The sequence below is a fragment of the Neodiprion fabricii genome, chromosome 5, assembly GCF_021155785.1.
Source record: "Neodiprion fabricii isolate iyNeoFabr1 chromosome 5, iyNeoFabr1.1, whole genome shotgun sequence".
NCBI lineage: Eukaryota > Metazoa > Arthropoda > Insecta > Hymenoptera > Diprionidae > Neodiprion > Neodiprion fabricii.
In genome coordinates this window covers 26725137-26869315 of record NC_060243.1, presented here as the reverse complement: position 1 = coordinate 26869315, position 144179 = coordinate 26725137, and the positions used below count along the sequence as shown (strand labels likewise).

Genomic DNA, 144179 nt, shown 5'->3' with positions numbered 1-144179 from the left:
AGTGAGTTTGAGCAACTTGTACACCGGACTCCAGATATGGTTAAACATTCGACTTTTTTTACACCGGGAGTTTTCCGTGAAACTAGACGCTCAGTGCTGGAAGCTGCATTTGAAGTCTGTACTGTCATTACCAAGAAGATGCGTGTGTGTGCAATAGACCTTAAATGTAGCTTCCAGCAACATGCGGTGAGTTTCACTGAAAACAAACGGTATAAATTTGCTTTTACTCTTCCGATTTAAATTCGCCCTGCGGGATTTCCGACGGTCTCCCATCATCCCAACAAGGGCCAGCTGTACCATCGGTGATAAAACAAAATCTAAGGCATTCCGAAAAGGTTTTAGATACCTGTATCTCTGTATACCTACTCGTAAAATCGAATCGTGAAAATACTTGACGCGTGAGGCGAAGGAAGGAAGGAAGGAAGGAAGGACGGGGAGGGACGGAGAACCTCGGGGGGATGGTCTTTAAACTTTGGATCACTATCGTTCGATCGTAACTCGACTTTTGGGAAGACCTGTACTGTACGTACATAGGTATACTCACGCACCTCCGGATTCATCGAACAATTCCTGAAGCTCCATTGAGATATCAGGGGGAGTAGAAGAAGGGAGAGGAAGAGGAGTGGAAGTATTAGCTATAAAAATCGCATCTAATTGTAAACAGAAACCGTTTTACGACACCGTATAAATTTCTCATCCTCTCGGAGTGACCGAGTGAGTTCTTTCTCGTTATTCTATTCCGTCTGATTAATTCGCCAGCGTTGTAAAAATCCCATTAAATCCATTCGATGTATATGTCTCAACGGTGTAAACATTTAGGCGTATGTGTTTTGCATACACTCCGTGTTGAATTCTGACTTACGTGACGGTGCTGATTCTTTCAATGATCGAAAGTGATTCGAGTCTTGCAAACCTGGTGGATAATTAATTTGAAAAAAAAAAGAAAATGAGTACGTTTATCGGTTTACTTTATTGCGAGGTCTTTTTTTTTTCTCACTCGGAAAAACCAATGTATAGGTATGTGTAAGAAGGAGAAAAAATGACAAAGAAAGTGAAAGTTTCACATGAATGTCGGTGATCGTGCTCCGGCGTTCAATAAGGGGACGAGACGAGGTGATAAAATTTTTGATACCGCAATACTTCTGCAGTGGCTTTATATATACCATTATATAGTGTGTGTATATATATATACATATATATATATACCCGTCGAAACGCAAGCTGACCGACAAAATGAAGATATTAACTCTGGCTCACGGGAGAGCTAATATTTCTAATTGGTATCAGTAAAGTCCGAGTTGTTTTTATTTGTTTCATAAAACTGCGGTTTATTGTGTCACGTTTTTAGCTTTACGCTGTGTATACGTGCGGAATAAATAGAAACGATAAGAATGCTATTCGTTGATAGTACGAAGTGTTAAAAAAAAAAAGAAGATTTTATCGCCCCCTGCCTCATGTTTTCTTTTTTCGCGTTTCTTTGTTTTTTTTTTCTTTTTTTGTATTGCGAAGAATACAAGTATCATTTTGTGAATGGTTGTGTGCTAGTGTCTCTGTCTATTTGTAATCCTTTCAAATACCGAGTGGTAAAAATAAAAATTTTCACCCGAAATAACAAGCAAAACGACGTCGCTGGTATAGAAGTTACGATTTTTGCACCACTCTTAATTCGTTTCTATACGAAATTTTTCTGAAAATTTTTTGTGTATCGCGTTTGCAGCGGTATTAGGTATTTCCCGAAAAAGGAGGATATTTCGTGCGATGAGAATCTGGATGCTGGCACGGCATTTGTACCGCATGCGGAACTGAAAGAGAAGTGTCGCCGCCGTAACTTTTATCGGTTGTAAAGTCCGCCGAGAGATATTATATTATGCCAATGCCAATGCTGTATACATACATATAACCTCAGAAAGGAAAACCTTATCAATCTAATACCTTATATACTCTTACATTTATATGTCTTATTGATTTATAGATAATATAGGTTATACTTACGGAAGTCACATATCGATAAAACGAGAAGGAAACACTTGGTTTTCCAAAATACCGAGCCGACGAATTGATATTGAGATATTTAGATTTTGAGGACAAAAATTTCAGCCATGTTACGAAAATTGTAAATTGTGTTTGCCTAAATCTGAGTCTGTTCGAGAAAAGAAAAGAAAAAGAAAAAGAAAATGTCCGTTTTTTTGTTACAGTCTCCAAAAGTTTTGACGATTCGGTAGAATGTATTTTTTTTTTTTTTTACAACGCTAATCAAATTACCGTTTACTTTTTACAGACGTTAAAAACGTTGAACCAAGCTTAATGATAATTACATTGCGGAGACTCGGCGTACGAATCTTTGCAGGTTTTCAGGTGAAAAAAAAATAAATACGCATGTGTAGAAACGGTAAACTCGCGGTGAATCGGACACGAAATGAGGAAAAACGATGACAAGATAAGACGGCGGTGAGGGGGGGGGGGGGGGGGTATAGAACGGGAGTCATTAGCGAGGAGCAGGTTCTTTGATCTCGTCACGATTCGAGTTGATCGTGATCCCCGGTTTCCCCGCGGCTCTCTTTTCACCATTTACGATATGTCCAGAGAAGATGGCGGCGGCTGTTGTTCGTGCGGGAGTCGTCCGTTCGGGGAAGGTTTTTTTTTCTTTTCTTTCTTTCTCCCCCCCCCCCCCCCCCTCTCTATTGATATTAGACGATCTTGAGCACGGCTAGATCTACTCGCGGCGAGTGTGCCGGTTAAGCAGAGAGACGCGCCCGCATTGCGGCGTCATATCCCTCCCTCTCTTCGGAGGACAGGCAAAAAAGGAGGGTGAGAAGGGAGGGGGAGGGGTGGGGAGAGAACACCAAAAGCTGCGAATTATTATAGGGGCTGAAGGAGATCGGAGCACCGAGTGTTGTCGTTAACGCTGAACGAGCCGCGGGACGAGCCAAAGGAAAGGCGAAGAAAGAGAGGAAGAGGGATTACTTCGGGCACGTATATCCTCCTCCTCTTTTTCCCTCTTACTCTTACCCCCCCCGCCCCGTAGCACCTACCGGCGAGATCGAAGGGTGACGGGAATATTTTCAAACAAACAAATATCCGATCAATTTCGGCTGCAGGCGAGAAGAAGAAGAAGACGAAGAAGTGAATATTCACGATTTTATAACACCGTTGATTTGAAAAGTTTGAATTTTCTCACCTAGGAACGGAGAAACAAATAACACATACACGTAGATACGAAGTATTTGGCGATATTGAGAAATGATGAGAAAAGAGTTCAATTTTCCGCAAGTTTTTTCTCACACTTTTTTGCATTGAATTACGCACGAGAAATATCAGCCCGTCCTTTCTGTATCTTTATAAATTGTCGTAAAGTTTGACGATTGGGATGCAGATTAATTGTAATTCTTGGTATTCTTAGATCGTCGAATCTTGAACTTTTACAATAGCTAATGATAATATTGTTACAAAGGGTGAAATCACCCGTTTTGCCCCCTCTTTAATGATCTAGTAGTCAGCATAGATAAAAGACGTTTATAAACCTCTTATGTCTTTAAAAAGAATAAGGTTGCTGTGCCAACCGACATTATTGTAAAAACAGTCTTGTTTCAGAGTTTGAACGAGAAACACATATTACGCGTTAAAAGCATTTTCACAATATTTTATTCACGCTCTTGATTTCTTTGACTTAACAAGTAAACTCGCGGATCCATATTCTCTTAACGTAACGTCAAGAACGTTACAATATTTATAATCTATACGTATGTGTAATAATAATAATAACAATGGTAATGTGGGCGAACTGGAAAGGAGTAAAAGAAATTTAGCGGATGAAACAGAAACTGGCCGTTATTACGCGATGCGATACACAAGCGCACGTACGCAATGCGTGTGTGTGTGTGTAACAAGTGATATTACATCTTGGAGAATCCTTGAACCGTTCACGGTTCCTGGAGAAGAAGGAACTGGATAGTTGAAAACTTTAACTACCTCACAGCTCATAACCCCGTTATAACGTTAGAATCTAGGCACGGCAACCGACCAATCTAATTTATTGTATTTTCTTGCCCGGCTTAAATGTAACGCGCCAAAGACAAATATTGTCTAGACCGAGTAAAAGACCGTAGCGTTTATAGGTATCGGATCCTTTACTTTTCCCCTTCCTTGTCGTTGCGCGAATTATTATTATTATTATTATTATTATCATCGTTGTTGTTATTATTGTCGTACATCACGGAAGATGGGACGAAACGGAATAAAATCTGGCGTCAAAAAGGAAACCGAGGGAATATCGGTTACCAGGCGATGGTCACTTTTGTGTCATCGCCTTGATCCTCCTTGTAATACACCTCTCAAAAGAAAGTAACGCGAGTAAATCCCTCCCTCTTATTCTCTTCCCCCCTTTCTTACGCGGTAGCTTGTTATATCAGCCAGATTCGAGCCTTGAGGGTCTAAAGCTTTTTTTCCCCCTCGGACGGAGGTTTATACTTATTGTCGGTTACCGAGTTTCCTCAGTGTGAAAATAACAAGCTTTTATCGTGTATACCAGACTTTCAAAGCTTTTCCGCCATCACCTAAGCCGGAAAAATCACTTTGGTTAATTATACGCCGATATGCCCAGATTTTCGTGGTTATATCGATTATGTAAATCTCGTTACGTCGACTCACTAGCAATTTCAAACGATATTTAAGGTTATGAAACCAAGTTTTTAATCCTCCCGCTGAGATGATTTCGTTTGTTTTAGTTACTGGAAAATTTCGATAAAATGGTACTGTTAGAATTAAAAAAATATTTGCTGCAATTGGTAAGGATTTAGTGTGAATTTACGTACGTCGGTACCACGTTTCCCGATTATTTAAACAATGAATCTGCTCGTTTGAACACATGATAGATTTTCTGGTCAAAGTTGCAAAAGTAATTTTCATTTTGCATTCAGAACTGTGTATAATTCTTTTCGGTTACAATGGTTAAAATTGAAAATTTTCAACATCTGCACACGGTAACCGTACGTAGAAATGTCGAGGCAATTATCGTTGGTCAAAAAACTAATCGTCTCACATTTTTGGGAAATTAATTCTTCCGTATAATATCGACAAATAAAATAAAAAAGAATGAAAGAACGCGTGAATTGATAGCAGAAAAAATGTTTGGACAGCCACGCAGGCGGGTTTTGGAATTCCAAATTTGAAAATTTCCGAAAGCGCCAAATTTTGAATTTTTTCGTAGCGAAACTTAAAGTAAAGAAATATCAAACTTTGACGAAACGTCAAAGTTTTAAATGGTCCGATTCTTCTTTCTTGAGAGGCTGACATGAATTTTGTAAAAAGCATTTTTGTAGCTTGCACAATTATCTGTAAATTTTTTTTCGCTACCTCTTCGCCTAAAATCAATAACAAACAAATTTTGATGAGAAATCCTTTCGTATCCTGAAATAAAAATTTCTTTTTCCGCTCGTGATTCGTTTATTATTGATTCCAGGCGGAAAAGTTACAAAAGAAAGTTGTAGACGCGAACTTTGCTCTATCGTAACTTGAATTTTCGGAACTTTGCTGTTTCCTCAAAGTTTGATCTCTTCGCTCCGACTTCCGGCAACAAAAATATTCGAAATCATGTAAAATACGCACGTGCCTGTAACCGAAGCTTGTCAAAACTCACGGGATTGGAAAATGTCGGAATGATTCACGCCGTTGTAGTTCGGCATTGGCAGCGATGTAAGGAAGCGTCAAAACACGAGCTGCGCCCCTTGACAGGCACTTTGGAATTACATCGATAATGAAATTGAATCGGCCCCTCCTCTTTGCGCGTCCCTTTTAAATTTCACAAAGCTAACTTCACCGCTAAGCTTGATGTTAGGTACAACCTGCCTACCCGTTCGGTTTGCCTTCTCTCTTTCGGGATGCTGCAATTAGAGAGAGAGAGGGAGAGGGAGAGAGGGAGAGAGATCTAGGCGAACAGATGGGAGCACAATGGGATCGGTTCGTTGGTGTGAAATGAATTTAAAGTCAGGAGTTTCAGAAGCGCTTCCGCGACTTTACAGAGTCCCGGGATCAAACCCCTGCAGTCGACCAATTATTACGATCCGATCGTGCGTAACAGATATTGTTAGTATTTAAAAAGGGTTGCGGTACGGATTGAAAGGGGGAATAAGAGTCGGAAGAAATCGGAGAATTAGGGACGGGAAATTAATGCGAGGAAATGAAACTCCTCTTTCGCTCCCTGAATTCTTCACCCCCCGATTTGTTTTTTTTTTTTTTTTTTTTTAAACCGATGTAGAACATTGATATCAGCGCGATGTTTACACAAATGTTATTTACGAGCCGGTGTTCCAAGTGTCAGACTTTGCTCTTTTTTATCGGCAGAAGTGTCGTTGGTTGTTTTTTTCTTTTTTTTTTTTTCTTCATCTTTGGCGATGCAGGAAATGCGTTGGAATCTTTACGTTTTCGAACCTGTAGAATCCAAAAAACTAGTTTTTAGAAAAATGCCGGATGAAAAAATTTGAAACTTACATTACCGGAGGAATTTAATGTTTGTAATAAATTGTCGCAACTATATTCATTTTGACGCGGTATTTGCACCGAGTTTTCGATTGGCTGAAAATAATTTGCGATGCATTCACGTTCACGACTGGAATTCTTAAGAATAACGGAGAGGAAAAATTTTCGACGCGTTTGAAAAATCGCTCGTATCGTAATATCACTGCCTACGAAAATAGATTGTGGTAAAAAATGTTAGTAGTCAAGGAGACCGAGCCGTAAACGGAACTAAAAATTTCTCTCAGTGTGTATTTAAATTTTTCACATTTTTAAATTCCAAGAACAAGATTTTCGCGTCTATGAAAATTCGATATTCCGATACTTCGATTATTGAAATTCTATTCCGCGTCACGTTTCACCTTCTCGCTTATATACACTTATAACCGTGTCTGTATCTATATGTATATACATGTTTTATGTACATTTTTTCGAAGGCGTTGTCTTTATAGGCGTTCGGGCAGGCAGGATCTTTGGGGCGATAAAAATCACGAAACATTATACAGATTTGTCGGGCGAGTTGGTTTTACGAGCTGCTGCTGCTGCTGCTGCTGCTAAAGCAATGTTAGGCATATCTATTTATCTATATATCTGTCTATCTTCCTATCTATCTATCTATCCTCTCAGCGGTAGCGTCTCCCTGTTTTATGTATACATATATATATATTTTTTATATGAACGTAAACGCGTCCTTGTGTGTTATACGTACATACGTATACGTACGCGTGTGAATGATGAAAGAAGAAAAAAAAAGAAAGCTTTTTTTTATTCCTATAATTTAATTATCTCGTTTTACTGCCAAACCTATCGCAGCTCTCACGCGTACGAGGCGTATTTCCCTGCCGTGGAATAATCTAGATTCTAGAATCTAGATCGTCGAGCCGTACAAACGAGGGTTATAAATCTCTCATGTAACGATATCGTATCGACCGCCTGTTTGCTTATATTCGCTGCCGCTTGACAACCGGAATTATAATTCTTTCCTTTTTTCCTTCGTCTTCTTCTTCTTCTTCGTCGCAGGACGCGAGACCGAAGCGATAGAATTGCAAAAAAGGAGGTTAAAAAAACCCGGCAAAAAAAAAGAAAAATGATAAAAAAGAGAAAGAAGAAAGAATACAAGAAAAATTCTGACAATAAAATCTGTGCAATACTACAATAACGTCAAAACTAGAGCCAATCTAACGTAATCATGATTTTATTCGTAGACTCTACGTTCTCGTGTGTGAAAAGTCAGGGAAAAACTTTGGACGAAAGGAAGAAAAAAATTTTCTCTTGTCGAGCTGTCGTGTTGAAAAAAAAACACCGTCCACAAGTTACAACGTAATTAGACGATATTTATGGTGCCGATTAGACGCTGTTGTACATGTGACGGCATTGAAGATGTTTGTGCTCCTTTTATCAAAGAACGTAATTAGTAGATCTGCGCTAATATATCGCGATTGAATAATGACACGTGAACGAGTCGTCGTGTAATTAATTTCTCACTTATCAAAGGGTATAAAATTAATCGCGCGTGAGTACAAATTTTGCAATAAATTGATAAAGGTGGATTTTAAAATCGCGAGTATAAAATCGCGTTTCAATCGGACGAATGAAACAGCTGGATCTTGGACGGGATCGCCGCGGGTGTGCGTTTCCGCACCCGCATAATTTGCTGCTGGTTGTAAAAAAAAATTTTGCTCGCGTGCCACTTTATGATTTTTTTTTTTTTTTTGTATTTTGCTTTCATTTTTATTTATTTTTTTCTTACTCACTTACCGTTAATTAACGTACCCGCGGTAAATGCACGTCGCACGCGGATAATCGTCAATCGCTTCTCCATTTCTTCTATTCTTTTTTTTTTTTTTTTTTTTTTTTTTTTTTACCCCATAATCACACTTTTTTCCTCCATATCCTCTTCCCCTTTGGCCATCTGGCCAGTGACCGGAAGTCGTGCATTCCGATGTTACCGCCAACTCTACTGGCTCTCGTCGTGTCTCTCTACGCTGTACGGTTCTACTCATACGCGTATAATTTACATATTATATTATCTGTGTATAAGGCGTACATGTGTCACCAACTCGGTCACTTTTTTTTCTTTTTTTTTTTTTCTCTATCATCCTCTCGGATCCGTTCCACAATTAGTTGCGTACAGTAGTACCGCTCAAAGGTAACCTCTGCGAATTTTTTGCAGATTTTTTGACCACTTCTTTCGGAAGTATATTTTTTTTTTTTGTTTTTTTTTTTTTGTTTTCCAAATCCCGCCTATCGCGGGAGATTAAAGTGGGACGAAAGAGAATCTATGACGTAAAAAAAAAAGTTATACGTTATACTTTTAATGGCATCGAGAAGGCGATTTTCAGCGAAAGCAAAGAAAAAGAAAAAAAAAAAAAAAAGAAACAATTGGATAATAACGACGGTGAAAGGGAATCCATTTCTTTGTTACATGAAATAATGATTAGAAGAGAGTAAAAAAAAGAAAAAAAAAAAAAAATTTACCCGGAGTACACAGTTCATAGACACAACAGCAACAACAATAACGACAACAATGATATCATAACAGCGTTGAGAAAAATTCTATGAATAGAGACGCAGCGGGGTTGTTCGAATTTTTTGATAATTACCGGAACTGCCCCAAAAATTTTTATCCATCCGTAGTCTAGCGTATATACGTATATATATACGTGTATATGTATAGAGGTAGATAATTTTTAGGGAGTCGAGGGGATCGGGCTGTGCTACGCGCACTGCACATCAAGGGGTGGTATAACAATGCCGATCAGCCATCACTGAATGGCGTGACAAAATTACCCGTATATATACCTCATATTATATTGTACTAGCCAGATATACACTTTATACCTGCGTACGTGTATTTTTTACATATGTATGTATATATATGTAGTAATATAGATAGGTCCGTTGGCGGGTGCAGGAAATATTACATATCGTACAACGTAGGTATTTCATCCGTGTGTGTATGTGAAATTGCATTACGCGTAGACAATGTGTAAAGCATGTACAACGTGCATATGTCGGTGTACAATATGTTGGAAAGATTAAAATTACGTGCCGCAGCTTATAATCTGCGGGGCGTCGTGCTGCTTTTTCTTTTTTTTTTTTTTTTTTCCTACCTTACGCGTACGTGTATTTCATATTACACGTACGCATACGTGTAATACGGTTTGGATGCAATTACGAACTATATCGGACCCTCGCTATATTCCTTGGTTTTTCTTTTTCTTTTTTTTTTTTGTCTCTTTTAGTTTGATTCGTTTACCTGCCTGCCTGTTTAATGCAATATATAGGTACCGCGTTTAGCGAACAAAGCGAAAGAAGAGAAAGCTGGGGTGGAAATAAAAAAGACAAAAATTGGGGGCTACAAAAATGTTGATACGATCGTTAGGCGGGCTTCTGTAATTGAGGGGATTGCCGGCGTAATAAAAGCCTGGGTTAAAGAACACGGAGTAAATGTGAGATGAGAAGGAGACAGGCATATGCGGTAAGGTCACAAGTTTTTTTTTTAATCAATTATTTTTTCTATCGGTTTAAGGAAAAACAAGTATCATAGATACATGTGCGAAAATTAGTCAGTAATCAATTGATATTTCAATTTTATGAGGTTTTCTTTGCCTACGTTTCGGAGAAACTGTACGAAGAGTAGTAAATTTACAAGAAGAAAAAAAAAAAATACGAGCGAACAAACGAAATCACCTAATTCACGTAAAATTATTTATTTTAGAAATCTCTGTAATGACGAAATATTGTAATCGTGGTGTAACTTTTTTCTCAGTGAAGTATCCCTTGAAAGAGAATTTAAAAAATCGGCAGAAATAAAAAAAAAAAAAAAAAACTGGACGAAATAAGAACGAACAATCAAATTAACGAACGATTGGTAGATAAATTTGTATTAGCGGTTTAGGTGAATTTGATTTTTTTTTTTTTAAGCGGGGTTCGGGTGACAAACAGCTATATATAGAAGTTCCTGGAGCTTTGCCCGCTGGGTAAACTGCATATTTATGCATCGAATAATCCGACAATTCCGAAAGGATATCGGCTCGGATCTATCAATGCCGAAATACTACCGGGCTCATTTTCCCGGCCCGATAGAGATACACAAAAGGTTAAAAAATGCGTTTCATTACGTGCCAACCATTCGCGGCCAGTAACGTAGACGGGGAATCTCCCCGTTCGGATATGGCTCGATTTTTTATCTTTTTCAAACCGCCGCGACGTAGAGAAAAACGAAGGAGAGTAGGAAACTCTCTAATATATCACATGTGTGGATGTTTGTGGATAAAAAATTGCAATACTCGTTCGGGAACGAAAAACCGAAATGTATTTTCATTCAATTTTCAACACACCGATAGTTCCCAATAATAGAAAATAAAAGTTATTCTTTATCAGGGTTTTTTTCTCGACCAACATTTTCTTAGCACTGGATACAGATTTTTTATTAATTTTTTTTTCACCATTCTTATGATTCACAGATTTCAAACTTGACCAAATCGAAGATGGACCAATCGGAGCGAGGCAGAGATGCGCCGATTGGCTGGCGGCTTCGGCGACCGTTGAAACAATCGAACGTCGCTTCACCGTTTGAAAATCACAACTCCTTCCTCGATATTGCCAACGCTTCGACGATTTCGCTCCGTTTTTACGCCCGGAATTCGGCATCGCGATGCTTCAGGTACGTAAATTCGCTATTCCCTTGGTACAAGGTATATATTACGTGCGAGTTTTCCCTCTGCATGGTGAAATTAGGCGCGCACGGCTGAGAGAATCGTAAACTTGGGGTAATATATGGGATGGGAGTGGATGATGGGAGTGTGGGGGGGGATATTGAAAGGTCTAACGAGAATAAGATTTGGTTTAAATTGCTCGCTGCCGAGTTGCTCCTCTATATATACATATACATACAATAATACGTGTGTACGCACGTATACCTATACGTAGGAAACGCGTCGAACCCTATTGCTCGTACGCGTGTACGCAGCAGCATCGTATAAGCAGTAAAGTTCAGGCTTCCTCTCTCGATTCTATCGAGCGGAATTCAGTGTTCCTTCTTCCTTTACGTTGCGTTGGAATGAAGAGTCTAGGGCGATTTCCGATGGAAATTTCGGGTCTATCGACTCGTCAAGGAAAGAATAAGAAGAAAAAGAAGAAGAAGAAGAAGAGAGGAAAAGGAAACAACAGCACCGGCAGCTGAGAGGAGTGATTGGATGAAATAAAAGTCGCGGAGTGTGACTGAGCGATCGCTTATCCAGTTCGATCTTCGTGCACTCGTCTAGCTGTAGCGTACGATGTATCTTTATCTCTTGTATCGTAGTGTACACGGTGTGCAAAGTACGTACGTGCGTGTATACTCACATACACACGCCTACCTACGTGAAATAATAAAAGATCTCTCATACGAGACTCGCGCGAGCAAGTCTAACCGAGATAGCGAAGGGTGATGGAAACCGTGAGTGATGCAGATTCGGAATAAACTTCCTTCTTCGAGACTTCCGACGCATATTATGTACTACATGTACACTTGGACACAGCGAATCTGAGACGGCTGATTTTTTACACCAGACAGTTATGTTGGCAGCACGGAGAAACCTACAGCGCCACGGTCGGCCAAACGCGAAACTTACTCAATCTCGATACACGTAACGTAACCCATGACCGTCGAATCTAACCTTAGAATTGACGTGTCAATCCAACAAGTTATTACACCCATGGTATTTTAAGGTTAGATTCGACGGTCGTGGGTTACGTTACGTTTATCGAGATTGAGTTAGTTTCGCGTTTGGCCGACCGTGGCGCTGTCGGTTTCTCAGTGTTGCCAACATAACTGTCTGGTGTAAAAAATTAGCCGTCTCAGATTCATTGTCCCCAAGTGTACACGTGCTTGAAGTTTTCTTTTTGTTTTTAACGGAGATTAGAAATTAAATCTAGCTTTAGGTGATTTGTAAGAGGCAGGCTGGTAGGTATTTGGAATGACAGAAAATGTTATAACAATTGTAACGAAATTTTTCTCGATATATTTACTGCCTGAAAAAAAAGATTTTGGCGATCATTCTACGACGATTGCTTGTAATTTTTTTTTTTTACGGACTTAATCGACTCTTTCAATTCGACTTTGAATGAAAATTTTGAAAAATGTAATCAAACGAATTTTAATTCTTCCCATACGTTTGAAAAGAAAATTCCAAAAAAATTGTTCATTCGACTGTCGGGGAGGAAAATATGTGAAAAAGATTTTTCGTGAAAAAATTGACATAAAAATTAATTAAATATGATTATTTTTCGAATACCTGCGTAGGAAAGATGCGGCTAATAATTAGTCGATGAATTATCACAACTTATTTCCCACGTTTATCAGAGTCGGAGGTTCTTTCCGGTTTTCCTGCTATCGGATCGAGTCGTGTGCCGCGTGCGGCGATGCAACTTGTTAAATATACGCATACGTTATAGTATATATATATATATATATTTATGTGCCTGTGTGTGATCGTCCCATAATTATATTCCATTCGTGCTAGATAATATGTTAATTAGTAAAGATAGGCTTTTAATGATTATGTATATATATACGAATATGTATAAATACGTGTGTGAATCGCTGCTTTATATGACAGTGCGCTTCGTCATCTTCGTGACTAACATTACACCTTGTGTTAATATACATACATGTATGTATAAACAGGGTGGGCAGAGAAAACGGGACCGATTTGAATCGTGAGTAAAATTTAAATGTGTCAGTCGATTTTTGAAAACTTTTTTTTCTGCTCGAAAGTAGAAGAACGGATCTTTCAATTTCGGGTTTGAAAATCTGGAAAATCTTTGTTTGTTGTTGAGATTCTGGCTCTTGAAGAACAGGTTTTGAGAGAATTGCTGATAGACTGAAAAACATTAACGTTAAAGAGTTTTTTCAACACTATTTCCTTCTGAAATTATGATTCGAGGCTTGTTTCTGGCATTTTAGAAACTCGCCGAGATTTTATTCACGTGACGTGAAACGTTTCTTGTTAAATTAAAATCAAAACGGTAGCTTCAAAGCTAAAATTCGGCTGCAATTGATGTCGAGAACTTGATCAAAATTCATTCAGCATTGATGAAAAATGGATTGAAGAAAAGTTTCGAATAAATGTTACGAATGGATAAGATACACATTGGCGTGCAAAAGGAAGCCTAGCTTCCAAACGACGTTCAGGTGTAAAAAAGTTTTCATTTTAGTCAAAGAAAATTCACAAAAAGTTTCCAATTTTTTGAGACCCTAGTTTTTGAGAATTATCGATTCCCGTGCGTTTTTCGTTGAAAACGATGACTTACGATTTCCAGAAACTTCTGAAAAAATTATTCTTTACCAATTCAGAAAAAAGCTACAATTTTCTCCCCTCTAATACTTTTTTTCCAAATGCGCAGTTATCGAATTATGGAAGATCGGGTCTAAAATATCTACTCCTAAATGGCCGGTGAAACAAAATTTGAAAAAATTAGAAAATGTATATTCGACGGAGCAGAAGTCGGAAATAAACTGTCGACCAATTCCGTCGGGGTCAGGGGTTAAACCTTTTTCACATTCATCATATTTGTATTGTGAACAATCGCACAAGTATAACGCAAACTATTTTAATTCACCTACGGCAAAGAATATACAAAGAAGCTTACGAGCGCAGAATAAGGCAAAGAATTACACGTGTAATACACGCCGCGTTTGATTATTAGATTTTACCTCGTGTTTATTACACGATACGGTTTTAACTGTTGGTACGTAAAACTGTGGAGAATGAGCAAGGTCCGTTATAAAGTGCGATAGAGAGAGAGAGAGAGATATTATGTACTCCATACCGACGACCCTTGATGTCCCTGGGGTGCATGGCTGGAAAAGGGTTAAGGTGCGTAAAGTGGAGAGACATAAAAATGAATCCCCTTATTTTCGGGACGCAGTCATCATTCGCGATCAACGGCTACTCCTTATTTAACGGCTGGTTAAAAAGTCCGCGTTTTATCGCTCCCATATATGCTTCATGGTTTTCTATACGCTTGCAGGTAGAACAACGTCCCGTTTTTATCACCGTGACCAACCGGCTTGTAGCTGCTACGTTACGACTCACGCCCGCCTTTGGTAGACTTCGTCGCGACGTGAGTTTTTTTTTTTTTTTTTCTTTTTTTCTCTCATTTTCAAAAGCCCGTGCTTTTCCTTTTTATTTAAATTCGATGGTCAAATTTCAATGTAATCAGAGTGAAAAATTTATCAGATGTGTTGCTGGAACTACACTGACAATGAGAGAAGTTTTTAGTTTCGGTTAACTGTTTTCATTTTTTACCACATTCGAAAAATATTGTGTCTAGACAGAAAATGAAAATTAGGTTTCTAGCTGTTAACGGAAAGTCTGGTATCCGTTACTATTCCTTCTCCTCACGATCACTGTTGCTATATTTTCTAAGCCTTGTTTAACTAAAAAAAGTAGAGTAAACCTCAGAAACTGATTTTGCGTTGCAATTAGCCAAAAAAAGATCGACGATAGCGGAAAATGTTTACGCGTACCTCGTTTTTCGTAATTCCAACAATATTGAAACAATTTTTTTTTAACGATACCTGTTTTACTGAATTTTTCTAGTTACTGTAACAAATGAAATTTTTCTCAGTATATAGTTTTTGACGGAAAATCAAAGCATTTTGGGAAATCTAGGGACTCCGAGGGCAGCCGTAAAATTTGCAATCAGAGTCGCCTGGTCCGTGCATAAATGGTTTTTTTCGCTTTTTTCCTTTTCGTTCGCGCTCTGTATTGCGCAAGCCTGTGTTACAGGTGGTAGAAAATTACAGCTGCGTGAAGGGAGGAACGACCATTTCGTGTAAAACTAGTTTTCGCTTTACTGCGAGACCCACTCTGATATTCCATATACGGTTGTTATCGGGCTAGGAATTTTTCCGGTATTTTTCTCGTTTCTTTTGCTTTTCATTCCGTTTATTTCGCGCGACGTTTCTTCTTCCACTCTTCTCATCGCCGCAATTGTGAATCCAGCAACCAGAATTCTGTAAGCCTCGTAAATTCTCCCGCTATGTTTCTTCTTCTATTTTTTTTTCTTTTTTTTTTTTTTGTTACTTCATCGTTTAAAATTCGCATTTTTTTTCAGTATGTATTTCAACGCGCCGTTTTTGCGCGCCGCTGTTTCGCGTGATTCGAACGCAGTAGCGCAGAACCGTTGCGTATTCGCTCTTGAATTCCGTTGAGTTGAGGGAGAGAAAAAACAGGTGGAAAATCTGTTCTTCGAGGTGGTGATGAATTAACGGAAGAAAAAAATTCCGCAAAGAATGATCGGTGTTGATTTATTATTTGGTATCGATTGCTGCAAGTTGATTATTCATCAATCGATCAGTAGGATTGGGTCAGCTTATTCGTCTACGTTTAGACGTATGTACGTGTTTTTCAAGAAAGGTTGTAAAATTTCGAAGCACTTTGTTCCCTGTATCTTCGTTTGAGCTGCATACCTCGTTCGATCCTGGCGAACGATATTCGAGTTTCGTACGTGACCGTACATCCGGTTTCGTGATAATCTTACACGCCAAGGGATAACAAGGGACCGACTGCGTAGCGAGAGAACGAAAGAAAGCCAGTAAGAAAGAATGAACGGAGAGACAAAGAAATCGTGGAAAACAGGATATCGAATATGAAGAAGAAAGGGAGGAAGAAAGTTTATTAACTTCCCATCACTTTGCCGATACGCGTCGCAGTCCCTTTTTAAGAAGAGAAATAACAGCAAAAATTTATTTCACCGTGCGCGTGTTGCGAGAAAGTTAACAAATGTGTACAAAAATTTTATATGCATTTCTCAGAAAACGCTGGGTCTAAGGAATTGTTGCTTCACGTCGTCAGTGTTACGGAATCTAGTCTAACGAGGGCAAAGAGATGAGGCGAGAAAGAGATAGAAAGAAAGTTTGAATGAAAGAACTCGGAAGAGTTTGTTATACCACTTGAGTCTACATCCATTGAAACCGAAGTCGGACAAAGCTAGACGAAACAAAATAGTAGGAGTAGGTACACTGACCCATATAAATTCCAGTAACGTTCGACACCTTTTGATTCCGAGCATATTTTAGGTCAGAGAAAAAATTACCTCGAAAAATATTCGGAAGAAGAGGACACGAAATTGGAGAAAAACAATTAGACGCCAAACTTTTAGGATATGTGAAAGGAAGAACGAAAGAAGCGTATCGCGTTAATACTCGTTCCAGTCGCTTTAGCATCGGCTGTCGCCACATTCATTATCGCATGCAATCTGAGGTTACGGCCACGAGTGGTATCGAAACTGATTTTCTTCTACGCGAGGTACAACGATTTACAAATTAAATAGTGTAGCGATTGGTACCCAGACAAACTTTCGTCCTCGACTTGTACTAAGTTGGATTTTAGCAATGATTCGAGTGATCGAAGAGGATGTGGCCGATTAATGGGAAATTGCATAGTTACCGTAAATGTATATCCCGAGAGGCGAAACGCTTGGAGATCGGGTGACAAATGGTTCCAATGATTTCACTCGACTTCATGCGATTTCAACCGATTTAAAGTGATATCAATTTCGATGATGTTGATTGACTTTAAGAAACTTTTACCATCATTTCAAACGATTTTTAGCGATTTTAGGCAAATTCAACCATTTTTCGGTCAAATTCTCGGTAATTTATGCTTGAATTTAGGACGATTCCTAACTAATTTTCAATCGATGTCTTCGGAATCGCTTCGTTCAAAGTAGTTTGCGATTTCAAGAAGTGAATGAACTATCTGGGAAAGTATTTCGAGGTACTTTGAGCGTGGCGTCACGTGACCGATTTAAGACTTCCTACCAGAATTCATTCCATTCTTTCTTAAAACACCGATTCTATTTAGCGATACGATCGTTTCGATGTAAAAAGTACTCTCTGGTCACTTGGATCGATGAATCATCATGCGAATCAACAAGCGAATAGTTTCCAAAACATAACCTCAAAGCTTGCTTTGCTACGAGATAATTAAATGAAAATTCTGAAAATATGTATTCAGTCTTGAGGTATTCCTCAGGCAAGAAAGACCTCAACCCACCATACAACAGCAGACTTCCCGACGAAACAGCACGCTCATTTCGCAAGAAATTAAAAAATCCATTCAAAATCCAACGAAAGAACGAGCTGAATTTTCATAAAGAGCTTTTAAACCGGTCACTTGACACCACGCTGAAAAAAAGCACCTTAAAACACTCCTCGGCTCAGTAGGTAACAACTGCGCATTGTGCGCGCTGCTGTACCTACGGAGCGGATAACGCCGCGTACCAATCCGCGCTTTATGCATGTAGCGCATTGAAACGCAATGCATCGGGAAGACGGGAGGGAATTCTCGCGGCTGGGTTCACAACCCTGTATCATGAAGGCGATGCGCGTAGGTATATCACCGTTGTCGGGGCGAAGAGTGGCGTCGCGGCGTCGGCGTCGGTGACCCGATTCCCGCGGGCAGACCTGTGCAGGTTGACTCATCGCTTCGAAACGCGCACGCGGGTGGATTCCGACCTTTAACCACCTCCTTCCTCCTCTCCCTCTCTCTCTCTCTCTCCCTCCCCGGCTTCTCACCCTTTCTCTTGTCAGCCCTACGCATCCCTCAAACATTTCTTTATGCGGCAGCGTTGCATCGGATTGTCCTGCACCGTATGGGTCCTATTTTCTTTCACATATTATCGCCCTCTATTCGTCAGTTGCTTCACGTTTAGTCACGACATGTTGTCATACAATACCTACACGGACCTAACACGCGCGTGCGAGCTTCCTTCGAATTCGTAATAATCAGAGTCGAGATTATCGTCGTCATCATCGTCATTATCATCGTCGTATTGATATTTGACGGAAAAAATCGATACTACTTTTTCCCATCCAATTTGCGGTTGTAACTGTTATATTCCCAGTGAATTCCTAACGACTGCACGGTCCGTCGTTTGCTAAAATTTAACGCGCACGCGCTACGATCCGAGAGCGGCCGTCTGCCAAGGGGGCCAACTGTCTGTAGGCTAAAAAATGTTGACAGTTGTTGCTGACAGTTCCGTTCGTCTCACGACTGTCAAAATTTTGGAGGTTAAATTAATGGAGGTTGGTCGCCCTGACAAACAGCCCCTATCGGATCGCGGCGCGTGCGCATTAAAATTTAGCAGACGACGGAGCATCCAGTTGTTAGGAATTTACACCGTCTACGTTTCACAGCTTGCTCGGTTGTAGATGTAAACGTTTTTTTTTTTTTTTTCATCGGTACCGGAGATACGAGGGGCTGTGAAAGAGCGGCAGCTCCGTCGACCACGCAGCCTTGGAGGGGGGATAGAGTGGAGTATAAATGATTTCTATGAGGTGTAATAACATTACGCTGATTTATCGCCGTAGCCTGAACTTGGGGGTTAGCGCGTAGTCCCGATGCTCTTGGTGAATGGGTTGGTCGGTTCGTATCGTTTAACCTGAGCATTGTAAGGTTCAAACGTATGTAAAGCTAGCGTGACGCGATGCGCGATGCGGTTTGGTGTCGCCTTATTCTTGCCTTATTCTCGCCTTATTCTCGCCTTATTCTCGCCGCCAGTATTCATTCCTCGTACTCGTATAACACATATGCGTAAAACACACGCGTACACGCGTTGTGTACGTTGCGGGGTTTCAAACGCCGCCGTAATATCAACGGCGATGATTGAACGCGAAAGACACCACTTCCTTATGTCCCCCCATAGCGAGGAAACGAAAATAATCATCGCAAAACAGCCTCGCGGGCAAATTCACGCTGACGGAGTCAAAGGGTCATGCTTCGAAAAAAATTTTGCCCCTGTATCCATCCGTGTGTGGTCATGTTACGTGCGTTAAAACATTTCTCAAATTATTATCACCCACAGCAGATATTTTATCTCGACGATCACAAGCGTTGGCCTCGGTGTAATTTTGACCAAAGCTAATGTCGTTGCGTTTTCATTCTTCCCGGCTATGGAAATCAACATTTTCATCTTTCTGGAGGTGTTAAATTTATTTGAAACATGCGTGAAAAGGGTGTATTTGGCAGAAGGTCTCGTCATTCTTCGTAAATTTTCTTTCACGTTGCTGAGAATGATCCAGGCCTATGTCACAAGATTTTCTGATTGTTTAAATGCGATCAGGAGGAAAGAGAATTTTTTTCCAAGTTACACGAAGAAATTACATCGACTTGCGTAAGGGCAAAAGTATCAAATTGATATGAAATTTCGGAACACAAAGCTTCCTTTGTGGTCATTCGCGATAAATTATATCTCCTTTCTAGTGTTGAACTGATGGAAAAACATTCCTTTTGAAAGGCAGATGAAATTATTCACCGTTTCCATAAAGTAAAGTGATCGAATTTTAAAGTCGGCGTTAAAAAAGAAAAAATGATTTTAACACCGAGTCGTAAGAAATCTTTGCGATTATGGTATTTTTTGTAATATCAAATATTCTCAAAGTGGTGAAATCATTTTAAAACCGTTCACCGTACATTTTCACATTACCGTGTACAGTTTTTTTTGTACCTTTTTGACAAAATTTCGTTGTTATTTTCGTTTGTTACTCATAGTCGAACGTAAGTAGTAAAATAAAAACCTCAAAAATATGGCAAGAGCTGTAAGAACGGGATGCGAAAAAAAATCGTAACCTTTTTGAAGAGGGCCGTGGGTTCCTCGGAATGCAGAGATAAGAGAGCCGGCGGGTAAAAAATGGGTCGAGTACCCGTCACGCCGGCAAAGGGCGTCCTCGCGATCATCGCTACTACGGTACGTTGAGAGGTTCCTTAATTACTTTAGTTCTTTATTGCAAGACACGAACGTAATTAAAATTTGTATCCACCCGAGGAAGCTGAAGCCCTCGCGATTTAATGACAGGCTCACCGTTAGGCAGAGGAAACAAAAACGTGATATGCAGTAAAATTGTCGTATTATTCGGGTATAATAATCGCGGATTCAAATGATCATTCGCCACGGTGCGCGGTGAGCTTTTCGAAGCTTGAACCGTTGAAGAGGCGTGCTCACCGGCGGAAACGGTACAGCGGAATCCGTTGCGGCCGCTGGTGCGTAACGGAGTTATTAAATTAAAGTATTGGGGTGGCAGATGACAGGCTCGAGTGGAGAGCCTCGTGGCCTGTCAAGTGCGCATCAGCGAGGTGAGAATCAGGGTATAAATTGGGCGGTTTTTTTCTTCTTTTTTTTTTGCAAGCTTCCTTTCTGTCATCCTCGTCGTTCCCGCTCCCGATTTTAATGCCACGAAGCGCGAAAATTCAGAGTGTGAATAAGATCACGGATTCAGGATCTCTCGGATATTCGGGGGTGGTTGCGCTTATTTTTTTTTTTTTTTTTTTTTAGCTTGCGTATGTTTAGGTGTATATGTATATACATAGTATACAAATACGTATAAACTCACGATGCCCGGAGACCCGGGGACTTGGTTTGGGATATAAAGAAAGAGCTCGAAGATGAAAGGAGCCTTGGTTAAGGAGAGATCTTTGTTTTCCTACCGCTACCATCATCCATCACTTGGCGACGCGCGTCGCGAGTTTTTCTACCCCCCTTGGAGGCTCGAGATAGTCAAGATTCTAGATTTCTTTGCCAACGCCCTTAATTCTCGCGGTGTTGAGTAAACAGATAATTAAACGAAGTGTAGAAACTTATTCGAACGTCCGAAATTAACCTGTACAAACATTTTTTTCCAACGACCACGGAGAGCCTGATTTGTCTAAAATCAAATCACATGTGTACTCGATGTCATCTTTGATCACGCGACTGTCGTGTAATCGTTCTTAACTCCGAGCAAAATGAATACAAGTAGACGTACAGCAATTTCTGCACGAGGTAGTTAAAATATCAATCGCAGAGCCGTGTCGTTTTATTTGCGGGTGAATCGGGCGCGGTTCAATTAGTGGGAAAAATGAATGATGGGTCGGTGTGGCGGCGCGGCGGGCAGAGAGGGTCTATTACGCACGTGCGTTCGTTGTCGCGCGTCTAGTGCGAGGCATAAACCGCGGCGTAAACGAGAGCTTATAAAACGCCAGGACAGTGCGGCCGTGCGCCGCGTAACAGATGTCGTTTATTAACTTCGTCTGTAATCCGTCGCGTTGTCCAGCTCCGTCCATCCACGATGCTCCGAACAATGAATTCGCGCCTAGGACTGAAATAGAAGATAAGGAAGTGCGCGAAGTAACCGTATTTTCATTTTCTAATCGCGATATTCCGGTAAAAAGAATTCGCTACCCAGCGTCATGGCCGCCGCGGCTCGTTGCGCGCTCCACCTCGCGACTTTGGCCATCGTGCGTCACTCGACGTTTCATAAATTCGAAGATGTTGAGATCTTGAGCAATTCTACGGCTCTGGCACGACTGAAAACTGTCTACACAAATTAGTTTCTGAAATTCGCACGATCCCGAGCAGCGAAAGAACATTTTTACGTGTATTATCGTCACTGCAACGCCATCTCTAGGTTAGTATTGTTACTTCGGACCACAGGTCTGAGATTAAAAATGAACGTCGTGTACGAGAGACGCGAGAGACGATATGAACATAATGGAGTTGTGGTTAGATTATGCCGGATTCGGTTAGGTTAGGCTTTGTAGCAGAGTTTGGGCACGGCTACGCGCCGGTATGCGATACGAATGTACAATATATACGTCCGAATGTGTATACAATTGAACCATTACGGACGGATGATCGGTTCGGTGAGGCACGCTCCTCTCGCCGGACAGGCAGCCGCTCACTGTAATAATTTCAAACTCCGTGTGGTCACCGCAGTTGAATGGTAAAGAATTGACCTTTGGCGGCTCGGGTCGCTGCTACCAATCACAGAGTCATCAATATCACGGATACGTTGTACGTGGTACGTATTACGGAGCGCATACGTCACTCGTGACAAGGTGTACGAAGGAGCATCGGTAAGCATTTATTTATTACCAGAAAGACCCCGGCAAGAACATTTCTCATATTCATAGCTGCGGTGCTTAACTATGACGAACAACTGTGCTGTGTTACACGGTCAAGCATCAGGGTTGCAACGAAGAAGCTCAACGCGGCGAGCGACGGTTGAATTCTCGACGCGTCCCAACAGCCTTCGAATCTCGGTCACTTTTCTCCCTAGGGACAGTTTACCTCCCTCCACGTTGAGACTTAAAAATCGCTTTTGGGGTGATTCGCGGCTAAGTTCAGACGACGTTCGTGCGAAAAATGGCGACGAGGAAGCGCGGGCGAGAACCGGTAGTTTGCCTGCAGGGTGACGGGGCAAAACGCGGAGATGACCGGGACATCAATCTTCGCGGCTTTTGCTTTTTGTCAACCTTCGAAATAGAAAAAGAAAGGAAGAGAGCAAAAAAACGAAAATTTTATATATATATATACGCTACGAGAAGGCGGACAACGCCGGATTGTCGGAGTAAAAAAAAATCTTGCATCACTCCCGTTCTTTCTCCCTCATCAAATGTGTCTCTCGCGTTTCGCTGCGGTACGATTAACATTTTTCGACTTCCTGTTACCGGACAGTGAAGAATTGAAGAATCAGCTAACCGATATGCGACGACAATCTCGCTTCACCCTGGCTCTCAAGCTAGAAAACCAATATAGTTGTGCTATCGAAATGTAGACGATCCGAAGTTACGCTCATGTAAACGGGGGAAGACATTCTTCTGCGATAAATCACCAATTCTCATTAATTGTAGAGCAATCGATGCACCGTCCGATGTTTTTATCAGACAGAATATTATCTTTTAGGAAGCTCAAACTTCTGGTCGTTGAAACTAATAACTATACTATGTTGCTGATTAAAATAATCGTTTTTAAACGAATTTTACTATTCAGTTTTTCTTCTTCCTACACGTAACATATTGACAAAATGACCTTGTATTAAAAACTACGCATCAACGACAACATTTGAAGGCAGGCTTTATACACTTGATCAGAATTAGTCACTAATTAAGTTCAGTGGAAGTAAAAAATATATATATATATCTTCGAGGGAGGTTCTATCGACTCACAAAGTTATCTAGGAGAATTATGGGATCAAGTGATGTTAGAATTTTAGCACTCACTTTGACCGGCAGTGAAAACCCGAACAAAGGGTGTACAAGAATGCGTAACAAAAGCCGGACATAATAAATGCGGGACGGTTATTTTGACGTAAGGTAACAAAGAGAATGAAAAAAAAAAAAACAAAAAATAAATAAATAAAAAAATATAATGAAAAAAACAAAAAGAAATTCGTTCCTTCACGGAGGAATTATATGGTCGCCTTGTAAGGTCGTAAGTTCAAAGATCGAGTGTTGGTTCGACCGCAGCTCGAGGTCGTAACTTGAAAGTTTTATCGCGGCATTCCTCGAAGAGTCAAACCGTCGTCGGGGAACGGCACACGTCGAATTCCGCACCCAGAGAGGGGCCCTCGTCTCGTCCAGATGCACGAAGTGTCGCTGCTAGCGTATTCGGGATAAGAGTATACGAGTAATAAGAGGAATAAAATGAGGAGGCACTCCTCGAGTCCCTGTAACCAAAGTCACTAAACTCGTCGCGGAGTTTGCGAACTCCTAACCCAAGTACGAAGCTACTCCTTTTTCCTACCTGCCCGCCAACGTAGGTAGGTACACGCACGTGGAGAGGGCATTTTTCATGCCGCGACAGCATAAAGGCATAAAGGCGTCAACTTTGGTGCCTCCCGACCGTTTCGCGACCGACTCTCGCCTTGGAGAGTTTCAGGCTTTCGAAATTCGTTCCGTTGTAGTGCGAAGTCTGGCTTGGCAGGCCAGTTTTACGCCGCAATTGCGATTCGAATTGTGCACCTACCCTTTCTGCCGCTGCTGCTGCTGTGGAGCGAATATATATATGTTTTTCTTTTATTTTTCTTTCCTTTTCTTTTCTATTTTATTTTTCTACTCTTTCTCTCTTCCGCAACTTTTTTCCCGCGCCGCACAACGAAACGAAACGAAACCCAGGCGCTCTTGACGCTTTCAGCGTAATTATTTTTCACCGCCCCGTCGGTTCGCTATTGCTCTGTGCATAGCTCACTACGTATCTCTGTGTGGGTGTGTATAGCATACCCAATTCACGCCTGCGAAATATACCTACCGAATAAAAGATGCAGGGAGAAAGGAGAAGAGAAATAGATGTGAATATTTGCTGGACAAATTACAACGCTAAAAAGTACTTATTAGAATCTCATTTCGTAAACTGCAGTGCGTGTCTGTATATTGTATACCGTATGCGTGAAAAATTCGATTATAATTATACCGGGTCACGTAAACTCGACGAGGAATGAAACGTCGATGAATCTCTTGAGATGTGCTACGGGTGTTCGGTGTACTACAAGTACCACAACATTTTTTTATTTTATACATATTTCGATTCTACACCGCAGTTACAATATATGGGGAACTCCATTTGAAATCGACCAGCGTCTGACCCTCGCCATTTCTAATTTTGTTTCAAAACTTTTCTGCAATTGTCCCAACTCTGAAACAGTGGCCTTAATTTTTTCCAATTGTTTACAAATGTTTAATGTGATTTTGAAAAACAAAAACGTTTTTTAAGATTGTCAAAAAATTCAGAGAAACTGCATTTTCTACTCCAAACACGTCGAGACCTGGTTCATGGTGGGCTAATTTTTTTTTAGATTTTGTCTCAGCACTTTCAAATTTTTTGATCGGTTTAATATTGTTTGAATGATCTGATAGTCCGTAAAAAATTCTCAAAACTTTTATTCTTCACTTGGAATATTTTTAGACTGGTTCCCAGAAAAATATATTCCCAGAAGCAAAATTTTTAAACATTTTTGAGAAGAATGTCCTAAATTTTCGTGACAAGCGATTCTTGATTGAATAAAAATGACAAGAATGTGCTTGCGAGAGAAAATCAAGTTCCGATTGCTTCGTACAACAGCCGCGACACGGGAGTGTTGGCATGCAGAAGGGCCAGCCGGGATTACGGTAGCAGTTTACGGTAGCGTGACAGCGCGTGTGGAGGCAACCGCAAATTAATCCTTTGGTAAAAATTCGCGTCGGCACTAAGTTTGAAAAGCTTGAAAGCGGCGGCGGTGGCTGCGGCGATGGTAAGAAAACCGCTGCCGCGGCCATCCGCGTCGCTTAATCGAGGTGGCGACCTTTGCCCTCGCCAAGTCGTTCGCGGGTCTCTTTATTATTTACTTATTTACGCAACATTCAATTACCCGCTTTTAAACCACAAAACTTCACCCTGCCGCCGCAAATATGTCGCAAAAGTTTTGTAACACCCGAAAAATGTCATGCAAATAAATTCTTTATGTTTTTCAACGCTTTTGTGTTGAAAATATTCTTTTCTTTTTTTTTTTTTTTTTTGACGTCGTGGAATGTTACAGTCACAAAATACGCGGATGCTCTTTATAGTTACTGTAGAAAAGTAATATAATCAGGGAACGAAGATTAAACAAATATTATAGGAACGAAAGACAATATTTTACAAAGTTGTAGGATGAAAATTATAACTTTTAATTTATCATTGATGTAGCAGTTGAAATTAACTTTTTCCAACACTGTAAATCTTACGGCAACGAGAAAGGGGTTAGACTATCTTGATTGAGGATTATATTCTTTCCCTTATACGTACACTGAGAAAAATTTCATTTGTTACAGTAACTACGAAAATTAAGTAAAACAGGTATCGTTAAAAAAACTGTTTGAATATTTTTGGGATTACGAAAAACGAGGTACGCCTAATCATTTTGCGCTATCGTCGATCCTTTTTTGGAAATTGTAACGCAAAATCATAGAAGGAATAGTAACGGATACTAGACTTTCCGGTAACGGCTAGAAACCTAATTTTTATTTTTTACCTATAACTATATTTTTCGATTGTGGTAAGGAATGAAAATAGTCAAGGACTGAGGGATAACCGGAACTAAAAATTTCTCTCAGTGTATAAGCTATAGTTACGTAGAAGAGACACGTGTGGTTTAGACGCGTCAATAGAATCGCGTGTCTCTCTTTTACGTGTATACGTATACCTTATACAATACATGAGAATAGGGCACGAAGAAGAATGAAATTGATAATACCACCGTCACGTTTCTCTCCCACCCTTTTCACCCCGTCACCCCCGGTCTCTCTTTCACCCTCTAAGAGGTTTTTCCCTCTCGATCATAGCCCGGGGGGTGAGATGGTACCGACAATAATCTCGCTGTAAACATCTAGTAACAACATAATTGCTTGTTCGAAGTCACCCGGCGAGTTTTCGGTAGCGCACGACCAGAATAACAGAGCCGCAGACGCGTCTTGTGGTGAGAGCGAGAGTGAGAGATAGAGAGATAGAGAGATAGAGAGATAGAGAGAGAGAGAGAGAGAGGGGAGGGAGGGGGAGGGGGGGCGGGAAAGACGAAAAAAGGAAAGCATAACCGAGCGGGTATCCTGCGCCATCCCTCTTGCCCGGGGTCTATTTAAATTGGCGACTTTTCGGTCAACAATCGACCCTTCCTGTACCTACGGCCTTCGTCGCAGTTCGCACAGTCACAGATACACAGACACACACCGTCGGCTTGCCGCACGTCGACGTTCCGTCGAAGGCTCACCGCCCTCCGACACCCCGGGGGCACGGCGTAATGGTCACGGGGCTGAAAAGGAATCCTGGCGGTAACCCGGTGCCGAGGTTTTACCCAGGAGTCCCTTTCCCCTTCCATCCACGTCTGACCCATCCGAGGTAAGGGAGAAAGAAGAGGAATAGTCGCAGAAAACGCCCTCGAAATACGTTACGGATATAAAATCGTTATACCGTATCAATTTTTTCTTTCTTTTTTTTTTTTACATTTCTCTCTTCTTTTTCATCTTTTACCGCCCATGTAGAATGTGCAACTCTTCAAAGGGATCCCTTCCGAACTTTCCAAACTCCCGGGATTGTAACCTCGAGCACCGTGATCGGCCCTTGTATTATGGCAACTGCACGTCCGGCGTGTAGGCACGAAGTGTGCCCTTATTTTTTAAAGCTTCGGTTGAATTGGACGGAGTTTGGAAGTGCGTTAAAAAAGAATCAAGCCGAAAACACAATTGTCTTGCAGAATAACATGCTTTGGGTAGTAAAAAAAATTCTGGATAGTATTGTAAGGTGTGCAAGACTTTGAACGAGGTGTGCTGTAACGAATGCGGCTCGATTCTACAGAAATCAGTTCTACGGTGGAAATGTTCTACGGAATCGTTTCTAGAGAAATATTTTCCTACGGAAAGGAATTCGAGATTCACATCAGAAATAATCCTGCATGAATTATTCTACAGGAGAATTGTTTTACAGAAAAGTTATAGAGGATTATTCATAACGCGAATCTCGAATTCCTTTCTGTAGAACATTTGGCCCGTAGAGCTGATTTCTGTATAATAGATCCTCCACCGCTACAAGTTGCTAACGTAGTTACGGATAATTCTGAGTAAAGCTAGTGGTATTTTGATCGATATTCGAGAATCAGGGGCACTTCCAACACCTGACTGAAGGTGGCATAAAATTACGGCGCATCTTGGTTTAAGGTATACGGTACCTCTAAGGCTTCATGACGCACGCACGCAACCCTCTCCGTAATTGTCCTTCAAGGGGGTGACATGGATATGTCTGGATGTCGCTTTCATTTATAGGGCGGCGGTAAACGGGATACTTTTTTTTCGTTTTTTACGAGCATACTATCCGGACACCCGCAAGACGATTCGATACTTAGCTCGTACGGAAATAATCTCGGATGAAAATCTGCAAATTACGAAGCGTATCTTTTTTCTCTTTGCCACACCACGTGAGCCGTGCTCGTCCTACTTTCGTTTTGGTTTATATTCGCTTTTTGGCGAGCCGGTGGACATCGAGGATATATTTCCGCGGGGTGGAGGTTATCTTGAACCGCGAGAGAACTGCCAAATCCTGGTAATTTAAATCCGACGTAGGAAGCGATAGGAGTGTAGCGTTTTACTTTTAAAGTTGCTGCGATAAATCACTCGGCCGGGGCAGTGGTCAGCCTGGCGTAGATACGGGTGGATAGCTAGCCTATACGCACATACCTAGCCACGTACGTACGTCCCTATAAAATACGTCCAAGCCATTAATCCCGAATAGAAACAAAATATTCAGCTCTCACAAAACGACCGCACAGCAGCAGCAGCAGCAGCAGCACGCTGCTGGCCTTAATATGAATATAAAAGCAATTCTCTTACTATTATTTATCGCGTTATATGCGAAACCCTACCATACTATGAAAAGACTCCACACTCTCGGAACTGACCGGACGATGTCCGAATACATTAAATCGACCACGAACATCCGAGAGGTTCATACAAATTGTTACGTTCTTCCCTTTTCAGTCCTTTCCCCCCGTTTTTTTTTCTCGACCTCGTATTTTCTCTCTCTCTTTCTCTCTATTTATTTTTTGCGCACGCACTCGAATCGGTCACCGAAATAATTCACAAATTTATTCGTTCGTGTACACTAAAAATGGCCGTTATAGAATAATTCAAGCCACACCTCACGACTTTAACCGGTCTGTTCTCTTTTCCCCTTTTTAGAAGGTTCAAAGTACGAGTATCTACCGTTTCCTCAGGTGTGGCATGACTAAAAAATGTTCGTACGCCGCGTTCCGAAATTCTTCCACGGCCTTGATTTGCGACAGACATTTTTCCACCTATGGCGCGATAACGACGCCATCTTTGTCTATGTCCCGATAATTGGCGCATCGACTGTTATTTTCGAGATTCCATCGAACCGCATGGATCGCGTATTGATACTATTGATATTATCGTAAACGAGTGTCTACGGTGGCAATTTTTGAGGTTTCAGAGGCTGAATGCCTGACGCAGGTTAAGATTCATCGCGAGACCGTAAGGAAGGCCGGGTAAAGCCGTGGCGATAAAATCGAACGAGGTGTAATTTCATAGAGCACGCCGAGATAAAGGGGCAGAGGCGTTTTGTAGGAAGATGATCTTGATCTTTCGAATGTACCAGCACCGGGCGCCATAACCATTTGGCCAATTTTGTCTAGCGTCCGAAATGGCCGATCGTCGTCGAGCAATTTCCCGCGGTAATTACGCGGGCAGCAATGCGGTAATTTTGTCAACCACCGTTAGACACCCCGGGAAGATAACTAATCCCTGTAACCGTTGACGTAACCCTTTACGTTGATTACGTCAGCCCCTTTCCCAGAGTCGTTGGACAGGTCGTCACACTTATCTTCTCCACCGAAAGGGAGCCAGATTTCGAGGCTTTGCAAGTGCGCCTGCGTACCCGGGACCTCTCACCTTTAATTCCCACAACCCTGAAGCAGCGTCCTGGTCCTGCAAACTTCTCGCATCCCTCTACGCGGACTGCTGCGGGGATTCGGGATACGTCGGTGCAGCCTTTGGCAGGACTCCGGCTTTGCTCCTGATGGCTAATGCCGCTCCTACTACTCCTCGTCTTAGTTCCGCGACTCATCCTCTTTCCCCACTTTGTACCGAAATGACATCGGCAAGTGCCGTGAGGAGGACTACGTTTTCTTAACGGCACTGTTAATTCCGATTGCGTCTACGAGAAGAGAGGAAGGGGGCGGGTTGGAAATCCTGATTAGACTCCTAGCCTCCTTTTCCCTGATTAGAATTCTCTGGAACGATACCGCGACGACAACGAGAGGAGGAATCCGATTGAAGAATACGAGAGTGGTTACAATACGCGAGGCTCTCGATCACATGGCTTTGGATTTCGGAGCAAGATGTGTAACGCGTATTCGCGGTTTTATTAAAAAACCCTTCTTGATTTCCTGAAACTTCCAACTTCTGGTAACCTGAACCAATTTGCTCCGACGGTTTACTGTTCGACTTACTCGCATTCGACGAAGTGAGAGGAAAAGATAAGAAAGAAGAAACAGAACAATTCGTGTCAAATTTACGGTATATGTGCGAAGAGAATTGACGCATTGAATACTGATCACCGAGGGTAGGTATGAGTTGAACGCCGTTCGGCACGCTTCCGAATCGGATAGATGCTCGTCGTATAATGTTTTCCAATTTTACTGCTAAGTTTAGGAAAAGTGGATTTGCAAGTTTAAATCCACTTCGACGGTCCTCCTTCTTCGCCGAGGAATTCGAAAAGTGTCGTTAAATCTTACGACCGGTCCGCATGCACGTTATACGCGAAGCAACCCGCAAGCAACTGGCCCCAACCCACCTATACCGATCCACTTTGTACCAAAGCTCCGAAGCTCAGACATGAAACGGTGCATTTATTCCGCGTTCCTGTATAACGCGATATCTTTCCTGCTAATACCTGTATAACAGATAATCGAATCGTTGCTCGAAGAACGAGGGAAAAGGAAGGGCATACTTTTTCACCCCATGTCTCTTCGCTGAGATTTCACATTGATAAACTCTCGCTCGAAGCGGTGGTGGAGGGTGGTTATAAATATTGATTGCTACATCCAGGGGTGTCCAGAGCCCGAGGCTTTCTCCACTTAGTCACGACCGCGTACATATGCGCGGATCCGCACACGCGTTCACTCGTTCACGTGGTTACACGTTTCGTGCACGCACGCATCCGTGTACACGAAAAGTCCTCTCGTTATCCTGCAGGACAAGCGGGCAAACACACGACGGACGGGCGAATCGGCCTGGAGCTGAAATCTGTCCGTGTCATCGATGTTCAAGTTAATTGCCATTTCCACGCTCGAATAAATTATAAAATTCAAGGGGTCGGGACCTGAACACCGTCACCTAGCAGGCTCTCCTCTCCGTTTTTATCCTTTCTTGCGATTAAAATTCAAACTATCCAAGTCTATCAGGTAAATGAAATCCTGCAACGAATTAGGGGAAGAATACAATTTGCGTCATGATTATTTTGTAACTCCGTGACGCTGGGTTGCTTCCGGAATCTAGTCGACGTCTGGAATGTTCCTTACCGATAGCGTTCATTGAACGCGTAGACTTGATGTTCGCGTGCAATTTGGAAGTAGATGGATGCATTTGAACGACGTCATGCCTACGCGATCCGTGGATGGTTTAACGGACGTGCCAAACGGTGTAATTAATCTAAACACGCCGAGTGGCCGTCGCCGTTGTTGCTGGTGGACGTACGGCGGATGGTTGGGTAGGGGTGATAGGTGCAGGAAAGAGTCGGAAAGAGCCAGAACCTTGGTAATAAATGGCGTCATAACGACTCGGAGCGTAGGTACCATTAAGTTTTTCCTTTGTCAAGTGGCGTCGTCCGTCTTATTGCCAGCTGTGATCATCGCCCCGTCATTTTTCTAGGGTAGTTCTGTCGAGAAGAAATCCACCAGAGGTGAGGAAAATAATATACAGGGAAAAAACAAGTACAAGGAGTTTCGTGACTCGGTGTTCCTTTCGGTACAGCGTAATGGAGGAGATTTGGAATGCGAACTTGCGGTGTTTTTTATCCTACTCTTGCTCCGTGTGAATAACGCGATGCTTTCTCGCGCGACATTTATTTTCTCTGGTAAAATCCGAGGACGGTCAGACACACGGCTACGTTCATGCATGGGTGAAAATTGTCGAAAGCGGTTACAGACGCGATTCAAAGTCGGTGCACGGACAACGCTCGTCGCTTCCCGGTGAGCTTACAGTTAAAAATCTTCGTCTCGAAGCAATTCACTTTGGGTGAATCGCGAGATGTACGTATACTACATACTTCGTACCCACCTATATTAGATAGAAAATAAAGAGAGAATGAGGAGGGCGGGAGTTGGGCGAACAGATAGCAATCCTTTCAAATCCTTTCAGCTCCGTTCTTCTAATTTTATGCTCGCTACTCGGACACGGATTTTACGAGAGTGTCTGAAGCATTCGGTCCATCAAATTTGCAGCGCACGTACCTACGCCGTCTTCTTTTGGCAGTTGCCCGTCTGCAGCTTATACACACTCCGGTTCAGGAATGACCCTCCTCCTGTTTTCCTTCCCTCGAACGCAGCGATCGCAACGAGCATAAGTGAATTAGAAAATTCTTTTCTCTCTTCTCTTTCCCTGTTAGTTTCGTTTCCTAGAAAACCCTCCGAACAACGGGAATAATCGTCACTCAGAATCAATTTTATCAATCCGTTTAGGATTACAGTATCTCTATTAGATTTACCCCCGGGTCCGAAAATCCGGCGTATCCTGAACCTTAACGATGATTTGATATAGCAAACTCGAACCCAAACCGATCGGACCCGAATCCGTACCCGCACCATCCGCTTTTCCTTATTCCGTATAAGCACGCAGCTGAGCGATTGGGTTACCATAATATTTTTCCCTATTACACCCCCGAGTTCTTTCTTATATATAACGACTATCTCCGTAGGGATATTTTTCAAATGATGTATATCGAAGTAAAAAAGCAAGGATATTTCGGCATCGGATGAAATCTTGAAATTGAAGAAAAATATCCGTTTCGTAGGTGTCGCGGTGTATTATGTTATATTATGGAAAAAGTTTCGTGACGTGAACATTTCCTGGTTCGCTAAACGTACGACACTCCGTATCAATCGATTCCGAAGATTTTCGCACGGTTGTTTTTGAATCTGTTTAAATTTTCCCTTTCAAACCGGCCTCTCCTTTTCTCTCTCTCTCTCTGTCTCTCTCTCGCTCTTAATTTTTTTAGAATCCATCATTGCTGGTAGGGTGATCCTTCGCACCAGATTGTCGCTTAACGAGGGCGGCGTTTGGGGTTAACCCGTGTTTTGCGCCTGGCTTATTGTTCCCTGATTGTAAACGCTAAAAGGCACACGCTGCGGCTGCGTAGCATCGATCAAAAAATGACACTGAGTTTAGATACCGGGACACGACATCATCTAGTCGAGACTTCCAACAAAGAGCCAAAGTGGTCGGAGGCGTCTTCGTTCCCCAGAATTGTTAATTCATTGATCGTTGGAAGCGATCCCCCATCCTCTTTCCACTTATCATCTTTATCATTTTTTCAATTTACTTTCTCTTAACGCCTCTTTGGTTGGTACCTTGGACATCCTTTGTCAGGACGTCGATGCACTTTGTGCTCTTTGTTCTCGGACGTTGCGTAATATGCCAATGTCCGTGTTAGTCGTGGAATTGCCCGATGAGGTGGCGGAAAAGGTACGTGAAGGGGGGTGTGGGGGGGATTTGTATGGTCATTACCCGGCCGCGACTATTGTCACGGGCAGAAATAGCGCGGAGGATTTGATCCTTTGACACGAGGGTACGATATGAGCATATTTGACCTCACGCATCGCGACGCGTAGGTACCTATAATATGGGTCCAGGCATTCGGCTCTGTTTGAATTTAATCAACCCGCTCGAGCGTGAGATCCGCCTCTGTCCGAAATCCACGTTTTCGACTCTCAAAGGGACGATTAACACCAAACGCCATTATCAAATGCCTCCGAGCGTCCCTCCCCGAAACCACGGTCACTCGTTAAATGAATAATAATCATCGTGCCGGTATCGATGAACCCCCGAGAACAACACCGATGACAACAACAATAATAATGATAATAACAATAATAATAGTTGTAAAAAAAAAACAAAAAACCAGGCAGACAGAAATACGATTTTCTTCTCTTCTCTTTTACCCATCGCAGTGTGATAAAAAAACTTTCATAACGATTTACGGACACCTGTTACCCGCCATTCGTTGATGGGTACAAATAAAAAAAAAAAAAATAAATAAAATAAGGGGGAACAATTTGTCAGAGGGTAAAATTTTCTGGTAAAAAAACAGTCCGGTAGTTTAGTAAAAAATTGCGAAGAAGACCTATTAGTTTCTCTGTGAATTTTTCAGTTGAATAGAAAAAATTCAGCGATGATAATGTGCATGTATTAAATGTATGGTTAAGTGCAGATTTTAATGTCATGTAAGACGGTTTACAGATATCGTCCTGTCCTGATAATTGTTGTACGTTTATCGACGAAGTGTAAATATTTGTGAGTAAATAGAGACTCGATAGAAGTGCAAGGTAGGTGAAGCGTAACCCCTTTTATCCCGGAACGCACTGCAGAGTAATTCCTGCATCGCGATCCGTATTGACACTAATTTTTTTTTATACCATATCGTCTCACCTGTGCTCGATCTTTGCTCAGCTGTATCTGTTTGCTCGTTCGTTTTATTGATAACAATCGAAGATGGATATAGGTTAGAGAGAGAAAGTTGAAAGTTAGAGTTTCTGATTGGAGTATAAGCCCGGAATGGGATGAATCGTGAATTAAAAGAGTCCGTCGTTCGAGGCGCCCTAAGGAAGCGTCGCTTTCTCTGACAGATAAGCTTTTTCTATCTTTGGTCCATTGTCGCGAAGCTGGAACGGAAACATTGACTGATCACCGCGACACCCTTGGAATATATAATTACGAACCCCCAGTTTCTGTATCACACCCCACTAATAGGGGGAGCTGACGTGACGTCACCAGAAGGAAGAACCCGGGTGATTGATTGGCCCATTCAAATGCTTATGAGTGGAACAGAGACGAGCCGAGAGGAACTCGGCGGGGTGAAAAGAGACGAACCGACGACCCCAACGCAGCCACGTTGCAGTCAAAGCGTGGCGGTGGTTTGGGGAGAGAGGCGGAAGGGGGCGGGAAAAGTCACCGGTGATTGTGTTCGATCTGTCTTTCGATTGTCACATGCATCGATAAATAAATTATTTCCACGATCCCCGCTACGGCTAATTTCATGCTAATGAAACCCAACAAGTTTTGCGGCTTTCGTTTTCCCTCGTTTGCGAGAACGCGTTGGCAAGCATCGATCTGCACAACGCGCGGTTATTACCGATATCCTCTTATCCTTCGCGGGGACCTGGAGCCTTATGGTCCTTCATCGTGATCTGAATATCCGAGTCTTGCTTTGATCATCGCGAAAGCTTTTGTCAAATATCTTTCAAAAATTGGAATATTTTTATATAATCGTCTGTGAAAAGCTTTAGGTACCTACGTACGAGGCACATTCGAAGACGACGTAAGTGCATCCGTCATATGAAATTGCGATGGTTACAGAATGTACGTCGGCTATTTCGGCCGGACAATTATTCACGGTGTCAAAACTGCAGTTGATGGCGTCGAGGCTTTTCCGCGCGTGGAATTGATTAATTAAACCGTGTGATAGAATTGAATAACCATGTTGGACTGGTCGTCTATATTGCCGGGGAGGGGAGGAGGGGGGGGGGGGGGGGGGGGTGGGGTGGTGGCCGTGGAGATTTGAGTTTCAATGCATATTGGTCTCGCTTTCATAGTCGGATCGATATCTCCTACCAATTTTACGTTTCCATGCATCTGGGTCCCAACCCCGTATACGCATTATACGTGTGTCCTCAGGTATTTTTTCATTTAGCTCATATTGCCATTCCGATTTACCATGTATGTGGTACGAATGTATTATACCGGCGATAAAAACGACGCGAAACAAAGACGGTGAAGATGAAAATGTATGCAGAGTGAATGAGAGAATAGAACAAGGGAGAAATATATGTATATGTATGCATATAGTATGCCTGTTTTCTATTTCTTTTCTCGTTTGATCCTGCGAGTTTCAATTATTTAAAAAGCTCAGAGACTTTCATTATATCTAAATAAGAAAAGTCGCCGTACTCATTCTTCGCCCCCCCCCCCCCCCATTCTTCTTAAAAAAAAAATTTGGGCTAAGATATTGTACCGAGTCGTCCGAGATCAGAGTTTCTTTTGACCAATTTTTTCGGCAAACAAACGTTGATGCTCCCGAAAAATACCCTACGCTATTTCGCCCCCGTATAATACACCCGGTAATCTATCTAATCCCTCAACCAAGTCGAGCGTAAAGCAACCATGTTTTTTTTTTTTCTTGTTTCCTCCCCTCTATTTTTTTTTATTCTCTTCATCTCTACCCGGCGCAACTTCAGATGACTTGTAAACGGTGTGAAGGTTTCCCATCGAAATTTGGTCGAAAAAACAGGCCGGACAATTGAGCGGAAAGCTTTTTTTCTTGCATTACGTGAATTTGTCAAAAGAGAAAGACGGAGAGAGAGTGAGGTAGAATGGGTGGGATGAAGAAAAAATTGTATCTGACCGATGATGCGTGGATGATCGAAGAGCGACGATTGCACTCGATACGCGGTGTATGCCGTGTTTACTGATCACATCGAAATTTGGTTACGTTTCAAAGACGATTCTTTTCCCCGCGCCCAACCTCGGATGGACGCCTTATTTAGTTCGGTAATCTCGTATGACGGATCGAGGGTCCCCCGGGGTTGATACAAATTTACTTAGAGGGGCGATTTGGGGTAGTTTTCTTACGGGGTGGACCGTGGTCATTTGTCCAAGCCTTATCGGGCTCCTGGGAGTTCGGGCTGACCACTGTTTCTTGAACGCTTCCCGTATCTTCTCTCTGCTTTTCATTCGTCTTCTTAATTTTTAAACTTTCCCAAAACGATTTTTCATCCCCCCGTTTAAATTTACGTCCAAACTTAGTCGGGTTGCCTCTTTCTGACTCTTTCTTTCCAAACGAAAGGGGGGGAGACAACTCAGGTACGTTTGTTTGCATTATTACTCGAGACACTCTCATCTAGGATCTTAAGCTGCTGGGTTAGTAGGTGTTAACGTTCGCCATCTTGGTCGAGTTAGTCGTCGAGGGGCGCAGGCTGACGAGGTTGTAAAGGGTGGTCATCAGAGAGGACAATGTATTAAGTACCTCGAGCGCTGGGACACTATTCACCAGGGATTACCTTAAACGCACAACCAGATTCCATTGTCTGAACTGATGGTCCAATCTCGCTCTGGTCCTACTAACTGAATCCGCGAACCTCTAAAGCCATCTTGACCGATTTGGATCCCTCTCTCTCTCTCGCTCTCCGCCTATCCGTTCGCGATTAACGCGATAGTCGCGCGTGTCCTTCTGTTTTCCTAATTGCGATATAAAGCGTGCGGGTAATCGCACGACGTTGTTTGCAGAAAAGTTATACACACGTATTATAATATACACATCGCGGCAAAGCTGAGTTGAAGATGAACGCTCGGCTGCCGAGCTTCCGGTGCTAATACATTTGGTAAACAGAGCGTTCCGCCCCGCCCAACGTTTGTCCCTTCACCTTCCCGCCCCCCTTGTCCTCGGTCCAAAATCTAATCAAACATTTATGCTAAATCACGAAACAATCCGAACGCAATCAGCAAATAAAAGCACCCTTTTCGTCGCCCTTAAACTCGCTGGTCATTTGACTCGCCTATTTACTCTGAGCTGGACATTGCCGGACAAAAAGTTGATGGACATTCCAGGCTGGACAAAAGGCTGGATTGAGAGTATGCAAATTCTTGGTAAGGTTGTAGCGCGGCGGGTGGAAATAGGTTTGCCGGGGGCGGGGGAGGATTGGGGATTCAAAAGGGGTGCGAATTTGCATAGGCTACACATTTGCGGTGGTGGCCTGCATCCAACTACCTATAGTGGACCCACATTAACAAAGTTCTTCGTTATCCTCCTTTTATTAAGATTAACTTTTCCACAGGCTAATCTCGGCCACCTCCTCCTCCCCTCATCAAATTTCGACCCAAATCCCTGGAGAGTAATTACGCCAAACAGACAACGCCGGCAATAACTATCCGCAGGTGAAGCTCGCCGTAAAACTGATGCTTTTTGATACGAATGATGAAAGATAGAGGAAGCAGTGGGTGGAAATATGTATCATTCGGTGAACCCGCGGGGTATTTTTTAACCTGTACGACTTCTCGACCCTCGTAATCCGAGAGTCACCACCCTGCAGTTGTGCTCCGGGGTAGAACGGGTGATTGCACCTAGACGATATCACGCCCAGGCAAAATAGAACGGTGGGTGTGTCATTAATCAACCTCATTGTCAGCCGAAACCATCAACTACATTACTGTGGCAGAGCGGGACAAAACAACTCGTGGTTTTCGTGCGCGATTTATATGCACGCATGTAGTTACACTGATATACACGTACACGCATCACGCGTACGTACGATACTCGAGAGATGGCAATTCAGTTTCCGCGATGGTTAACCGGTCCAAAGTCCTAGGAGATCGTGCTCTTTCAACCGTTCGTCAAATTACTCATCAAGCCCAAAGGAGTCCTCTGATCAGATCCTCCGGTTTGCGTTGCGGGCACCGTGTGACGGTGAGGTTAATTCAGAGCAATCCCTTGCGCAAAATGTTCCAATGCTGAGCCATTGGACGGTGCTTGTAATTCCGGGGGTTTTTGATCCGGTGCGGCGGCAGGCCGCGGGCTCATTGTTCGTAGCAAATCTGACGTATGAGTACGATCATTGATCGCGTCTCATTCTTTGATCGACAGGTAATGACAGTTTAAACCGTACGTACAGGGGCTTTGAATGTTTGGGCCGATTTCGGCTTTTCCCGATCCTACCAATTCGGCCAATACATACGCGAGCGTGGGCTTAATCCCTTTCGCATGCAGTTATAAGCCATGTCTCATGTGTGTGTTTATGCGCACGTGGAGTTTCCGTTTCACATGCTACCGTTTTGATCCGCGTACATCATTCCATCTGCTTGCCGCGGTAGTCGCTTACGGGTTAAATTGTTTCTCATGCGAGTGGATACCTATGTCGGAAAATCCCCGGTTCAAGTATTGGGATTCAAAGTTTTGGTAATAAAATTATGTGAAAGCCGGGAAGGACGTGGATCGTAAAAATGGGTGATCTCTCAACGAGGTTGCCGCTGCTGTTGCTGCCGCGTGGCTTAAGAAGACGCGGCGCGCAAACCGGAGGATTTTTAGTGGTGCTAAACCGCGGGGTAAATACTGACCGCGACGTAAACTGGGGCCCGAAGTATTGAATCATCTTTTCTTTCCTGGGAGGCATAAATCACCGCTCCTTTGTATTTATATTCATAGGCGTTCTGAGTAAGATTGAATAGCTCTGGGAGTCGCCGATGGGAGTATACTCGTAAAATCGGTTAGATTGTAAAATATTGTTGCACGTTCATGGCCGTGCGGTCCAAGTGACGCTTTTACACTTTGTAAATTGTTCACCACAAAACGGATCGTTACTCCGTCTCTTTTCCTCTCTCTCCATTTTACGGACCTTCCATACCGGACCCGTCGACTTGAGAACACCCGTAACGTGTGTGTTACGGATTTCATCAACTGCGATTGATTTTTTTCCCTTGCGAAGACAAAGAGAAGGAGGAAGAGGAGAATGAAGCTTTTTCCTCTTCCTCCACTTCTTCTTTTTTCTTCTTCATCTTCTTCTTCTTTTTCTTCTTCGTCTTCTGCTTCATCCACCGGTGATATTTTATTGTTGCGATTTCGGCAAGCTATAACTGGAGATTGGCACGTGCTGCATCGAGCAGAGGGTCGCCATCGCGCTTCCCTTCACCATGTCTCTACTCTGCCGGGGGTTGACATTGACAGATGACCACTGTCCAGCCTAATACGAGCTCGAGTGTTGATAGTATAGCGGTGTGCGACCGTGTGAGAGACCAGCGTACAAGCTCGGGAAAGTGTGTGTTGTGCAATTCGGTGTTGCACCGTACTTCCTATGGATATATAGATTCGGCGGTAAATGTCACGTGTTTTTTCGATTACATAGGTCGACCTATTCATCTGCTGACATTTACGAATCAAAGGGGTCGCGAAATGCCGACGTTTTTATGCAATACAATGGTTCAAATTGCTTTTCGCGGATCACGAATCTTCGTCTGCGCGCAGGTTCGCTCCTTTGCATATCGTCGGCCATCATTTGTCACCGAAGATTATGCGTCGTGGCTTGATTTCTTACTCGCACAACGAGAGCCTGCAGACCGGCCGGTATCTACTCTACGTCTCAAGTGTCGCGGGGATTCGCTCGTACCGCTTGTTTCACCAGCCACCGCGCCACTTCGGGGCTCAGCGTTTCGGATATCTTGATACATTTACTGTGACAATCAAGGAGCTCCATTTTTCTAACCCAATCAATCAAATCTAGGGAGACGCGAGAGCTGCTTTCTCCCCAGCCTCTCTTTCTCTCTCTCTATCACCCCGTCAGATCCCGGCTTAGCTTTTCTCCAGTCTGACTTCACCCTCGACTTGATGCGCGCGAGGCACGTCCCGCCATTCGATGTAGCTCACAACCACCGTCACTAGGAGAACCGGCACTCGGGCGACCCTTAACTAATTACCAGGGGATGACTGGCATCTTCTCTCACTTATCTCAGCGCCCTTTTCCTCAATCTCCAACCCCCCCCCCCCGCCCTCCTCCTACCCTCCCAGAACCTCCGCCTCCTCCCTTTCAATCGAATTACTTTTTCTACGTATTCACTGTCCCCCGAATACCAATTTTTTGGCTAATTGATCCGTGTCACTTATAACGATACGGCTGAATCAGGTCCCTCCTCGTTCGGTCGTTAGATGGGTCTTTGCGCAGGTTGCACGGTTAATCTCTGCCTTGACGAAATGAATCTTTCCCATTGTCATTGTCATTCTATTTCTTCACTGTCGGATTCTGCATCGTTCTCAGCACTGCGCTGTCGTCAGCGTTGTAATCCTTGTCTAAACTCTCAGACCAGTGATGATCCAGAGATTGAACGTACTCGAAGTCAATTGAAAGTGACGATGCGTGTGACGCGATGACGTGACAATGAAAATTGTGGTTTCAAGTGGCAGGACTGTAGGAGTTTTACGCCTGCAGGATACAATTTTTTTTTTTTTTTTTGTTTACGTATCATCCTCAACGTATCAAGAAGGAAGATTTTCCGGGACTGCTGCTCATTGTCAGGCTGAGCGTGTAGCGGAGATAAACTCGCGGCGAAGTTTGCATTATTATTGGCGAAATCCGGGGGTGCCGTACGCTTGGGGCAACGTCGCCACGACGAGGCTTTCAATTTGGCGTTTTACGATTGTTGATAATAAGGGTCGGGGGTGGTTCGGGGACTCGCTCGGTGGCGCAGGTGGCGGGTTCGCATCCAGACCGTAGCTGGAGGCTCAACTGACGATTTCACCGGCACCGCATCCATTGAAGGGAGTTTTGTAAACAGCTCTAATGCCCTAATACCTGGTTATGACTCGGATGTCTGAAACGCCTTGGCCCTTGCGCGGTATTTCGTTACCGTTGTTTACGATATTGCTGGATTACTTTGAAATATCTAACACTTGAAGCCCGTGCATCGCCAAACGCGCCCCGCTTTTCACACCGAAATTCCTTGACGTCTCGCTTCTCATTTCCAACGAACTTGATATCCTAGCGAAGCGGAACGGAAACGTGGTACTTACACTTTTTATTTCCTTATATTCGTTCGTTTTTTGGCTCGTTCTATTCACCCTAACAGCCTCGTGCTAAGATATTGCGGAATGTCCCAGCGGAAATACAGAGCTCTGCGGGTGTTAACCAGCCGAAACGATAGCGTAGTGAATAATTGTGGTGACAATGGGCGAAAATATATCACGCAACATTATCTGCCACCGATGAGTTATAACTATAACTTGCCGGTACCATGACTGCGATCCAGCTTGTGCTAAGGGTAGATGTTTATCTCGATGGTAGAACTGTGAAATGACTGATCACCCCGAGGCCGTGGGGTTAGATTTAAGTTAGATCGCACGGAAAATCATCCCGGGGAATTGGAAACCGCCGATCCTGGTGGAACGAAAAAAAAAATGGAATAAAAAGATAATCAAATAAAACATCAGACCTCAAAAACGAGGCAATGCCTGACTGCCAGATTCGAATGGAAGATCATCGCTTTACTTACCTCGACAAAGAATAGAATTAAAAAATTTGTTAAACTCCTTCATATTTTGTACTTTCGCGTCAATTTCTACATCTCTCACGTTTCATCGGGATTTCCCACAACCAAATTTTTCCATACACATATAACATGCAGTATCTATTCGCGATATTATTTGAAAACCAATTTGAAATCCGTCGACGATGTCGTTTCGACGAACGGATCCTGCTTCCCTTGTCTACCTTCCCCTTTTACCGCCGAGCGGATAGCGGTGGCAAAATTTGGAATATTTTCGGGGGCTTGAAAAATGCCGCATCCAATTTCCCTGATGATGTTCCCCCGGGACATTTTCCCTTTCCTCATATACCGGCACCCCTGCACTGTTCTCTCAACGCCCCGACGTACCGCGGCGTTTGCTTCGCTTGTACGTGAGCGTTACATACTCTCATATCCAGCAGCCTGCACCCCGCGGTTCAGGGGGAAAAACGTTCCCAACACCGAACGAACCCGTCCACGGAAACTCGGGAAGACAAATAGTACGCCGTATAGTTTGACACTCGTGCGTTCAACCCCGCTCGAACTTGACTGACGTGTCGTTCACTGTACCCGGTAAATTTAGATAATTAACACGTTTTCGAATAGAAAACAGTAGTCGACGGGCCTCAAGTTAATGGAGTGACAATCATTCGAAACCGGTTACATGCCTACAATTGCGGAGTTCCTTCCAGAGTTTTGAAAAAATGGTTTCCCGGTATTGCAGTAACTACCGTCGCGCTATATCATCTCTTGTTTCGTGGTCCGGGTAGCGGCAGGAATCGCGTAACATTAAATTTCGCGAGAAACTTAGCTCTGGACTTTGCTTTAACAATGGGTGACAAATATCTTAGTCCTCGCCAGATCTCAGCGGGGATTTCAACGGCTTAAGCCGGACATAAGTTAAACCCAAGGGTGGAGACCTTCCTCTAGCTTTTACACACACACACCCACACACACACTTCGTACCTACCAGGCTATTTACTACTGCCAAGTAAGGGTATAGATGCCGTAGACAACCGTGGCTAGGGTATATCCAGTTTACGATCCAGCCGCGTTCAATGAAATTGCTTCGGACTCGAGACGCTTAATCGTGGGGTTACACTCCCAGACCATCGTTAGTACTCTGATCTGAGGTGTAACGTCAATTTAAATCAAGGGGTGCGGGACACAGCGGTTAAAACCTGAAGTCATTTGGGTCATTACTTGACAGTAGATCCAAAGAAAGGTTCAGATACATCGTCACCTGTACAGCCACAGGATTTCACTGACTCTTGTCTACAAGTTTATCCGATTATTTCGATAGCACTGAAGCTACGGGCAGATTCTGACAAGCTAGTCCAATTCAGTTTTTGAACAATATCCATATCGATTATGACCTCCGGTGAATATAGGTCTGGTAACGAGCCATAAAGGAACGCGACCACATGGGTCCTGCGCTGATAATCCTTTCCGCGTGAGTTCCTCCGCTGGGTTCAATTTATCCCCCCTCACTCCACTTTATTTTCCCGTAATGTCTTACGCGTCCCTATTTCTCTCTTCGACTCTTCCCCCTTTCCTCAGCCATCCCGTTCCCCCTCCGTCACCGTGAATTGATTTGCCGTGAGATTTCGAACGACGGTAAATCGCGAATGCTGAATCCTGTGCTAATGATCATGTGCCCCGTGAAGTTCCGATGGTTTTACTGTGTTTTAGCATCTATCCGCTGCCGAGAGGAGGATCGTAATCCTTCTGACACGATGTTAATTAGAGCGTCGTCTTAAGGCACCCGGTTTCCACCGCCATCCCGAAGCACGCAGATCCTCTCCATTCTCTGCAACTTGATTTCCAAACTTCTGGGTCAGGTTAGGTCAGAATTAGGGATCTCGTCTCGACTCGTCTCTTCTCTTCTCGTCGCTCAGGATGAGAAATCGTGGCAAATCCCAAAGGAAGTTAGCATAGATTACCACAGGCATCCATCACTCTCGCTTATATCCTCCGTCTCTCTTCGCTTTTCAGTGTTGCTTGTAGGTGGCCGATGTACAGGCTCAGTCTACCACTCACTCACTCTCTCACTCTCTCTTTCTCTCTCTCTCTCTATCCGCGCGGTAGTGATGCCGGGAATGTTTTGACCCCTCTTCAAGCTCGACTGGTGCCACAAGCACCGAGTAAGGGAACTTTCGAAAGCGACGCTACTACACAATGGAACTCGAAGCCCTTCATTCTCTGGCATTTCGTACGATACGTAACCGACGTATACCAAAAAAGGAAATCAATACCGAATAATGAATATTCTTATTCACCTGATTGTCAACCTCGACAAAGTTAACGCGACTGCATCAGTTTTAGAACTGCCAACGCGCCGCTCCATGTCATTGGAAAAAAGCATCTGTCGATAAAGTTTGACTTTTTATTATACAATTTTTTTTTCTCGCATCTCGCACCCATTACCTTCGAATTTAATTTTTTTTCAAACTCTCACAAAGGCTTTCGCAGTACTTCTCTTTGTTATGTCCGTAGTTACATTCAACACTCTGTTTCTTCGAAGTATCGACCTCTGGAATCTTCTATCTTTCACTTTCAAGTTTCCAAATCTAATCTCTTGGTGCAGGCGAAGGAATTGTCGAGATTTTAATATCCATGATAAAAATGGCGTTCGGTGCCGGGCTTGAAATCCCTTTTTGAAAGGCATTAAACTGTAGTTAATGATTGGAGGGGCGTGATTTTCGAATAATTAAAGTGAAGCGGGTGGCTCGCCCCGCGGTAAGTATACGTATATCTCTTCCATGGAAAAGGGGTATCAGTCAGACTTAACCGGTCGATCCGTCAGCCGGATGGCAAAGTATCAACCCTTTACTAGCTAGTACGGGCACGTGACCTGACAGCAAGTGACGTCACACACCGTCTGCTGCCACGTGACCCGTACCTTGTGTTTTAGCTACGCGTGTCAAATCCCATTCTCCGACCTTCGTCCCTCTGCTTTTGTTTCCCAGAGATCATTCCGTCCGCACGTTACACGTTGCACCAAGGGATGAGCTTCGAATGAATTAAAAAATAATAAACATAAAAAAGTCTCACGTAGGTAGAGGATTTTAGTTCACATAGAACCTGCTTCCGGATTAATTTCGTCCTGCTAAGATTTGTTATATTCCCGGGTATAATCAACGAATGGAGAAAAATTTATCTTCACAATTTCCTTTACGAATTCCTTAGAGATTCCCTTGGAACTTTACGAGCACCGGTAGCTATTCGCGAAACCTCAGCCTCGGTTGGCCAACTCTTTTCTGTCCTCCCTCCCTCTCTCTCTCCGTCCTCTTCTCTCTATCTATTTATTTTGTGTTTTTATTTTTCCCGTTATTTCAACGGTGACGTCATACTGTCCAGTTAAAACCGAAGGATAGCGGAAAGCGTACGCGACTTAATGCTCTCGTAAAAGTTAACGACAATGTTCGCTTTCTGCAGTTAAAGCACTACTTGGATTTCGCTTCCGACTTGCCGTTGCAGCATGCAGTCAGCGTGGCTGCGGAGCTGGTTAAAGCTACTCTCAAATTCTACAACGACAAACAAAAAGTCGACTTCGAATTCTTCTCCTCTATTCCGAATAATTTCTCTGGACCGATAGCCGCGCGGCAGAAATTAGGCGGAGGGAGAGGCGTCCCGATAATTGGAGATCTGCTTAGCATATTCCGCAGTGTAAGAGGACCGATTCTAAGGTATCGTTCCGGGGCGGTTAGGGTGGTTTAAAATCTGTACCACCCTTGTTGTAGAGACGCTTAGGGCTTAGGGTGCGACCAATCTGCTTACAGCCCCCCCTTAGCTTGAATAATTAACCAGGGGGCTCAGGACTTTTTGCTTCTGTCATTTGTTACAAAACCACTAGGTAGGTAACCTTAAGTCTGCCCTAATGCAGGCGCCTCGTTCGTTAAGGTTTAATTCAAATTCACACTCGTCTCATCCTTATCCGTGTAACGCGTTCACCTATTCATCCATTCATTCGTTCGTTCATTCATTCCGACGAATTACTTCGGTGTCAGAAGTCGCACAGGTATCCACGGTGGATTGATGGATCACGCATTATACTCGGTCCGCATGTTAATCGTTCAACTTTGTAATCAGCCCTGCGAATATCCGCGGCGGCAGCATCGTTTTCGAACGAGCGTCAAAAACTCGTAAAGTGAATTGAAATTTTTCACGCTTCCTCTTCCCTCCTCTGATGCCACGTCGTTAGTTTGCCACGCGTCAGGGCTAATAAACCGAGCCTAAAATCGTATGAAAATAATGAACGATTCTCGGTCGAACATCGGCCATATTTACATAGCTAATTGTTTATCACTTTTCTCACACCGGGAACTGGCCCACTAAAATTCCATTCGATACGGGGATCAGCCGAACCCCGAACGTTGCAGCTTCTGCATGTCGAACATGGTCGTCGTTTCGAAAGTGAGATGGGACATACTCCGTAAAAAAAAAAAAATAAAAATAAAAAAAAAAAGCAATTTCCTGTACACAGTTATCAATTCATGCAGGACAATGCGGCAGTGAGTATAAGGGCTTCGGGCTTGATTGAAATTAAAAAACTGGGCTTGAATACCGCGTGGAATAATTTTGAGTGAGAGAATACCTACATATATATATGTGTGTGTATGTGTCGAGGATGAGGAGGTTCCTTTGGTCTGGCGTGAAAATACTTTCTGTGATCTCTCGAGCGTGTAAAATAGAATGCTGCGAATTGGATACAAGGAAATTAATTAATACGAAGCCACCACGGGCGGACGGTGGCGTCATGTCGTCACCCGCGTGACCATAAACCAGCTTTCGCGGGGTTCCATAGCGTTCGGGGTCGTTCTCTATATGCGGCGATAATTAAAGCTTTGAAGGCAACAATTTTCACACTCGGATATATGTATAGTATGCGCAATAAGAGGGGGAGCCGTGGCGAGAGATTAAAATTGACAATCGAATGAAATTTAATCTCTGAACCGCATATTCATTAATGATAATAGCGGATAAGTATGACAGATATTATCTCCTCATCTCCCCATTCTCGTCGTTGCGCTTCGCCATCTTATTTAAAAACCTTTCCGCCGTTGAAAGGACGATGATAATTAATTAATTAACGAATTTTTAATCAACCAAATTAGTTGATTGCACAACTTTTAATCTTAATCCCGCGATAGCTTATCAAATTACCACTCTATTCGGTTTTTTAAATCAATCTCTCCATTACCCCTCCACCCTCCCATTCTTTTGTTTCAATCGTGGAAGAAGAAGGTGAAAGAAAGCAAATTAATGACATTATATCTAACGGTTTTGAATTAGTGGCGTGTAAAAAGCAGCGCGTACATGTCACTCTGTGAGGGGTTAGGAAAAAAGGAGTGAAAGGAAAAAGTAAAATACCGAGAAAGACAGTCGGAGCAGCAGTTCGGGCGAGGGGCTGAAAGGGTTAGGGAAGATCATTATCAGAGGCTTAACCACGCGAGAATTTTTAATCAGAGGGTGCGCGCCCCTCGGAATAATACCCTTGCAACCAATAAACGGACAACTATTGTCCTTGTTTCTATATTTCACTGCTAAGAATTTATTAGGCTATCTTTCTGACAATACTTTCTCAGCTCTCGATTTCGAGGAGGTGATGTCCCGTAGGATTATCCGACCCAAACCAGCAAGTCATAGAAACCATTTCGCATCATTATGTATTCCCAAGTATCCAATACCCGGAGTCACGTCACTTTCCACGCCTCTCCGCGATCCCTATAACTATTTATCTATCTATTCTGTAGTTTTTTTTTTTGTTGCTTTTTCCTTTTTATCATGCACACCCTTACTTCTTCTCCAATGTTAAAACGGCACCGCTATCTTCTTTAGCCGAGGGACTGCGGAGGGCAACGAGCTAAACGAACCGTGGAAGCCTCGGGGGTGCTTCTGGGTCTTGGACATCTTTATTAGCTCCGTCTTATAAGGTCCTATTGACCGAAGTGGCTGGCCCTGCAATTCGTATGTAAAGCTGGGCGGACATTGACCACCGCAAGTTTGCATAACTTTGGACTCAGATGGTCCCGAATCCCCATTAGGCTTCCATTAAACGCGTCACAGTTACCCAATTCAGATCCCCCTCAAGGTTAGCAGAAGGAAACTAACCGATCGATTCGACGCGAGAATTGATCTCACTTCATCTATTTATAATTGGGATAGATTCTCCTCAGAGTTGCCAGCCGAGAATTGATTCGGATATGAAATGGAAGAAAAAATGATCCTGATCTCATGGGTTACAGTAAGCGACGTGATGAAAGCGCGCTTGAAAGCGGTAACGTAGAGGCGAAGGGTTGAAACCCGTTGGATCCCTGGTTGAAGATTCGATCCGGCTTTTCCGGAATTTTAATTCGCGCCTAATCCACGGCTCGTGATGCTGCATAAGCCAGATTGATTCGTCCTCCGATTGGCGAGCGGTGGTAGGTAATTCTCTGCGAAAGCGTGAAACGAGGTATTAGCAGAATTCTGACGCGCGTTATTCTTGATGCTAACAAATGATAGACGAGGCTAATGGTTTCGGGTGTAGTGCGATAGCGACATGCGAGTTAGTTGGTGCAAGATCGTGACCGGAGTGGTTCGTTGGTTAGTCTAGCCTGGTTCGGGCTAGATGATAGATTGCTTTTGGCACTTAGCTTCGTCGCGGTCTTAACCTGCCCAGTTGCTTTTAATTACCATTTTAATTATCTTTCGCATGTAATGGATATCCGCATGGATTCATTGGAGCTGACCATGAGATGGGGTTGAAAATTTAAAGACCTATTCCCCAGAGGCTGCAGCAGGCGTACCTAGGTACACATATAAAATTATACACCTACCTAGAGTTCGAGACGCACACAGGCACGGCCAGCTTGATAGACACACAATACGGTACAATGGGATGGAATAGAATACAGCTTGCAGCACGTGTGTAACGTGTTATACTGTACACAGCCTGATCTGCACAAGCCACGAAGGTATTATCACGAAGTATTTACTGGCACAATGGCGGGAAGGCGGATACGGGTTGCAGGGTTCGGCTGGCCCTCGTAATGACCATTGCAATCCTCTTGCCCCGTACAATCCCATAATTAAATCCGTTAATCAAGGCTTACGGGTTATACTGACCCTACATCCACTTGGTTTATCATCCGCCTAATCTATGCAAAATTAAGACGAGCACTACCGCTTCCCTACCAATTTACCAATCCCCGATTTATCACTCTCTTCCATATGATGTACGAAGGACTCTTTTCCTGCCATGCTTCCATTTTTCCTCCTACACGTTATTCTGCTGCGCATTTTCATGAGAATAGTTGTGTCCGCGTGTAACAAGGCTCGTCGAAGTAGTTGACATGGATTGTCGAGTGACCTTGTTGTCGGGTAGGTACGTGGATTCTGCAGCTCTTTCTCTCTCGTTTTTTCTTTTCCCCTGTTTTTTTCACCGCCTTTGAAACGCCCAGAGTCAAGTGTACGAAATACAGAAGGTTTCTGAAGTGTAATTGGCGCTGAAGTGACTCTCATCTTGGTTCATTAGAGAAAATATCTTCCCTATTGTTTGGGGAGGGAGGAGATAAGGGGGTGGCTTACGCACGACAGGGCATCCCGAAATGCCGAAGGGACCTCGGGATTATTTTTATGTCGAGTGGATATGGTCACTCAGTCCCCAACCTTTCTGGTTCTCCTATTTCTACCCCTGGTAACTAAAACCTGGAAAAGATTGTGACAGTCTAATCTTGTCGAGTAGCTGCACTGAAGAATGGGGCCTTGATTCAAGTGTCATTAACCGGAATGGCAACCCTGACGTCTATTTCCACCGTGTAAAACATCATCTGAAATACAATTTCTTTCTTCTCCCTCTCGTTCGCCTATTGCGCATTAATTCTCGGGCATAACTGGAGAGTCAGATTTAGGTGCTCTCTTCTCGTGATCGGTTGCGGTGCTGAGGTATTATTACACACGTGGAATACGTCTCCCGTTCTTGCATGCACGCCGCATCGTGGGAGATGTGTCTTTGCATCTATTTCCGTTCGGTGGTTTTACTTTTTACCAGCTATGGGTGCCTTCCTATATTTAGACCGCGAGACCATAACTGCAGCAGCAGCAGCAACAGCAGCAGGCACCACGCCACTACCACCTTGTGCGACACCCAACTGCAGTGACTCTTCGCCGTCACCCACCGCCTGGGAGGTTTTTTATCAGAGTAACCCTTCACCGGGCTATTTCGAGTCGCATGGGAACGTCGTTTAGCAGGTGCCTCAAACGTCCATTATAAATAATCAAGGTTCGCTTTGCTAGGGGTCTGGGTCTGTTTTTCACTGCTGTACACACGTATCCCCAGGACGAGTACCACCTTCTTCTATCTCTCATTGTCAGCTTGTATTCCGTTATTTTAATGGGGTTGGTACACACTTCGCGCGTGTTGTGCTACTTACATAAACGGATGACTGCTTCTCGTGCCTTCGTGTTTCAGTCGAACCTCCTTTTGCCTCGATAAAAATATTCTCCACCGTTTCGTCAGCCTGACTAATTGTTCGCTCTGAATGTACCGTCAAGAAAATGCTTGCGGAAGCAGCCTGAGATCGGAAGTTTGAAAACATCAAGGGTTCCTGGTCCCCTTGAGACGCTCGAGAATGAGAGACCGCTTAAAATGAGATTGAGGAAACGAGGAAAGAGTTAATCGGTAAATGAGCATGCGGTCGGTTGCTGGAGAAATAGTAAAACCTCGGGTTCAACAGGTGCTTTTGCAAGCCTCGAGTGTATGCAGGCATGCTGCACAAGTAAGCACTCACTCCCTTTCTGGAGGCCTCTTTTCCTCATCTCTTTCTCTCTAACTCTATCCGCTCTCTCTCTCGCTCTCTCTACAGCTACTTCGGGGAATCCGCCCTCGTGCGGGTACAAAACACTGCTAAAGCGAACCCGTATGTTGTACGTACGTCTTGATCCCCCGAGGTTGGAGTGTGCAGTGTGGAGCATTGAGCGCGGAGTGCAGTGTTCATTCCTCGCCGAGTTCTCTATCTATATACATCTCCCTTTTCTCTTCTTCAATGCTGAGTGGTTTCTCTCGTGTAAGTGTAACGCGAAAACGTTGCGATACGAGAGTATCCTCTGCATCCTCATCAAGCGGTCATGCGGCGAGCGAGTTCGTGTTGGCAAAATATGCTGGTCATTAAAAGCTTCGCTTCTCGATTCTTATATACCAAGCACCGTTTTCTGCACTCGTTGGCTTATAGTTTGAGACCGTTTTCTAAAGCACCGACACTTCAGACGGTGTTGCGGCTGCGAGTCTCACTCTCTCGGCTCTTTATATATAAAAGAGATCCTCTTAAAGAGCCGGTGAACTACAGCACCGACCACCAGCTCCACCACTACCACCACCACCACCTCCTCTTCAACGGTCTAAGAACCGACGCACACCGACGAAACCCTCCTCTCGATAAAAATCCAGGAGCTCTGCGGTCCTGGTCGGTGAAAAATGCAGCCCCTAAATCTTGATATGGATTTTATTGGGGGCTACCGTTTTTGCCGGGGTAACGGCTCATTACCTTTTTGACGATGGGCAGAAGCGGCGGCACATACCGGCAGCTGATATACCACGTTCTAAAACGGCCTGAACGTGGAGCGAGGCTATGGGCCATGTGCTGCGACGCGTGTCCGTCTTTCCGTCTGACCCCTGGTCAACTTTTCATATTATAAAACCATAAACCACCGGGAAATCCAGTGCAACAGTGGTAACGGCTTCGGAATGGGGAGGGTGAAAAAAAAGTCCAGAGGGAATAGACGGACCGTCGAAAGGCCATGTGTGAGATCCTCAAAGTTCAGGGTACATTTACGTTCTGTACAATATACTTCCAACGTCACGTTCGATCGACGTTAATTGCTGACGAGAACTTGGAGATAACCTCACACGCTTCTCTATGCCTCTGTCGTAAAGAGAAAAAGCAACGTTCAGGAAAGGGGACGGCCTCGAGTTAGTAAAGAACCAGTTCAACTTCGTCGTCGATTTACTCCAGACTGCCTGGCGACTGATAAGATCCTGACCACCGTCAGATAAGAAACGATACCCTCAGCAGCTGCTTATTGTCAAGACTTTTTAGAAACGTGGACTAACAATACTCAGAATATTCAGGACACTGATGATAACAGACCCCACACTGGTACGAGTGAATTGTGAAAAATTGGAACGCACTTCTTTCTTCACGAAAGACTCATGCATGCGGAATTCCGAATAGATATTATTTGCGAGCTCGGTATAATTACATGGTTGCAATCGTAGGTCTCGTGGAAAAGAATCGGACCTTTTGAGAAAACCTGTGTAAAATGCTAAACAATTCGACGGTGGTGGTGGGTTGTCCTCGTCGTGGACACGTGTAAAATGTATGTCTCCGGAATTCAAACCGGCGGTTGTCGGCTACCGCCGCATCACGTAGTCGTGCGTGGTTCGAGTTGAGTGGACATTGATGGATTCCTAATCCCCAAGGATAACAGTTAGTTATTTTAGAAGGTGGATCCACAGCGTGTTTGTCGAGGGTCTTGTGTCCTGGGCCTCTGATGCCCTGAATGGTATTAATTTCTAATTGTCAGGGACACAATAATTCGGCGTTTCAAATGCTGAAACGCGTAGGCATCAGTTTCGGCCTCTTTCTTCTTCGGTATCCTCTGCCGGCAACGGGCATTAAAGAATACGGCCCCTAACTAACTATAGACTTCTTGGACGACATAATCTCTGTCCCAACATGCGCCACGTTCGAGTGTGTTCCCTGCCGCTAAGTACACATTGAAGTACTCCGCGTGCCTAGCGTCGCGTCGCTTTGCGTCGCGTCGTTCCCCTTCAGAAATCCCAGTGTGACTCGGCCCTCGGGTGAACATCACCACTGGGTACACTGGGCCATGCGTGTACGTACACGAGTGTAACTTGCAGCACACCACCCAGCACGTCGGTTAGCCGTGTATGTCGAGACCGGCGGAACCTCGATTCTCGTCGTAAAAGAAATACTGGCGATGCGATGCCGAGAGGGCGGCAACGGGGAAAGGGGACCAGGCGACGCGCGCCCGACTGCTCTGATCTTTATGAGTCACCGTTATTCAGATAAAACTAGTACCTACCGCGCGATGCTTGAACAAACAGTAACCCTTCGCCTAGAACGATGTCTTTGGACTCACCGATCGCCAAGGTTCACACGCTCTCTTAATTCCGGCACACGTATACGTGCACCTATGGAAATAACAACCATGACGAACACCCAATCGGCTAGGGAGTAACTCATGCCGCGATCACTGGAGTCTTCCGAATCTCTGGTTTTTCTCTGTTTTCATCGCTTGTGGACGGGACGTGTATACATCGATACTCGTACGTCCTCCAGGTATGTGATATGAAAGCATTGCTCCTCCTGGGTCTCGTGCCTTTTATAGAGTGAATCATTCATTGTACGTTGATTCAATTACAATAGAGGGGTGTCATGGGATGGGTTTGTCGGGTGTGTGTCTACGTCTGCTACAAAACGGCGAACTGTCGATGCAGCCGGAAGCCTCAGGTAGCCTAGGTGTAATAAATTCGGCGACAATAGCGGTGTTTGACACTAACGCTAATGATCTTTCGCGGGACGATACTTTGGAAGCGATTTTGTACCGGTACAAAGGTGTTATAAAATCGGTGAAATTGAGCAGAACGTATATTGAAATAATCTGATGTATGAGTTTCCGGTTCGACGAACCGCTGACGCTCGAATCCCCACGTATATTATGGTAGGATACGTACAGACGTGGGTACGATGGGAAACACGGTTTTATAAACTGACGACGCTCGGGAGACCATTATTTAAACTCGTCCTACCCTCAGCTGAAGATAAATAAATAATAGCAGTGGTAATCGTACGAACGTTTGGATCGATGCCGGTGATTTTTGCGGCTAAAGAATTTAATGAGATTTCAGACAAAATATGCGTTAGGCACTTTCGTCGAATGGTTATTAGATGAAAATTGGAGTCCTCGCGTCGTAATCGAGTTTATGAAATACCGAATTGAACCTTGGCACGCGTGTAAACATCAACGAAAATTGGAAAAGATCGCGGTACAGAAGTATCAAAGGCATTACCGATTATGGTCTAAAGTAAACGTAGACGGGATCATTGGTGATAAATGAACGCACAAATTGCGCTCCCTGAAAACTGGGGTGAAAATAGTGACATTTCGTGACATTGCCGGTACGATAAAAATCGAGAAAGATGTTAATAATGAAGTTGTGGTGATCGCGCAGCGGGTCGGGCCACCCGGGGTGAAGGAAATGCGCTTTTAGGCATTGGGGCGTTTAGATTCGAATCTAATTTGAGTATTTCCTCAGCACTTTAGGGGTGAAAATTCAACGAGTTCAGTCCACATAATGTAACCTGTGTCTATACGGGGGTGATTTTCTTTTGTCTATTTCACCTGCGTTGTCGCAGGACTTCGCCGAGCGGTCGCGTGACCCGTATCGTAATTAATCCCTTTCTTAATTACCCTCGACCGTGGTGTCTGAGCCCACGCTTCCAGATGTACGCATTGCGCCGCGTACTAGCCGCCTCGGTTTTCTGGCTATGTAATTATTAAATCGATTCCAAGGCCAATATACTCCTGCATCAGCACGAATTTAACTGCTAATGAAACTAGTGTCCGTCACCGTGGGTTCGTCGGTACATTATATGACGTACGCAGAATACCGTAATCACGTACATTCCACGAACGGTGTGTATAAAAACGCGGATCGTGTGGATACCGACACCTGATGTAAATTGTACTTATGTACCCGTTAATTATTAAACCTTCATACATTACTACGGCTATCTGCAGGTTATACATGTATGTTTAAAATTTTATCGTCATATATATGTATATGTACAATTCAGATCGCGAGGTAGGTTGTAATTATAAATAATTAACTATTCCACGCTTGACGCGCACGGTTGACTTGAAATCTAACGGACGATAAAAAAAATTCACAAACTAATACCGTATGTAGGTGGTCATAAAAAAAAAAAACAAAATTAATAAATAACATGGGAGGGAAACCCTGCTCACCGAAATCACGAAATAAACATTCCATCCAGTGGTACGAGTTTCGATTTGGCCCGCTGTGTCCGTCCCTCCCTCGTCATCGTAACCCACCGCACTAGACGAGAATAAAATGAGTCGGATTAAAAGTCCGGTAATGATATATAACGTTTAAATTTACGGCCAATCATCCGATTGGTCCGTTGCACCGCGGTCGTGCATTGCATGTGTCTCTATGTGCATGTATATATATATAGATGTGTAACGCGCGCAGATCGATAGCAATAAACCCATTATATTATCTGTATCAGTCTGCCGCAGAAGTAGATCTCTCTCGACTAGACACCGTCACCACACTACCGCGTGTAACCTGGACGGCTGTAGGTATTAACCTATACGTATTTTGCTATTGCCCATTGCTTGACATATCACGGCACACCCATGCTCTACCATAACTCATGTTGCTTCAGCTTGCAATGGTGGTGGTGGTGGTGCTGCTGCTGCTGCTGCTGCTGCTGCTGCTGCTGCTGCTACTGCTACTGCTACTGCTCTCGCTTTGTTTTGCAACACTATCATTATACCTATTGCGTTTATAGTATTATATAGCCGTACATACGTATATCTGTTTACCTCCATTGGCTAATGATTCTGTAACAATTATTTTTTATCTCCTTTCAGCGACTCGCGAGTGCTACGAGATCATAAGTCTGCTAACCGGTGATCTATGCTTTTCTCGAGTATCGAAGTCGCGTTCGGGGTTCCGTATAGTCGACCAGGTGTTCGGGGTAAGTCTATTCCACTTTTTTGAACACAGTTGTTATCTTAGCTCGTAGCTGGTAATTTGATTTTACAAACGATCCGTGTACGTACTGTGGTAACGCTGCAACGTTGAATTCAGCTCTGTTTTACCTGGACATTTCTTCGGAACGTTACGACTTGTATTTCTCGTGAGAAAAATAGAAGTAACGAAGTACTTGCGAAACGCTCCAACAATCAATTTCCTCCGTTCATTCTCGGTCTACCATGAAATGTGAATACTCAGAAATTGGTCTGGCTTTCACTTAGTCAACTTTACTTCGTACGCGAATAACGGGACAATTTGTACACCTAGAACCAGGAAAGTACTTGCAGGTACGAAAGCCTCTCGTGGCGTTGAGAGAACTTCCTGGCCAATGTGTTTATAATACGTGTAATATTCATTATCTCGGTGGTGTAGCATGATGCTCGATGAGCCGACCTACGGTGCGAGCGCAAAGCATAAATCGAGGCGAACGTTGATCGTCGTTAAAACGCGCGTGGGTGAGAGTCCGACAATATTTACCCCTCCGATGATCGCGCAGCCCTTCTTCCTCATTCTCTCCCTTCCTCCATACATAAACTAGTCACGTGTCCACGCGAGGTAGAACGCGGGGGTGTCGAGGGTGGGTGGGATCCCTCCTTTTCAGGATCAGGAGAGATGCTCTCACGATGGGGACTCCGATCGCGGGTTACTCGCGTCCTCCCTCCCTCCCTCCCTCCCTCAGGATGGCGTGCTAGCCACCGTCACGGTTTGGAGTCCGGCACCGATGTGACCAGCACCTAACAGCCGCTCATTAACTACCAATTTCATCGCTACGAGGTGGGTTCGTACCTGAGCCATCTTTCCCCTAGTACAGCAAGTGTCTATGCGGTGGTTATGCCTGTGCAACCCCTCGACGATGCTACGCGGCGTTGCGTTCGCACACGCACTTACGTGTTGGACTAGGTGTGTGAACGGACGGTGGTGATCTGCTACCCCGGAGTGCGGAGAAATAAAATAATGTGAGAGAATCAGGTGAGAGTGAGAGTGAATTAGTTTAACTCGGAGCCGTGGGAGAGAATCGGGGATCGGATGACTCGTTGCAACGATCAATCACTTACGTGTTTCAGAATTGGTCAGAGTCCCACCTAAAGTCGAGGGACGGGAGAGATCATTTTTTTCCTGTACAAATTTTACAACGATAGCGGTATCTGGATTTGGAACGTATCCAGTTATTTGTACTCTACTATTTCGATCAAATCACGAACAATTGTGCAGTTTCACCAGAATCAAGCAAAATTATGTACAGCAATGCTAAATTACATATAGATTTTGGCTTCATTTCAATATTGTTCACGTATTTACATTCGATTCGCTACATTGTTGAGGAAAATACTAAAGTCTATACATGTTATGTACGTTTTATCACCAGGGAAGTTGGGCTCCGTTGGGATGAGATGTTACTGCGACTTGTTATTACGACTTGATCGTGAATATCCGCCGGAAGGTACATTGAATTTTCTTGATAGAGTCATAAGACGAATGATGTCTCGATTCACACACTAACAATAGCTGGTCACTTCCGTTTGAGCTTGGAAATTGAAAGTTGATTATCGTAGTAACGGGAGGTCCGATGTATCATTTTCTTTCGTCACCCACTGAGATCACCCTATTACGAATCGAAAAGAAAAGAAAAACGAAGGGTTGTAATAATTGCATCCGCGTGTCAAATACCTGACGTTATTCATAGCTTCTGCGTCGATGTGCTTTTCTCACGACTGAACCAACAACGTACTTTTATTTTTACAGTTTTTCACCTCTTGTGTTCAATCTCGCAGGGTACCGTATACATTTACGTTTCGCACACAGTATTATAATTACAACATCGAATAACTCACAGATAAGGGTAAGAAAAATACGACAAGAGGGGGCTAAATGCCTAATAACATGTCAGGCAGTAATTCCTGCAGTATTTTCAGAGGTGTTTTACCCCTTTCTGGTGGTTGGGTATGTTTAAATTTCTCACTCTTTAAGGGGTATTCTTGGCCGCCTAGAACGAGTGACGCTTTATCTTTAACCGCAAATCGGGGTGGATGGACGGGAAATAGGAGGGGGATGAAAGAATTTGAGTTTCTTTTCGCAGTCCCGTGACTCGGAGGTGTGTGCGAGGATCTATGGAACGGATCCTGGCGATACGCAGTACCGACTTGTAAGGACGACGGGGTTCGGACCGAGCTAGCATTTTCCACGGGTGGCAGCCGGCGTCGCGACGGAGGCGGCGGGGGTGGCTTGGCTGAATAACGCTGATAACTATCGCAATTCGCGCACTCGTGTAATTTATCACCTTTTTATCACCGAGACGTGATTACCTGGCCGCACCGCGGCTAATTTACATTTCCTGCCGCATATTTGCGTCGCGGAATTATTGCAGCTTGTACAAGGCTGACGGGTTGTTATACCTATACCACCTGAGCGTCCATGTCCAACCATGCGATGGAATCGATGCAAATCCGAGCATTTCTCCAACATTTCGCCTCACTCGTACTCGGACGATTTTTTATTTTTTTTTTTTTTAACTCTTTCTCATCCACCACTCTCTTCACCCGGTTTTCCATCGATAAACCGCAAAGTCTCTTGGCAGCGTTGTACAGTGACGAAAAGAAAAAAAAAAAAAAACCAAAAAAGAAAACCAGAGGGTAAATAAAAATCGCAAAGGTCTCTCCTTCTGTTCGCGTTCCGTACCGATGGTTGAAAAATGTTTTCGAGTTTCCGTTGTTTCCGCGTTGCGATGTCGATACCGGGTGAAAAATTGAACATCGAGAATACTGACGTGTATCGATTTGTCAGACGGTTTTATACGTCGACCTATCTTCGGCAGGCGAACCTCGGTCGCGGTATTCATACGTCAAATGCGCGCAGGACACGGTGGATCTTTACTTTCTGTACCGTATCAATATCATTGTCGTGGAAAAAAAAAAACAAGAAAAGGTCGAACGAGAGAGACGAAGAAGAAGAAGAAGAAGACGAAGAGACGTCGACGGGTTTTAGGTTTCGGAATGATTGGGGGCGAAATTGGGGTAAGCCGATACTCTTCGGGGGCGATTCCACCCCTGTTTTCATCCCGGCACGTAAAACCTCCTAGCCGACGGTCAATTTCGTCCCACATGTCATCGTTGACGGAATTTAAAACCCCATTTGATTTTCCTTGAGGGATATGATACGATGATAAATATATTCCTCGCGTCCTTTCGCATATATCGAAGACTGCTCATACCATTCGCGTCTCTTCCGCCAGCAGAAATCTTTCCCTCCTCCTTTTTTTTTCCGTCCTGTTTTTTTTTTCCTCCTTCTTTCCCGTGTTCTCTCGATTGTCAATCTCGTATTTGAACGCAACGTTTCGAACCTCTTTTTGAATAATTCATAGTCACCGGCAGTCTCGTCCTTCCGAAATTTCACGAATCCCTCTCTCGTTCTTTTCCTCTCCCAGCCTGCTTCCGTTTCGCCTGTCTGGGAATCTGTTTCGATACTTCTGCCTCGGTACCAAACAAGCCCCGTTGTAACGAAGATTGACAGTGAGCACGTGTCGGACCATCAGCTTCATTCGTTTCACACCGTTTTCATCACGCGCCCTGAAACACGGACTGACCGCGATGATGCACGCACCTAACAATCGTTCGGCTACGAGGTGCACGAGGGCGTGATGCATCGGTTAATGGCTGCTCTTCCTAACGTCGAGGTTTAGGGCCTCTCCTCCCTATCGCAAGCGCAAACAGGGCTGACCATCGTCGATCCGCAGCTGACCACTGGACGCAGCTTGAATCCAACAAACCCCGAGAGATGGTCAAGAAGACGGTTGTCACACGCTGCTTAGCATTGTTCTAATTGTTAGGCTGAAGAGCGTGTGTATCACACGAAATTCTGACCCTTTTCCCTATGTTTCCTGTTTAACAAGGAATCACGCGCTTTTCATGGGAAACTGACCGGTAGTCAGTCAGCGACACCGTGTACGCATTGTGTCCTTATTCGCCTACGGACTATAATTGTTCCAATTTCATATCGTCACGGTGAAACGTGATTTTGCCCTCTTATGCGTACAAAGAGAAATGGGGTAGATTACACGTGTTCCGCTCTTGTTTTGCTTTTCTTTTCTTTTTCTCATTTTTTGACTCCTCGATTTCTCCGGCTCGGGTTGAAATTGAATGTAGAAAGGCGAGATCTGAATATCAGGCAATTACGCGCGGTGATGTACGAATGAAGGGTGTGTGTATCGTATGTATATTTTTGTCATTTTGCTACGTCCACAATTTGAATGTCATTTCCATCCCGCATCCGTCTCAATTTATTTCAGACAACTCATCCGTTAGATCCGTATACACACATCCAAGGGATGATTTGCATTTTTCAGAAATATTGTTTCGCGTTTCTATTTCGAAATTTTTGCAAGTCAGATGCCCCCGCACGCACTCCCCCTACAGACGTGCGAGTATCAATCTTTTTTTTCTTCTTCCTCTCCTCCTCTCCCTTCTCTCCTTTTTTCATCATTCCTCCTAGGCAGACACGCCGAACCTTCTTCCGGCATATTCACCGCGTGCGATCCTCGTCGACCACTTTATTCGAATTTTCAAACGATTTGTAATATTCACAGCCCGCGTACATTTACGACATCGTATACATTATACACGTATATTATATGTTTTTCTCTTTACCGCCACGTTTTTTTCCCTCCCCCTCCCTTAATCCTCTTTCTTCTACCTACTCTTCGCTCTTATCGTATTTACACGGTAAATTAACCCACATATTTGCCATTCGGAGGTCGTACTGGATCCAATTCGTCCTTTGTCAAAAGATTTCTCTTCAACCTCCGCCTGTCTCTCTCTCTCTCTCTCTCTCTCTCTCTCTCCCTCTCTCTCTCTCTTTCTCTCTCTCTTTCTATCCATCTCTCTGCCCGCGGCGTTCGGCAAGTGCTGTGTTATTCACGTTCCGTTCTGGAGTGGGAAGGTACCATATGATGTAACAGCGCAACGCTTGAAACCTACAGCGATTCATATCGTCGGCTGGGCAAACGACGACAAACTTATACGATATTCTCTATGATCTCGACACGTTTGATCTATACCCTAGGGGATTTTGATACGCGGAGGCCATTTAGCGGTCAGCATTATACCTCGTACGCGCATCACGGTCATGTCCACCAGCCTAATGCTCGGTAGTCGTAGTTAAATGTTCGCCAATAATTATTTAACGTTATTGCAAAGTTTGTTGAATTTAGTAAAAAAAAAAAGAAATTTTCAATTCGTCTTCTTACGAATGTAAACTGCAAAACCTGTAGTATCAATATAAAATCTACGGTTACAACGTTAGAAATTTATTTTCATTAAAAGTAGGTATTATGATTCGCTGCGGCTGCCTCGCGTCCCTCTTTCGTATTTAAGAAAACCCTGCAGGGTTTGGGTATAGGTAGAATTTACGACAGGATTCGCTTCCTTCTCCTCGAGGAACCATCGTACGCAACGTGTAGCTAGGCTCCTTATAGAATTTTTTTACTTTGAAGAAACCCGAGGAGTAATGCAACGAGGTAAAGAAAAATAATCTTTACTTAATGGCATGTTATATACGTATAGAGTGAGAGAGATAGAGAGAGGAAGAGAATGTGTGTATAACAACCCGTATTGTATCGCTGCGTTGTAAGTGTACGACGACAATACTTTAATCGGCTTTCCAGATCTTAGAGATTGAATTATATGCGCGTGTTCATCTTTGTCCACAAATAAAACATGCGGCACCTAAACAAGTGCGACTGCGTGCGTGTGTGTGTTTATATTATACTCGGTTATACTATACGGGTAAGATTAATTCTGCGATTTAGCAAAGGGTGCAGAGGAGCGAATGTCTCGAGACACGCCTATCGGACTCGGCCTCTGTCCATAACTCAACTCATAGTTTCGTGCTAGCCGGTTGTAACAGACATTTCCCTCTCTGTCTACGAAACTGGAAAGCAGAAGTAGAGGAAGAGGTAGAAGAGTAAAAGAAAAAGGAGGATAAAAAACAAACAAGCAAAAAAGAAAAAAAAAAAAAAAAAAAACACAAATAACAACCTAGTGCGGGAACGGAAAGAGCGAAAAACAGTTGTTTATGGATTCTCGTCGGCGTCAAGTTAAGTATATTATCGTTATTCTCGTGTAATTGTTTTTTATCGTGACACCAAAGCGTCGCCGTTCTAACTACCATTGTAGTCGAAAAACGTGGGGCTTGAACAAAACTAGAGAAATTTAATTTTATCAATTGAACAATCGCGAATTATAATGATCGAAAAATTTCAATTATACGCAACTGTTTTCGAACGATTAGATCTCAGAAGTCTGATATTAATCGTCATTTGACTATAGATTTCAATTATTTAAACTTGATATTGTTCGTAAATGTTCAAATCAGTAAGTGAAATATTAATTGATATCGGTAAAATTATTGCAGGATATGAATAATTGACACATCTTGTATTTATACATACTCTTCGGTTAACCGTAGTTCTATCATTATGAAAATCGTACAACAATACAGACTTTCCGAGGTTGTTCCTCTTTGTTAGAACAACGAACTACTGAATTTTCAAATTAACAGTTACCGTAACTTGCATGCGTTAAAAAGACATTCCTACAACCAAATTCAATTTGATCAGCTTTGTTTCGAATTTTTTTTCCATCCCGGCACTTTATCGTCCAGACTTTACGTTCGGTACGTCTTTAATAAAAATGTCGCTCGTCTAAACGCAGTGGGATTTTGCCTTCTGCGTAGGTCCGGACCTCGAGGTTTGACCACGACGAACGATCCAACAACCCCGCAAAGATGTAGATAAAGAAGCACTTTGCCCGCGAGCATTCGGCGCGCATTAAGCGTTAAACGCTTTTAAACAACCCCCCCGTTAAAAAACAAAAAAAACAAAACACGAAGAAAAAAGATAGAAGTCAACCCTTTCGCCGAGAACGACGCTCGACTAGAATTTGGCAAATGTTTTGTCCAGGCAGTGTTATACTTGTCGCGTTATACGCATTTTCCGTGGATATTTTCGCGTACGATGTGCAAATGCCGGAATTACAAACGGGGAACGGGGTTCGTAATTTTGGCATTTTCCGAGCCGCCCTGACGCTGCCGAATATGCCCGGTGGAAATTTTTAATCAAAGAAATATTTACCCCGTTTTAATTCACCGGCGCGCGCAGCCCTTATGCATAGTAATTAGTGTGTCTGGAAATACCAATTATATGCCGGCAAAGTGCCGAATATATATATATATATATATATATAGAATATATATGTAGACCAAAGTATGTATATAAGTATGTAATTACGTTATACAACCTGCAAGGCGAAAACTTCCATCTGTAGGGAAATTTCTCGTTCCGTGTATAATTATTAAAGTATAAGGCGCGCAGCCGTGTAACCGAAACTCCTTGTTATAATACAACTCTACCAGTTATTTTCAAGATGAATTAAAACGAAGACAGATACAAGGGATAAATATCTTGATAACAAAAGGTTACATCGCCCGTGATGAAATATCGGCATTATACTTTTAACCTTACGATTATTAATATTGCAGGCCGCGAAACTACGGCAACCCTCCGGTTGTAATTCTAAGCCCTGATTGTTCGGAATTAATTCTCTCGAGTTATCGAGACGTCGAGGTGGCTTTTAGAGAGGGAAATTCAAAACCGTCGGCAGCCTCAACGGTCAGACATATTTGTTTGGAAAACTTCTCCCTCGAATAATTTCGCCGCGGTTTTGTCAAGCGGATTCCAGACCCGCTTCCGGCGTGAAACGATCGAGCCAGCACGATGAGAAGGATGTCCCGACGAATATTTTCATACAAATGTCAGGGCCGCTCGGCAATGACGCGCAGGGATCATCTCCCTCCGGGGTTAAACTATTACCCGCAGGACCTCGGGATGTTTCGCGATTTTTTCTCATACTCATTACAAGAAAGGGGCGTACCGAACGGGGCGCAGAAATGGGTAATTGTTTTTAATCACGTTCGGGGCGAAGCAGGGAACACTGCGGGATTACACCCTCGCACTTGGAATCGCATCGGAATTTCAACGAGCGCACGTCGAGGTCCTTGGATTCGTGGTTTTGGAAGAATCGAGAATCGGGTGACCGTTCGGTGTGAAAAATGACGCAAGTGCTCTCGAAATGTGGAAGGAGTCGAGATGAAATTTTGAGTTCCGGTTACCGCTCAGTCCTTGACTGTTTTCATTTTTTACCGCAATCGGAAAATATAGTTTCAGGTAGAAAATGAAAATTAGTTTCAGTAGCTGTTACCGGAAAGTCTGGTATCCGTTGCTATTCTTTCTCATTACGATCACTGTTGCTATATTTTCTCGTAACTGTTGCGAAAATTTTACGCTTGTGCAAGGATAAATTGACGTTAAAGCCTTATTGAACTGAAAAAGTAGAGTAAACCTCACAAACTGATTTTGCGTTGCAATAATGAAAAAAGGATCGACAATAGCGCCAAATGGTCAGGCGTGCCTCGTTTTTCGTAATTCCAACAATATTAAAACAGTTTTTTTAACGACACCTGTTTCGCTCAATTTTTCCAGTTACCGTAACAAATAAAATTTTGCTCAGCGTATGGATAAATCGCAATTAATGTCCAGCATTGCAGCATCGTGAGGTTCGGAATGACGATGGGGGAAACACGAGACTAATATTGATCAGCCCAACCGACGATTTCCGTGTTTCTCCGTCAATCGTGCCGCGTGACTCGATCGAGATAGGAAAAATGTAAGTGTGAGTTTTGCGGATGGTCTAATGGACGGTCTAAAGAATATCTAATTATCCGACACGCGCCGGCGGCACGTGCCGGAATCATTTTCTCGCCATTTTCCAATCCAACAGTGAAAACGTAGCGCAGGCATAGGCGAAGAGAAAGAGAGAGAGAAGGAGAGAGAGAGAGAGAGAGAGAGAGAGAGAGGGAGAGAGAGGAGTCTTCTTGCCTCCACTTCTCCGACCTCCCGGCGTGATATTTTGTAAAGTTTACACGTCCGTTCTCTCAGTGTGAAACGTATGCTGCTATTAACTCAGCCCCCTCTGCCCACACGCTAAAGTCCCGCTGCGTGACGTGTGTCGATGCCGACTGTAGACCGAATGCCGAATCTATTGCGCGATGATTCCAACACAATTCCGGGGACGTTAATAAGTCGGCAAGTGCTTCCCATGCTTGTAGTTCTTGGTCGTGAATGAAAATTGGAACACGCGTCCTGGTTTTTTCCTCCTTTGACAACGCGTCCTCTCGTCTCTTACCTCCGGGCAAATCATCCGGTTTGCCACTGGTTACATAATATGTTTCACGATCGAGGTGAAGCGCTCTTGAGTATCAACCTTTTCTTTTTCTTTTTTTTTTTTTGCACCGTGTCGCGCTCGCTCCTTTACATCGTTCAGTTTCGTTTCATGGGGATGGAAACGCGACTGGGGGTGATGAACAGGCCCCAGAAACTCTCGAGTGGAAACTACTGCACCGCTCAACAGTGAAACTAGAGTTAATTGATCGGAAGTCTTGAGGCTGCACGTGGCATCTTTTCATTGTTGCATACATGGCGTATACTCCGCTCTGTAAACGTGTCGTAGAAATCAAGGCGGTACCTTCATGTTTGACGCGCTCCCATCCCTCTTCATCGACATATGTATCACCCTTATTACGTATCCGGTCACCCTGTTCGAAACCTTTTCTGGAACAACGACAACGATGACGCAAACTTTTTGCCACTCGGCGGCATCGGCAGCTATTCGTAACGGTCAAGGGGTGGTCATGGAATGAGATTTTTGCTCGGAGATGCGAGTATCAACTATTTTTCACACGAGTTAAAAAGGTTTTACCCGAAGGGTTAACAACTTGTGAAGTCAGGTACATACACCGCAAAGAAAAGTAGTGCGAAGTCATTTAAAGTCACTTGAAGATACGTGCAATTCCTTGAAGTTACGAAGTGACTTGAAGTCATGTAGCAACAGTGCTCCATGAAGTCACGAAATCACTGGAAGTTGCTTAAAGTCAGTGTAATGTCACTTGAAGTCAATCGTAACGATGTGCCTTGAAGTCCCTTGAAGTCACAAAGTCACAAAGTCACATCAAGTCCTAAAGTCGTGAAGTCGTGGACGTTGCTTGAAATCACGCGAAGTCTTTCGAAGTCCCGAAGTCCCGAAATCAGACGCAGGCCATAGTTCGAAACTCGGTCTTACCAGCGTCTTGGTTATTTCACATTTTGATACTTGTCATTTTGTGAGATGAAAACATTCCCGGCCCCTCGAATTGTTCAAATTTGGCAGTGTGTTCCGGTATGATAAAATGACAAGTGGCCAGCGAAGGCTGCCGGAGTTAGGGGGGTTAATTAAAGTATAAATTCGATTTTCGCCATCAGCGTCGGAGGGAGTGGATGTAGGTGGTTGGGTAGCGGACAATGAATGCCATACACACAATCAACTCTCTATTCTGCAGAACGGAGAGGCCCCCCTTCGGGTTTTGTAATTGCTGGTATTTATAAGCAATACTCGGTGAGCGAGCAGAGTGACGTTCAGAATGAATGTCGGAGCGGGAGGGAAGATCTTGTCCAACGTTATACTCCACAGCAGCAGCGACAGCGGCCTGGAGGGAGAGAGAGATTCTAAGTGTAATATGGTAATACGGGCAATGGGCCATATTGACGTGAACGATGCCTGCCATTAGCGGTCCGGCGCTAGATGACTCTTTTTAATTTCCTCGCGAACTGAATTTTACCGAATGTGCCGAGGGTGAATGCTCGACGAATTATTCATAATCACTTTCGCCGGTTGATCGTATATTTCACTCTTATTTTTGTTTCATTTTGTCCCTCGTATTGTTTTCACCCCTACCCGTTCCTCCGTATCACCTTTTTCCTCCTCTTTATTGTCATATCGTTATCATCGCTTCCCGTCGTCCTCGCATCGTTTTTAAAATGTTCCATACTCCGCAGCAAACTCGTCACGTCCGCTGAAAATTATACGGACCAATTTTTCATCTCGTAAAAAGGAGAAGCGGCCGCTTTCGAAAAGGGTTGGAAGTAGGGACCGAGAATACGACTCCGTAACGTACCTACCTACCTACCTGGGATGGTGAACTCGGGTGGTTGACAAATGAATAGCTACTTGACGCAGAAGGGAAGGTGCCCGGCCACCTGGACAGGTAGACGAGGTGTGTGTCAAGCGGCCATTAGCTGTTCGAAAATAACCAGAAAGATTGGAATCGCGGCCGGTAGTGATAAAGCCAAATCATCAGCTTAACAATTTGTTGCGTAATAGCGCGTCCAGCGGCTAGATTACATCGTGTGTAAATCGCAGCTGGTGTTCACCGCCACTCCACTCCACTCCACTCCACTCCACTCCACTCCACTGTACTCCACTTCGCCCCTTTATACGCAAAGGCTAGACGAGAGTCGCAACAGTTGCATGAAACTGCAGACAGAGTAGAAACGCACCGTGATATCCGACGGTGGTTTATTGTCATTGTCATTTTGTTTCTTTATTTATTTATCTTATTTTTTTTTTTTTTTACATCACCCGTCACCCTCGCCACGAGGAATAAAAGACGGAGCAGAGAGAGGAACCGCGACGACTCTCGTAATCAAGGCCTTAATTAATTATCTGTGAACGGATTAGCCGTGCACTCGAGTATGAGGAGCTCCTCCGAGTCCCGGGGCGTAACTTGATTAGCCGCGGGAGGCAAAGAGTCAGCAGAAAAGTAAAAATTATACGTGACAGAGGCGGGAAAGTGGCCATCGATGTGTTGTTACCCTCGGGGATTAACAAGCCGCGGATATTTCGTACCAGACTGGATGTTTTACGCAGGTTTTCTGGCTCCCGTGCGTACGCGGTTCACCAACGTTAGTCGCGGCTCAACTTCCGACTCCTTGTTGTCGAGGAAATTAATTACATTCCCGTAATAACTCGCGGTGTGCTGAAGCCATTGCGCAGACCTGCATCGCGTGGCATGGCATCCAACCCCGGCCGTACCACAATGCTAATATAAATGGTGTTCATCAACGGACTGAACCACTATAAACCAAGATTCCATCAGCATACATCTTCCATAATCCAAGCGAACTACTACGGGGGGATTAAGACTGCCTATTAACAAGTACATTAAAACATATTCACCACCGAGGAGAGCCTCCCCGTCGACAACTACGAACTAACCGAACTACCTACTCCTGGATCTGTACGCCTTGGAACCTATTTCGTTTAAACTCCTAATTTACGACTGCTTGAAAAATAAGAAGCCCGAGCCGAGGAATAAGAAATAGGAGGATGAAGAGAACGAGGAGGGAGGACTTGCTCAACACTCGACCCTCTTTCTTCTCTTTCTCTGTTTCTCTCTCGATAATTCTTCCACTCGAATATACCCATAGGTTTTTACTGCCTATTCCCTTTTTTACCCGGTATTAGAGACAAATTTTAGAACTGTTCTCCGTGTTTACGATAAATCCACGGAATTACAACGGCCTCGCTCTCTCCACAAGGTTCTTTTTTTTTTCCCATCATCCAACCATGTATTCCTTTTTTCAGATGCGTATCGGTAGTGAAGATATTTTGATAAACTCGTTCTTTGTACATGTTTTTTTTTTTTTTTTTTTTGCACACGTCACATGTTCTTTGTACGCGTGACTATGTACTAAAAAATTAGTGTAACATTTTTTTTCAGAAACAAAAGAAAGTTATTGTAATCACACCGAAAGTGAAAAATAGACTTTTCAATAGATCTCCGCATTTCGAAGTTTAGGGAATCACCTCCGTTCATTTTCAAACGGACATCTGTGTGTTTAGATTAGATTTTGGCTTTGATCGGTTTGCCATTTTTTCGAGTATTTACATAACAAAATTTCAAAAAATAAAACAAGAATGACGATGTCTTGAGAGGCGATGAATGGATTTGAATGAAAATTGGTACCGTCAGGTTTTTTGGGTCGCTAATGACGAATATAAAACGGCGATCTAATATGCCGGATAAAAATCTAAAAACATTCGGACTTTGCTGAAAATTGGTTGGCGGAGGTTTTTTGAGTCACCGATAACGAATCCAAGGTCAAACTTCTAAAATTTGTAACGATGGATCCACTACAGTGTTTTAACGTACAAAAACTCGTCATATTTTCATGTAATATGGTCAATCCGAAGGCCTTAAAATCGTTAATCACGAATTTGAATTTGTGGTTCGAAGTTCGAATTGGATATTATTTTTTTTTTTTCTCTCTATGAACTTGGAACCTGCAGTGTGTGAACGGAACATTCGAGGGCTGGCTCATTGCCAGTCTATAGCTGCTTGTGTTTTTCTATAATATTTGAAAGATTGGTTCACATCTTAAAACCCGGAATATTTATTTCATCGTTAACGGTAAAAAAAAACGAAGTCGATCGACTACTGTGTACTGCAATAACCGAAATTGGACATTGTTCTCAGTGCAGTAACAACTTTTCGACGTTTTTTTTTTTTTTTTTTCACTCTACTTATCTAGCGGGAAAATCGGCGAGATTTGAGATCGCGTGCAAAATCTGCATTTTGCGCAGCTGTCCGGTTCGACAAGGGAATAATTCATCCCCGCGCAGCTAATCTGGTATTCAATATAGCTGCAGGTAGTTTGGGCGTATAACGACGAGATTTAATCTTCCTTACCTCATCAAGATTGTCGCAGGCAAAAAACGGAACGGAGGCAAGAGACATAAACAAACAACGAAGAAAAAAAAAAAAAAAAAGAAAAAATACGGATAAATAACAACAAAATTTTGCTCAGGTTCCGCAGGCGTTCAGCATGAAGGTGATAAAAATTAAGAATTCAGGACTACGTCCACAGGGTGTCGTATCGCAGTTTCGCCTCGTCACGAAAGAACTTGTACGGAGAAAGAGGGGTGGAAAAAAAGGTGGAAAAGACGTGGGGAGAAAAAAAGAGCAGGAATTATAAGCGGTAAAAAATACTACCTAACGAAATAATGATAGAGAGGCTCAACCTTTATCTGTCGCATTTATCGCCGCGTGTTTCACAGATCCTAGAGCCGGGTCCGATACATCGGTGCGTTTAGTTGACCGTCGCCTCGCGTAATTATCTCACCTTGCTTTTTTCCCCAGCACCATGAATCGAGGCGAGTATAAGCGCAGGTGTTAAACGGGGTTTCAATTCTCCCCCATAAGCGATACGGTGCCGGTGTAATTGACGCGAATCTCAGTGACGCGTCACTAGAAAAACTTGCGAATCGCACTTTCATTCCGGACCCTTCGCGTCAAGGATCAGGGGGACTCGCGGCGCAATATATTTTGAAATATGTGTAATTTTCATCTTTTCAAATCGCCTTCTTTCACCGATCTCGCCGTCTCTGTTCCGTCGCAGGAAAATAGTGCGTAAAAGGTACAGAGGTAATGAAAGCCAAATAGTGGTTTCGCCACCCCAAGGCCTAAATATATTACACGTCTAGGCATATGGTGTTCCATGGGGTTCCGCGCCCGGCATCTCTACCCCTGCGCTCCACCGGCGGACCCCCATTATCGCCGTATACCCCCGTCGAACTACCGCTAGGCGAGAGTTGAAAAGAGAAGGGGCGAGGATGGGGACCAGTTTTAATTTTACAATATCCTCATAAAATATATACGCCATAACAGTAAAAGTCCAAAACTGTCTTGAGCCAACAAGCTAAGCCGTGATTTGCGAGGCTCGATATTACAAGCCGCTTAACTCACGTCGTCGTAGCGCTAAAGGGAGAGAGGAAGCGAACTACCGGAAAAAGATCTATGTGTACACGGAAGAGGAGAGAGAGAAAAAAAAAAACAAAAAACGAATTATAACAATAACAATGATGATAAAATGAATAAAGGAAGGTGGAAAGTTCTACAAACAGCTGCCCGGTCGACTTAACATTTTACCAAACGCTGTTTCACACCGTTATGTATTATAATGTAACATCTTCCCTCCCTTATAGATGCAATCGTAGGATTTCTTTAATCGCACAGGCTGAGAAGCTACACGAGTCAACTTTCGCGAATAGGTAGGATGCAGATTTCATCACGTTGATGTTATTTTCATTGATACTAGACAGACTTTTTAAACCGATCGTAGAAACTTGTGACCCAAATGGAGATTAATTTCAGGTTACTGATAATCGATCATCAGTTTTAGCTAGTTACATAATTTTATTGTTTCTTGTAGAATGGTTTCGTTCTCGCGAGTTTCAGAATTGAACATTCGTCTGATTTGGATTATCGGGATGTCGAATGCAAAAGGAAAGATATTTTTCCGTAAAACTTCCAGGCGGTGAAATATTAATGCTAACCGAAACGGTGTTGAATATATTTGTCAAATTTCAAAGTTTTGCAGAGAACAGGTCTGTGAGAAAAAGAAATCATCGATCAACGTTTCCCGTATTCCTACGATTACGAAAAGTTCCGTTATTGAAACAGGCAAAAAAATTCGCTTTTTCTTACCGAAGACAAGTAACTCGTCAATTCCGAATATCGATTGCCGATGATCGATCCAACGATCAATTTGCCGCTCGGAAATCGACCGAGTGTGATTCGCAACGAGAAAATTTTCAGTCGGCGACCGTTATCGTATGTAATTGAAAGAAAACGGAGAAACGGATGTAGGAAATGGTCTCGAAGGATTCGCGAGTATCACGCAGCGAGAGTTCGTGCTCGGCAATAAGCAGCGGGTGGCTGACTGGTATAGGAGTACTAAATTCGGGGCTAGAGCCAGACTGACAAGGGAGCAATTTGCCAGTTGTTTAAGTGCCAAGTGTTAAGTGTTCCATCGTTTATGATGCGCCATTATTGTTTTACGTCAGAGTCCTCGTCCTCCCCTTCCTGCGCCCACGGGGCAACCTGCGCGTAACCTGGAATAATGACCCGCGTCGTCGATTCGCCTACGTTACACACGCCAGGGCGAAACATACGCCGTGTACGCACCGCGGGACTCACGCTTGTACGTGTGCATGGGTATGCGCGTGTGTGTATGTATATACACGCGACGGGACGATTGAAATTAATTCGAGTTTATTACCCGCGAGCCAATAGCGTAAAACTCCGGGCTTTGCTGCCGCTGCTGCTGCTGCACCGAGATACGCAATTTATACATCGTACTCTGGGATCTGCAGTCTATCTTGACTTAACGTCACACGTCGTCTTCTTGCCCGCATAGATAAACCCTCCTCGATCTACTCGATGTCTTGCTAAAAGCAAATGAGAAACAAGCGGTCGTTTGTCGTTGTAAAAACACCCCCGTATTGAAGTTTTACATTATTTTGGTTATTTATTTGTCAAAGATTAACGAGATTGATACCCTTGCACGTGGCATGGAATATAATACGATGTACGTATAATGCATTAACTGGCGCAGCGGTGTTGTAGAATTTACAAAAAAAAATAAATAAATAACTATTCGTACTTGAATAAAGCTTTCCACAAGTTTTTTATGGTATGAGAAACTCGTGCTGTAAGGATCAAACCAATTTTCATTCTCGTTACGTAATGATGATAGACGGTCAATTAGTAATTGTTTTTTCATAAAGTTCTGATTGGAACAAAAAAACGAACTTTAGATACGAATTCGGTATAGTTGATTATATTGTTGAGAATTTTATAAGCAAAAATTTTGTCCTAATGTCGAATCGACGGAACGAGAAAAGCGGTAAGGAAATGAGTAAATTCAAAGCGATTGAATTGAACTTGAATGACCTTCGTCGTTTACGGTTTTTTTTTTTTTTTTTGTTAGCTATATCGTCAATGAACCGAAATTTCATGGTTTTTCGCTGGCTAATTCGGTGAGAGACACCCCGTAGAGAGGTGTTGTTTGGTTATGTGCTTGTAAGGTCGTAACGTCCATTTAGCAGTAAACTGGGCTTTAATCATCTGTAGGATTAGTGCGTGAATTTCATTTGCGTTTACGAGGCTTCAAGATCTGCTTCGGGGAGATTGGGAGCCAGAATCACGTGCCATTTCCTCCGCTTTCGCAAGGTATATCAAATTGAGATAGTAATTCCTACCCTTGAAAAAAAAAGAGAAGAAGAAGAAGCAGATTAAAAATCCAAAAATTCCAAAAAATTCAACAAACAAACCAGTTCTCGCAGTTCACGATTGAAGAACTACGCAAACTCAAGATAAACCCAACATTACAATATCAGGGTAGTCACACGCTTCGAAAACCTCGAATTGTCGGAGAATTTTTATTTTTGTCGTGGAAAAATCTGAAAATATCAGTTTTCTTAAATTTGAAACAAAAATGATTTTTTGAGGTGACAAGTTTACTTCTTTCGTAAGGGGAATACTGACTTTTGTTGTACACTATGGCAGTTAGATGATCCTATCATCGTCTATTTCCTAACGGTCGTTTGCTATTCAGTGTCATTACAGTCTTTCTCGTTGTCTTTGGTTGAAGGTAAGAATATTATTTCTCAATTTGAATTGAATTTGCAGCGAATGTAGAGTTAACAAGTTGAACGGTATAGAATTTAAGTAATCTACTAGAATTGGGTAAATGTGAGGGAAAAACTGCGTTTTAGGTTCTGGAAAATGTGTAAATGTGGCGAAATTTGTTTCCCAAAAAGTCTCTGGCCACCCTGAATATCCACCGTTACGAAGATGAAGAAGAAAACGAAGAAAAGACGACACGCGAATAACTGTAATAAAACAATCAAGAGAGTAACGTGACAATTATTTTTCGATGTGTCGTTTCGCGTCCGCGATTCTCGCACTCGAACAGTGACGTAGAGAGGAAAGGGGACGAGGCGTATCGTATATATCGGCGACCGCAAACAGCCCTTCCGGAAAAACCTTTTCTGGGTCATTACGCTCGAATAATAACTCTCATAAGCCAGAATCTCGAAACTCGAAAACTATTAGCATATTAATGGGTGGCAGTTCAGTTAACCCTTTCATCGTCGGTAGTCAGATTTGCATCTCGTCGCTGCGTTCGTGGAGTCGGACGGCGGCAGTCCGTTAAAAGCCGAGCCACCCTGAAAACATTCGGGCAGAGGACAGGCTCGGGGGCGAGAGAGAAAGAGAGAGCGAGAGAGAGAGAGAGAAAGAGAGAGAGATCTGGGATGGAACGGAGAAATTAACATGACAAACTGCCCCCAGCAATAAGGGTAGAAAAGATATATGTCGACGAATATGCGGGTGTATATTGTGCATATATATCAGATGTATAGATATGTATATTGGTGTATATAATGCAACGCGCGAGAAACAATAGTCAAGCGGGAATTAGATGGGGTCGTGTCGGGTTGGTTTAGGCCGGAAATGGATTCGATATTTTCGTCCCCTCCCCGCCCCGTTTTTTTTTTCATTTTATACCGAATTTCTTTTCATCTTCGTTTATGCAGTATCGTTTGGTTGCCCCTAGCTTGGTATATGATGTATACTCGTTGGAAGAGTCAATTATTCATTGTTCTTTGCAAAAATTATCTTCATCCTTGTGCTGCTTTAACCTAATTGCGAATTATTTTTATTACAAAGAATAATAAACCGAGGATCGAAATTTTCCGAGGACTTGGTTAATTAATTATCGAAGATAATTAGAATGCGTCGAATATCCTTTATAAAGGATAATGGAATGAGGAGGAGGAGGAGGAGGAGGAGGATGATGAAGAAGAAGAAGAAGAAGAAGAAGATGACAAGACGAGAGAAAAAGCTTTGGCCTCCAGGCTTTTTAAAAGCGGTTCTCTGAATCCGCAGCTCCATGCTTAGTGCAGATACAATTGAAATTCTCGGCCAGAGTTTCGAATCTTGAAAAAGGATAAACAAAGAAGCGTCGCCCTAATTTACCTGAGGGTACTTGTATACGACTCTTATCCGCCCTCCTCGCCCCTCTCGCCTCCTCGACTTTCCTACCGCGGCGTATCCGTGACGGTATATCGTAAAAAGCGTGACAAAAGCTGAGGTGTAAAAAAAGCGCGGGTGAATCTGTACGAGTGAGGTCGGTGAGCCGCATTAAAAACAAAAAAAGAAAAAAGAAAAAATCGAGGCAGTGCAAAAACGAATTAGCATTCTAATTTATCGTCGCGGAAGTGACCGTAAAACTACACGCCTAACTTCACTCTCCTCTTTTTCTTATCTCGATTAATTTTACTCGTCTTTTTAACCGTCGTGCCTTATCTCGTGCTTCCTCGCCTCGATTGACCAGAAACGAGGGTAATTCCAGCCTCAGACATTTTGGTGTCAGCGGGTGGGATGGAATCACATCTTCGCGCGTCAGTTGAACCGAGTTTTCAACATCAGGATTGGCGGTGATTCCGGATGATCGTGTCGTCGTATCTCTCGGCCTTTTTCTTTCTGAAGCAATTCGACGCAGCCTCGCGTCCTTTTGATGCTCTCGAAAAATCGTATAACGAGGAGGAGCGCGTTCGCCGGTCGAACTACGAAGGATCCTTTCAAGGATACGTTCTCGACGCGAGCCGAAAGCTCGAAGGAGGCTCCTGTCTCCTCGCCATTTAATAATTACAAGGATTATTCGACAGCGGTATTCGGAGAGCAGCCAACCTACTGCTCCCGGGGATCGCGAAATCTTCTTTTGAACTACGAAATATATGGCCTCGTTAAAACGACGATCTTCTCAAAGTTAATCAAAAGACGCCATTTTTTTCGCTCGTCTTTTTCCTCCATTCTTCGCTTTGCGTTAGGTATAATCAAACCGACGATCTTCGCTGTAAAGAGCTTCATCAAAGAGCAGCCTCGCTTGAAAATAATAATAATAACAACAACAACAATAATGATAATAATACCGTGTCGTAAACAAGTTTCACGATTCCAAAGTGCTCGCTGTGTCGGAAAAAATGCGTGAGGGGGAAAAAAAAAAGGATGAAACAAAAACGACTCGCCAAACTGTTCAAACTGAAAAAATGAAGTTGAAAGTCAATTATTTAAAGAGGCTTAGAAGCTGAGTGACGTCCCGTCGGTCAGGTTCATCCTCTAATTTGTCTAGTCCAATTGGAGTAATTGGAATTCGTTATAACGTGGAGGTTTGGAGGCGCATCGGGCGATGTTTATGGTTGAGGGGTAGCGAAATACTTTTGATAGGTTATTAAACTAAACGATTTTTTTTTTTTTTTGTTTTTTTTTTTCTATTCCGTTTCGTACTATTTTCTTCTTACTCTACGGGGAGAGGAGGGAGAAAGAGAGAGTCTCGCCCCGTTCGATAACTAAGGCAAGGCGGGTCCCGTGGGGCACTTCTGGTGTACAGTAACACGAGGGTTGAGCGCAACCCGGGTAGCAACCCCTATATAGTAATTATGCTTTTCTTTTTACGTCCGCACCATTTCATTGGACTGATATAACGCGCCATTGTTATCGAGGGGGTTGTTTTCAAGATTCAGCCTAATTAGATCCCCCGCCCTTCTGTATTCGCGGGCTCGCTTCCTTCCCACCCCCTCTCGGATCATTTTATTCATTTCGTCGAGGACGTTTTTCGCCTCCGTTGGCTCATCCGTCGGACTGGTGAAAAATCGGACGATCGTCGGGAAGACGAGAGATCAACGGTCGCGGGTTAGCGGCGACGCGGTAAATCTCACCAGCCGTATAAATGGGTCAAAGATCGCCCTCCCGGATCGTTGTTCGAAAATAAAAGCCCCGGGCGATATCTAGCATAGGTGTACGTACGTGTAATGTACATGTGTATATAACTAGTCGCTAGTTTCGCAACTTTACCGCAGCGGGTGCGTCTCTATTTTAATTCCTTATAGCTAGAGATGTAAGTTCGACCTCCTCGTGGTTCCGCGGAGTTCTACGTGGTCGGTTGCCTCTGGTAGGGGAAAGGTCAGTGTTCTCCACGTCGGGTCGTAATCTCGCCCAGTTTTGTTTCACCCGAAACTCTACAAGTCGGAGAGTTTTACGCTCTTGCAGTTTTATGCTTCCCCCTCATCCCCATCACCATCCCCCATCCCTTTCTCAGACTTATACGAGTCACCGGCCAATCTAGGAAAGGAGTTTACTTTGTTGGCCTAGGTTAGGTTGGCTCTCGTATCGCGTTGGCTTAGGTCGGGACATCCGGGGCATTTCCGTTTCAGATTCGCGATAAGATTCTTACACCGTCGAATCTCGCCCACGCCTCGCAGAACGGATTTCAAATTCCTTGTTTCTCTTTCTCTCTAACAAAATTAATCCCAAACTCCGTTGTTCCGAAACAGCACATTTGTTTCGAACGAAACGCCGAGTACCCACTTCAGATTTACGTATACATGTATATTCCTCTCTGCTACTGCTTTCGACAAAATTCTTTTACATTTTTATTATCTTCCGCTATCTCGTACGCAATTTTTCAACTGGAATTTTCCTACTTTAGACGAAGTTGAGATCGAGACGTGTTTATAAAGTTTCTCGGATGTTGAAATTTTTTGTTAAAGGAATTCTTCAATTATAACTTATTTCAGGTTTTACGCTCTTGCAAAAGTTTTTTGAGAACTCATCTTAAGATCGCTATCAAACTGTAGTATACGTAATTATCATTTCGGAAGCTCAGTTCTTAGTCACCCCAAATCGAAATGCTGAATTAAATTGAATAAATTCGTTCGGCGGACAATATCAATGATAATTCTTTTCGCCGTGTTAAAGAAAGAACAAGAAAAAAAAAAATAAACAACTGATTTTCTCCACGATAGATGCTTCACGACGAAACGAAGAACATGAGCGAAACAGATGTAAAATTTTTATCCACCTTCTTGCCGTTGTTATTATTATTGTTGTTGTTGTTGTTGTTGTTGTTGTTGTTGTTGTTGTTGTTGCTGTCATTTTCAATATCTTTGTGCGCACTGGGTATTGCGTCTTGCACTGCATCGGTGTTCGAAAAGCAGAGAGAGAGAGTGAGATAGATATCAAAAGGCATATTATTCTTACCAGGGGTAGTAAATATAAGTGCTTCGAGTGATCTCTCTCTCTCTCTCTCTCTCTCTTTCTCCCTCCCTCCCTCTTCTCCTCTCCCCCCTCGCTTTCTGTTTCTGGTTTTCACCGCGCAACGAGAAGGGGTGTTTTAAAAACATTTTTATTCGGCGCGCCGTTTCGGGGGTTGAATATAATCGCACCTCTTCCCCGCCCCCTTCGTCACCCGCGTTTTCGACCGTCTGCAGCGAGTTTTCATCGCGGGCGTCTTCCAGTTATTCTTTCATATCCTTCGTCGGCTCCCTCTTCTTCTTCTTCTTCTCCTCTCATCGTCGCGCAACAGCAGCAGCAGCAGCAGCAGCGATGATAACCCGTCTTTGTTAATCCCGCAGGAATTCTACCGAGGCTCGAGGGGGGGAAGGAAAAAGAGAGAAATAAAGGAAGGAAGGAAGGAAGGTTGGAGTATAAGGCACCCCGTGATATCGGATCAATTTTTTAACCCGAGGGTGACGAGTGCAAAGCTCTTCGAGACCGGGAGAGGAGGGTGAGAAAAGTGAGAAAAGTTAGAACGCGACTACCGGCGGTAGGAAAATTAAAATGAGAAGAAGAAGAAAAAAAAAAAAAAAAAAAGTAAAGAAAGGAAAATGAAAAAAGGAAAAGTTACCTGAAAAGGACCTCAAACTACGCAGTTTCTCATTCTTCTATCCTTCGCTCTTCGCATCTCCGCTTTTACTCCGACCCGATCCTGCAGTCAACCTTATACTTATACCTGCAGTTAAGGCACGGCTGTGTCTGGAGATGAATATCTCTACCCCGAACATATTGCGCGTCAGTTTCTCGTTTTTCACACAAAACGAGGAAAGAAGGAAAAAAAAAAAAAAAAACTACATTACACTTCTTTGTAAAATTTTTCATCGGGATCTTCGAGTGCTGCGAATATTTCAAAAACAGTTTGCCCGAATCCTTCTATAAAATCCTTCGGTATAAAGTGTAACGACAAAAAAGGACCTGCAATTAATCAAAGTCTATATTTCGTATAAAATCTGGTGAAACTTGACAATTTTTTTTTTTTTATTTCTCGACATTCGTATTACGGCTCGATATATTTTCAACGCGGTAATATTCGGAGAAACGAAATTATCCCGGCAGGCTATCAATTACCGACTAGCTTTATAATTTCTCAATCGAAGATTAACCAGGGATTTTTTTCATTTTTGTTTTTTATATTTACTCGCTTTCGCTTTTTCCAGCTCTTTCCGTCACTTCAATGTGTGCGTCTATACAATAATAAAATAAATCACAGGCTCGTAAAGACATCCGTCATTCGGTCGGTAAGCGCCGTCGATATATACATATATATATACATACATATATATATACACACGTGCGTTACATATGTACTTTGGCATAAGGTACATGCCCGTATACACAAATGTATGGAAGTTGAGGACGCGTCGAGGAATTTGCCCCCAAAGTCGTTCTACGGATGAACAGAGGAGTTACATAGTACCATGGTAGTTACTACACGTGTACGTATACGTGTGTATAGGTGTACCAAGTCGGTAGTAAGGAAAAAAGTTCACGAGCAGAGCATACAGACGTACATAGTGTCCGTGTGTTCGTAATACGGTTTAGTACCTCCGCATCTCGTCCCCGCACTACCGATGCTTATGCTAGCTGCAACGGCGATGCCCGACGAGCTAAACCTGGCTATATTTCTTTATTTAATGTTCGCAGTAACGCCCGATGCAGGCAATCCCTTTTATTCTTACGCTGACTCACATATCAGTCAGCCGGGTACGACTCAACTTTCCGTGTATGTCCTTACGGACGTGAAACGCCGCGATATCGAGGCGAAACCCTCGAAGCGCGCCTATCGCCGTTCGCTCATCGTCAGGAATCATCATCCTTGTACACTTCGGTTGCAGTTCTCCGGAATTTGAAACGACAGTTTATTTATTCTTAAAACTCGCATTCGTCGAAAGGTTTTCTTCTCGTTTGACGAAATATTTACACTTTTACGCACTTTTTTACCCTACGTATTCAATGTCGCGTTGAAGGGGTAACGTCACTGTATAAAACTTAGGAAAGGTAGTAAGATAATAATGTTTAAGAAAGTTGTTAGGTGCGTACTGAAGTATAATGTAACAAATTATTATCAACAAATATTAAAAAATAGCGATAATGGAGTCGTTCTTGCGAGACGTGTTGAATTTTGCGGCACGCGGTGTAATTGTCGCAAATTTGAATCTGGAAAAAAAAAGTTACTCTATCTACATGTTTGTAGATAGTGAAATACGTAGGGTATTTTTGATAAGATAATTTGAACGTTATTTATTAACAAATGATTGCCTCTTTTATTTAGATACTCGCCAATCATACAAAAATCAATACTTTCAAAATCCCCTGCAAGATAATTTTTCTCGACCGCTTCAAATTTTTCTCCGTCAAAATGTTTGAAAACATACACTTTTTATAAATATATTGTTTCAATTTTCATGCCTAAATAAAAAGTTTTTTAAACGGTATTATTCAGTGAAAACTTTCTTCAGAGTGCGTTACTATTTTTCAAATTATTTCACGATTATTAAATTGAAATTAAAGAAGATATTTATAAAAACAGCTGTTTCGTTATTGTATCAAATATGCTACAATGGCAGTCAAAGGGTTTAGAAATTATTCTTTTCCAGATTCAAATTTGAGCCAGTTACATTGCGTGCCTTAGAATTGAACATGTTTTGCGAGAATGACTCTAGTGACGCCATTTTTGAATTTTTGTTGATACGCAACTCTTTAAATTAGTCAGCCTAGGTCCAAGAACCGTAGTCGAAAAGTTAACTAACGAGGTGGAAAAAAGTCACTTATTTTTCTGGTAACACCGAATTATAATTTTACTTTCGTAGAGACCGTAAACTCGCAGTGAATATCGTTGATTACAGAAGGCTGTTAGATATTTCCTCAACCTCTCCCTAAATCCGTAAACACAATCTTCTACTTTACTTTTCGCTCCCCGTATTCTTTTAATTCTCCCGCCTTTCCGGCTGGGCTGAAATTCGGTTTCAGGGATAAAAGCTCCAGCGGCTTCGCGCAATGCCCACACCGTTGGCAAATGATATTTAGGGATTGATATATAAAATTGAATGCCGAAGCGTAGCGTTTTTATGGGACGTAATGCGCGGCCACGTATATACCGACCAATAAACCGAAAAATAATAACCGAGGAACCGGGGGTCGCAGCCGGAGTTTCGCCGTCAACTCGCAGCCCGTTTCGCTCCTAACTCCAAGGAACTTACCGCAGTTGGAACCCTTCGTTCTTCACCCGCAACCGCCCCGCGGTCTGTGCCGAATTGTTTGCATTTATTCGGCATATTTTACGATATTTATATTTATTTCCCTCAGACCAACGATGCCCTGTCACTCACAGCATCTGTGCCGCTGTTACCCTGCTTCTTACTGCCTCGGTTGAATGCGTAATCGTAAACTCTGGTATATACATACAGAGAGATTCGCTGAAAACGTTAACCCGAGACTTTTCTTTTCAGACTGTAGAAATTGCCGAGTTGAAGAAAATCGGATTCGCAACTAAGTCAATATTTGTTCATCGCGTTTTTTATTTATTTATTTTATTTTTTTTATTCTTCACCCTTTTCCATCAACCGTATGAAAGTTGGTACAATTTTTTGCACACCTTCGTCACTGATTCGAAATCAATCGAGCATTTTCGCAAAGGTTTCGGGCTGTATTTCACAGTTCGAGATAGTTTTCCCCCGGTTTTGCTTTCTTCTTTTCTATTTTATTCGAGCAACGAATGACGACTGAAATAAATATTATCGCAGGGCTTGTGCCGATAAAAAAAAAAATGCCGTATAGTCAGACCAACACGCGCTCACCTATCCGCATACATAAAACAATAACTTATCGCTGTGTGGAGCGAATTGCAGTCGGGTGTTGAGGGGCCAGCGGCACAACCGTCAAATCGAATGTGAAAAGGAAATTAGCTTCTAAAACCGCAGTGGTATAAACCATGGGAGAAAAAGTGCGTCGTTTCGGGCAACTCGCGTGAAGATAAAATAGGGCCGATCCGAAGAAACGCCGCCGAAACTTATCGGGATAAATTCAACGTCGTCGCGTGAATAAAAATGATACGACTTTTTCGCTCGTATTATATAGTATATCGTTCCTTTACTTAAACTTTATACCGAGCATAAGCTCCCTAAAGAGCCGAGTAACTCGAGGATCGCGTTATTTTTTATTTTTTTTTGATAAATTTTCTTTATCGCCGGCACGGTTCATCTAATATTTTTTTTTTTTTTTATTTTCTTCTCCTCTTTCGAGACGCGGTTTCTTACGTTTTCCTCTCGTTTTCTCCGTATTGTCCTCCGCTTTTCACGTAGGTATATACAATACGTATGCACGCAGCCGCCCGTTGCTACTGTACCGAAACCCTGATCTTCCGGCTTTACAACCGCGAATGCAAATAGCCGCTCGTTTCCGTTCGGCCTCGCGACTTCCGCCGTCGGAGAGAGAATCCGGATGAAATTGAGACAACCATCAAGTACCGGGAAAAACGGAATTCAAAATCACCCCCGAGTCTTAACTACCCGCTTTTATATTATACATGGATCCTCGCGCAAATGCGGAATAATAAAACTGAATGCCGTTGCTATGTTTCTGCTTTCTTTTTCCTTCGCTTGGATCGAAGAAGAAGATTTGGAAACTGGAGTTAATTTGTCGTCAATGATCAAACACGATTCGATAGTATCGAATTCGCGAGTCAATGACAGGCCTCGATGTAGCTTCTGACATACCCATCGCGCAAAAGATGAAAATAAAGAAAAAATTATACCATTTGACGCGGTATCCAATGATCGTTATCGAAGGAGGAAAACACAATACCTTCGATCCAATTAAACCGTCCGATGATCTCCGCGTGTCCGGAAAGGATGATATTTCTCTCCGAGAAAGAACGGAACCAATTAATTTCGAGCTAAGGTATATATATGTGTGTGTGTGTATATATATAACGGAGAAGAGGACGCGGCTCCCTCGAGAAGAGACAAGGAGGAGAGTCCTGGAGAGCGGAGAAAAGGGAGAGGGCACCTACTCGTGTCTGTCAATGTCCCCCGGACTCCGTAGGGTGGGTTTCTGGTTGAGGAAGATATTGACCTAGTGAGACGTGCGACCCTTTCCTCGCGTTCATTATTTACACCCCTGCGCGAGCCTCTCTCGTCGTACGCGAATGAGCTTCGCAGTCGTGGAACAACACCGGAGGACAGAAAATCCGTGGATACCGTGTCTGCAGCTGCAGCGACGTACGCGAAACGCGAGTGACAACGAAAGCTCTTCGAACAAAGTGCGAGGCGAAGGGTGCGAGCTTGATTCACGCTTCTTGCCTTTTCAGACCGCGCCCATACGGCACTGGGCTAGTGGGCTAGTGGGTATCTTGCCGTGACAAAGCGCCGGGAATATAAGAGACCAGACCCACACTCTCGGGTCCGTTAATGATTCGATGAATAATGAAAAGCACCGGGGGCACAGGAACACGAGGCTTCCACGTCTTCCGTGCACTCCGAGACTCTGAATTTGTCAGGGCGATTGTTGTGCCGATTCTCCGTGAAATCAAAACACAATCGTCACCAAGCGTGGTTTTATTTCGATCGGCTGAAAGTGCATCAAAGCCGGGACGATAATGCCTTGGTAATCATATCAGTTATTCGACATCGACGCTGCCTTGGAAATTCACACAATGCACAAAGCTTTCCAACTTCCATTTACCTACTGTCGTAACTTTCGTTGTTGGTTCGATTGATCGAGTAACGTCGTTAACGTCACACCGTCTCAGTGATTTGCCAAGGAGTTCAGCATTCTGGCTATAACATAACGACACCGGGTATTGCCTATCGCCTTTCGATGACCGGATTTGGAACAATTCTTCACTTCAACAGACTTCGTTAACCAGATCTGAATACCGAGTGGATGGCTAATACTCGAACGGGATATTCGACGATGGTGAATATTGCAATAAGTGGGGAGAAGAAGAAGAATAGAGGAAGAAGAAGGAGAATCGAATTCTCTGGGGTGAAATTTGATTCGAAAGAATTGGGGCCATGATTCAATTCTAGTCTGAGATAGGCGGTGACTGGGTGCCTGGTGAAAAGTAGGAAGAGAGTAGCTGCCGTATCTCCTCGACGTTTTCAGGAATGGAATGAAACTGTGGAAAGTGGGGAAAAACATATTTTTCTGAAACCCTCGCGGAGTAAGTCACTCAGAGCGCAACTCGTACTAATTTAAATATCGAGTCGGTAAGGGATGCTTGTAAATCTATCAGATCTCGAGAAATTTATGGTCCGAGGCGCCTCTGGATGTTTTATTTAGTAGCCAGACTTCGGCTTTGCCCGTCCTCCACCTCTTCTCCGTGGCTCTAGGGCACGACGCGGTTCCCTAGCACACAAGCCTCGTTCCACGCGCATATGCACGTAGGCCTCGTTCCTATCCGTGCAATGGTATTAGATGCTCATGAATAAAATATCACCGCTAATGCCCGACGGTTCGTACGTCGCGTTTTTCCTAACCGGGGCCCCGCACGCTGCGGGGTTAAAAAAAAAATGAACGATATTGTGCGGCACCAGGAGACGAAAAAACATCCGTAAATAACGCCGAGATAGGTAATATACCGTCCAGATTTACCCAGTTTTCACTCGAACACAATGCCGGCGAAAAACGATTCTTACTACCGTCGGAATTTTTTCTAACATTTTCCGAACACCGCTCGAAGAAGAATTTTTTGCCTGTTCTTTCCTCGTGCGACGAATGTCTGAGATCGCCACTCGAGTCGGTGGTGGGGAAAAAAGAAATTGACGACAATAGCGGGTCGTCGGGTTCTTCCTATCCGGCGTGATCAAATAAATGTCCTGATACGTTTAATGTTTGCCTGTTCATTTATTTACGAGGGTAAATTGAGGGGAAATTGGGTCAGCCTTGCAGGCACGAGGGGAGAAAGATTTCACCATGGTTGTTACGTGGGGTCCGAGCAATCGAAGTCTCACTACGACGACGACACGACACAAATAACCGAGGAAGAGAAGCCACCCTTCTATTCCTTCTCATCCCTTCCCCTCGTTCCGAGGGTCGGTCACGGGAGGGCAAAGTTGGCAAACGATAAGGACGTAATCTTACACCTTCCTCGACGATTTTTTTCCCAACCTCTTCACCCCGGGTTGTTTTCTCAGCCTTTATTAAGCTGCGGATATTCTTATCCTCCGGTCTCGCTTATTCCGCGGCTACTATTTTCGGCTAGAAATATCCTCGATTATTATACTCATGCGGTATGCACACGTACGTACTCCGAAGAGGGGCTACACCACTCAGGGCTCTTATCGCGGTTGAATGTAACTCACACATGTCCACGCGTCCGTGCATGCATCGCACTGGTGAAACCGGCAGAGTATATAAGCCGGCATTTACTCGGTTGAGTGGAATTGCTGGATGACTGGTATAGGTACGCAGGACGTTCAACTGAGCAGGGGCATAAACCGGGAAACTAAATCCAACCGAACCCTGGAAAGCAGACCACTGGAACCCGACTAGAGCTCTACACTCGGATATCGTTTCTGATTTTAGTTGCCTTGTTCCATCTATATGCATGGGTATAAACCCGTAGAGTGATCAAACTGCAATCAGGACCATTGAGTTGTTGGTTAAGCCTCCGGTGTCCAGGGTACAAGTGACCGGACCTTTTTCTCCTGATTCGTTATTTCTCCTTCTTCTTTTTTCCCCACTTCAGCTTACCTGATGATTTTCCGGTGACTGAAAAGCTTCTGAAAATCCACCGCAATGCGAGTCACCCGGTGGATTCGAAGGCGGACGTTATACGCGTTGTTACGTTTATCAACGGTGGCGTTGCTCTGTTCATGCGTTTGGCGGTGAACCGCGGTGCAGAGGTCGTTGGTTTTCCGGGGTGTCGCATATACTCTACCTACGCTCATGCATGTATGTGCCGACGAGGATGTGTCATGCGGAATCGTAAAGCGTAGATATTAAACTTTTACAATCCGAGGTTGGCTGCCAGCCGTGTACGTCGAACAAGGGGTTATGATGATTAGATGTAACTCGATGATACAGCGAGTGGGACTCCGCCGTCATATACTCGATTTTATGTTACTAAAACTGAACTCGTTAAAGGTCCCATTAAATCGACAAAGACCAAAGAATCTCTCGAGCTGTTCCTTCTGCTGACGCTTTTCATCTCAAACTACGATATTCATCAAATATAAGTAATAAAATTTCGTCCTTTAAATTACACGTCGCGCATATTCAAGGACCACTTTTTCAGAGCTCAACGAACGCATCTCGCCATTCGTACAACACGTGATCTATATGCACGTAGGTATACTTTACAAGTGCTGGATACAAGATCGAGGATAACTTTTCCAGTTTACTTGTTAGTCCGCGGTAGATATATTCATTCGTTTCTTCGTTCAATCGTCGAAACTTCTTTATTACACCGCGGTACCTTGCGACTTACAAGACCATCGAGGTTAATTCACCTCGACTGTGATAACGTCATTCGTCAAAGTTCTGTCCTAAAACTCGTAATCCTTATCGTAATTAGGAAGGAAGCGAACGATCACAGGGAATCGCGCGAAGAAACGCGGTTGCTCTGCAATAACTGGACAAGCTTCTGAAACGCTAGCAGTTACGTGTGAATTGATACAAACGTGTTAGGAAAGTACTACGAGCTCCCTAGATCATCGCTAATTGCGTTACGTGATCTTGGTGTCACACAGCTAGACGATGCGCATTGGCGTCGTCTTCCGTTACCGAGTATTCAAATGCGTGCGGTTACAAAGAGGAACATTACGTTAGGATAGGTTACGTCACTTTACTTTAGTTAGTCATCGGGCTGCGGTAACTCGCGTAAAGTGTGAACGTACGCAGGATCACTCACACATGGTGACCGACTGTCGCGTTGTGCTTAGATCTGTGTACGCGTAAAACCGCGACACTGCAGGCTCGTTACACTCTCGATCGGAGAGTCACAAGTGTGTGATAATGGTATTGAATAATAATCGGTACGTGATCCCTGCCCGTATTGAGATATAGCCGTCTAGTCGAGTTATTAATTTATTCACCACCAACGTTCAGAGGCAGCTGCTGATCGCGCTACTGTCTTTCAATCAACCATTCATTAACCGAGGCGATGTTCTATCGTTCATGTATACTACATAGTTACGCAATAAAATGCCAAAGCGCTTTGCAGCCTGATAAAAAGAAATCAGAGCACGTATGGGATTTGCCTTGCAAGTTTACAGTTTTCTAACTTACTTTGACGAAAATTCAACAACGTGGAGCTGACGACTGCGAATAAGAAGAGGAATGGATGGGGGTCTTGAGCGACAAAAGGGGCCTCGATCCGCGTTGTAAGTAACGCTTCTGAGCATAGAGCCCCAAGGAAGTTGATTGGTACGAAAACCGTTTCTGTTCGTCAAGTGCTAATAAATTTCTATCACTTTCACCGCCCGTCGGGGAAAAGATCTTTCGAGTCTTTCCAGCATGGGGAGCCGATGGGAACGGAAATGGACCGGTTTTGGTCGAACGATTTTACGAATATGCTTCTCTCAACTTCTCACCGAAACACCACCACTTCCGATCCCATAAAACACCACGTTACTTCTTCGCGTCGACAGATTTTCTCGGTGGTAAGAGGCAAAGGCAAATAAAATAAGAAGGTATAACTTTATTTTTTCTTCCTCAGAGTTTTCTATTTTCGTCGAATTTCGAGGAATCTATCAGTTTATAAAATCATTAGTTTGTTGTAATAAGTATTTTCTGTCTCTAGTCTGTTCACTCACTTCACTCATCTTTGGAATTGCGAAAAGGTCCGTTTTTCCGTCAGAATTTTCCTCCCCTCTTTCTGTATTTCTGTCGTTCTCTTTATTTCTCTCTCTCTCTCTATCTCTCTTTATCCCTCTCGCTCCTCGTGATAGCCTGACAAACTCGTGTTTTATCGTATTATTTATTAGTGTGCAGTGGAGGGTTGGCTCGGGCTATGAGATCCAGACACTGGCTTGGAGTTTCGTCACAGGGCGGTGTACCAGTGTACGGTTATTGATGGATTCCGCCCTTATGAAATATCTGGAAGTCGGTACGAATTTATTGTGTCCCATTCGCTTCTGTTTTATCTCGTATTGTGCGTGATAAACTCGCCGTGATATCCTCCTGAAATTCTTCAGAAATTCGCCTCTTCGAGTCTCATTCGGTCGATGCCTTAGCAAATCGTCACCACCATCTCTGTAACAAGTCTGATTGTGCCTGGGTGAGGAATGAAATAGAAAAATGACGAGCAAACAAGAGAGGGGAAAATGTAAATAAAAAAATAAATAAATAAAAAAATTAAAATGAGAATTTGTTACGAAAAATTATTTGTACTGTGAAAGCGAAAATTTGGCGTGTCAAAAAGTGCTTCCGTAATCGCGGTAACAAGTTTTATAAAACGATGAGAAGAAAACTTTTATCCTTGTCGTTTTCACTCAAGTCATACTCAGTCGGCATTAAAAGAATCGTCTCACACTCCGTCAGCTGCTCGTTCATCCGCGATAATTCACCGTCCTCTCTCCGCTTCACGACGCCTTCAATCTTCCTATCCTCAGTTTTATTTTATTTTGTTCTACCCTGGGTGAAAAGATTTTTTTTTTTTCCACCTCCCCCTCCTCCTCCACCTCCTCCATCTACCCGAGAACTGGAGTAATTCTTAAGAAGTGATGTTTGTACAAGTTTGACATATGACGTGGTATGTTGACCTAACGGTAAGGAAAAATTAATCGAGTCTGAGTATTACTTACGTTAATTTTGAAACATTTTTTCTTGTCAATCTTCTTCGTTCTTGAATAATTTTCTACAATCGAATACAATTGCGATATAAACCAGTCCAACATTTCTAACAAATGCACAGCGTCGAATGCAGAAACCGCATACGCTGCTATATAACACACCCTTCGCATTCGAGAATAATAACATAGCATAATTGCGTAGCAATTAATCGTCTGTCGGCGTAACCTTGTTAAGCGTAAGGGTGGGTGGGGGGGGATGAAAACACAGTGGGAGCTAGTGCTCGGTTGTTCAGGAGTAGGTAAGCTGAACCGGCGACAATATTCGTTCGGCAGATCTCAACATAGATAGGCTTTTAGCGTATTAGCAGGCACACAATGTGACAATGGAGTCCGACGCGGGAAGCATGCCAATGCAGTTTCTCTATCCGTTTCCCATATACAATTCCATCCCGTCGTCCGCCCGCTAGTCAGAGGCGAGCACAAATAACCAGGCTGAACACGTATTTCATAAACGACGCTGCAGCGCCAGTCGCTCCTTGCCCCTCCGTATGTGGGAAAGACACAGGAAAGAGTCGGTCGATCTTGATAGGGCGTCAAATGAGACACAAGAAAAATTCGTACGACGTAAAGAAAAATCTACCATTCCGATACCGATGCGCCACTCTCCAACGTCCGCCACCGCGCAACGAAGTCTAGGACTAGATTGTTTGGACTCTAATTGAAGAGATCGTTGGGTGATTGAATGGGCGTAATGGTGATGGAGATACGCTGGTTCAACGACCAGTGCAACACTGCGACGCGTTGCAGCCGTGTTTCCTGGCTCGCTCTCGCTCTCTCTCTCTCTCTCTCTCTCTCTCTCTCTCTCTGCCGAACGGACGAACGGATGGACGGACAGCCAGACGTTATACGGGAGCGTCGTAAAGTGACGACGAGGATCAGGATCAGTATCAGGATCGGAATCAGGACACGCGATATTGGCCGTGCTTGAGCGCAATGGGCCATGCTGATACAGAGCCCGGGGCGATATCGACGCGGGATTTCGGGTCGGACGGCATAACCGCAGGCAAATCCACACGTAGACCACGAAGCGTCGCTTGTGCAGCAAAAAGTGCAGGCTTTTGATCCGTGTCGTTAAAATATCGCAATGAAAACTACGCGTCACGCGTCTGCACTAGGAGAGCCACCGAATTACCTCAAGTATCCATACGCAAGGTGATTATTCGCCTCCGCGGTGGATGCAGATACAGGGATAAATAGGTGGCGATTTTTTGTTTCCATCAAATGTCGCTATTAGGCGTCGATAAGCCGGGGGTGTGGCGGAGACCGGGGGTTTAGTTCGAGTCAATATTGAATGCCTTCCACCGGCGTTTGTCCGACGGCGTGCCCGTGGTTGAGCCATGGATAGAATGGTGTGTACAGGGGGTGGGCGACGGGCATGAATGGGGCTGAAGGGCCCGAGTGTGTGTATGGTTGTGCATTAGTGGGACTATTGTGCGACGTCGGTTCCCCTCGAATCCATATTACTCGGTTGGTACCCGTTGCTGTCTGTCTCTCCGTCCGTCCTTCCTGCCATAGGACGTCTGTCTATATGCAAACTGCCATAACGAGTCCATCCACCCTGCCAACTCTCCCGCCTACCTACCCTTCTCGCAACCCTCCAGTTTATCCCCGACGTGACCGATACCACCTTCGGTGAAGGTTCTATTGCTCGAAATATCAACAGCCACCTCGATCCCAACGACCTCCTGAAACTCGATACTCTGTGATCAAAGCATCTGCAGCAACCCCGGCGCAGACCGAGTCCGACGGAACTCTTACCTGACGTCAAAGTCCCGAGGGTTTACCAACTATTCCGAAATGGAGCCAACACCTGATTTTCTTACCAACCCTTGGATCGCGATCCGTTTCTCTGACCTGGCCAGTAATCAAGCATCGCGCAATCCAGTTATACCATCGCTAAGAGTGAATTAAGCTCCTGGAGAACACAGGGGCAAGCTTTTCTTTGTCGTCCAAGGATGATCTCTCGGTTTTGAGTATCAGGGTATCGATGCCGATAGGCCGGAGAGCCGGGGCCGGTAATTCGGCGCATTGGACAATGGCTCGTCACAGGACGAAACCCAATGACGTTCCCCGCTGATCGTGGTAATTATTCGGACGTATACCCGCGTATATGCAACGCTGGGGCGCGCGTTGTATCGGCGAACTAGTTAGCCGGCATCAGTCGACGTCACAGGCATAATGTTTAGCATAGCTTGTCGCAATATGTTACCGTGGGTGGAGAATCACATCGCTATCTCTCTGCAGCCCAAGCCATTCGACGCGTCCAACCTTATAGTATTCTACATGTACGTGCATACGTACGTATACGTACGTTCGTGCGTAGGCTGCAGGCAGTGCAGTGGTGGTCAGACGCGGATTGCATGTGCCTGTCAACGTATGGTAATCACTCTAATAGGACGTACATTGTCCCAAGTATCAAGTTTAGCCCAATATTTCCCTATGAATAATAATTACCGCCCTAGCGTTTCAGGCTTGTCGTCGAGGGAGATTAGCAAAAGTAATCGATTTTGGGGAACTGATCATTTCACATTCCATTTATCAGACTTTAGAGCAGGTCTGGGGATGAACAAGGCGACCCCCCGACGCTTGGCGTCTCGATGATCTTCGGTTTGGTTGCTTAGCGTCGTATGTACAGAGTGGTTCGCGGTGGGATGCATCGCGAATTGCGACTCGAAATATGGGTCCCAGGGTGCCACTAGGATCGCGAATCGAGCATCCTGGATATTATAAATTTCAACTCAAATGTACCGTGTTCTAATTTCCTCGGGATATCACTTAATGCAATCTGTATAAATTTGCCCTCGGTAAAAATTACTTCTACTTTTTTCACCCGCACACCACAGTGAGATCCCCCCCCTCCACGCCCGTCCTTTGTACCAAAGTTTCTCGAGTATTTCTCCGCGCTCGAATTGTTTCGATCGTTCCTGGCCTGTACACTTGGCACGGATGTGTATTCACGTCGCAATGTGTACACGTTATTCCGTGGGGAGAAGAGATTTTTCGCGAGATATGTGATAACGACGCTTCCTCGTGAGCGGGAGCCGAAAAATGAGGCGATATCTTGTAAGGAGATATTCGGGAGCCCGGGAACGAAGGATGAGGAGCGTCGTACGGATGAGAAGATGACGTCTCGCTGGTGGAGGAGGCTAAATAGCCGGTAGCGCAAGCATAAAAATAAGCCCTTAAAGAGGGCTGATGAATTTTAAATCATACCGGCATTGAAATCAGAAAACGTAAAACGTCTCCTTAGGCTCGAAGGACTTTCAACTCCCCTTTGAGTTTCCATCTCTTAATAATACAGAGGCTCTAATACCCTGATCACATATTCTTCGGATGAAAAGTAAATCTTACGCACTGGGCTCAAGGCTCCTGGATCCTCAAGGCATCCTTGCATTTCACTGAGAGGAGCGCATTAATTCTATTAGAAATTCTCAATTCTCGATTCTCGATTCTCGATTCGAGGCTCTCTTTATACCCAGTATCGGTACACGTGTGTTAATTTCCACCGTGTGTACACCCACGTCTCCGCAGGTTTCTCTTTTGAGATCCATCAAGTGTGCAGGTACACGAACACCGTTATACGGAAAGAGGTTCTTATATCCACCTGAGCGCAGCTCAAGTTTGAATATAAGAAGAATGGGCTCTCATGTCAGGTACAATTGTTTATGGTTTTGTTAATAAATCGAAAACATGTGTGTGTGCTCACAGTAGAAACTACGCACTGGGTTTGATCTATACGACATGCCGAGGGTTTTGCCTCCTGTTTTGGTTTCGGTTCCGGCATCGTCGGTTTTTCTCCCCTTGGGAAATCGCTTTAAACCTTTTAAATTCAAACCCTAAAAGTATTCGAGTCAGGTCGGCACGAGAGTGCGAGCCCGTTGCACTGCTGTGCGTTGGCTGCAGCATCGCCCTCATAAATATACCTCGAGTGGAAAGAAATCTGTTTAAAATATGTTCTGCGTATTTCGGGACGGTCGTTTGCTGCGAGAAATAGCTAAATGCTTTTTGCGAAAGAGATTTAGTTCTTGGCTATACCGTATATGTACCTACAGGAGCGCGACGTAGCGGCCGAGAGAAAAAGAGAGAGAGATAGAGAGAGACTTTTAAGAGCTGGCTCAACCCAAAGCAAAGAGGATATCTCTCTGCGGACCGCGCTCTCGATTTGTTTGTTATCAATTTTCTCTCTACTCTCTGCCAAATTTCTAACTTTACCGAATCTTTTCAAGTCTTTGTCAATATCTGCCTAAGAGATATATATCCTCCAGTTGATCAAACACACTGATGCAAGCACGCAGTGTTTCACTGGACCGCACGTGGATACAACTACGTGTCCCGATCCCTTGCCTTTTCCTCTTTCGTGTTCACAGATCTGAAAAGATTGCAGAGATTCTCCCTGAGGAAATATCCTCTGAGAAGGAAATGATCACGAAAATTCATTCTCTTTTGCAGTCGTATAATACCAGGATGAAATGCTCACTCGCAAGAGTTTCGTTCGTTCACTCAATTATTCACACCCTCATCTTCATCAAGCATTTTATTTTTCGTCGCTAGATGGAATTCGTGTTTCTTCTCTGTCTCGTATTCTCTCTCTCTCTCTCTCTCTCTCTTTCTCATTTTCTATGTCTCCCTTATCGCCACCCTGGCGACGAAATCGGTCACTTGTTCGGCCATAAACGGAGAGCATGGTATCGTGGCCCGCAAAAGGACTGGCCGTTTTGATCTCCCCCAAAACCGATGTCCGGTCAGTTCACCCTTGACTCGACCACCGTCCACCGCGCCCCTTTCACTAGGTAGGTAGCTTTTACGACGCATAAATATCAAGGGCCCTTCAGAATCCAGACTCCGGTGCACCCTCCGTCCTCGGTATATTATCGGCGATGTTTCCCAAAAGATAGCTCCTGGGTACTTATTAAGATCATGTTCACTTCCATACCTTGGAACAAAGAGATCAAGAACAACTACCGTCCGGGCCGGGCTTGGCCGAAAACGGGACAGTGAAATTAAATGTTTACTCAAGTGCAATGGACGATGATCAAAGTTGACCTCGGTCAAAAAGTCTCCGTCATCTCGGGCTAACAACACAAGCCGAGACACGGAAAGGAGGATTTCATGGATTTGTTTGGGCTACCTAAGATCATCATGGATTATGGTTTTTCTATGGTGAATAAAGTACGAGTAACGCATCTGACCATGGTCACTTCTATTCCGAAGCTATTGAAATGCAGAATTACTGAATTTCCATTTGAGCCCGAGTCTCCGGGTCGCGGCGTGAATGAGATGGGTAATTCCTCGATAACCTCTTCCGCGCCCTCCGGCCGTATAAGAAATTCAGGGAATCGATGCGGATCGCATATTGTCAGGCCATCATCGTGGTCCCCGTTCGAAAGGCGTTTGTGCCCCGCGTCGGTGAGTCCAGGGGGAAGTCTTGTCCCGTCGTGGTGTGGTTCCAATAAAACAGAAACCACTCACAGCCTTTGTGTCGTGGCATACAGTCGCGAACGACAACGCGAACGTAACGCAGCCTAGTGGTTGTTATCGGCCATCAGGTTTTATATCCGTACGAACTGCTGGAGGGGTGAAGAGTAGCAAAGCGAACCCGGTGCAGCGAGGCGGTCCGCCGATCCTCCCTTGTGTGCGTAAAGATGTGTCTCTTCATCTCGCTACCTCTGTATATTATACATCTATAGACTTATGTATATGTACATATACATGATGCCAGAGGTGATTTGAAGGGCCGCAGGGAAGCGATACCGAATGCCGCATGTTTCGCAAAGATTCTACCAAGATTGCCGGGCGTTTTATAGACGAAGAAATGTCGGTTAATAAAAATCAAGAACGATATTACACACTCGCCCAATCCACGATTATCACCGGTATGATATATAGCAGTATGCTCACTCGGTCCCTTTCTCCGATCAATATTCATTCGTTCCTGCCATTCTTTTCCTCTCCTCCTACCTCTTGAAGACTCTACGTGTTTGCTTTTTTTTTTTTTTTTTGTTTTTGAAAATCCACAGAGACTGGACTTGAAAGGTTTTGTTTTTCTTCTGAAATTGTACTCTCTTTAGAAAGATATTCTAACTTTTCTTTTATCAATTCTGGTAAAACTTCAGACTTTTTAAGAGACCGTTTCCCAATATGGTAATACAGCTGGGATTATCACAATCGATTTAATGGCGTTTAGCAAAAATGGAACGAAAAGAAATGTTCGATTGAAGTATTTTCATTGTCTCCGGACCGTTGTTCAGCGTAGGGATGAATAATTTTAACGAAACGCTGTCACGGAAAGGTAACTAATAACGATCTAAGTTGTAGTGTAGGATGAAGAAACGCGAGACAACGAAGTCTATCTTCCACCGAGATACGGGGCTGCAGGGTAAACGTACATGTGTCGATACGCATGGTGCACGGGTTTTTTCACTTGTCCCTAGCTTGAAACATGGTTTCTCAGACCGCTCCGTTAACCATGAACTTGTATATTATACGCGGTACGCCTCGTTCTCTATAATTATTACAATGACCAGTAACACACCACATACTTACCACGGTGGCAATTTATAATTATTTTTACACGCGTATGGACGTATTCAGGTACGTCACGTATGCGATACACCCCGGTTGACTCTGCGGTTTTAAAATTCTCACTACCGGTTCTTTGTCGGTTGCGAGAGGAGAACCCGGGACGGCTGAAAGAATAATGACAGTTTGAATAGAAAGCAAGCAAAAACATTTCCTTGCGCTCTCTCATCGTTTTGCAGAACCGTACCGAGTTCGACTTTTCCAACTTCCACATTGTCGTCAGTTTTAAAGTTTTCCTACGTCACAGTGCTTGGTCCGAGGAACGAGAGATCCATTCCATACGTCATACTTAAACTGAGAAAAGGAGATGGCGGAGAAAAAATATTGAGACATGGACTGGGCACCTTTTCTTGGGGGCAAAATATTTCCAAAACTTTACTACCGGCCGTGACCAATCTGGATGGATCGGGACCAATCCGTCACACCGTCTTCCACCTTTTGTCACGCGTAAAGATGCGCACTATAGGGACAGCCAGGCGCACGTAGGTTGGTACATTAGGTACACGCTGGGTCGGCGGAGCTGCTGGCGGTACCTCGCCTCCTCGAAGGCCTAGTTTTGAGACTACTTAAGTGACTTATGCCCTCGATAAGTCACACCTTTGTATCTACTTACTATGCCTTATCCTTCATACCCGAATGCGGGACTGGAGGATGGACGAGGTTAAATCGGGCATAATTTTAAATGCTCCGTAGAACATTCAACAACAAACACGAGCGTATAACGTGGATGATGAGAGAAAACAATGCACGATTGAATGGAAACGTTGGTCTCGGTCTTTTCAGCCCTTCAAACTTGTACCACACCGTATGCGGGACAAATAGTTTTTCTAGTATCAACGATGAGGTACAGTATTTTCGTACAAAAGATCCATTGAACGAGTGCATCGGATGACGTCGATGATCATTCCTGTGGATTTTTTGGCAATCGTATGATTGTATTGGTTGGGACCAGAGCTGCGGAGTGCAGGGAGGAAGATAGAAACAGATTCCTCTATCGCCTTATTGTTACAAATGAGTAGGCAGTAAATTCGGTTGTCCCCAAGGAGGCAGGCAGCAAGGCGCGGAGCACCCGCTTGTACGGACACGTGTGCGTTAAATCTAACACAAGTGAGTCGGGTATGGAACAGAAATAGACTAGTATACCTACCTATTCCGTTGGCTAGGGTTTTTTTCCTCGTGCTCTTCTCTCTTTTCTAACGTCAGTCAACAAATGTCCCGTACTTTCTTGTGACATTGAAACATGGAGCCGCGGGATTCATACCCCGGTGGTGAACCCCTGCGTCAGCAGTTCACCATAAGGAATCCTCCGCGTATTAGCCGACTCGGTAACCATGTACGAGGACACGGAAGAAATTGGATGAAATTCTAAACGGAATGATCGCAAACATTTACCAGTAACTCCTCCAGGTTTCATTGGGAAGTCGCCTGGTTGGCTGGGAGACGGAGGCTTGAAAAATAGAGAAACGGAGAACGACGACGACTAAATTCGTTGAATTCGTTCTCGGCTCACGGGAGGCGTGCACTGGCGCCACGCGAACCCGAACATATTTTATTGAATTTTCCACTCGAGGAGACACAGACAGGTCTCTGGTTGTCGAATAGATCCCGGAGGTCCGCTACCACGAGCCCCGTATGAATTAACGATGTGGCGGTTGACGTATCGCCTTACGCTCAAACGTATCGTACGATCAAAGCTCACTCGCTATTACGTTTCCTATTAGCTACAGGTTACCCTCGTATCGTATCGTATCTGACCCCCGAAACGCACGCTCGTCGTAGTACGGCGGTGTGGTGTCGAGTTGAAGAAAAGGATGAAAAAGTCTGAGAAAACCAGAAACCGGGGCAACTGTCAAGGCAAGTGTACAAACTTTACTATACGATTGTAAAAACACCCGCCGATGGATGGATCGGGTTACTCTCCAAGTCGGGGGAAACGACACATACGCGTACCTTATACATAAGCGCTCCTATCGAGTGCCAGTTAAAACGGAGAGTTGGAACCGTCCGTATGTAGGATGAAATCTCTCGTTATACGACAACGAGATAAAAATCTTCAGCTCGGCAGACAACCGTGTGACGTATGCAAGCGGACGCGCACGGTCACTTATGGGTTGAAAATCCTACGCATGATCGCTGCACGGCTCGGAAGAGCATAATAGTTAGTTAGAAGTTATTGTGCACCGTTAGAGACACGCGCGCGCTGGGGCTGCGTTACCAACACCCTGCGTTGGCCCTGGTACACCTCGACAATGGAAGTTCTTCCTCAGCCTCGATGTACACACACGCATAATACCGACTATTAAGAATTACCGGGCGTTGTGCATTTATCCACCGAACCGAAGGGTTTTAACTTCACGGTATTTCAACCATGATTTCCCCGTTACCAGGGCATTGCCCGACATTTGTAGTAAATTCATGCAACCGTGGCTATTCTTAATTCTTCCTCGATGCTCGCGTACCATCTATAACCCTGATGCGGGGACTCGCCGACCGAAAAAGATTACATATATTTTAACGCTTTTTTGTCACGGGCTATTCGTCAAAAGCTTCCAGCGCTCATCGTACTGCGGCATCTCTGCGCATAAATTAGTACCGGCAGAGTTACAAGTTTTGAAAAATAAATGAAAAAGATTCGACGGGAGGCAAAGAGGAGGAAAAAAAATTCAAGGTTACGATTTCGAATGGAAAGCCTTACTTCGCGGACTGTGCGGTGTGCGCGCACAGAATTTTCGGGACAGCTTAACGCAGTCAATTTTTTCCGTCCGTCCCGCTAACTGTTCTTTCCTCTTTTCGCTTCCTTTGCGTAATTCTCAATTTTCCACCGTAGCACCGGGAAGGAAGAAGACCTCACCCAGGATGATGGCAGGGAATGAGAAGCAGTGGTACTAGGCATTCAAAAGACTGTCGGCATTCCTGTGACGGCACTCTGCCTAAAAGGCATAAATATTTTGCCTACAAAGCTGATCGTTATGGTCATACTAAGTCTTTTACAACCTTCTTAACCTTAACGGTTTAAGGCGGGACCATGCAGCGCAACTTGCGACGTAACTAAATGTACGCTTTTGCTACCCGCCTAACTATCTACCTTCACATTTATTCCAACCACCCGTTGAGCGCGCGAGGCTGGAATGGCAGGATGCAGACTCGCCGCGTTACACTGCACAAACGCTTGCCAAAGCGTTGCACATCCAGACGTTCGGTAGCCCAGCGCAGTAACCGGACTTTGACGATCAGTATATTGTTTACAGTCGAGTTCCTTCAGGCAAGCCTTGCACTCTGGGGACGTTTCGACCACGGTCAAAATCCCGATTTTTTTACACGAGCGATTGAGGTTAACCCGGAGAATGAATGCGGCGGGATACTCTTTAGTTTTTCCAATAATATCCTCTCTTCCTCCACTGGTCGCAGGTAAACTCAGGCCGTCAGTCAAAGCCGGAGTCAAAGTTTTACTACGACTGGTATTGCGTTGGCTGGTAGGTAACAAGCATCCGTCCATCGTTCTGTCTAGCGATCAGCGTTTTACAACTCCGTTGCGAAAGTATCGTTGCGACGCGTCGTGGCTCTTCGGTTTCAGGTATATGCCCTAATCGTACCCGTTGCACTCTATCCTCGGATAATCGCAGGGTCAATAGGCGACAGGCGTCAGTCGCCTTTCGACTTCTGTCTATTGGTCAGTCTCGTCGGCGGACCGATCGACCACCCAGGCGGAACGCCAGTTAGCGGCGGTTCCATTTTCGAGCTTCTGGGCCACCAAAATTGCGGACTGTTTCGAACCAGATTCCCGTATCGAATCTTCCCCTGACCTTTTTCAAATCGCTCGACAATGGACCAACGTTGCTGTATACAAAACATGTACAATTCAGGTATGTCGGTCAAATTGAATGGGAAACTGCCGCCAAAGAGTGTACCGACTTGGTATTGACATGTCAACCTCTCTGTCGTCGGTAGTCGAAGATAAATTTTCGCCATGTCGGCAAAACTCTCTCATGATTTTTTTCCGTACAGCTAAACAATAAGCACGAAGAGCTTACCTCACGAAACGGTTCGTGCAATGGTGGAGAAAAACAAGATTCTTATCTAATTCAATTGAGGTTGTAACACACGACGTAAAAAGATCTCCCGAGGTGGTGTTGGAGTTGATTTGAAAACTTGCTGATTGACGGCATCGTGGACTCGAGGAAAGAAAAACTCCTAGCGCTCAGTTCAGGGTCACATAATTCACGAAAAATTTAAAACGTAGTCATTTTTCGAACGTGCCATTTCTGGAAAAATAGTTTGAGTCTCAATCTCCTATAACTTCAATGTTAATAATCTATAACGTATGAGATAAACTTAAAAGACGTTGCTTACGTCGATCAATCGCAGCCACTTTGCGTAATCGGTAAACGGTGGTTGTAGAATAGAAATTTGAGATGTTTTTCAATCACTTTCTCCAGCGCTCACCGTAAGTCGTGATAGTAGATCTGCGTTCAAATGTCTTGGTTCACAATTTCTGCATGCACATTTCCACGGACATGCGTAATTACGCAGGGTTATGATCGAACGTCCAGTTATTCTGCGTTGCAGCCTCGCGCGCCGCTGCACGGCTATAAGAGTATGCGAAATGTTCACCGCCAATACTTTTCAAGTCTTCGTCGAGCCCATTATTGTTATTATTGTTATTATAGTTATTAACGTTTTATCGCGCGAATTTCGTAATAACGACTGAATATACCTACCCGGCTGATTGCGATGTTTTTCTACCTCGCTCACTCGCTCGCCCAGTCATACGGCAAGCGGTTACGTAGGCCGACGGCAAACACATAGGAACTTTTGCACCGCATATACAGCGGCATTGCATCCACGCACGTGGAAAAACAGCTTTCCCTCGACGGCTCAGGCAGCCCAAGGTACCTCAAGCTATCGTATAGAGACGTACGTAGAATTGTGTATGTAAATATGCATGCATAAATATCGCTTCTAAAGGTCTGCGTCTAACCCGTCTCGAAAGAAATTGTTGAAAAAGATCGCCCCTCTGCCTTTCACGTAATTTTAGAACGAGCCGTTGCGTCCCTCGGGTAAATAAATATATATATATACAAATGTACATCCAATAAAACAATTCCTTGCTCTCACATTTTTCTACTTTTCACGCAAACCCTTGCCTACCAATTATCGCGCGTCGAGACGTGGGCGCATCTGTAAGTGTACACGGAGAGAACAAGTACGTGGTGGAAAACCAGGTGGCTGGGTACGTAAGATAAGGAGAGAAGGTGTTTATTAGTGAAATGAAACTCGTCTAGCATAAGTTGCGTCCGCATACAATTTCTGCACGGGTCTTGGGTGAGTGGAGCTGTTTCCAAGTGGTATTTCACTATTTGATTGCATGGTATTACGTAGGAGTTTGTTGTCCCCCATACACACATCTCCCTCCCCTCTCAGTCTTTCTATTTTTTTTGCTTCCCAGTACCGCCGAGAGATCTATTGCCGCTGAGCAGTAGCGGCGTGTATGTAACTTGTCTTACTCAATCCGGTATTGACCGGTCGCCATTTTACAACTAGAAAATCTTACCAAATTTTCCCGCGCAAACAAATCACACGCTGCATGCAATCACTTTACGCAGTGTTGCAAGGACTGAGAACTTACAACTCTTCGCTACGTGATTATCGTTCGATTTTTATCAGGCATGTGATGACAGAATTCATGAATCATCAAGCGTCGGTGAATTAAATTTGGAGAGAAGCGATGTGCCAACGTTATAAGAAAAGGCGGAGGAACGACATCGAGCTCAACGCAATCCATGCACGTCCTCGTCATTCGCAAGGCGCGGTGTTTTTCTGTGTTTCAAAAAGTCGCGAGAATGGATGAATGGAAGTAACATGTCGGTTCGCCAGCTGGGAGCCGATGATGAGGCTTACAGCTCTGCGAGTCCAACCGGAATGAAAGGGACGCGTTTGCAGCTACCGGTTTCTCTGCTTACCTTACGAAGCGCGCCTCGGTTGACGGTACCGGTGTTTCTTGGTCAAGTAGAACATCCTTGGCTAATGACTCGGTCAGCTGTTCGATCGCTGCTGAGAATCGGCATTCCTAATGCTAAAGTGAAAACTCTTTCTTCGTTACGTACGGCAGACATGAAACGTTGGCTGTAAGGCGATAGGTAAAAAGGCTCTCTTGCGAATAAATATCCTGTTCGATCCGACTGGCGAATTAGGAGGAAACCTGAGTCAGCAAGCTTGGTAAAATTTTATTTATTTCCACCTATCTTCGCGATAAATTGACGGTGGTGATCATTAATTACTCGCCGGGGAGACTCCGAGTACGATTTCTGGGAACCTCGTCTCTCTCCTTGACGAGTATTTGCGAGGATCGTTTCGACGTGACACGAGGCAGGCGGGGTAGTGGCTGCCGTGAAAGAAAAGTTTACGAGATCCAGGAGGAGCAGTGGCGTCGTGGGTTAATTCAATCAGGCTAAAGTCCCGACCTTACTCCGGAAACTCGGTGGCGGGTCTTTCGCGATTAGGAGACCCGATCCCAAACAATTTGATCTCGATAAAACTGGAGGTAAAAAAAGGTCGGCCGTTCGCCCGGGGCTCAGACAAATTGCCAGCCGATTCCGAACCGAATTACTTATACCTATAGCTAGGAGTTCCTCTGCCCTGCAGAGTTCGACTCTCCAATCTAATGAATAAATAAACGTTAAAAATTATGTGTCCAGGTGAATGTATCTCCTCTTATTTGTCTCAGGAACGGTTGAAATTTGTCGGACACAAAAAGCTTTCGTTTACTTCTAACAATAGGCGGTGCACTTATAACGTGAAATATGAAATGCGTTTCCATATCTGCGTAGTTTGTTTTTGAGTATACGTGAGTGGTTGTCCTAAGGTATTAAGTGGTTTCCCTTGCCCGATAAATGGTCAACAATAAGACGAAAGAAAGTGAAGCTAGTATTTGGGTCGGAAAATATGATTGTTTTGGTAATTAGTGTTATCGGTAGCCAACCCATTAGAGCAAAAGTCGGTGGAAACAAACTATGACCAAGTAAGTCTCGAGTGTCGATAAAGGAGAAAGGCGATGTCGCGTAGATGGGAATAAGTAAGAGGATCAGCTGACGAAGAGGTACGAGCACGAAGGTCCTCCTGGAAGACATTACCATTTTTCAGAACTATCCATCACATTTCAATCCATTTCACTCGTTGGCTATCCGCCGTTGCATGCTTATGCGTGCCGAGTTGTTAGTCCGATACATTGGTCGTCCTGCAACGAGGTGTCTTCATCTAAAAGTAAACACCGAGTGTGGGTTCGAGGCACATACAGAGAGTGTGCACAGTACATCGATCCGGCATGAGCAGAGGATGTTAATTTCCGTGAATTGGCTTCAATTTCCGTGTAACCAATTGTGGAATCAACAACGCGTTACAAACTGGTTTATCAGCAGTGAGTTGCCGGTTGCCCGGAGAGTCGTAGTCCGGGCGGCCCTTCTGCCTCCGCATTTCTCGTCGGCGAAGCCGTGGAATGAGTTTGGCGCCCATGCCGATATCTCATGGCCTCGCCGTTACCTACTCCGTGGTGTGTTTATACCACGTACACTTGATACTGCCGTATAACCTATTACGTATTACGTAGTACGCTTCGCCTCCTCCTCTTCCCCAGTCCATCTACGCGTACGCGGTGTAGGTATCTATAATACGAAACTCCCTGTAACACAATAACTGTGTCATCTCTACTTCGTTCTCTTACTGTTCCTAACGCTGCTACTACAGCCACCGAGTTGATTGGATCCACTTAACGGCGCGTATACGCCATGCAACGTTACTGCTCTATGGTGTATGCCATACACCCGGGTGTTGCATCGCACATTCGTATGGCTAGCGATGAGATTGAACACTCCGTGGTCTCGATCAACTTCAGTCCAGAAGAGTGTTGTATGCACAAGTTTGCTCTCGTGCTGTTTTTCCAAACTTTGGTCAATCCTGATTAAAGTACCCTTGATTAAGGATTCCGAAGTTTCAAATTCTACGTCAAATCAATCCTAGTTTGCAGTAAATATGAGTGGTCCTAAGATCGCACGATCTGATAATGTCGTCCCGTCGTAACACCTTGACTAAGCTAAAACGTAATAACTTGAACCATATAAAATTAGTCTAAAACTGAACGTTGGATCCGAGTGTGGCGTTTGTTTGATGTCAGAGGGCGGTCATAGTCGTCACTGTTTGGTTCAAAATAGTATAAGGCCAGCTCGGGCGACCTTAAGTGGACTTTGCTAAGTAACATGGGGGGGCTGGCCTAATGACTCGAGAGGCCTAGATTATTTTATTATCACTCCGTCAGTGATTTTGGTACGGCGATCGTAAAACAGCCCCCTTTGTTAATCAGATACGGTTCAACGGCAGCTTTACAACCGGGTGATCCGGTCCGGTTTCACTTCATCCGATTATCACGCGATTTTGAAGTATAGGTACGGAAAGACGATTCCCTCGCCGACAAATAATTCACCAACAAATTTTCTAACCCGATATCCTGCTCCGAAAGCCGACACCTCGTGCCGCAAATTTCGCATTTCATAAGCAGAGAAACAGAATCACATCTCGGGATGTCCAGAGAGACTTTCGAGGCCTGTTGGCACGGTTTCAACGCTCGAGCGGTACGGTGATCAGCGGGTGTAATTAGCCGGCGAACTAGCGTGTCGTAGATAAATGAATAATCCATCTACAAGTGTACGGTAACGTGGCTGAACAGCCATTCAGGTTGTAAGTACAGCTACAGGAACGGTTCGATAAACGACGCCGGGCGGTGTTTAATTAATTAAGGAAGGTAAATGACAAGCAAACTTCGGACACACTCGCGTGCCTGCGAAGGCACCCACGCACGCACACGCGAACACACAGATACGAGATTTCTCGCCGTTTCAATCGCTGCACCTCATTGTAATAACGCAAATTACGCAGTTCACTACGCACTGGATATCTATCTTGTAATAGGTGGATAGGTGGGTTTGTACGCTGCAGCCAGCACCGCCTGTTTCTATTACACTTCGTCCAGCTGAACGTGTAGGTTGTTCGTTGGGTGTGAGGGCACGTGGTGTACAACGACTACAAAGAATACCGTTAGCTAGATCTGTCCGTCGGTCTGTCCTTCGTATTTCACTATCGCCGTCTCTCTTCATCTCCGGCCTCTCGATCGTCGTTCGCAATTCTACAATCAACTACGATTGCACTGTAAGCCACACTCGTAATTAATTATACAAAACCCACACGGATCGCCGCGTGAGCCGTGTGTAACCCGAAGGCGCGGGGTCGACGGGATATTGAGAGGAAGGAATCGATCGTTAACTTGCGGATAAATCAACGAGCGTGGCAAGAGGAAACAGCGGGTTAAAAAACAAAATAAAAAAAAATAAATAATTGCAAATTGATGAACCTAATAACCATCGTTTGATTTTATAAAATTTTATAACCATCCGGGTAAACTTTGCTGTCCAAATATTTGACGATTCAATTCTCGCACGATTACCGAATCAATTTCACTTTCTTCCTGTAAAATTTGTTACTCTTGTTGCGTAAGGATTGAATCTTCATTCTACCTCGGAGAGCGTTTTGAAATCATTTTTAATATCATTTTCTGTGTTCTTTTTTTTTCAGAAACTGACGACTCGTCGAGTTTTGCATATTCAAGCGCTGCACGGGTAAGATTATTTATGGATTCACAGAAACTTTGGCCATAATTTATTTGTAAGCATGGTTGAATCGCGTGTCGGAGAAGCGGTTGGAAGCCGGGCTGTATCTAATGGCTCTGAGTCTTGGGATACCTTTGCATTACAAGTGCTAGAAAACTGAACAATAACCTCGAATTGAATTAGCATTTTTATAATATCCGAGAACCGCTACGCAACGATTAGTAAAACTATATAGTAGTTTCTTTAGCCACACCGCCTTTGCCTTTGCCTTTGCCTTTGCCTAGAACTGCAGCGTTGCGCATTGTTCTTGATAATGACGTCGCTGCACCGTCGAGTAACTTTAACCTTGGCCCAGATATCGCATTACAATTTATCATTTCATTTCCATACTCTGTACATAATTTAACTACCTATGTAAATGTATGTACATATTTTTCACGTTTCACGTTTATACCCTATCTGTACGCGCATTTACCTGCTGCATATTGAGAGTGGAGGAGATTCATTTTCTTTTTTATCCCTGGTCTATGTTAATTTGATTTTATCGATTTCCGTCGTTTCTTCATTTTTAATATTCCTTCTTTTCCTGTAGTCACGCGTCGTTGATAAACTTTAATAAAAAAATCGCTGATATACTTTTTTCACAAAAGTTATCAATAGATTTTCAACTATACGCGGATTTTCAACTCTGCACTACGAATCATACCAAATCCCAATATTTTCACAAATTTCAAATATCTCGTTATCTAGTTACCGAATTTCAAAAACTTCGATTTCATTCGTATGCGCGAGTAAAGCTTGCACGATAATAATCATAAGAACGAGAATCGTCGTAATAGCGAGACAACATTTTTACAATTGCTTTCGTACGATGACTGCTGCACTAACGTCCATTGTCTTTGCCTTATAATGGTCTGTAGCTTATTTCTTATACATACATACACACGCACACACAAACACGCAAGGTAGCTATAAGCAGTTTATTTTTCACTTCCTTTTTTTCTCTCTCTCTTCTCTTTCTCGTTTTTTCTTCTTTCTTACCTTCTTCTATTTTTCTTATATTACGAACAGCTACCGGCTCGCCATACCCATTGCCGGCATACAAACGACTTAATTTCAGCTTAAGCGCCGAGATTGCAACACCAGCGTTACACCGACGCCGTAGACACCTATAAAACGCGATGTCAACAGAACGGGAAGTGAAAATAAATTCTTAATTAATAAAAGAAAAGAAAAACCAATTAACGAGTGAGCCAATATCGATACGACTGCCATTACACTACGAATGCCGAAAATCCGACGACTCTGGTTCTGCTCCCGCTACCTTTCCTTACCGTGAACACACACACACACACACACACACACCTTTCTTTTTCCCATGGGATAGCTTATCCTATGGTATCCTAGACTCCAGTCGTCTCTCGTAATGTAGTTCCGGGTCAAGTTTTTCTGACGGTTCGCGGCTCTACGGTTCTACGACCGTATTTTACAACAGAACGGTCTCTAGTGTAAAAAGTGTAAAAATGAAAAGCGTAATATTAACAATGATGACAATGATCATAATCGTAAAGCATAATAACAATGGCAATGAAAATCAGCAGGGTCCGCGCAATTACCTCGGACCTTTTTACAATTCCCCATTATATGTTTGTACCGCCAGACAATAACTGACGGAGCTCGGATCCCTGACGAGGTAAAAGGCAGGCCTGACACCTGAGTCCGACGCAGAGCCTGACGGGTGGACTCGGTAAAGGGGTTCTTATTCGCCTCGCTAAGTAGGTCGTCCGTATGATAATGTCCGCATTATTGGACCACGCTGAAGGGTTAAACGACGCCTTCGACCCTCCTAAGGGTCGTCAGATTGAACGGGACACCTGAGTCTTTGTTAGAGTTTAATTAATTGAGGGATGTACATGTGCACGTATATATACACCCTCGTATTTACGTGTATGTATAGAAGGACATGTATATAAGTCGCAGCTGATGCTGGTCCTGAAACGATTGGGCAGAGTTGGCGAAAATCGAATGAAATTTGAGAAGTCAAAAATTCCCTCACAAACTTATTATAACCTCACGTCAATCATCCGGAAAGAAAATCGCTGCGATATTCTAAATAGAGATCGAAAAATTTTAAATATCCCCTTTGAAACTATGTGTTTTTTACTCAATTTCCGGAAAAATTCAATCAGATTATAGCGTAAAATCGGCCGTGCGAAGTATTCAGTAATCTATGTTGCCGCCAAGTGGCGCGCGAGTCGGTCACTTCTCGCAAGCGAAGTAATGCCCGCTACATCATTAATATTTACACGAAACGAAAATTTTTGTCGACGCCGGAATCGATAATTGAATAAGTTTGAACGTACGTGAGACGCGAGACGGTTTGTGGCTGGTACGTTCTGAAATCATTCGCGACGGTACTTTGCCGGTGTGGGAAAATAAGCGCAGATACAATTGCACGCGACGCGGTGTACGTTTCGTACCTACGTACACATTCTGGATTTACTTGGAAGTTTATACACTCTGTGTGTGCGTGTGTGTGTGTGTTCGCAGGAGAAAACGAGCCACGATCGTCTACCACTGGTTATACGTGTGTAGAGATATCAACTCCGTTTATCATCCGGCGTCTATAATATACAGTTATACAGCAGAACGTGAGTCTCGAACTGCGGATTCATCAGAATTTTATAATTTCATATTTCATCTCTATTTTATCATATCTTTATACTTCTTATGCAGCAGAATTTCTAACGACAACCACAATCAATGCTCTCTGCGATGTTGAATTTATGCGGGTTGAAAATCTACCGCGTCGCAATATATAGTCCACGGGGTAAATAGCAATGTTGTGTTGGATATATTAACAGCAAAGATTTTTACCTTTGCATACAATTTCATCTTGCCTGTATACAGCTGCAGAGTTTTCACGCCAATATACTTTGTTATATAGAAAATAAAAAAAAGAAGAATATATCCTGCTGAATTGTGTTTGTTCACGCGAAGTTTAACTGCATAAGAGAACCGCACGGTGGAAATATTGTGCAGAGATAAAAAAAAAAAGAAAAAATGTAGGGATATTAAAATTTACTGTTTTAACAACTGCCGCAAATCCCAGTATATAACCGCGGTAAGTGAGAATAATAATTAACCATTGCATTTTAGTATTTATTATTTATTATCGCTGGCGTTTCTCGGAGTGCTTATAACAATTATTTTACACCTGCGTATAGACGCAATTTGCGCGCAGGGATAGATACCACGTATGTGTACGTACATGCACGTACTCGCAGAGGTGGCAGTACCAGCGACTATACGGAACAGTAAAGTACTCCCAGTCTAGAGAACGATATGTATGTAAGGTACAAGTCAGATGTTAATTAAGGCCAAGGAGTGGAAACTGCTGCAGGTATTTGTAAACTCGTGTTGCAACGGCTACTTGCAACTTGCAAGCATCATAAGCTGCAGCTACTGATATTGCCGCTGCCGACGAGCTGCGAGAAGTTACATACCTAATTGTAAGAAATAGCCACCGGAGCTGAGATGCACCGGGTACGAGATCGAGAAATATCATAAGACTCGTGAATCCGCCGAACCAAGAATCGAAAATAGACTGTTCTCCAAGTTTGTTGCACAATTGCATTGTTTCGTCACGGCTTATATCCCCGTCGGTTCTAATACCGTGGCTCTTTTTTTCGTAAAGGGATTTTATTTCATTAATCTCCTCGTGCTTTTTTTGTTTTTTTTTCTATCTTCTTTACCGAGCTTCCCCGCGTCAGCATGTATGCGTGTAGGACTTTACAAGTGGATCCTGACGTGCCCAGAGGGACGCGCGAGCTCTTTCGACACTCGAATTTCAATCTCGGTTTAGAGACAGGGCTAGAGAACGAGAGGTAGAGAGAGAGATGGAATGAGAGAGAGAGAGAGAGAGAGCAAGGAAGAAAGAGACAGTAAACGCGGGCACCAGGAACGAATCAATCCGTATCCAACGGTGTACAGGATGTTCAAAAATTCATACACATCGCCCACGTGCAGATAGAAAGGATTCAGCATTGGAAGGAACGTTTCTTTAAAATATCCTTACGATCTTTGTCGCTTGTCGAACAACGATTAGGGGGGAAAAAAACATTTTATTTTCGTCACGCTTGACGGCTCGTTGGTCGAACGAATATATCGGATGCTTGTACAAACCACTTTTCTGCTTGACTGCAGGGGAGACCTTCTGGTGTAATATCGAGGATTGATTAATTACTTGGATCTCTTCGTCCGCGATGACGATTAGTGTTCCAGTTTCGATCGGGCGTGAATCGCGAAATCTCAATCCGAGTTCCGAATCGTTGGGTTGATCATTTGACGAGGCAGGTTCTATGAACTTTTATGCAAAGCAGGGAATTCGGGTCGAGGAACTCGTACCCGACTCACAGCCGCAGAGCACCCACATATATGGACACACGTCTATGCATGCCGTGCACGTATACGTATAGATATATTCGTGCGGTTGCCTTCGCGCGCCGGGTGACAGCGAGAAGAACGTTATTATTATACCACCTCTCGTACTTCCTGATAATATATGGACGCGTATACATGCACACATCAGAGTTTCGCTATGATAATGCTGATGCAGTGGCGCGAATTGTGGAAAAATTTTGCCAAACCGGGTCCTCGACCCTCGCACTTATATTTAGTACTCACATTGCTGTATTATCTGACATGGTAATACTGCAAACTTCGCGATAGTATGTGTATTCAAACGGAATCTCGCAACTTGCTCCTATTTGTCTAGCCGCAGACCGCAAGTATGCGGAAATTTATATGTAATATCATACGTGTTATATACGTATATACGTATAATATATACGTTTGTATATTTGTACAGCGTGCACTGCATTTACGCGTGTGTTTATAATAAGAAAAGTTGCGTCAAAAATACACAGGGTATTTGACGACACGTGTGGAATCTAAGGAGTGGTTAAACGAACTCGAAAAAGCTCTGGAAGCATGACAGTTTCGGTAACACGTGTGCCGTGAAATTTATGCGAGTCAATCGATGGTAATTACCACAAACAACTAGTCTACATTTTGACAAAAATTTCCATGTAGAACTTGGTCCGGAACTAATAGCTCCGATGACGATCATCTGAGGGATACTAATGACCAACTGGATATTAATCGATTGAGTTATTGGTCGTTAAGTCGAGACCGCTCGTTAATTATTGATGGCAAGTTGTAACGGAAGGTGACGTTTCTTCCACCTAGCCACCTGTGCTCATACCTCTGGGTAACGACGACGTAATTTATTTGCTGAGATAGGTTATCGTCGACTAAGGTCACTGCAATCATTTCCCGTAAATGCACTGCATCATATCACCCGTAATCTTACCCACATAAAAGTCCATGTATATACGATATTCATATCACTTTTATACTCTGTCATCCGTTGCCTTTCTGCTGCTAGTCAGGCTGTTGTATTCAGGATTGCCGCTCTTGATTCTAACGTTTTCAAAGTTGTAAAACCTCTGAAACAGCGATGACGTTCCGCGGAACGTTTGGACTCCAATGGAGCATATTTTCACGTTTCTTTCGTAATCCAAATCCGAGACACCTGAAGCCATAATATGAAACTGCAATAGATTTAACACGATATTCAGGATCGAATTGACAAGTTCGATATCTGAAAAGGAAATCCTGTGCAGGTATCAGCACGGTATCTTCCTTTGACATACGAGTAAGTAGAGAGAGAAAGTGAGAGGAAGTGAGTCAGAAATCAGGCGAAGATTATATCGATTTTCTCGAAACTTTTTTTTTCTTTTTTTTTTGGTCCATTCCAACATCCAGATGCACCCGTGATGACGACCACGAATTTTCAATCACTGCTGGGTAACCTCATCTACTTGGACAGGGCGACTCGTCTAACCCCCAGGTGTGTGTTATTATACCTGGGGGAGTCGTGGCTTGTTGTATTTCGTAATGTTATGGTTCGAACTTCTGGAGGTGTTTGTACCGACCCGTGCAGGCTGAGACACGTATTCCCTGCCCTTTCCCTTCCCCTCCTCCCTCTCCTCCTCCTCCTCCTCCACCCCCTCCTCTTCCCGACACAACCGCTGCACGCAGCTCTCCCCTCCTCTCCTCTCAACGCACCAACCCAAGCCTCCACCTCCTCCCTCTCCGTACACGAGCCTTCGGCTATCTGGTTCCTTATCTCTCTGGGCTTCTCCCTCTTTCTCTATGCCCCTTGTTTTTTTCTCTCCTTCTCTCTCTCGCACTCCTCGATCTCTCGGGTACACCTACCCGCGGGATACGATCCTGCAGGGGACGGGACGGACGCTCGGTGTGCGCGAGTAAAACCGTCCTTGATCCCGGGCCACGCTTCGTACGTTAGCAGTCTTCTCTTCTCTCCTCTCATCTCATCTCCTCTCCTCTCCTCTGCTCTCCTCTCTTCATCGCTCTTCTACTCCTCCACTCTCCACTCTTCCTCCCCTCCGTAGTCGTTTCTTTTCTCTCGACGATCGGTCGCCTCTCTTTTCATCCAACACTGCCTGGGCCCATTCTCCAACCCGCAACACGTGTTGCACGGTGACGTCAGAGGACACAGAGTCACGGAAGACCGGGGTGCTGCCCCCTGGCATTGTACCTGTGTGCTTATATTCTTCCTAGACCCGAGGCTGCGAGCGAGTACGCCGGTTATGCCATCCCTCTTGCGGGAGTAGATCCAACTGTAAGATCACTTACACACAATACCACATGGATGAAACGACAAAAGACGGCAATTTTTGTTTTTCATGGTCAATGAAAATCTAGGGTCACACAACTTTTCTTTGTACACGGAGGCGTACGATTCGTATATGTGAAAAAATCGGCACATTCGAAGGTTCTCTTTTGTTGAGATGACGTCTACTTCTGTTCTACCTGCATAGATATCTCATCGGGCATAATTCGGGACCAACTGAGTATTAACGAAAAATCGGGCATACCCTCGTGAGAGGGTACGGTCGGTGTTTTCATTTACTGTTAGTTTTCATTCGGTATGCATAAGATAGACGCATGTATAATCCTTACCTGCCCGAGCGAACGAGCTAACTAACCTCCGGCATCGTTCAGAGTATAATACATGTAACCGATTTGCATGGAGAGCCATTGCAACCCGGCGACGTTTACCCATGATACTAATGAGGATAAATAATAACGTTAATCTGTGACCTCGCGCTCGACGCAGACGCGAGACGCCGTTCTAAGCATCGGATAATTCCACGCCAGTCTCCCTGACGCCATCCAAAGATCCCTATAGCTGCGTGGTGTTTGCGTGCGCTTGTGTTTGTGTAGGTACCGCCGTGCAACGAGGAGCTATGTAGCTGCCAACGCTTAACCATGAACCCGCCTAAAGGCCCCGTGTCCACCGTCAGAGAAACTGTCTCTTAAGTAGCTGGTGTATTTCGAATGCGAGCAATGGTCGAACATATATATGTGGGATTTGTAAGGGGGCTCGCTGACTACGTTGGAGACCAGACGGTGGCCAACTGTCCACCGCAGTGGCAAAGTCCATCGAAAACGGATCGGGAAGAGGGTCGACCGAAAATGTCAGTTTCCTCGGAATTGCCGTTGAAGTGATTCTGCACTCTTTAACACGGTGCAGTGGTCTCGCAGCGGTTGCATGGGGCTTCTCCAAATCTCCGTATCTATTTTTCTAGCTTAAAAGCGTCGCCCCAACTACTCGAAGACCCCGAGTCACTGGGGAGAAACAACATCAACACGAGGTGCAGAGGAGCGTATTATACACAGTGTAATGTGCGACGTCAAGCGGGAGAGGAGGAGGAGGAGGAGGAGGAGGAGGTGGTGGTGGAGACCACGAATACCACAATCGTTTCTATAACACTCTTATAGGTGTATACAGTGCCTGTCAGCTCTTACGCTCCTCGTGGCGGACGCATACGAGGCGGTATAACGCGAAGGCGAAGGAATCTAAAATTAGAAATGTTAATCGCCTTAGGAGTGGTCCGTTAGTTTCACTGCCTTTATCACGCTCATCGGGATCTCTGATCCCTCGTTTACACCAGTTCTCGGCTATTTCTTCAGTCCCGAGACCAGCTTGATTCCAAAACTTGTCATAAAACTATTCTCGCTTGCCAGGGCATCAATTATCAGGCTAATACGATTGGATTGTGAGAGTGACGGTGAGTATTGGCATCGTAATTACCTAATATGCAGGTATAGCCGAGTGCTCTGGGATGAACACTTTTTTCGTTCATGTAAGTGGCTGGTTAGTATTTTTGTCCTCTGATCCGAAACGCATCCTCGGATCTTCTTCGTCGTTTTATCTACTACGCGACATTTCGTTTCGAACAAAGAATCACCACGTATGATCGGTTGTTATGGTGATGGTACATCATAACGAATGAGAAGAGTACGTATACGTTGTATACAAACACACACCGAGAAGCTACAGGGAGAGATTGTAGCTTTGTGTGGTGTGGTGCGGTGTGTGGTTCTTAGGAGTCCAAGGCTAACACCTGCATCTAACCCCACCATCGACGTATTCCAGGGAGAACAGTGCTGATACCCCGTTCCCTTGGTTGCAGTCTCTGGCATCGAGCATCGCTCTACCATCGATGATAAAATTTCCCACCACCGATGGAGGAACGTTTGTTTTTCGAAGAATGAACGCGCTTGAGAAAAGAATGAGGGGTACGTTTCCGCAACCTGCGCCGTTTCGCTCTCTCATTATTTTTGCTACGTGTTACACCCACGCGATCGGTCGCGATGTCGTTCACATTTGCTGAGCGTTGATACACACCTCTCGGTGCAGTGGAGAAGGCGTAGGCCGGAGGAACGAGTTGGCGCCGAGTGCCTCCAGCTGTTCGTTTAAAACCCACGCCTGAGCCGCCTGCACCGCCACTGCACCGCTTCCGAATGACGCTTTTGCGAGTAGGCCGTTCGCGGATAGGTGGGCATATCGCGTTGCGGGATGTTCTGGTTGACCAGTTTCTTATCTCGTAGTCCGATGCAGTGGCATTGACTCGACGCCCTGCCAGCGAAAGTAACGCCGCGTACGCGAGCGCTAATCTCTTCCACGTATTCCCCACCACCGCTTTAACACCGCCGCCTCGCGGGCCCGGGCAAACCCGTTTCTAGGTTACTACGAACCCGTAGTAACACGACCATCGGCCATCGGAAATGACCAGGATTCCCGAATCGCTCCTCTCCTCTTACCACGAACTGATGCCCCACACTTCCAATATTCATCCAGCCAAGAGCAATGAAAAATGTTCTTCAACGAATTTGAGCTCGTTTCACATATCAAACCTCATCACGCGTCATCTTCTCCCGTAGGCCTCTTCACGGCGCTCCGACTTAAGGGACTCTAACGCTGCTCAACGACTTGGAAAATATTTCGTAATCGTTGGGTGCGCACCGTTGCGTTCTGCGACCTGAATCTCATCCGCGGCAAGTGGCGTAGACTGCATACTGCAAAATAGCCTGCATCGGGGCAAGAGCTGCAAAACCCAACAACACAGATATCTCGCTGCAGCACAGTGATCGCACTCAAAGCGATAGTTCGATCGTTTCCAGTCCCGTTTCTTTTTGCCTCGTCACAAAACGCTTCTCCTTCATTTTCCGCGCACCAGCTTCCGTGCACTCGGTGGCTGCCGCACGGGGTGTAATTCCATTGCTGTTCATACGTTTCTTATACCTTGCATCTGGTTTTTGCCGTTGGCGGTGTATATCTATATTTTTTTTTTTTGTTTTGTTTTCACTTGTGTTGCACAAGTGAAATAGGCAGTCATATAATGGAAATGAGACCTGTTTCAGGAGGCAGTGAAGAGGATTGATACAACGCTTACAGCATTTTTCTTATTTTTCATTTTTAATATTCCCGGTAACGTACAGTAATGGGCAGGGAGAGGGGCAGCAGCCTGTAATCCCATTCCATAATTTACAATACGAGTAGCTACGGTGGTGCGTATGCGTTGTATCATCCTTTCCGTTGGGTTTAGAGGTGTACGAGGTGCGCACATGATCGTGTATCTCGTATTCATTGGAAGTGCGTGTATAGGTAGATGTGCGTTCATGTTGGGTTACGACAGACTAGCTCCGTTATCGCTCGCTCTGACCGTACGACAAAGAAGTCCTCCGTAGCCCTCGACGTGGAAAGAGAAAGAGAGAGAAGGAACGTGAGAAAGAGAGAGAGGGTATGGCCCCAGAGCGAAGAGCGACGCGGAGAGATTGTTCGTGATGAGGTGGTCAGACTGGTTCGCATCGCGGTGTTCGTGAGACCAACACGTACAAAAGGCATAGAGAAAACGGTGGAGAGGCGCAAAGATGCACACGCGTGCACTGAGCACGTCCGTCTCTGATTGTGAGCGCGAAGGCTGCCCTGCTGTGTAACTGCACCATCGGCTGGGGAGAGAAGGCAACCCGTCCCCGTCTTCGTCTTCGTCTTCGTCTTCGTCTTCGCCTTCCTCCTTGTCTTCTTCCTTTTTTCGATTCGTCTGCTGCTGCAGTCGATCGGGCGGGTCAGAAAAGGGAGTAGCGAGTGGAGGTGGGTTTGTTTTGGTTCACCACGCAGACGCAGGGAGCCGTGCGTGCGCGGTAAAAACCAATCCGTGACAACTTCAGCTACACGAGAGTAGGTAGGTATTACATCCGAGGCCCTCCTGTCCGTCTTACGGACTGCCAACATCGACGCCTGATCCCCATGCTCGTTCCACTCTCGAGTAAGCATTGGAATCAAAGTCGGATGTCTGCATGGCGATAATTTCCAATTCAAGGTCAGGCATCGGCATAACGCAGGGGATAAACTACTTCGCAATGCTTCACCACTCGTCCAACGATACCGTTTGACCAGAAACGTTTTTCATCGGACACTCAAACACCGAATCCCTTTGTGGCGGGATGTTTGTTTGCCGAAAACAGGTTTCGCCATCTTGCATAACGTTTTTTTCTCCGTAATGCAGGCCTTCCAATCATTCGAACGATGCATCGGGGATAATGCGTTTTGGGAATCGACTCTTTAAGTTTATCACCAGGACGGCGGTGTGTTATTAAAGTTCCTTAAACTCTCGCGCTGTATTGAAACTGCTGCAGGTCTCCGCGCGTCTCAAGGATAACGAGTGAGCAGGTAATCCTGGATTGTGGATCCTCAGCTCCGGAGCAACTTTCGAGGTCAAACATCCTACGGGGTCGTGTCTTTAAAAGTTATAATGTCATCACATTTCCAAACAAGGTGTACTGCACGTGTATATTTATAACGAGTCGGATCTCCATTTCGGAATAATTATCACCAAAAATAACGGCGGAGAGTGAGGGGAAAAAAGAACTGACGCAACTGGGAGCCGCGTTGAAGGGAAAGGGGTTTTGTTTTGACAAATCTCTACGTTGGTGTGCGCGGGTCGCGGCCACCACCGCCAGTTGGGTCTGCTCGACGTTTTGTCTTTTTCGTTTTTCTTTCTTCTCCTCCTTCTCCTCTTTTCTCGTTTTCTTTTTTGTTTTGTTTAATCTGTTTTTCCCCTCTACCACCTCTTCGGCCAAGTTCGTGTAAACACGAATGACGTGATACCCGGAGGGCTCGATGGAATACGGACACAACGGGCTAGCCTCCACCAGGGACTCATGGCCCGAGGAAAACCGGACTTTCACGGACCTAACCGAACTCAGCCGAGTTACCAACGAAATCGGCTGAAAAGAAAATATCAAACAGTAGAGGGAGGCAAAGTGCAGCACGTCAGACGCAACGGCGTAGGACCAAATAATTGCATTGTCCACATTGTGTTTCTTCTTTTTTCTCACAATGTAACGCCATTCATTGCGTGCAACTGCAGGGCTTCAAAAATACGAACATGTCCCAACCTCCTCCAAAGTGCATAAACTCTGACAACTATCTGCCATTGCATTTCTTTTTCAGAAACATAGTAAATTATCCCTCAACTCTTCTAATTTTTTCGTTTCTTCTTACCTCCAGCCTTTTTGTGTCACGTACATCCCTCGTCAATATCGCATCTATAACAGCTCAAAGTTGAACCAGGATATCTGTGGGGAGTGAAGGAGAAAAGAGGCCTGTATACGAAAGGAGAGAAGAGCGCGAGGGTGGGAGAGAGGGAGGGACGGAACTGGGTCACTTCGAACTGGTTGAAATTGTATTTTTTGTCAGACTCGTTCGATACACAGTCCCAAGTCTCGACCACTTTCGTTCCCTGCTCCCTGATCCTCGATTCCTAGTCCCTGTGACGACGCAAAAGGTGCTGCTCTGACTATTTATTTTTTTTTCCCCTTCTACTTTTTTTTCTTCTAAATCGCGTTTATTTTCAACTCTGAATCCGTCGTAGGAAATAGGCGTTATTACGAAAATGATACCGTGTCTCGGACCCGCAGAGACCGTGGCAATTACTTGTAATGAAACACCCTGCGTCCCTGGACCATCATCCATGATCAGAACTGAACGATCCGTAAAGCTGATCATGCGACTTGTGACTCGGACTAGATTAAAACGTTCGAAAGAGCAAAAACAAGCACAAGTTAAAAGAGCACACACCCTGTGCACCCAGATGTCCGTGTTTTGTGTTTGTGTGAATTCGGGGCTGAAGTATGCTCTCCTTGTTACCGGATCCTGGCTGCATCCCGTACGAATGCATGCAGAGCGAGAGAGAATAATTTAAATTCATATACGTACGTCATCGCGCTGTGTACCTACATAACTAAAATTCTTCAACACGTGTTCTACCAGGGTTACACAATGTTTGGTCTTTTGTTTGACGTGAATCATCATCTCCTGTAACGCGTCTGTCAAACACACGTAAACCTCTCCTCTCCTCTCCTCTCCTCTCCTCTCCTCTCCTCTCCTCTCCTCTCCGCTCCTCTGCTCACTTCTTCACTGTCCACGTAGGTACGTTATGGCTGGTGGATAGGCAGGCATTTAGGTACATACGCACCTTGTGTACTCCACTCATACCCCCATAGTATTATACACACGTTTACTCATCGATGTATCCCGCGTCTACGTTATAGGTATGTGTTCATGTCCAACAGGTATATACATTATATGTATACACAGCTAACCCTTGAAGTACATGGACGGTACGGTGTGGAGTGTGGAGGTATACGGAAACTATATGCGTTTGTTAGCTATTCTCTGACGGGCTACGAAGGGCTTCTTCCACCATTGTCTCCTCATACCCAATGACTCACTCGGCATACTATAAAAACATAAAACACTATCTGGTAATGGTGCCCGCCGCAAGATTCCCTCAGAATTTATTTCCCTCGAGGCGGATTTTAATTATTCCCAACGCCTACTACATATAGTTATACACTTTGCTTCGTTTCTTTCACTTTCTTCTTCGTTGCTTGTATTCTTATTCACGTAAGCGTGTAGACGTCGTTTGTACTCAGCCACGTTACTCATTTATCACTCGATTGGTTCACAGATAGATTGAAGAATACGTAGACACGTGTATTTTTACAAAATTTATTCCTATTGCAACCAACGGTCTGAATTATGTCTGAGTGATTCACTAAACCGTTTGACTCCCGGTAATGTGTCTAGCATTGAGGTGTATGGATGTACACACAATGCGTACATATTTTAACCCAGCGCAATCATTAGCGGAGTAAAACGTGACCCAGTTATAAAGTGGCTGATAATTACTAGTCTGACAGGGTATGACCGGGAGGAAATCTTGGCGCTGGTACCAAAAAAGAAACATCATTTCGTTACACTGTTAGACCCAGATAACATAGATACAATACTATCTGTACTTTACACTCCTCGCTGTAACGTATAAAATGTTGAAAATAAAAAAATGTATAGGGAAAAACAGACGGTAGCTGGAGAGAAGGAGAGGATGAGAAGATAGTGTTGCTGCTGGTGATGTTCATCGGCTTGTATAAGTACGTCTTTAGTGCGAGGTACGAGTGTGTGACTGGGCATACCCGTCGAGGATTATAGAGTTTGTTGAAATTAAAAATAATCCCAGTCAATCTATTATACACATGGACATTCGTGCACGTGGCTTCTACTGTTTCACACTTTTGTATAACGTGATCGAGGTACTCACACTACATGCCTGATCGGTTCAACCGCCTTACTTCCGAGGCGATTTAAAACGTCAACGACCACAGGTTTTCGATGTGATTCATCCTGATATTTGCAGGGAGTTAGAGAGGGGAGGAAGAGAGAAAGAAAAAGGGAATTTAGTTTGTCCTCTCTTACTCTCTTCGCTCTGACTATGAGAGAGCCGAGTGTTGACTGGCGGCGACCGCATTGCTTTCTCTGTTTCTCTCACGACAACGTCACGACGACTCATCGACCGGCAACCGTAGTGTGACATAATTACCCACCGGTAGACAGAGGTTACCACACCTGAGTCATTCATCACTTTCTTTTTGCCCGATCTCGCTCTCCCTCTTCGTCTCTCTCCCCCCCCATATGAAAATGAATGCTTTTTGCTCATGATCCTCTAATTGATAATAGCCGTGAGTAAATTCATTTAGGGTGCATCACGGTGCAGAGAATTGCCCCGGAAATCTCTGCAGTGAAACCGCGACGTGCTGCGTTGATGAATCAGGTGAAACATGCCGGTGACGTGAAGAATCCCACTTGTAAATTAGAAAGAGGAGGAGGAAAAAAAAATGCATCTCGAGAAACGGTTGCGACAATGGTGTGCGTAAGTTTTTGTCTGATTCCATTCTCTTCTTTTTTTCCACCCGTTTATCCACCGCTCCTTTATACTGACAAACTGCAACGGTGTAGTGTAACGAGTATCTGCATGTCAATGAAGGGATCCCCGCTAAGTTTGCAGGTGTACCGCTCTATTCATTCCGTAGGTAAAATACCGTACGGTGGGTAAGGTACCACAAATGTGGAGGGGTCCGGCACCCCAGACCGGAGACGGTTACACCATTTTTTCGGAAGCATTATACCTTATACTCTGTCCCAACCCGGAGGGGAACCGAGATCAAGGGTCCTACGGGGCTCTCTGTGATCTATGGGAATCTCGCAGGTGTACCTACCCACCGTGGGGTGATGCTCTAAACAGATTCGACGCGAGATTCTCTCACTGGGAATATCGAAACCCTTTACGATCCCCGTTGTTCACCGCTCAGTTGTCAATGTTCGCAATTTGATGACCGTCGTCTGGAAGCGAGACGTTCGTGTAATACGGCTTCCCATGACAACGATAGATAATCAAATGTCTTAGTTATTTTCTAGTGCTTTCAGTTATTCCACTACTTGCAGTTTGCAACGGAGGTCTAACATCGATAGACTGCTTTGAAAGTGTCAGAAGAGTTTCCCACTGTCCTCGAAGCCAGTTACCTGCTCGACTATCTGAACAACCTCGACAACTCGAAAATCGGCAACCAGGCAGGAATCGATCAGCGGCTGGCAGAGAGGCAGAGGGAGTCGTGTGGCAGTGCCACACTGGCTCAGCTTTGCCGTGAAGTTTGTTGCTTCGTTTTTGGGTACAGCTCCTGTACAAGAGGGAATTGGGGGCCTGATGAGTCACGGACTATGCCTCACGGCAGAGGAGCTGAAGCCCGATGGTTCTCATTTAGAAAATTCGACCCGTTGCGGAAGGATCGAGATCATAATCTGGGAAATATACGTCGTGCAAAATAGACTTGCAAAAAATTATACACTTCTAGTATCGTATCAGTGGGCTTTTTTCTGTTCTCTTTTTTCCTTCCGGCTCCTTCTGTGATTTTTTATATTGAAGTGAAGACGGTCAAACATCCGTCAGTCCCGCGAAAACATCGAGGGAAAATACACTCCCTACATGAGCGGAGTCGTTTTTTGGAATTGTAAGTCAATCGGAGAAATAAGTTTCCGAGGTACTTGTCAGCATACGTTGTATTGAGAACCAGTGGTGGGTCGGTGGGCTACGTCACGAACACGTGCAAAGAGTCCCCAGCGTTCAAAGTCCCCCATTGCTTTAAACGCGTTCGTGTTCAGATGGGCCTTAGAGATGTGTGCGAGAAGATATAGCTGGAACCTTAGAGAAGGCAGCCCCAGACGACTCCCTAAGTTATACCCGCTAGTGAGAGAACGAGAGGGAAGAAGCGGAGGGATTCGTATTTGTGCATTGGATGTATTGTTTGTGTGGGTTTGGCTCCCTTCGGTTACCCCGGCAGGTTAGCCACCTGTTGACTAACCTGACCTGCTGTACAGTCTGCCCACACAAACCCCTCCGACTGTGTTTTTCAAACTAACCCTCACTTGGTTTTAATCTTTATTTTTCTCTTCATGGGGTTAGAGACCTCGACCAGCCACTCGAACAACGGTCCTCCAACTGCATTTCAAATCAATGAGTTTTATACATGCAACGAAGGGGAATCAGGATCCTCCCGAAGCTTCGCTATCGCCCGATGTCATCTCGCAAGACTAGCTTTGCCGACTATGTTTTTTTACTCTCGGCGTTCATCGCTTTTGCAATTGTTCTTCTTGTTGTCAGATTTCGAGTGTTTCAATACCGTGCTCCATCACGGCTACAGGTCAAAGTCCTTAATTATATGCACTTGTCGTTGATGGGAAGACTGCGGAAGGTGACTCCAGTATTGGGCTCTAAATCAATTCAAAGTTATTCAAAACTATTCCAGATACACGGATACAGTCAGCAATGAATGACAGGCGTTGGGTAACAAGTGATAACGCTATTCATTCTCCCGAGCGGCCTTGTCCTTTACGCATTTACATCGACGGTCGGTGGGTTTGTGAGTTGAAAATAAGCGTTGACAAAATTGGACCTCATTGAAAGCGGGTGTTGAGATTGTCATTATATATACATATGAGATGAGTCGCTTGGTGGTGATTGAAGTATTAATCCGGTGAATAAATATCACATCAGTGTGTTATAATTGAATGAAATTGATCAACAGACAGCGAATAAATGCATACGTGATAATAATTAATGATTAATCACCGTTTAAGGTCATGTTATGCAGCACCCTCGACATCGTAAGTGGATTAAGAACGCATTGAGAGAACGACGAAGAATTCTCTTTTTGCGTATTTGGATGCCGAATGGTCGCCGAACACCGGTCCATCCCTAAGCGATTGACAGTGCACACGAAGAATTGAGATGGGTAATAAGCAGTGACGTTTCTCTTCAGTGCTTTTGGGTTCATGCACACTTATTTATACATGTTTCCGCGTATACACACATGCGGACGGAGTCGCGCAGACATACCGTCCCGCGCACGTGTACGTTTGCCATGCGCACCACACGCGACCCGAAACGTAAGCATGACCACGTGTTGGGCTGGTCGCAACACGTGTCTTGGGTGCTAAAGAAAATAAATTACCGTGCACTCGTTGCTGCTGATGGTAAAAAGTTGAAAAGTTTGAGAAACTTGAGGAAAAAGGGCGAGACCCTTGTCAGTTTATTGGGGTTGTCTCGTGCCAAACGAAGCCAAAAGAATGAGCAAGAACAGAAGAAGAAACCGAGGAAACAAAAACCCGGCACGGGTGAAAATTGCCGTCCGGTCAAAATCGAACCCAACAGTTTGCAGTTGTGCACTTGTGTGGTTTTTCTTTTTTTCCTGTTTTTTTTTTTTACCTTTCGCTTCGAACTGATTAGTCGATATAAGTAAGAGGAACGACGCGTAGTAATGCGGTAACGGAAACGGTGATATTTCGTTTCTGAGGGATTAATCGGCGTGAATAATCCTCCCCGGTGCATAATCCATTAGCAGTAGCAGGTTTGATACTACTTTTATGGTAGTGTTACGTTGCAAACTGCTTACTAAATCGTCAGCTGTCTCGTAAACCACCAGGATCTTCGCAGTCACGTTTCTTCGGACCCAACTGTGTGTATGTTTATTTATTTATTTTTATAAGTATAAAATGCACCGCGCTCAAGGCGCGACGAGTGGATGGATAATGGATTTCGTTCTCACGGAAACGTCGAGATATGAGACCTGAAGCGTGTACCCGTCCACATCGACGTCGGTTACATCGTTAGTTATTACAATCCTCCGCGTCCAGGTGCAAGTCTGGAATTACTCGTATCGGGCGCTCGAATTACTCACCGTCACTGCCAGTGTCAAGTGAATCGACTCGTCGGACATTTTACCCGAGTAGTAAAATTATACCCCAGTTATAGAGTACGCGCAACGAACATTTTGGCATATCGTGTCAAACTGACCCGTACACCTATGGGAATCCGATGTGCACACTGGGAAACGAGCGGAATCGTGTATACATGTACGTGTACAGTGGTACACACCGGTTAATTACAGAAGCAAACAGTGTAGCTCCAACAACACGGACAGAAACCGATACACGTGTGCTGCATGTATGCCAAAGACGGTAGAGACAGAGCGTTGAGGTTGCGTCCGGGGTTCTGAGAGCCGGCGAAGCTCGAGGGGCCCAGGGGTTGAGTTAGCTAAGCCTAAGCTAAGCTGAGCGGGGGGCAGACTGCAGGTATACCGGAGAGTAGTGCAAACTGGTGGTCTCTCGCCTGCGAGGAGGAACCTGCACGTTTTGCCCCAAGGGGGTTTTCGGAAGGAGGAGGTCAGACCTTAGGGGTCGAACCCCAGACCTCCGTCCTGTTTCTTCCTCTCTTTCGCTCTCTTGTGTAAGAAGCCTCGAATTGGGTCGCAAACTAATCTTGTTGCCAAGGGACTCATTGTCAGCACATCACGGGCTCAGGGCATGACCGAACGATCGCTGCACCAGATTACGAAAGCTGCTTATCTTTTCGTCGCTCCTGCGCCGGTAGTCGGCCCCCTCCGATCATCGTTCATCGGCAATCGATTTTCACGCGCACATATCTGGTCGATACGCTGCGTGTTACGATGATTGTTTCACCGTACCTACAACACTGTACGACATGCCCGCAATCATCGCCTCTCGTCAAATCCTTCAACGTGTATCACGGTGAAACAAATCCTCTTCAGGGAATCAAGTCCTACTTTTTATGACCACTTACAACTAACTCGGGCATCAATTTGTTCGGAACGTCAAGTCGATTAGACACTCATACTGGTGTGGCAAATAACGAATGTGCCAGTGTGGCCCAGTGGCTGGTTTTACCTCGGTCCGGGGTTTGCTGAGGTCTGATGAGTCATGTACTGTGCCTCATACCAAAGGAGCCACGGACACAGCGGTTCTCATTTAAAAAAAAAAAAAAAACTCTTTACCAAACACCCCATGATCACCAAAGGACGAGGCATACTCACTTACGATTGAATAAAGTCAAAAACTGCTTTTACCGCTTCTGCGTAATCCTTGCGCATTGTCATTTTCTGCATATCTTTCCCATCGGCAGCACCTAGTCCGCGTTCGGTTTACAGTCAAGGCCAGTTGTACTACGGTTCTAGAGTTCTGCGGTGGAAACTGCTTGTACAGTTTTACAACGGGTATCGCGTGCTGCATATCGCGACGGAAAATACAGGATTGCGTAACGAACGTGAGTCGAGGCTGGTCGGCACTGCAGCCACGACTACTTGGGGTAGCACAAAATCACTCGTTGTTGTCTTATTCAAAGCAATGATCTCACTGCTAATGCCCCTCGTCTCGTACCTAGCTGCAATGTTATAAACTGCAGAGCTATGAGCGTATATCTCTACTACAACGGTCCGAGAACAAAGCCTCAATCAAGGTTTCCGCATGGGTAATTATTATTAACGAGAACGGGCATACCTACACACGCAAGCGGTGAAACTCGCGTCGCGGTCATTGTTGTTAACAATTCTATTGATACGCGCTTCCGATTATTTTGGAAAAAATATTCTCATCAAAAATTTATACATCAGGTTCATTCGGACCGGCACACGCAGAATTCAATGCTCAGGATCGTTCGGACGGATAAACGCCGTGCCTATTACGAAAAGAGATGTCGAGTGTGAAATTAACTGCCTTACAAATCTCGTTTCCAAAAATAGAAAGATATAATCTCAAGCACTTTTGACGCCGACAAGTACCGTGGAGCGTGTCGAAGACTTTTGCATTAATAAAGAAAAACGAGACTCAATGTTTGCGATTTAAAAATGGAAAGAAAAAGTTATCCCAAGTAGCTCTACACACCCTCTTAATAAGTTGATACACCGACGGTTGTCATCGAACAAAGAACAGCTGTAGATTCGCAAACTCGTTTCGGTAAAACATAAAAACCAAAAAAAAGAAGGTCATTGTTGTTTAAAGACCTTACGCTATCTGACCTAATGCAACTCCGACCCCTTCTGACACTTGCGACAAAAATTAACGTCCGTCAAAACGGCAGACGTAACGATGGGAATTGTTTTTCAAATCGTTGATAAAAGTGGCGGCAATTTTGAATTTCGATTTGGTATACGAAGCTGCAGGTATCGAATAGAGGAATAAATAGAATAAGAAAAAGAGGCTCGCGCGTGTGTCTCCTCGGTCTCTCCTCTCTGCTCGTCTTCCTTGCCTCGTTTTTTTTTCCTCCTCTGGAGGCTCCCCTGATATTAAATTCGGGTTCTGTAGGAGTATAGCCGGACGACAAGTGAGAGTCGGGTATAAATATACCCGGTCTCGAACCTGAGGAGCAGAGCTACGGCAATAAGAAGAAGTTAGCAAATAAGATAAAACGAAACCGGTTCTCCAGAACTTGTTTTACTGGCCCTTCGTATACGCTCCTCTCCCTCCCACCCGTTCTCTCGCTCTCGCTCTCGCTCCTCGGTTCTTTCTTTCTCCTTCTTTTCCTCCTTCTCTTTTCCTCCTCCAAGCGCTCTACGACTATCTCCGCAGCTCTGATATATACGAAAGATTGTTTCTGCCCTGAATTTGTTCGGAATACATACATCCACACCACCAAACGTTCTCATGCGTGCGCTACTCCATACGATGCATGCAGGTACCGAGTTGCCTCGACCGCAGAGCGCCCATACAAATATCTTTTCGAATACTGCGAGTCGTGCGGTGCTCAATAAATCAATATACAAATTGTATTTTTACATCTGTTACTTTTTTTTTCCACCTCTTTACTTTCGCTCTTCTTTTATCCGTCGTGTCCGATTATTCGTGCTCTTCGAATATCATTCGCGTTCAGTTACACGCGAAGTTTGGAATGAATTCGGGAACCAATGGGATCAGGGATGAATCTCATGATATTTGATGCGTGTTGTGAATATGAAAATTTAATTTCCTCATAGATTTAGATACGTTTCTAATTTTTTTCTACCTGTTTTTATTTCAGGGAAAGAGAGGGCTAGACGGAGAGAGAGGAAGACGAAACAGGGTAAGTATAATAGAAAAATCTGACATCCATTACACCTGTTCTTCTACCGTAGTAATTTGACACAGGTATCAGAACCGAGATTGAAATACGTCCTCTGGCTTAGAATTTTTCTTTTATAAGTACGATTTTCATACGCAATTCGATCATAAAAGTTTGTTCTTATCTAACATTCGATAGTCTGGCGAACTAATGAAAAGAGATTTTTCGATCATCAGCGTTTCAAAATTTTTTCATTCCTCAAACCGTAGACACGTTATGGACTAAAAGGGGTTTTTTCATCTCACAAGTTGAGAGAATCCGACCAGAGTGAACATTCTCAAACATGTCTTATCGTTCGAACGTAAATCATATACTTGTCACGTAGTTTCTCAGACGTGACAGATTCGAGCCACGTTACTATACTCGGACAATTTTCAGCCGACATTCAAAGGGTCACGGAGATGATTTTTAGATGACCCTAAATAGTGAAAGAGTGAACACGTCTATCTAATGGACCGAAGACCAGTAGTCTTCATGAAAATTCGTCTCCTCTTAAACCTGAATTTAAGCCTCTTTCAGTCTACCATTACCTGGGTCAACGGACGCGACGTGTGTTTTTAATCACCGTACAATCGGAGGGTGGCCAAAGTCGGGACCCCTAGAAACGGGGTAAGAAGAAGAAAAAGAAGAAGAAGACGAAGAAAATAAAGAAAAACGAGCAAAGGTTTAGAAGTAAACGAGGGTGAACGATGAACGGTGATGCTGAAAGTTGACCGCAGTCTCGCAGTCGGAGTTGAAGTTAATAAAATCAAGGCTCCGGCGGGAGTCCGGTCGGCACAAGCACGGTTCCCGATGGCCGTAGAGGGTACAGGGTACGTGGTACCACCGGGGGTCAAAATCCTTGCGTAGAAAAGATCCGCGCGGAGGGAACTCCGGGGGGTTTCAGCGGCGGCGGCAGCGGTGGCGGTGCTGCGGGCCAAGGATGAGGATAAGACGCCGAGGAGAAGGCGAGGTTGAGGCCTCGGCGTCGGCGTCGGAGGGGGCAGGGGGGCGAAGGAGGAGGAGGAGGAGGAGGAGGAGGGTCACGGGGGTTTAAAGGGGGACAGAAACCAGCTACTGCGCGTTAGCTGTGCCTGTAGTACTCTCGTGCCACTGCAGCCACTCGCTGGTCGCTGCTTCGATATGCCTCCCCCCCCCCCTCCCCCGTCCCTCATCCCCCGTCAGGCACTCCACTGCAGCCACAACACCGGACTGACTGCCTTTCCCCCCCGGCCCCAGCCCCAGCTCCCCGCTGGTTCTCGGTCGCCCTCTTCCTCTTCGCCTCGAACGGACCAGCTCACCTGAAGACAAGTTACCCTGGCAATAAAAACACCGAGAAAATTATATGCCTTCGGATTCGAGCAAAAGAACGTTTTTCCAACTACGATGAGAGAAAGGTTGTAGGTATATACACCGTCAGCCAGGCTACATGCCCAGCTGTACCTTGTCTCTCTATACCTCTATTGCCTCGATATAACCTTCGCATCTCTGTGTATGGTACCTTGGTTTACTCACCTCGCGCCTCACGCCTTACCCTACGCCTCTTAACTCCGCGACGTAGGCTCACCGCGCCGCTTCTTTTCCGCGTGATCCTGGGTCCTGTAGGTACCACCTTTACACTCCTCGTATGACGTTGCAATTTTCGTTCCCGCTGACCGGGAGCGCGAGAAAACCCCCGGAGGAATGTATTTTCAGATCTAGAATCATCGACGAGACTTTATGCGAGATGTAATACGCCTATCCGTCGTCCTGACGTCGCGCTTATCAATTCCGTGGTAATAAAGAGTGGAAATTTCATCAGTTCATCAGTTTAGAGAGGCGAATATATATCCAGGGTAACATGAAGTTACGCGCGATACGAGATAACGGTGTCTCGGGTATACTCTGTTTCCAGGTACAATATAATATTCGGCGAAAAGTTTAAACGTATCTTATTGCCAAGATGTGTACACCTATCCTGGCCACCTACTGACATACACTGCACGTACAACAAACACACATACGCGAAGGGACGAATAAATACGACCCAACCGCGCATCCGAGTATTTTTCCAAAAATAGATTTCCATATCGCTTGGAAATATTTCAACCGCGTACGTATAATAAGCGAGGATACTATTCTCTACCATACGAAAGCTGACGAAACTCCTTGGTGAACCGCGTTATCCACGAGCTGATCAACGATGCCGTTTCATCGGAGCACTATTTTATTTTTTTATTTTACCCATCTTAAACGGGTATCTTAAGAACTTATTGGCCAATGAGAGATAGATGTGTAACAGTGATAACAGATAAGACGGGATATATTTTTTTTTTTGTTATTCAATTCAACGAATAACAATCGGCTTTTACCTTTCGGCACTTCGGTATCCGACGGAGGGACGATCGAGTCAACAATATCGTACGTCGAGTCCCTTTAAAAATGTCGAAAGGCGTCCCTTCTCCGTTTCGTCATTGGATGACACGCACGGTGAAACACAGCCCCGTACCGTATCCATGCCCTGTGATTACCGGTTGCATCGGATCCGCGACATAATTATATCGACAAGTAATTAACCGACCATTGAATAAGCCCCACGTGGCCGGCGGTCACCCACCGGTCAGCGGTGAAGACAGAGAGGAAGTTACGGCGAGCCAAGCGAGCGAGGGAGCGAGGCGAACGGGCGGAGAGCATCATCAACGCCGCGTAGCTGCAACTCCTCACTCCACGGTTGTTTGCTCCTGTTTTCGTTCCGCGGTGTATGATTAACAGCAGGTAGTAGCCGGATCGGGCATCGAACCGCGGGACTACCGTGTGACGTATTCGGCTCCGCAGAGCGAAACGCTGACAGGCCGCGGACGGATCGAGAGGCGTCGAATTGCGAGGAGGACGAGACGAGGGGCGAGAGCCGAGGATGTTTATTGTTGATCGCTAATTATCCTCGCCACCAATTACACGCAATTATCAGCCGCAGCTGGTTCTCCGGCCACGCCGGAGACTCTGCTCTTATCTTTCGCCTCCCTCGGCCTGGGAGGAAGAAGGACCGGCAAACCGGCAAGTGGCGAGGGTCCCTGAGTCCCTGTATCGACTGGAGGACAAGGTGAAACCGGTGTGTCCGACAGCGTGACGCCAGTCTCGGTTCGTCTTTGTCTATCTCGCGTCGGGGCATCCACCGCCATCTTTATCTCGGCCCTGATACACCCGGGATACCGCAGCTCCCCGATACGCTTCTTCCATCGCCGTGCCCGTGTCTACTTTGCTGGTTCCTTTTCACATTTTTAACCCTAAACATCGTGGAAGTCGCCTAGGTGCCACCGATGAAATTGAGAATACCGGTACACCGTGGGGCTTCACACCGTACCTATGATCTACGGATGTTGCGAGAGGATCGTACACTGAGAAAAATTTCATTTCTTACGGTAGCTAGAAAAATTCAGTAAAACAGTCATCGTTGAAAAAACTGTTTCAATATTGTTGGGATTACGAAAAACGAGGTACGCCTAACCATTTTCCGCTATCGTCGATCCTTTTTTGGTAATTGCAATGCAAAATCAGTTGCTGAGGTTTACTCTCCTTCTTAGTTAAACAAGGCTTTAACGTCAATTTATCATTGCACGAGCATTAAATTTTCGCAACAGTTGGAAGAAAATATAGTAACAGTGATCGCGATGAGAAAGAATAGTAACGGATACCAGAGTTTCCGGTAACGGTTATAAAACTAATTTTCATTTTCTACCTAGAACAATATTTTTCGATTGTGGTAAAAAATGAAAATAGTTAAGGACCGAGCGGTAACCGGAACTGAAAATTTCTCTCAGTGTACCCAGGCACATCACATCGTGGCCAAATCACTATGGGGCCAACTTTTATAGGGGGCATTCCGCGTGAATTCGACCGGGGTCTGACCTTTGGCCTCTTGGATTCGGTCCGCGATTTTTTAATCGACAGGTTCAATTGATCGTTTTTTCGATTCGACGGTTTTGATTGCCTTTCCAAAATTATTTATAAGGCAACTCCGATTAATCAAATAACTCGATTACTCGATTAATCGATTCATCGTACAGCATTAGTCCGCTAAGCGGATTTCTGTTTGTACTTTTATCTGTCTTACGTCGTTACTTCGGAATTTGAGTCAAGTATGGGGCGTCAATATTTAAGCTTCACATAGCGGTTGCAGAAAAAGATGACCGAATAGATAGATGACCAAACAGATATACGGCATATACCTTATTCTTAACGATCCAGGACAGCGTTTTGCGTAGCACGAGAAGAAAAACTCGTGACGAGAGAAAAGAGTCGGCAGATTTGACGAAGTTTTATTGAGGAAAGAGAGAATTCCGCGCTTACGAGTCGAGATGAAGGCGATACAAGAGGAGCACAAAGCCTCCCTGTAGGCGTCGAGTGCAGCGATGCTAACCGTAGGGGTCGTTGCGAGGTTGGAAATGAGCGGGAGGCGGCGCCGCGACGCCTCCGATTCTCTTCGCGCACTTCACAATTCACTTCACTTTTGCAGATATCGTCGTCGCCTCTACACCTGCCTATCAGTATCCGCTTCCCCTGCATCCCTCTAACCATGCCCGACACTGTCTCGGTGGGATCGATTTTTTTCTCAAAGATACTACCAACGCGTAAACGTTCCGGTGACTCATACCCTCTGATCAACGGACCATCTCACCTGTAATTACCGCCAACATGCGGAGCTTTTCAAACTGCAGGTATCCTTCGTTCACCTACGAGATTCACGCGTGTGCGTTGCACTTCGATCAAACCGCAACAGGTATAAGAAAACGCGCGAATCTTTTCTTCGCTTACACTTTTTGGCGGTATCTTTTCATTTTTTTTTTTTTTTTTTTGTTTCAGCGATGTTCAAAGCAAATTTGCTCAGTACTCGATCGTTCATTTTTGTTACGCGAAAAAATATCTCAACCATCTTGCAAGGTAAGGTGTTAAACTTGTAAATGATTTGCGAAACAAAAAGGGAGGTGGAATAAAATTATTCGAGAATAAGGTAACGGACATTTGCATGCGCGATGACGTGGTTTACATCACTTATTCGTTTCACGGATATTTACTTGTTTGTTTACTGGTGAAACGAACGGTAATTGAGCAACACGTAAAGTCTGATAACTAACAGTTCTCTCGTTCATTCGAGTGCACCGCGTATCGTAATTGCCGGTTGTAATTGGGTAATAATTGCTTCTGTAATTCCGTTCACGCTCGAGTGAGTATGACGCGTGATTTCGAACCAAGTGAAATTCTTCATTTCACCGTAATTTCAAATATACACGCGTGAGTCGTTTACAGGGTATGGGAAATTGAAACCCCTTGGGGGGGGGAGACGAAGAAGACTAAAGAAATAGAAAAAAATTACCGGGTACGACATTTTGGTGTGAATTTCGAAATCTCCTAAATGATACGGCGGGTACTGCAACTGGTGTGCCGAACGATAAAAGGGTATTTAGTTAGAAATGTGACTTAAATAATTCAGCTTCTTATCCTGAAAAACGTCTGTAAATGGTTCCCTCGTATCTCAACTGTCATATTATAGACAAGTCAGACTTGTCTCTAACCCAGTCTACAACACAACTCTGTGATGTCGTGGCGCCATCGCACGCTAATTACGCAGGCACACAAACAGCGTTGAAACATGAAAGCGTAAATGTATTACCATAAATCTACGGCAAAAAAAAAAAAAAAAAGTTAAGGAAATTGGGAAAAATAAAGGATAGAAAAACAACTCCGTATAGAGAAAGAAATTGGTTAAATATTTTGACGTGTAATATCGGCGGTATAATGTGAAGATAGAAATAATTTTCTAGTATTTCGTGGCAAGCTTTTAAAAGCATTCCAAAAACCACACGAGCACACGTGTCCGTCCGCGTATTCGTATCGTAATCCTACCGTTCGCTGTCGAAAAAAGACGTTGAAAATTAATTTGGTAAGACGTTGTGAAATATTGAAAAACGATGACGCCACTTGCATTTGTAAGGGCGAGGCGTAGCGATACTCTTCGTTGTTATTATTCTTGTTATTTGTCATTATTGCTAATTGCTCGTGGAGAAATGAAAGGTGGAAAATATGTCTTTGCCGCAGGACGCAGGTATTGCGCATTAACGCGGTATATTCGCGGCAATACTTTATAACGATGGGCTTCGTATTTCGTGGTTCACCCTGGTTAATGATCCGCGGCGAAGGACTGGCTGAGTGTGGCTGAGAGGAGGTCCTTGTTCCTTGCCAACAAAGTTCTCCGGCGCGACTTTAAAGAACAGCTCAAGTACTTCAGGTACACAATATCGCCGTCCTGGGCGGGTCAACGACACAAGCTTTTTGATTTTTGCCACGGAGATGTCGTTGCCGCGGTAAATTTTCGGAAAATTGATCATAAATTGACGATCGATCGAGCCCTGAATAGAAATTTATCGCTCACCGAGACGGGCTGCGTTCGCACAATTGATTCGTAAGAGAGATATTTCGAATCGTGATTAATTTCAGATCCGGTTAAATTTGAAGAAGATGCCTTTAATTAATTGATTACAGGCTCGTTCTTCTGCGTATAATACGGATATTCAATTCTGCCCCGATCTTTCTCCCCCTGTGTGTGTAGATCTACTGTATATGTTACGACGGTTAAATACTAGAGTAATTAAATCCTCGCTTTTGCCGCATGTTTATTACTTGCTGCCTGCGACGGCAACCCGCATTCTTACAATATATTATACACATGTGTATACATGTATATATATATACATGTATATTCCTACATTCACACGTGTGTGTACTGCAACCGATTTCTATCACTTATTACTTTTATTACCGCTCTCGAATCATCTCGGCTCAACCATTGCTAACTCGACACGCAAGTCGTTAACGTCATTCGTTTATTTATTTGTGTGCTTTTAATTCTATTCATGAATTTTATTCCCATTTTTTTTTTCTCTTTTCACTTTCTTCTTGTTTTGGTTGTTTCTTGCTCTCCATTAAGTTGGAAAAAAAGAAAATAAAATCTTCTCCACCGCGTTACATTATCGCACCGTCTAGGCACGTTATAGCCGTAAACGAGATAGACGAAATTCCGTTATACACGATTCTGTATCGAATGATTTATATATATTTTATTATATATATGTATATACATATATATATATATATATATATATATATACATATATCAGTAAAAAGATTAAAAAACCGAAATGGCATATCAGGGAGAGACGATGTAGTCGAACAAAACTGCAGACCTGTAGGTCATATGCGGTAATTAATATTACAGAAGCACGAGGAAGGGGAGAGAACCGGATGGGTAATTAAAACTCGTCGAGGGTAGATAGACAAAAGTAGCGTATAAGCATATTTGTTACAATTTGTCGGATACACAATCTTTGACGTAATTGGCATTAAATCGTCCGTAGATTTGATCAGCTCTGCTCTTTTTCTGTTTGCCCTTCTATCTCCCTCCCCCCCCCCCCCACCCTCCCGCCCCTCCTCCCAATTTTTCTTTTTTTACAATCATTCTCCTTCCTTTGTTACGATTCTAAATTGCCACGATACTGGCAACCGACCCCGTTCTGCTGCACCCTTATCGATACACGCATCGTACGGAACACAGAAAATCCTCGTATCTGATCGGCTGTCCGTTTAGATTCAAAACGATATCATTTTAGTGGCGTACAGTTTGCTGGCTGCACCTATGCGGTAAACTGTTTTTCCCCCTTTGTCCTCGTCTTTCTCTTTCTACGAATCCTTCCCACTTTCTCTTCGTTTCTATTTTTCTGTTTGTGTTTTTGTTTCGACTATCTTCCCCCCCCCCCTCCCCTTTGTTTTTTCTTTTGTTCTAATCACGCGGTCTTTTTTACGAACAGATAACGCCGTCTAATCAATAATCAAACTCCTCTACCGCTTATTTATCATACACTTGCACACGTAGGTATATATATATATATACATGTATGTCCGTAAACGAACGGGCTTTCCATTATTGATATACTTTTATTTTCATCATTATTATCCGTCACGCGCGGTTTGGGACTCGGAAATCGCGTGTTTTCCATCCAGCGTTGAATGCGACCCAATGTAGGTTCCCGGCCTCGTTTATTAAGCCCTCCATCACGCAATTCTTCACATGCGTCGCAAGCATGTAATACGCTCTCATCCAGGTGTCGTTATATCGCGTAACGTTTTTTTCCCATAAACGTCTTATCAGATATAAATTAATATTATAATAGCTTATAGACGCGCAAAAGTACGCACAGGGAGACAGGAAGAGGGAATAAAATCCAGGTCAACTACGCATGTTCAAAGGGGTGTGAAGCGTGACTCAAATGAGGCTGAAAAAAAAGCGGCATATAATTTATTTCACCAAATTTCGCAATAGTTTACACATACGATGTATCAAAAATCATACGACTAGATAGAAAATCGCATCATGCTTACAATTCACACGTATAATTGAATTTATTTTTCCCTTCCCAATTTCGCGTTCCTCAAGGATACTTCCAATACATCGCGTATCGCCAACAGCGCAAATTCGCAACGCAGTTGAATTCGCGCGGCTGTATTTAACTGCTTATAAAAGTGTGTTACGTCAAAGGTGTAAAGTATCGGGGCGTGCCGTGAGCGCAACATCGTTATACTTATCGCGATGCACTCGTACGAGTAGAACGCGAACACTTGCTAACACATGTTTGTAAACCGTAAACACGTGTTGGGCATATGTAGTGGTATTTTTCCGCGCGAAAAACATCGGGCGAAAAAATGTTGGGACTTTCGAAGGAGGGAAGGTCGTCGACTTGACCTTGCTTGCTTTCCAGTGACCGTAACTCTGTCGCGAGTTACGCATTGCTCGGCGTAATTTCCGCCTCAGCTACGTATGGAAGAAACGGGAGGTTCCGACATGCGGGACGTTGAGCATGTGGTGTACACCTCTCGCAACGATACACCTACTTTCCTCTTATTTTTCTTCTTTCTTTCTTTCTTTCCTTCTTTTCTTCTTCTTATTTCAATTTTTCTACGCTACGCTGCAGCGAGCCTGCAATGTGCGCGTAATGCCCACTTTCAACTCCTTCTTTAACGTTCACCGTTTCTGCTGCCGCAACCGCTGTTGTTCCTCCTCTTACTACCGCTACTGATACTATACCGCACTTTCACGTGAACCTGACCTTCTCCACGATTATATGATAAGTTCAACGACTGGCTTACCCAGTGAAAGAAAGGTTCTACTACGGAGACAAAAATATCATAGATTTTACATGTGCCGTTGTGAATGTATATGACAGCACTTTTTTAGAGTTTAAATCTACACCAATTGTAAGAGTTGCGATATTCTTAGGCAGATCTACCACAATTGACGTTGATTCACCGTACAACAGATGTAAAATCTATATCACATTGTTTTCCGTGCAGAGCTCGTAGTGTTATTTCAAAGGAAGTTTCTTTACCGTCATCTTGACAAGAGGACTGAAAAAGTCTATCAGCAATCTCGTGGGACATGATATGTGCTCGGAAATACCTGCGGGATTGAAAACTAATTCAAACTAGATTGGCGTGAAAACGAATATCACATCTTCTTTACTCTCTCGTCTTGTACGACGATGTCGAAATCGCTGCAGTCGCACACTCGAATCGGATTTATTCTGGGTCGTACACACATCTCTCGTTCTCTATCTATTCGTTAAGTAGCAGGTTGAGAAGCGTCTAGAATTATGAGCTTGGCTGGCAGAGGTCCAAAGCTGAGTTGGCATTTATCTGCAGGGGGTCTCCGGTCCCCGTTCGTCTCTCTTGGCTCTTCGCAACGCGTGTATATATCTAGTTCCAGCGGTAAAGGTGTACGTAAAGCTAGAAGTGCACGGTTTACACTACGGAAATTTCGTACCGGCGAACCGAGGCCAGAATTTGTGTAGAGAGAAGAGGATGGAGAGCATAGAAGTGGAAAGAAAGAGAGAGACAGAGCACGGACGAGTCTTCGTTGTACGAAAGGGGTGAAGAGACGTGCAGCCCTTAGCTCACACAACGCCAAGTATTACCCTACAGAGCGTCAAATTATGCTGGAAAAGAATATTTCTTTTTCTTTTTTTCTCACTACAGTACGGAAATCGCCGGTGTATGAGAAAGGTAGGCAGAGGTACCGGAATATTCAGTTTCTAGTCACGCTGAAAAGCCGGGAAAAGTTGGGTTGGGTTGAGTTAGGCCGGCGGACAGAGATACGCAGTACGGAGAACGTGAACCGCACTCGGATGCTGGACTCGTAGTCGAAGATAAACAAACGCTGCAGAGATTTCGTGCGAGAGAACGGGGGACAGGCCTGTTTTCATGCTTGGACTCATTTTTACACTTTCTCATTCCGGTTACCTTCCGTTTCGAACGAGGACTCAGCGTGGATACTCGAGACGAGACGAAACGTGGTTAGAAGGAAAAGGGTGTTGAAAAAAAGAAATAAATAAATGAAAATAAAAAAGACAACACCGCTTCGGGGCGAGGCGCAAAAAGCGAGATTCTCGGATGGCCAGATCGCTGGCCCAATGTCCGTCACGGTGCAACGACCATTTAAATTTTTCCAAAGGGGATTCCCCGCGCCGTAGACGACCGACTGCTTTGGGTGAGAGGAGCGAGCCTGCGGCGGCGGCGGCAGCTCGGCCTGATCCGCTCCCTCGGTCCTCCTCCTTCACCTCCTCCTCTTCTCTTCTCTTTTACAAATATAGCTGTAACTCGGCAAAAAGTCCGTTTACTCAGAGAGGCCTGGCGCTGCACTGCTGCAAAGGGCTAATGCGGCGAGCAGAAGAAGAAACGCCTTGGCTGCTGCTTCCCCCGCACGATCCGTCTCCTTCGAAAGGGTTACGGCAGCACTGCTCCCCGGGCCTTTTCTTTTCAACGCTACTCTTTTTAACCCCGCATTGCACCCACTGTTCCATCCCGGCTATTTTAAGCCCGGCTACCCACCCTGAAACTAGATACTCATAAGTTTGGATGCTGGGTATATCAGCATGCGCGGTGACGAGTGGTGTCGTAGATTTTCCCTGTCCTCTCTCCCCCCCCCCCCCCCTTGTTTCCTAGCGCTTTCTCGTCTCCTGACGTTAACCGAAAATTGCTGTACTACGGAAACCCCTCGATCGAATTTACTTCGATCTGATTCTTCGACACCATCGTCACTAACGTCGTGACGTTCCTTTTTCGACTCCATGTGGTCCCCACAACTGTACCATATTCCGGGCAGACGGACGAACGCTCGAGTGTTCCCTCCAGCCAGAAATCCGAATCATCAGGAGCCTATAGTCGTCCAATTAAAACCAGCGGAGGCGAGTAACGAGAAAATAAAAGGAAGACGAAATAATAAAGATGGGCGGCCGAGATGGGTTAAGAATACGGTAGCAAACATAAGTTATATTTGATGGGATGATAATTAGTTTTCGAGAGAAGGAGAAAGAGACGCAGACTTTCAGGCATTGAAAGACCCAGCTCCCTCGATGCTTCTCTCCCTCTTTTTCTCTCTCTCTCCTCGTCTCTCCTCCTCTCTCATTCTCTTCTTCTCGGCTCGGGCGTAGCTGTCAGCTGTTGAGAGTCGCGGTTACGCAATGTGCGCGAGCCCGTCTCGATGCCGTTGCAGTACGATGCACGAATCACTTTTATACGTACTCGGGGTACTCCTCAATTATCCCCCTACATCCACCAACGATTGCTGTTAGTTACAATTGATCTCCTGATTTAAGAATATACGTGCCATATCACGAGACGTGGTATACGTTGAGGGATAGTTGGGTTGCCTCACTTTCGTCGTCAAAGCGATAACGAACCTATGAGTTCAAAGTTGAGTCCGATAACGTTGTGCTCGGTATGAGCCGAGCGAAATCTGCAACATTACTTCGTGTATTTGATTTGTTTTATTTCTTTTCGAGTATCCCGTACCGAGACATTTTGACCAGGTCCAACGATTGATCGTCTCGACTCAGGAATGGCGAGCAAAGTTGAGCTTGACGTTTCTTTCGGACCTCTTGATGCAAATCTGGCTATGCTACATGTGGTCGAGCGGTATCGCTGCTCTTTCCCGCCTCTCTTTCTCTCTCTCCCTCTCTCTCTCTGTCGTATTTTTTATCTCTCTCTATTGTGCCTGCAAATGTGACGCTACATGTAGACCAGTCGCGCTGGTCTCTCTTTCCCCTCACTTTTTCCGCCATGTGTCTCTTTATCCATCTATCTCATTGTCTCTCTTCATCGTACGCGCAAATGTGTGATGGTATAGTTATGTAGGGAAAGAAAAGGAAAAGAAAGTACGGGGGGAAGAAGAAGAAGAAGAAGATGAAGAAGAAGAAGGGTACCAGTAACGCTGGTCTTTTTTCTCGACCTCTCTCATTCGTATCCCCTTCTCGTTCTATCCACCGCTTTTCAGCCTGCAAACGCGATGCTATATTTAGACCAGTAACGCCGGTCCCTCTCTCTCTTCTCCTCTCTTCCCTCTTTCTTATTCTCTCTTTCTCCCACTTTCTGCCAAGCCGCGCATGAGGCCAAGACTGTGTGCGTTGGCAACGCGTGATCGCGGGCGGCTGGAACCGGTGGCCCACGCGGCCACTAAGAAAGGGACACCATCTCGTCACGTTGCCCCTTCTCGCTCTCTCCTTCTCTCCCATATTGCTCTCTTCTCTTGTTCGGCCTTACAGGTCCGGGGACTGGGACCCAAGCCATAATAAATTGATTCTCCCTCTCCCTCGTTCCCCCATTGTGATAGCCTCGTCTCTTTCCACGGAGCGGTGTGCGCGATCATCGAAGTCACACCCATCAAGAGTTTGAGTATCAAACCTGCCCCGGAAAACTAACCTATGCACTCCGTGCGCCGTCGAGGGATTTTTCGATCGTGATGTACGTCGGGCCGAGGCCTGCGTGCAGGGATCTTTTTCCTTCGTTGAGATTAACGAAGGTGAAGAGCGTTAAGATCACTTAAAAATCATCACCATGATATCCGGTTTCATTAGATTTTTCATACGCACACGATACGCACGATTTCACCTTTCTTTATACCTATCCGCAGCATCCCGCATCCAAGAAGAGTTCAAACGGAGATGATGATGAAGATAAAGGTGAAGATGAAGATGAAGATGAGGATGAAGATTGCCTGGAAACGCCCTTACCTTGTTGAGGGCGTTATCGACGCTGTCAAACCGTCGAAGACGAGCTGAGCTTGACACGCGTGACGCGCTGCACATGCATATGTGTACGCTGGGTGTGCAGTTACGTGGCTTTGAGTAGCACAGAATTTTGCAAAGTGCAAGCTCCACGCTGCGGCAATGAGTTACGAATCGCCCTGTTGATTGCAGTTTGAGACGTACAGAAGTCGAATGAAGCTCAGAGGTCAGATCACAGATAATGACAGTCCCTGGTTCGTCAAGTTCTTCTCTTCTCTTTCCACAGAAAAATACGGAGTGAAAGAAAGAGAGAGAGAAGCCAAAAATGCAAAAAACTTCAGACAAAACAGACGGAGCCACGGAGCGGTCACCCAAGTCTAGAAAAAATTAGGGCTCACCATGTACTTACCGTTCTCGTAGCAACGTTTTACCACTCCAATGATGTTAACGTAAGAGCGTAACAGTAAGGTATAAGCCTCTAAACGCGGATGAAAGTAAGCTGTGAGGGAAGAAAATTACCGGTCAGGAACTGCGAGGCAGCTAGCATTATTTTCTAATGAAGCCAATAACTCGCTTGCTGTTAAAAAAAAAAAAAAAAAACGAAAAATGGTTTCAGTTCCTATACTTCCCTCAACGGCGATGGTAAAAAACACCGGAAGAACCTTCCTACCGTTATGAAATGTTGATCGTTCTTGTCCTTTTGTTTTGCGCAACGTACTGGAAGAATCGGCGCTGCAGGTCACGTTGCATAAAAAAAACATCTCTTCGCGATCATACGGGGGTGTGATTCGTTACCCGGACTGATCGGTGGTCAGAAGTCCGCTTGATCCCGGGTCGTTGAACCCGGTTCCACACTTTCATCCTTTCATCCTGGTGCGGAGACTCCACAGGTATCCTCGGCGGGTATCTTCTCCTGAAATTTGTGACGCTGTCCTAGGAATAAGTGACAACGAAGCCGCGAAATGAAGAAGAGGCACGCGAGAGTTGCGGAAGGTGAATCGTGCATGTCCAGGGACGAAGACGACACCGGGCTATACGGTGTAGGAGTATCCGCGGCAGGCGCAAGAGCGTAAACACCGGACCATTATACGTCTGTATACGTCCGCTTAAAGCCCATCGCATAGTGGCTCCAAGCCGAGGTGAAGTTCATTGGCTCCGCGCGGGCGACCCGCAACCGTACGCACGACGGGGTCGCTGGGCACGCACCGCCCATACGTATGCGATCTTAATGTTTATACGCGTATTAACCGCGCGCCAAGCTCGCCTGCGAAGGAGCATGGAAGTATCATGGTGTGCAGCCGATGCCGAGTGTGGTGGAGCCCGGGGCCTCCGCACTGTAAACACACCAGTCACGTGCTCCAGCTAACGACGAAATGAAAGTCGTTACTTGTTACGTCAAATCGATTACTCTTATCAACTCGCCCATCATTTCATACGTACCCATACGCGACGAGGCACGCCATGCGTGCCGTTTCTAATCCGCATCTTCGACCACCTTGACGACCCACCTAACAATCTGACCTTGAGGGTCAAGCCATGCGAGCGGAGAAGTAACGGAGAGATTACATGCGTGGTGGAGAGGGATGACGTAATGAAAAAACAATGACTCTTAACACCGGGGAAGATAAATCACCTACTGTGCAATGTGACCCGTTATTGGCAAAGGTCATCTCAGCTTGTGGCAAAACGGAACTAGTTTCTTACAACTTCGCAAAAGTTGACCTAGGAATCGATGCGAGTACTGTGACTACGAGCATTGTACACTGTTGAACAATTTTGTACGAGATTTGCAACCGGTTCAAGCATGTGTGTTTGTGCGTGCGCAAGTCCTCGTCCTCGTACATGTGTAAGAAGCAAGACAAAGAGGTATAGGGCTTGTAGCACGGCGTAGCTATTATGCACCCGCGAGGCACTATTATATGGTAATATATTTCTCTCTCCTTATCTTTATTCCTAGCTCTCTCCCCCTTCCTCCAGTTCACCCGTCTCTCTCGACTTCTTTATTTTTATCTCTCTCTCTCTCTCTCTCTCTTCGAGCGCGCGCTCGCCCCGCTTCCTCGAGGTCAGTTTGGTTTGTTTTCCGTTACCTACCTGCACAGGATAGGTAATTGCATCTCTGCTTTTACCTGCATCGTCTACTTCTTCGCTTACCTTCTTGTAAGACTTCTTATACTTCTTACATTAGCTGCACCCAACCGCCTTTTCCTCCTCTCCTTGTCCCGGCGGTTGATCGCACGGACTTCTTCTTCGCTCACATGTGCTTCCTACCTCAAATACAGTCGACTGTATATTAATACCGTTCATGGACAATGCGCGGGATTCTTTGTCGCGACTGGAGATTGTGAAGAATTGATGACGAAACGATGCACTCGGTGATGGTTCAAAGGCGGTAGTAAAAACGGGATGATACAAAGTGAGCTGATCCGATGGAGCGATTCTCGCGCGAGAATCCCGAGCGGAGACAGTTGAGCGTATTACTCGACGTATTGTATTGGTGTCGAGTGTGTGGAGCTGGTTGTTAAGCCTAGTTGAGAGAGTGAATTGCCCCGTTGAATGTGGCGCGTGCTTCAGCTACTCGGTCACGTACAAATAAACAAGCCTTTGCTCTCTTATTATATTATACGTTATTACGTACTTATTGGCTTATTGTAAGTAATAAGTATTTACTGCCCTGCTGAATCTGATACGCGAGTACCAACTCCGGTTGCCACTGGTCGTCCCGTCGACTTCGCTGTAAAGGAGAAATATGAAATACGATAAAATGTGTAAAAACGGAGCGAAAGGGAAGGACGATACGTTGACCACCAAAAAATAATAATTAATTACTTCCTATCCCGCTGTACATCATCCCGGACGGTACGGTACACCACACCGATCGTGCAGAGGAATCGAAAGAGGGAGGAGGGACAGTTTTTGTCAGGCCTGGTATATCTTACACCGTCGAGTCTTGTGCAAGCACACGGCGGTATCTACGGTCAAAATTCACTATCGTGTATCCATTGTGGGCAAAAAGGGAGTCTCGCGTGAGTACGGCGTGTCACCCAACGCCATGGAAACCCTAGACCACATAGGTCTGTCGGTATACCTACCATAGACCATGGAGACCGTAAACCATAGACATGTACCTACCATCCGCACAGCACCATGAAGAGAGGAGCGGAGAGTGGTGGCTGGTGGTGCTGGTAACTTAATACACATTCATGCCTAGACACACTTGCGGCATGTGCTTGCGGAGTGCGCCGATGGAAAGACGAACACGACACTCCTCGAGCTGAAGGAGAAGATCGCCCGGGTTTTCCTCCATGCAGATGTGAGCCTCGTGGACGACTCTCCGCTCTCCGCCTCGGGAATTGCGGTCGTTCTCTTTCGAACATTGTAAGGATCGGGACCAGGATCCGATACATCGAAAGACAAAACACTGTGTCCATTCTGCGACGTGCAGTCAAGTACATGCAGGCGCTGAGACCCAGACGGTATCTCCGCTCGGGATACGCAGAAGGTCCATCGAGAGGAGAAGCAAAAGGAAGAGAGAGAGAGAGAGATGAAGAGAGAGGACGAGAAGGGAGAGAAAGAGAGAGAGAGAGGGTGGATCAGGGAGAAGCGTGACTCGTCCGTGACATCGTGATTACGCTCGCACACCTGCGGTGCGCGAGAAGTTGGCTTCGAATCGAACGAACCTTAGCCACTTACTTACTTGCTTACTTACTTACTTTAGCAGGCGTCACGTTTTAACCGCCGTCACGTGCTACTGCTGCTGCAGCCACTGCTAGTGCTGCATGAAGAAGAACCTTGTGCCAGCCACGAGTACGCGATCTCCTCTTCAGAGCTCTGCTCTGCTTCCATGCTGTTTTATTTTATCGCTCGCACCTCTTCTGAGTCAACGTATATTGAGGAGGAAGTACACCGAGTAGTTTTAATCGAAAATAGGACATTGTCCAAGGACTGGAACGAGCGATAATCCACTCTCGAGATCCAGTGTACCAGTAACGATGGTTGCCGGACGACCAACGATACCTTGCCAATCCGGACGGTAATTTCGTTGCGTTCGATAGATTTGCATCAGGGATTTTGACGCGGTCAATGCAACGCGTTTCACCCGCTACAACGTGGATCCCCCCTGTCTGTCAGTAATTTCACAATGACGCTCGTGCACATGGCGTGGCATCAGGTCACATCACGTTACGTAACGTTAGGAATCGTCAAAGCGGCGGAGAGCAGTCCAGAATGCGGGGTATAATTGCATGTGGAACTAGGAGGAGAGCAGGAGTCATCCACGTGGCGAACGCGATCGCTGTTGCACCGCTTCCAGTTTGTTCCTGGCTAGCTGCATTGCACGGACACGATGCACCACGAAGTCATCCACCCTCGTACGCGTGCGTGCGGTAGAAACGGACGGAGCGGGGAAACAAAGTGGAATAAAAAACGAAGAAAATATAGGGACAGAGTGAGAGAGAGAGAGAGAGAGAGAGAGAGAGAGAGAGAGAGAGAGAGAGAGAGAGAGAGAGAGAGAGAGAGAGAGAGAAAGAAAGAGCGAGGAACGGTGAAGGGGTTCGAGGATTGCGTGTCGAGGGCGGGGCGTAGCAGCCATCCGCGAGGCAGGGCGATACTCGGTGACACACGCACGTCAACCGGTGCACTCTTCTGGTCACGGTCATAGCGTACCCACAACCCGGGACACGGACTTCGACATGCTTCGATTCTTCGACTAAGTAAGTTATAAAGCGACAGAGTGCCGCTCCCGACTATCCCGAGTTCCGGACCCTCGCGGGTTGCCCAAATTACCTGGTTCGCGGTACAGAGTCGCTTGTAATTGTAAATCACGGGACTCCCGGATCTCCTTCGAGCCAGGCGACTCTGGGGTGTTTCCGAACTCGGGGTGAAAATCTTTGATGATATTCCGAATTGATTTTGGATAGATGCAACTCCGAGATCCGTTTGAAAAAGAACTCTGAGATCAATCGCGGTCACGTTCGCTTGGCGCTGGTATCAAGTGCGAAACCTTTCAAATTTCATATTTCTCGTCAATTGTTCTTTTTC

The 144179-nt window shown here is 44.6% G+C and overlaps 1 long non-coding RNA gene across 1 annotated transcript; it reads left to right on the top strand.

The window, feature by feature from the left end:
* Positions 1-55797: 55797 nt before the first annotated feature.
* On the top strand, positions 55798-126041 carry LOC124182777. Its single transcript, XR_006870856.1, has 3 exons — positions 55798-55888; positions 104823-104866; positions 125998-126041. It is a non-coding gene; the product is annotated as an uncharacterized LOC124182777 (long non-coding RNA).
* The last annotated feature ends 18138 nt before the right edge of the window (positions 126042-144179 follow it).